We start from the raw sequence: 144179 nt of genomic DNA, 5'->3' as shown, positions 1-144179 counted from the left end.
CCAGCATTAGCAGTAACTTTAAAAGATATATATTCCACACACCCTGGCTTAGGACTGAGGATCATTACTCTCATGGTATGTGCAAAATGAACCCATATGGAGATATCGCCCTCAAAATTTCCTTCCTGTCACCTTTACTTGGAGTCCTTTATCCACTACCCTTAGGCTGAAGTCATTTTTCCTTAGATTATTTCTACTGTAAGTATCTACAGGCTCCTCATGCCTTTTCCTCTGAAAATCTAACGAGGTCTTGCTTTTACCACACCTCATGCATAAAAATGTAAATGGAATAATGTTAGAAACTTATAATGCTCCTGACTGTATAACTACTACTACTACTACTTAACATTTCTAGAGCGCTACTAGGGTTACGCAGCGCTGTACAAATTAACAATTAAGGACGGTCCCTGCTCGGAAGAGCTTACAATCTAAAGGACGAAATGTCAAGTTGGGGTAGATAAGTTTTCCTTAGAAGAGGTGTAGTGGTTAGGTGCCGAAGGCGACATTGAAGAGGTGGGCTTTGAGCATTGATTTGATTTAACACCCCAGTGAAGTAGGGGCAGACTTATAAAGCACTGCAGATGCCACTGTGGAGCTGGTTAAGGAGAATTGTATCTCCCACTGCATAAAAGTACATTTTAGGAGGCACTGGCAGACAGTGAACTCAATACAGAGAGGACATTTTATCACCTAGAGCAGGTCAGCTGGTTGCCTAAGATGTCACATGAAAACCTCTTGATAGGATTTGTCAGTCTTAGGCTAATACCTCTTTACACTCTGACACTAATGCAGGCTGCCCTTAGCCCTTGAATGTCTTGCAAAACCATCTGGAAACATCCAGAAGTCATGTAAAAAAAATATTTAAAAAAAAAAACCGAGAAATGTATCAAAATCAGAACTCTGTAACGAGTCCCCTGCTGACTGCAATGAGCATTACTACAAGGGGATTAATCTCTCTCCTTAATGCAAGACGACTGGAAGCCGGCAGCAAATGATAGCGGGCACACATTCCAATTACAAGAGCCCATTACGACGGGCTGTGGTACCGAGAGAAGGATCTTACCGGCTCCCCATCATGCAGCTTTGAAAGATAAATGCACAGCTGTCAATTGCTGAAAAATTAAATAAATTTCCCAGTTCGATGATAATATCCCAGAGTGAATACTGCATAGTGTTCTTATAATGTAATAGGAGCCTGCATTCAGGAGTGGCAAAACTACAAGTTATTACAGTATCCCAGTGCTCATCATAAGACTCCTTTGCCTTTGAAAGAATAGAGAGAGAAAACCCCAGGGAGCATGAAATCAGCTTTTCTATTTCTTTCAAAGCATTTTTAGGCACATTCTGCTAAATGGAAATAGTTGTTTTCAGCAATGTGTCCATTTTCTCTCTGTCCGTCCATCCATATGCATTAGTGCGTGTGTGAATTTGTGTGCCACTGAGGGTCACTGTAGGAGTTGATTTTATAAAAGGCTTGTAGGTATCTATTGCACCCATAAAATATTGCCCTGTTAGAAAGGGCTTGTGAAACAGTCAGTCAACACACTCAGTCACTAGCCCTGTACCATACAGATAGTAAACATATAAATAAGATTATCAGAAAAACTAAGGGTTCCTTTTACTAAGCTGTGGTAAAAGAAAATGGCCTGCGGTAGTGTTGGCACATGTCTTGGGCGTACTGGGCCATTTTTTACTGCGGCTAAGAAAAAGGGCTTTTGTAATGGGCCGTGAAATGGGCATTCGCTGAAATTAAAACTAGCGTGTGCCTATTTGTGGCCTAAGCCCTTACTGCCACCCATCGACTTAGCGGTAAGGGATCACGCGCTACATGCACGGTAACCATCCAGTGTGCACCAACTGCTGATTACCGCCGGGAGTTTCCCTACGATAGAAAATAGAAAATGATTTTCTGCTGCAGGATTTGTCGTGCACCAAATTCAGAATTATCACCGGGATAGCACGTGCTACCCACGTGTTAGCCCTCCCGCGCCTTAGTAAAAGGGCTCCCAAGAGCCTTAAATACAGCACCTGTGTTACTGTATCTAAATAGCTCTGTCCTTTCATTCATCATGCCCAAGTAGGGCAGACTTATCCATTAAGCACAATAGCACAGTGCACAGGGCTTATGAAAATGTTTAACTTTTTTTTTTACGTAAAAAGAATAAAAATGAAATAGAAGTTATTTATTTTCAAGCCTTGCCTTTCAGCCTGAAAACATACATAATAAATAGAATACAAATCCATAACATACAAATCAAATGCAAATAAAATATATATACAATTCAAATTAAAAGCTCAGTCATATATTAAATGCCAGTGAGGGAGGGGCCTACGAAGGCAAAAGTAATGAGTCCATACAAAGAGACTAAATATTGAGTGACGAGAGTGAAAAGTTATTTCATTCTGGATCTACTAAAAACAACTGCACTTAAAAGAAAAACATTCCTGAATATGAGACTAGATCTTAAAGAGCTAGGATTTAAATTTGGCCGCCAGTATCCCACATGGATGATTGTGACATATGCTAATAAAACAACTACCTATATTGATCCTGCTCTTCTACAAGATTTTATTGATAGACATAAAATGCAGTGAATATAATGTTATATTTTTAAACTGAATTAATCTTTCTTGGAATATTGGTCATGAACCTTTGATTTGCAGTATTAATAGTAACAGTATTTGCAGTAACAAATTTCAGGCAGATAAAGGTGAATTGCAGTTCACCTTTATCTGCCTGAAATATATATAAGAATATTCCTTGTCAAGATGACATATTGTTTTATACTTGATTAATTCTGTACCAGAAATGCTGACATATTTTTCGTGAAGACATCAGGAAATACTATCTCAGGCTTGATCCTCTGATCCATGAGCTACCTCATATTTGTCCTGTTCTCATTGAACTAATACATATAGATTAGAAATGTTATGGGGGTGAATATTCTACATATGGCGCTGAAATAAAATCCATGCCAAAAAAAGTGCTATGGTATAAGCCACACAAAATCTAATGAAACACCATCAAATCTGTGCTACGCAACACTGTTGTGTGCCTTTACATACTATATAGTGGCCTATGATTTACGCTGGGGCGATGGTGATGAAGATTCATAATGGACCAGTTTGATGGAAAATTTAATGGAATGCTTGAGAGAGGGGGAGGATGGGAAGTGTGTATATGATGAGTTTGTGGAAGGGGGTAAAAAGGGGAAAATAGAGGCGGTGGAGGCAGGCTGGCAGGTTCGTTCTTGGAAAAGACACAACTAAAGAAGGGGTATAGATTGTTGTATTTTGAGCTCTGACTATGTATTATGTTATTGGAGCAGATTGTAATATGGGGAAATTATTATTATTTTGCTATTTTCTGTCTTGTCATAAATAAAAATTATTCAGTCGTTAAAATCACATGTGGACTATGAGAAATTGCAGGAGAGCCTTACATGAGCGAAAGACTGGTATCCGGACAACAGATGAAATTTGATGTGAACAAGCGCAAACTGATGTACATAGGGAAGAATAATCCTAATTATAACTACTTGATATTAGGTTCCACATTCGAAGTCACCATCCAAGAAAATGATTTAGGGGTCAGTGTAGACGTGTACAAGTCTGCTGCCTAGTGGGCAGCACTGGCGCAAAACATAAACAGAATATTAGGAATTATGAGAAAAGGAACAGAGAATAAAACCAAGAATATCATAGTGCTTCTCTGTCTCCATGGTGCAACCGTGCCTGGACTACTGTGTGCAATTCTGGTTGCTGCAGGGCAAAAAAGATATACTGGAATGAGAAAAAGGTATGGAGGAAGGTGCAGGTGCCCAAAATAATTAAGGGCATGAACTCCTCATATGAGGAAAGGCTAAAGAGGATAGGGCTGTTCAGCTTGGAGGACAGCGGAGAGAAGATAGAAGTGCTGCCCACTCACATAACCCCTCTCTTCAAGGCACTTAAGTGGTTCCCTATCTGTTTCTGTATACAGTTCAAACTCTTCTTACTGACTTAAAATGCATTCATTCTACAGCTCCTCAGTATTTCTCCTCTCTAATCTCTTCCTACACCCCTCCCTGAGAACTCTGTTCATCTAGTAAGTACTACTACTACTACTATTTAGCATTTCTATAGCGCTACAAGGCGTACGCAGCGCTGCACAAACATAGAAGAAAGACAGTCCCTGCTCAAAGAGCTTAATATCTAATAGACAAGCAAGACATAGGGGCTCAGGAAGTTTATTCCAGGCGTAGGGTGCAGCGAGACAGAAGGCGCGAAGTCTGGAGTTGGCAGTAGTGGAGAAGGGAACAGATAAGAAGGATTTATCCATGGAGCGGAATGCACGGGAAGGGGCGTAGGGAAGAACGAGTGTGGAGAGATACTGGGGAGCAGCAGAGTGAGTACATTTATAGGTTAGTAGAAGAAGTTTGAACAGGATGCCAACTCCAAACTTCTGGAATAGATTTCCTGAATCTGTAGGTCATGCATCCTGTTCAAGTCTAGGCTAAAAGCCCACATTTTGGATGCTGCTTTTTATCTCTTAACCCTGTATTCACTTGCTCAGTTTCCATATTTGTTTTAATCATTCCCATAGTAAAAAAGAAAACTCCCTAATCCTTTACTTGTCCTGTTTGTCTGTCTTGAATAAATTGTAAGCTCTTTGAGCAGGGACTGTCTTATGTGTTTTGTGTACAGCGCTGCATACATCTAGTAGTGCTATGGAAATGATAAAGTAGCAGTAGTAGTAAACACAAATCCACTGTTTAACAGTTCAGATACTAGGGCAGTGTTTCCCAAGTGCGATCCTGGAGTAAACCCTTGCCAGTCAGGTTTTCAGGATACCCACAATGAATATGCATGAAAGAGATTTGCATATAATGGAGGCAGCATATGCAAATCAAGTTCATGCATATTCAATGTGGATATCCTGAAAACCTGACTGGCAAGGGGTACTCCAGGACTGGACTTAGGGAAACACTGGTCTAGGGCACACCATGAAGTTACAGAGTAATAGGGTGAAATTTAGTCCTACCTGTTAATTTCAGTTCCTTGAGTTGCGTTAAACCAGTCCAAACTTGAGGTGTACTTGGGAATGGGAACAGGAAGCCATGGGAATCCATGGTGTTAGTGTCAAAATAGTAATACTGCAGGGATGAGGGGGTGGATCAGAAGTGAATGGGAACAGGAGGGGATGGGGACCAGATTTTGTCCCCATGTGCACCTCAACTTGAAACTCCTGCCACCAGCACTGCACTCCATGTTAATAAGAATGTTCTTCTTGCATATTTAACAAAGTAATGCCTATTGTTTTGTCTTGAGTTTTAACAAGTTATAGGACTCATTTTATGTTTTGTTTGAATATACAAGATCTTTTAAATGTGAGTTGGGTTTGGCGATGGGAAAGAAAACTATGGGGATGGTGAGAGGACGAAAAAGAATTGACTAGGGACAGGTGGGGATAGAGACCAAATTATGTCCGCGTGCACCCCTCTAGTCCAAACCCCCATGTTATGTCCCCTGACCAGTAGATGGAGGTAGAAAAACAATTATATCACTGGTATAAGAAAGAGGTGCACCCTGGAGCTAATCAGTATTTCTCTACCTCCAGCCAGTGCAGGTTGGACTGCTGCAGCTGTTTCTGGTGTAGCCTGACTCCCTCAGCCACAGGTCAGGATCTCTGTTCTGTTAATTGAGGTCACAGGCTCAAACTTCTTTCCATTGCAACTTAAGGTCAATTACATTCAGGTACAATAGGTATTTTATAGTCTCTGGAGGGCTCACAATCTAGGGGCCCTGTTTACTAAAAAGGGCAAACTTTTTAGCACGCACTAAAAATTAGTGTGCACTAACGCTAGAGACACCCATAGGAATATATGGTTGTCTCTAGCATTAGCGCGCGCTAAAAAGTTAGAGTGCCTACAGCGTGGCTTAGTAAACAGAGCCCTAAGTTTGTACCTGAGGCAATGGGAGGGTTAAGAGACTTGTCCAAGATCAAAAGGGACTGCAGTGGGATTTGATCCCTGGCTTCCCTGCTACTTAGCCTGGGTTTTTTTTTTTGTCTTTTTTTGCAATATTAATTTTTATTTGTGAACAATGAAATACATAGCATTAACAGATACATGGGGGAAAAAAAAGCTCTTGGTAATGAGCCAGTACCACCAAAGCAGAAAAGTGGTACACACAGAACATGTGAATTTCGCTGCGTAACAAGTAACCGAGGTCAAGCAGAGAAAACTAAACATCAAGCTCACTGTGTATACATCCTTGTCACATTTTCATTAGAATGCCCCCACTCAATCATCTCTTCCCACTCACACCTGACATCCACATGACCCACATATCCCCTCAACAAGCATCCCTCCCATAAACTCTCTAGACATATACCCTATGCAAACACTGGTTAGGTGCCAAGTTTTCATCTATATTTCTGCTATCCAGACTAGAGATTTGCACGGGAACGCAGTTCGTGGGAATCCAGCGGGATCCGTGGGGATGGAAGCAACTCCTGTGGGGATCCCATGGGGATGGACACAGCTCCTGCGGGGTTTCCCATGGGAATGGAAGCAGTTCCTGCGGGGTTCCCGTGGAAGTGTACGCTGCACTTCTGCCAGACTCTCACCTACCGAGTACCAAGTTCTTTGAGTGCTGTCTCCTCCTCCTTTCTTTAACAGCAGTTGTGGAAAGTCTGCATTAAAGAGATGGTAGAGACACAAATGGTGACAGAATTCAAAAAGGCATGGGAAGAATACAGAGGATCCCTAATTAGAAATGGAAGTTATTAAAAACCTAAACTTAAACGGCTGCATGTGTGTGGATGTGTCGAGTGATGCTTAGATGGTGACTCCGGCTGTGATGAACTAGGGCTGAGACCGAGCAGACTTGTAATGTCTGTGTCTCATGTACGGCAATCTGGTTTAGGATGGGCTGGAAAGGGCTTAGACAGCAACTTTAGTGGCTGCAACATAAGGACAGTGCTGGATAGACGTTTACGGTCTGTGTCCCGCAAATGAGAAGACGAATAGGCTGGCGTGGGCTTCGACGGCTACTCCAGCAGTTGGAAAAATGACAGGGCCGGGTGGACTTCTAAGGTCTATGTCCCAGAAACGCCAAAGAAAGACCATAATCAAGTATATATTTTTTATTTATTTTTCTTACATTTGTACCCCGCGCTTCCCCACTCATAGCAGGTTCAATGCGGCTTACATATTATATACAGGTACTTATTTGTACCTGGGGCAATGGAGGGTTAAGTGACTTGCCCATTCCTTGTTGATTTAATCATGAATCGATAATGAGTGTGACTATTGGGCAGACTGGATGAACTGTTCAGGTTTTTATCTGCTGTCACTTACTATGTTACTATTAATTCTCTCTGCTCCCAGGCTGATGCACAGACCTCAGCTCTGACACAGGCATGAGCATCAGCTGTCACCTGATCTACTTTCGCGTGCATGTGGCGACCTCTTAGCACACAGTGCCAGTGAATCAGAGACAAGCCTTACATGTGCACACCAGAGTGTTCCAAGTTCCAACTTCTGTTCCTTCTTTGCCTGCAGTGCTGCAGTTCAAACCCAGAGAGAGACATAGAACTGACCAGAAGGTTTTTTTTATGCACCATTAAATTCTTGTGGGACTGAGTGGGGGCAGGTTAAAGTCTTGTGGGGATGGGTTAAATTCTTGCGGGGACAGGTAGGGATGGGTAAGATTCCAGTGGGGACGGGTAACAGTTCTGTCCCCTTGCAACTAATCCAGACAAGGCTTAGGAGAACTCACACTATGCCGAGGACCCCTCCAGATAATGCTCCCATAGACTAATGCTATCTAAGGCGATCTGGAGTATTCCGTTTCCTTTTCCCTCTCCGAACTTCATGAGCTGCAACATCCCACATGATTCCAAAGATCTACTGGAGGGCTGTCTTCCGAGTCTAATGCTCTAACCATCACTCATTGCATCATTAAGCTCCAGAACTCATTGACAGAAGATGTGGTAAAAAAAAACCGTTAGTGTAGCTGTGTTTTTAAAAGAGGGTTGAACTTAAATTTAAAAATTAATGAAAAAAAATATAACAATTCTCCTTACAAACGTATCACAAAATAATAGATAATTTAATATCTACTAAATCAAATTTTATTGTACCAAAATCACAATATCACACATAAACAATCTTAATAAAATACACCTTCCCCTTCTCCCCTAAGCATAAAATTTTTGTTCCTTGGACTCAGAAAACATCTAAATAAAGATTAGAGAGCTCATACTCGAACTCAATCTAAGAATGAAAGATTGTCATGAAATGTATACACTGATCTTGTTGCTGCAGCACAACTTGTAGATGTCATTCCAATATTGACAAATGAATCCAACATTTTTTTTATCCCAAACTCAGTCACTTTATCCAAAGACACTCTGTTGTCCTAGGAAACTATTGTAATGTTCCACCTTATGCTATCATGAAATAAAACTGAATATCAGTAAAACAGCTTAAAAAATTATTGTAGCTGATAGAAACAGCAATAATAAACTCTGTATTTTGTGCTAATGTTTCTACATTGTGCTACAGAAGACAGTAATACATTGCCAAATCTCAGTGAAGATATCCTGTTTCCTGATGGGTTCATGTTAACTGTTGTTGTAACCTACCTTGGGAAGACTGGTGTTATAAAGATGGAATATATTGAAATTAAATGGAAGTAAAATTAAACTCTCCTTTCATTGGGGCACATGGAATCACATCTTCACTTCATCTGTTTTGCAGAAGTTTTCATGTTAGATATACAAATGGATTATTGTGTTTTGAGCATGTTTCAGGGACAAGTGGTTTTATAAATCAAAATAATAAAAATAAATAAATATTTGGTTTCATGCAGATCTCTCATTTGTTGAAATATAATTAAGAGCCCCTTTTACAAAGGCACACCAAAAAGTGGCCTGCGGTAGTGTGGACGTGTGTATTGGATGCTCGCTAGACCATTTCTCCACCGTATCTGGAAAAAATGGGGGGGGGGGGGGGTTGGAGGAGGGGGCCTGGAAATGGACATATGACAAAATGAAAACCAGCACACGTCTATTTACAGCCTGAGACCTTAACTCTAACCAATGACTTAGAGGTAAGGGCTCATGCGTTACCCGTGTGATAACCGACCAGCGCACGCCAACTGCCAGGAATGCCCCCACAGTAGATAATAGAAAATTATTTTCTACTGCGGGTTTTCAGCACATGCCAAACTTGGAATTATCACCAAGTGCACGTGCTAGCCGGGCAGTAATGCTGATTTGACACATGCTGCATGCATGCAGGCCCTTATGTGCCTTCGACAAAGGGCCCCTAAATTGGCTATAAGCCCCTAATGCAGTCCATTGGTTTTCTTATATTTTGTTCTTGTGATGACTTATTCTGTGCCAAAACTGAAAACTCTTCCCTCTTCTATCTGGTCGATAATAAAAGGAGCTCACATCATAAACACTATCTACCCTAAAAGGTTGTTTTGTGGCTGTACATGAGGAATTGTGATATCATATTTGTGTGTGTTGTGTGTTTTTATTCCTAGTCATGCATCCAAAAGTTATATAATCCTTTCAAGAAAGTCAATTAATCGTTTAACTTATTAGTAGAACATAACCACAAAGGCATGATATAGTTGTATTTTCAATATAATAATACTAGAGCCCAGCTAAGGAACAGGTTACTTTGAGTTAGTCTTCACTGAACCAAACTTGCTTTTCTTGTGCCATCACCATCCAATTAGATAGGCAGTGCCTTAAAAGGTGGAGGATAAATGATTTTTTCAAACTGACATTTATATCCCACATTATCCCAAGCAACTTCGAGCTCAATGTAGCTTACATTTGAAAATACAGTGAGACAGAATAATAGAATTCCGTAACATTATGGGAGTAAGTCGATGGATATGTCTGAAACAGTTAACAAAGATGAGATTACCATATATACTCAACTGGGCATCTTAAAAGTCTGTCCTTTAATGATGCCGCATGTTCAGAAATCATAGCCATAAGTATGAACAGTTATTCAAACATTATCACATGCACACATCAGAACAAGCATCCATACACACAATGCAAAAGTAAACAACACAGTTTATTCCACATTGTTTCACAACCCTTACGTTGCGCCTTGCTTTGGTTTTAACAAGCGATACCATACCCAGTCTAAACTGAATTGCAATGATTTTGCTGCATACTTTGCCAATAAAATTAAAAGTCTCCGCCAGGATTCACTGGCAATCTCACCCAGTCTCCAACCACTCAACCAGGGGTGCACAAACTCGCCCCCTCCTGACAGAGACGGATGGGACACTTTTAACCCAATGACAGAGGAGAGCCTTGACAAATTCTTAAGAGACCTTCGACAAACTATCTGCTCCCTCGATCCCTGCCCATCAAAAATAGTGCAGCAGGCAAGTATGGGCCTCTTAGAAGGCACCACAAAAATTGTGAACACCTCTCTAACGGGCAGCTACCAACAGCATTAAAAAGGGCAATGGTCCACCCTCTGCTGAAGAAAAACAACCTTGATCAGGACAAACTTGAAAATTACAGGCCAGTATCCAACATCCCGTTTCTTGGGAAACTCATAGAACAAACAGTCTGTGTTCAACTTAATGACTGGTTAGAAAAGAGAAACTGGCTAGATCCATGTCAATCTGGATTCAGACCTGGTTATGGTACAGAAACGGTCCTTGTATCCCTACTAGATGATCTTCACAGAAACCAAGACAAGGGATTCACCTTGATGTTAGTATTGCTTGATTTTTCTGCAGCTTTTGACACCGTGGATCATGATATCATGCTTGCACGACTGACAGAACCAGGTATCAATGGAACAGTACTTACTTGGATTCAGATCCTACCTATCAGACAGGCAACAATCCATAATATTTAGCAGCAACTCATCACCACCATGGACACTGACCTGCGGGGTACCACATGGATCGATACTGTCACCTATTCTGTTCAACATCTACCTCAAACCACTAGCTGAGCTGATTCGGTCAATGGACACTCAGTTCTACATCTATGAAGATGATGTGCAGCTACTCATACCAATTGAACCTGACTTACCTACAGCCTTGAATAAACTGATCACTTGTCTAACATCAATTCAAGAATGGGCTAAACACAACAAACTTTGCCTGAACCCAAATAAAAACGAGCTTCCTGGGTCCCTATCACAAGTGGATTCATAGCAGACATCAAAATCCCTTTTGGGAAGTACGAACTACCCCTCAAATCACAAGTCAGAAACCTTGGAATACAGTTAGATTCAACACTTACTCTGATTCCCCAAATCCAAGCAACCTTCAAGAGCTGCTTCTACTATTTGCGACAGTTACGCTACCTCTCTCCTTACATCCAGAAGGTAAATCTTATCCCAATTGTACATGCCATGATAACTTCACTGGATTACTGTAATGCACTATACAATGGTCTGACTACAAAGGGCCTGAACCAGCTCCAGTTGATTCAGAATGCAGCAGCAAGACTCATAGAAGGTTGCAAGCGACGTGACGATATCACACCATGGCTACCAGTACAATACAGGGCTAAATTTAAAACTCTATGTCTGATCTTCAAGGCCCTGAAAAATAGGATGATCCTCCACATACCGCCAAGGACACTAAGGTCCTCCCTGTTGGATTATTTGTAGTAAATAATTAGCAGATTTTAGTACACACAGCTTCAGCTTTAGAAATGTTAATTTCTTTTCTTCATCTCTCTCTCATTCACCCCAGAATAATTCACTGCTGAGTCACTTTAAAGTTGAAGTAACAAAACATCTGTTTACTCACAGTTTGTAGTTAGATTATAATCAGACAGGCTTATATATACATATTACTATACATTTGTATTATCAGCTCCTTCCATGTGCTTAGATGGTAATGGATGCTCACACCACCATAGATCCTCTCAGGTTAGGAGAGATCATGAGCTCCATGTGCTCCATGTGCTGCATCTGCTGCATCTAACCCCCACAGGAAGTTGCATAGCTGTGTGACCTCTCTAAGTAATTCACATCAGAGGTCACAGAGTAATCACAGAGAAATAATAGGTGACAGGCAATGCATGTAAAATACAATTACATTCCAACAAACCCCTTCTCATGCATAACTGTCATGCAATTATTTATTCATACAAAGTCCAAGCTTTATACGCAGATTCACAAAATGTTCTCTGGGTAACGGTTTGGTCATGATGTCAGCTGTCATCTCACTGGTGTGACAATAGTGTAGACTGATGACCCCTTCTTTCTCCAACTCTCGCACGTTGTGGTATTTCGTTGCGATGTGCTTGGTGCGTGACTGAACCTTGTCATTCTGTGACAGTCGGATGCAGCTCTGATTATCTTCCATTATCTGGATTGGTCTCTTTTCAGCTATTCCGAAATCCAGCAAAAGTTTTTCAATCCACATCAGTTCTCTGCACGCTTCCGATGCGGCCACGTATTCAGCTTCTGTAGAAGACAAACTCACAATACTTTGTTTATGACTGGCCCATGAAATTTGTACATTTCCATACATAAACACATATCCACTTGTGGATTTATAATTAGAATGATCCCCTGCCCAATCTGAATCACAGTAACATATTAGTTTTGGATTACTATTGGCTGAAATCTTTAATTTACAATCAATGGTACCCTTTAAATACCTTACCATCCTTTTAACTGCAGTCCAATCTGATTTGGTAGGTGAGCTGACCCTTCTGCTCAAAATTCCTACTGCATTTGCTATATCAGCCCTGTATGTGGTAGCTAGATATAAAAGCTTACCTATGGCTGATCTATATTGGATGTTATCTGGTAAAGGTTCTCTTACTGTTTCATCCTTCAGAAAATCAGTGATCATGGGAGTGCTTACAACTTGGGCATCTTGCATACCTAAACTTTCAATAAGCTCATTTATTTTCTGCTTCTGGCTTAGAAGATAAGAACCATCATTTTGTTTCTCAATTTCTATACCAAGATAGTATGACACATTACCCAGTTCTTTTATCTCAACATTCTGGTTTAAACACTTTACAATGTCCTTGTACTCTTGCTCACTTTTGCTTGCAATGAGCAGATCATCAACAAAAGCTAAAATGTATGCATATTGTCCATTTGTGCACCTAGTGTACAAACATTTATCTGCTTCACCTTGCTTAAATCCTAAATTTGTCAATATTTCATGCAATTTATCATTCCAACATTTTGCACTTTGCTTTAAACCATAAAGACCTTTGTTTAATTTACACACTAGCTGTCTTTGTTTTGTATTTATGAAACCTGTTGGTTGTTCCATGTACAAGTCCTCAGTTATATCTCCGTGAAGAAACGCTGTTTTCACATCAATGTGTTTGACTTGCATGCCTTTTGAGACTGCAATGCTCAGAAGTGTTCTAATTGTCGTGTGTTTCACTACAGGTGCAAACACTTCATCAAAATCTTCTCCATATTTTTGAAGATATCCCTTTGCCACTAATCTGGCTTTATACCTTTCCACTTTTCCTTGTGCATTCCTTTTTAACTTGAATACCCATTTGCATCCTATAGCTTTCTTGCCAGGAGGTAATTTTGTAAGAATCCAAGTATTATTTTTATCCAATGCATCAATTTCTTCTTGTGCAGCTTTACGCCATTCAGCAGCTTCTTCTGCTGGCATTTTCTGAATCTCATCCCATGTTAAGGGCTCTTGAGCTTCTGCTGACTTTGTTAAGTAAGACAGTCTTGGGGGTGGAACACCTTTGTTTTCCCTGGATGAGCGTCTGACAACAGGTTGGTCTGACCTTTCTGCATCCTCTAAATCTGAGAGTCCTTCTCCAATTGATTCCCCTTCTCCAACTGTACTGTCTTCTTTAATGATCCTTTCTGTGTCTGTTTCCTCTGTCTGTTCCTCGTTAGATACAGATGAGTTGCTTTCAGACATCTGCCTTGGTATGGCATTTATATACACTGGCATGTCTATTATGGTTCTAGTTTCATATTCTGGATGATAAGGCTCATCTGGGATAATCCAGCCTTTATCAACCCTTTTGTTTTCATCAAAATATGTAACATGTCTTATGCCAACAATGCCAGTTTTCAGATTCAAAATTCTATATCCTTTGTGTCCTGGAGCATAGCCAACTAAAATGCCCCTTTCTGTTGTGGAATCCAGCTTATGCCTTCTTTGCTTTGGTATATGAGCATATGCTGTACTTCCAAATGTTCTTATGTGTGACAGGTTTGGCTTCCTACCATGCCATGTCTCATGTGGTGTGCGCTCAGCGCCTTTAGTTGGCATTCTGTTTTGTAGGTACACTGCTGTGAGAATGGCTTCCCCCCATAGTCTTTTAGGGAGATTGCTATCTGACAGCATACATCTGGTCATTTCCACAAGTGACCTAAATTTTCTCTCTGCAACAGAATTTTGCTCTGGTGTATAAGCTACTGTTGTGATATGCTGAATGCCTTCTTGTTCTAGAAATGTGCGCATGCTTTGTGAAGTGAACTCACCACCATTGTCGGTCTGAAGAACCTTTGGTTTTCTTTCAAATTTATTGCTCACCATGGCTACGTATTTCTTCAGCATGTCTGTGACTTGACTTTTTTCTTTCAGCAAATAGGCCACACAATATCTAGAGAAATCATCCAAGAATATTAGCACAAATCTGTTATTTCCCAATGATGGGATATTAAACGGTCCACATAAGTCACTGTGTATTAAGTCCAGCACTTTATTACTCCTATTTCCTGTGTATGCAGGAAATGAGGGTCTCACACCTTTTTGAGTAACACAGTCTATGCATTTCTCCATTTTACCAGCATCTGCACTTATCTGAATGCCGGTGGCTAGTTGCTTACTGTAAAGATCCTGGATCACCTTAGAATCACGATGTCCCAGGCGGCGATGCCAGATTTCCAGACTACATTTACCATCATTCTTCCTTACTTGCGCCATATGTGAGGCTTCACCTGAAATGTTCAGCTTATAAACATCATTATGCATAAAAGCTTCAGCATACACTTCATCATTTTTAGAGATTGTGCACTTACTGTTTTCAAAATGAATCACAAATCCCTTCTTATCTAATGTAGATACACTAAGCATATTGCAAACTGCTTGGGGAATATACAAGACATCACTTACAGGAATTTCTTTAACTTCATTAGACACTTTGCATTTTAAGAATCCAATACCTTTTGCTTGGATCTGAGCAGTCCCTGCGTTTGCAGTTTTAAGAATACCTTCCTCTGGACACATTTCCTGAAAGAAATTCTTACAATTGGTTAAATGGCATGTGCTCCCTGAATCCAAAATCCAAGTACTTTCATTTGAATTATCATTTACCATAGTCAAAGATTTTTCTGCCATTAGAAAGCCCTTGTGTTTATCTTTGTCCTTCATACATTTCCTGGTTTGAAAATTCTTTAGTTCCATTGGCTTAGGTGAGCTAGAGGGAGTGTTTTGTGTTTCCTTACACCATTTAGATACATGTCCCTCCTTTCCACATGAGTAGCAAATCAGCTTGCCCTTGGGTGGAGTTTTCCCATAGCTCCGCCTTCCTCTGTTCTTTGCCAAGAAATTTGTTTCATTTCTCTCTGACTTGCTTTGAGAACACATCTCCTCAGAATCATTTATTATGCATTCCTGCCTTAGTTTTGATGTTGCCTGTTCAAAAGATTGCCCTTCAATGGCCTCATTTACAGACCTAAAAACATCAAACTTCTTTGATAGTGAGGTAAAAAGAAATGCTCTTTTCAATGCATCACACATGGGAATTCCAGAAAGTTCTAACTTTTGAAATGAAGACATAAGATGCATAATGTGATCATTACATTTACTTTTATCCCTTAATTTGGTTTCATTCAACTCTGCCAACCAAATTGGTTGCTGCTTTGCATATGTAGTTGCATACATAGTTCTCAGTTTATATAAAATGTCCTTTGGTGTATCTTTTCCCTCCACTAATATGGCTTGTTTCTCTGAGAGAGCTTCCAAAAGCATGCACTTCACATAATAGTTTGCATTGTCCCATTCAGCCATATTTTCAGCTGTTCTGTCTTGGTCTAAGCATATATCTAATCTTTTTGCTCGAAGGAGACATATGAATCTTAGTTCCCACTGCTGATAATTAAACTCAGTTAATTTAGGCATCTTGAGAGAATAGAAAAATGGTGAATTTCCTCCCTCAGCCATTTTCTTAGCCTTCTGTCTGCTGTGTGGGGGGAGAGAGAGACAGACTGAATCTTTCCTTTAAAACTTAAGAGAAAAATGTGGCTTTTTTTTACTGCCTGGTAATATTTCTCTTCTTTTTCAATTCCTGGCCCTGGGCCCATAACCCTTTTGTTGGATTATTTGTAGTAAATAATTAGCAGATTTTAGTACACACAGCTTCAGCTTTAGAAATGTTAATTTCTTTTCTTCATCTCTCTCTCATTCACCCCAGAATAATTCACTGCTGAGTCACTTTAAAGTTGAAGTAACAAAACATCTGTTTACTCACAGTTTGTAGTTAGATTATAATCAGACAGGCTTATATATACATATTACTATACATTTGTATTATCAGCTCCTTCCATGTGCTTAGATGGTAATGGATGCTCACACCACCATAGATCCTCTCAGGTTAGGAGAGATCATGAGCTCCATGTGCTCCATGTGCTGCATCTGCTGCATCTAACCCCCACAGGAAGTTGCATAGCTGTGTGACCTCTCTAAGTAATTCACATCAGAGGTCACAGAGTAATCACAGAGAAATAATAGGTGACAGGCAATGCATGTAAAATACAATTACATTCCAACACTCCCAAGGACTTTCACAAACCACACCCTCTCCAAAAGACATTACACGATGTGATACCCGCAAGTGAGCCTTCTCTGGAGTAGCCTCCACACTCTGAAATGCACTGCCTGAAAGGCTCTGCTTAACACAAGACTAACTCTACTTCAGGAAGCATGTGAAAGCTTGGCTCTTCAACCAGGCCTTTACTGGAAGAAGTAACTAACTCACTAGTCTCACTCACACACACAAGGAGTACTCAGGCTGCATATACTGCAGCAGGACATGTTTATCTACTCCTACTCTAGCTGAGATAACATTTAACCATTTCTCTGACCTCATGTGCAACTTTCTTTAAATCAATCACCTTACTTTCTAACTCTTCCTACTTTCTTACCCTTCTATATGTTACATCTTTGCTTTACCCTTCGCTGTCACGTATAATGTTCTATTACGTATTGTGTTAACATTGTAAATAGTATACCATTTTGTTTTTGAATATTTTTACTGCTGTGTCTATTGCTCATGCTTGATCTATTCTTACTGTACATGGCCTCGAGTGAATTCCTTCAAAAACTTGGTAAATAAATCCTAATAAATAAATAAATAATGCACACGTAAGGTCTGGATAAATGAATTAAAACAAAGTTTAAAGCAAATGCCTGTTATATGTAATTCTTGGTAGCAATAATGAAACAGTGATGGAATATTTACATAGCAGGAAGCCAACAGATTTATTTTCCACTGAACATAATTAATTTTGTATGAACTTGGCAGTTTATAGTGTGCTGCTGGCTACTGTATTTTTGGGGTGCATTGTTTGCCTTCAAAATAAAATCACACTCATCTATATACAAACACATAGCCAGGCGACAACCTTTTACAACCACACAGACTTGAAGAAGAAATAAATATATACAACAGAACTGGGCAATGCTGGCAGATTTAGACTGACTCTGGACAGAACTGCATGAAGGAAGCCCTTCCCTCATTATTCATATATTTATAATATACCACTGCATTCTACAAAACAAGAATGAACGAGTTCCCACATACCATCTTTTTCTTTTGATGTACACGCAGGAAAAAAACCAGATGTTAAATGCTACAATTAAGGTTTAAAACAACCCATGTACTTATAACTAGAAAATCTGAATGATGAGCACCATGATGTTTTGGTGGCCCTTTACTAGGTGAAAACATATATGAACGAATACAACACCTGCAAGGGTGCTAGGGCGTCCCTATAACCAGCCCCTCCAAATGACACACTGTCCAAATCCGTATGGTTGCACATGCTGGCATGTTTGAAAATAAAGAACAACATGGATGCAGCAGCGGATAGGTTTGCTTGCTTTGATTTGGGTGTATGGGGATGACGGCTACGCCAGTTCAACTTTTTGACGTTATGCCATCTCCCGTTCTCAATCTAACCTCTTTCATCAACGCACTACTGTAGCCACGCCCCTACTCCTTCCCTCGCTTCCTACCCACAGCAAAAAATAGTTACCTGTAACGGTGGTTCTCTATGGACAGTAGATCATCTAGCCACACAGTTGAAGCATCGCCCCAGTGACGTCATCGACCCGGTCCTTCTCAAAGCACAGAAAACTCAAACGGAGCTCTCTACGCAGGTCCCTGCCTTCCCACCACTAATAGCCACTATATATATTGAATGCTCAATCATCCCGCCTTAGTTCATGAAAAAGCTGGTGGCAACTCTGGATGGGAGGGTGGGTCTGTGTGGCTAGATGATCTACTGTCCACGGAGAACCACCGTTACAGGTAACTATCTTTTCTCCATGGACATCGATCATCTTGCCACACAGTTGAAGACTCCCAAGCTATAAAAGGGAACAGTCCAAACAAGAGTACCAAACATGTTTCCTTGAAGTGGAGGAGGTGGTGAGTTGACGTCTCCAATTAATGATGTTGCAGTCTACTGAATAGGAATCCAGAATATAATAGTGTTTTGTAAAAAAAAAACCCCAAAACTAGATCTATTTTCTTTTAGTATTATCTAGTAAAAATGTGTCGAAAGAACTCCTGATCGCCATATAGTTCTTCTTCTATGTGCTGAGATAAGGAATGTTTGAACAGAATGGTAACGATCAGTACAGCCCTAGTAGGAAAATGGTAGACTTAGTCCACTGAGAAAAAAGATGTCCTATGAGACAGGAGGTCAAAGGATGTAAAGCAAAATATAGATAACTAGTAAAAAAAGGCCCATTTCTGAAACGAATGAAACGGGCGCTAGCAAGGTTTTCCTGGGAGTGTGTATGTTTGAGAGAGAGAGCCAGAATCAATGTGCGGGTGTGTGACAGAGTGAGACTGTCTGTGTGGCAGTGTGTGTGTGAGAATGAGAGTATGTGACAGGGCCCCCTCCCCTGTTCCTAATGCCCCTCACCCTGTTCCCTCCACTCCTTTTCCTCCTCCTTCCCACACTTTGGGTTCCTTAAGGCTTTCAAAAGTCTATGTACCCCCGTGGCCCTAACGCCCAGTATCCGGATACCCCACCGCTTTCCTCCTCACCCCTCCCCCAAGATGTAATACTTTCACGTCCTTCATTTTTTTTTTAAAGTGTCCTATTTACCCTGTGTACAAATGCCTGGCATTCAGATTGTGTTCCTCTCGTAAATTTTCATTTCTTTCATTCATTCAGAACTTGCCCCCCTCCCTGAACACTTTTGGTTCCTTCAGTCTTTTAAAACTCTCCTGTGTGCTAATGGCCAGCATTGAGATTGTTTTCCTGTCCCAAATTTGCATGTCTTTCAGTCATTCACAACTCCCCCCACCCCTTCTCCAGTTTAACACTTTCATTTCCTTCAGTCTTTTAAAACTCTCCTATCTACCCTGTGTCCTAATGGCCAGCATTCAGATTGTTTTCCTTTCCCAAATGTTCATGTCTTTCAGTCTTCAGAACTCCCCCCTCCCCCCATTTAACACTTTCGGTTCCTTCAGTCTTTTAAAACTCTCCTGTGTCCTAATGGCCAGCACTCAGATTGTTTTGCTTTGCCAAATTGTCACTGATGTCACTGAGGTCAGTGCGTGCCTGCCTAGCAGACCACTTCCAGCAGGCATGGGCCCAGGCACATCCTGTTGGAGGTGAGAATTATTATATAGGAAAAGGATAAATATATAGAGAGATATGAGTTCCTGTGCTAACCAACCCAACATTAGGGAAATGGGCAGCATATTGGTAACAGACAATGCTGGAGTAAGAAGGAATGTAGCAACAGCTGGAGTTAAGAAAACCATAGGTGAGTGCAAAGAAGCATCATGATGCCGAAGTTGTATTTATTTATTTATTTGTTACATTTGTATCCCACATTTTCCCACCAACTTGTAGACTCAATGTGGTTTACATAGTACCGGAGAGGCATTTGCTGACACCGGTGTGAACAAATACAAAGTGATGTTGTGGTAGGTAAAGTTTGTGTGGCACAGCCACATTAGGGAATCGTACAGCGGGAGAGTTGTGTTATGTCCATTACGTACTTTAGTTTTGTTGTGTTGCAGAGATCAGGCATTTAAGTTGGATCGTTAGGGTATGCCTTTTTAAACAGGTTAGTTTTTAGTTAGATGGTTGTAAGTAGTTTTCAAGGCTCTCGGTAATGCGTTCCACAGTTGTGTGCTTATGTAGGAAAAACTGGATGTGCAAGTTGATTTGTATTTTAGTCCTCTGCAGCTTGGGTAGTGCAGATTTAGATATGTTCGTGTTGATTCGGATGTGTTTCTAGCTGGTAAGTCGATCAAGTCTGTCATGTATCCTGGGGCTTCACCGTAGATAATTTTGTGAACCAGGGTACAGATTTTGAAAGCAATGCGTTCTTTGACTGGGAGCCAGTATAGTTTTTCACGGAGGGGTTTTGCGCTTTCGAATCATGTCTTTCCAAATATAAGTCTGGCTGCCATGTTTTGAGCGGTCTCAAGTTTCTTTAAGGTTTGTTTTTTTCATCCTGCATAAATGCCATTGCAGTAGTCGACAGTAGTCGACGTGGCTTAGTACCATTGACTGTATCAGGTTGCGAAATGTATCCCTCAGGAAGAATTGTTTCACGCGTTTGAGTTTCCACATTGAGTGGAACATTTTCTTTGTTGTGGATTTCACTTGGCTCTCTAGTGTTAAGTTGCGGTCCATTGTAACGCCAAGGATTTTCAGGCTTTCTGAGATAGGGAGGGTGTTGATACTTGTGGGGTTGTCTGTGCTGTGTTGGGATGTGAGGATGAGGCAATGTGCTTTTTCTTGAGTTTCAGTTGAAATGCATTTGCCCATGAGTCCATGATGTTATATACTGTATATATAAGTACATAAGTAATGCCATACTGGGAAAAGACCAAGGGTCCATCGAGCCCAGCATCCCATCCACGACAGCGACCAATCCAGGCCAAGGGCACCTGGCAAGCTTCCCAAACGTACAAACATTCTATACATGTTATTCCTGGAATTTTGGATTTTTCCAAGTCCGTTTAGTAGCGGTTTATGGACTTGTCCTTTAGGAATCCGTCCAACCCCTTTTTAAACTCTGCTAAGCTAACCGCCTTCACCACTTTCTCCGGCAACGAATTCCAGAGTTTAATTACACGTTGGGTGAAGAAAAATTTTCTCCGATTTGTTTTAAATTTACTATACTGTAGTTTCATCGCATGCCCCCTAGTCCTAGTATTTTTGGAAAGCGTGAACAGACGCTTCACATCCACCTGTTCCACTCCACTCATTATTTTATATACCTCTATCATGTCTCCCCTCAGCCGTCTCTTCTCCAAGCTATATAGCCCTAGCCTCCTTAGTCTTTCTTCATAGGGAAGTCGTCCCATCCCCGCTATCATTTTAGTCGCCCTTCGCTGCACCTTTTCCAATTCTACTATATCTTTCTTGAGATGCGGCGACCAGAATTGAACACAATACTCAAGGTGCGGTCGCACCATGGAGCGATACAATGGCATTATAACATCCTCACACCTGTTTTCCATACCTTTCCTAATAATACCCAACATTCTATTCGCTTTCTTAGCCGCAGCAGCACACTGAGCAGAAGGTTTCAGTGTGTTATCGACGACGACACCCAGATTCCTTTCTTGGTCCGTAACTCCTAACGTGGAACCTTGCATGACGTAGCTATAATTCGGGTTCTTTTTTCCCACATGCATCACCTTGCACTTGCTCACATTAAACATCATCTGCCATTTAGCCGCCCAGTCTCCCAGTCTCGTAAGGTCCTCTTGTAATTTTTCACAATCCTGTCGCGATTTAACGACTTTGAATAACTTTGTGTCATCAGCAAATTTAATTACCTCGCTAGTTACTCCCATCTCTAAATCATTTATAAATATATTAAAAAGCAGCGGTCCTAGCACGGACCCCTGAGGAACCCCACTAACTACCCTTCTCCATTGTGAATACTGCCCATTTAACCCCACTCTCTGTTTCCTATCCTTCAACCAGTTTTTAATCCACAATAGGACATTTCCTCCTATCCCATGACCCTCCAATTTCCTCTGTAGCCTTTCATGAGGTACCTTGTCAAACGCCTTTTGAAAATCCAGATACACAATATCAACCGACTCCCCTTTGTCCACATGTTTGTTCACTCCTTCAAAGAATTGAAGTAAATTGGTCAGGCAAGATTTCCCCACACAAAAGCCATGCTGACTCGGTCTCAGTAATCCATGTCCTCGGATGTGCTCTGTAATTTTGTTTTTAATAATAGCCTCTATCATTTTCCCCAGCACCGACGTCAGACTCACCGGTCTATAATTTCCCGGATCTCCCCTGGAGCCTTTTTTAAAAATGGGCGTTACATTGGCCACCTTCCAATCTTCCGGTACCACGCTCGATTTTAAGGATAAGTTGCATATCACTAGCAGTAGCTCCACTAGCTCGTTTTTCAGTTCTATCAGTACTCTAGGATGAATACCATCCGGTCCAGGAGATTTGCTACTCTTCAGTTTGCTGAACTGCCCCATTACGTCCTCCAGGTTTACCGTGAAGTCAGTAAGTTTCTCCGACTCGTCCGCTTGAAATACCATTTCCGACACCGGTATCCCACCCAAATCTTCCTCGGTGAAGACCGAAGCAAAGAATTCATTCAGTCTCTCCGCTACGTCTTTGTCTTCCTTGATCGCCCCTTTTACCCCTCGGTCATCCAGCGGCCCAACCGATTCTTTTGCCGGCTTCCTGCTTTTAATATACCGAAAAAAATTTTTACTATGTTTTTTTGCCTCTAATGCTATCTTTTTTTCATACTCCCTCTTGGCCTTCTTAATCTGCGCCTTGCATTTGCTTTGACACTCCTTATGCTGTTTGTTGTTATTTTCAGACGGTTCCTTCTTCCATTTTCTGAAGGCGTTTCTTTTAGCCCTAATAGCTTCCTTCACCTCACTTTTCAACCAGGCCGGGTGTCTTTTGGACTTCCGTCTTTCTTTTCTAATTCGCGGAATATGTATGGCCTGGGCCTCCAGGATGGTATTTTTGAACAGCGTCCACGCCTGTTGTACAGTTTTTACTCTCTCAGTTGCCCCCCTAAGTTTTTTTTTTACCGTTCTTCTCATTTTATCATAGTCTCCTTTTTTAAAGTTAAACGCTAACGTATTTGACTTTCTGTGTACAGTTACTTCAAGGTCGATGTCAAAACTGATCATATTATGGTCACTGTTATCAAGCGGCCCCAGTACCATAACGTCCCTCACCAGATCATGCGCTCCACTAAGGACCAAGTCTAGAATTTTTCCTTCTCTCGTCGGCTCCTGCACCAGTTGCTCCATAAAGCTGTCCTTGATTTCATCAAGGAATTGTATCTCTGTAGCGTGTCCCGATGTTACATTTACCCAGTCTATATTTGGATAATTGAAGTCACCCATTATTATCACATTGCCCATTTTGTTCACGTCTCTGATTTCTTTTATCATTTCTGCGTCTACCTGCTCATCCTGGCGAGGCGGACGGTAGTACACTCCTATCACCATTTTTTTCCCTTTTATACATGGAATTTCAACCCACAGTGATTCAAAGGTGTGATTTGTGTCCTGCTGAATTTGTAATCTATCTGAGTCAAGGCTCTCGTTAATATACAATGCTACCCCTCCACCAGTCCGGTCAACCCTATCATTACGATATACTTTGTACCCCGGTATGACAGTGTCCCACTGGTTATCCTCCTTCCACCAGGTCTCAGTAATGCCTATTATATCCAATTTTTCATTTAGTGCAATATATTCCAACTCTCCCATCTTATTTCTTAGACTCCTAGCATTTGCATATAGACATTTCAGAGTATGTTTGTTGTTATCTGCATGATGCTTAGTACCTGACACTATTGATTTGACATCTTTTGTCTGATCTTTAGTTGTATTTAAGGGCACCTGGCCTACCACGGTCTGTTGTGCAACCTCACTATCCAGAAACCCTATCTTCCCTGTTTGTGAGGTATCTTTGCAAGATACCTTTTCCCGAACCATGCGCTTTTGAGCGACTGTCGGCCTTCCCCCCATTTCTAGTTTAAAAGCTGCTCTATCTCTTTTTTAAATGCCAACGCCAGCAGCCTGGTCCCACCCTGGTTAAGGTGGAGCCCATCCTTTCGGAATAGGCTCCCCCTTCCCCAGAATGTTGCCCAGTTCCTAACAAATCTAAAACCCTCCTCCCTGCACCATCGTCTCATCCACGCATTGAGACTCTGGAGCTCTGTCTGTCTCTTGGGCCCTGCACGTGGAACAGGTAGCATTTCAGAAAATGCTACCCTAGAGGATCTGGATTTGAGCTTTCTACCTAGGAGTCTAAATTTGGCTTCCAGAACCTCTCTCCCACATTTTCCTATGTCATTGGTACCCACATGTACCAAGACAGCGGACTCCTCCCCAGCACTATCTAAAATCCTATCTAGGTGACGCGTGAGGTCCGCCACCTTCGCACCAGGCAGGCAAGTCACCAGGCGATCCTCACGTCCACCAGCCACCCAGCTATCTATATGCCTAATGATAGAATCACCAACTACAACAGCTGTCCTAACCTTTCCCTCCCGGGCAGCACTTGGAGACATATCCTCAGTGCGAGAGGATAGTACATCCCCTGGTGGGCAGGTCCTGGCTACAGGAGTACTTCCTACTTCACCAGGGTGATGCTCTCCTTCTAGGAGACCTCCCTCCTCCAAGGTAGCACAAGGGCTACTAGACTGGAGGTGGGACCTCTCTACAACATCCCTGTAGGTCTCCTCTATGTACCTCTCTGTCTCCCTCAGCTCCACCAAGTCTGCTACTCTAGCCTCAAGAGAACAGACACGTTCTCTAAGAGCTAGGAGCTCTTTGCATCGGGCGCAAACATATGACATCTCACCAACTGGGAGATAATCATACATGTGACACTCAATGCAAAAGACTCAATGCAAGCTGAACTTGATTTCGTTGGTGATTTCTGTCAATTTAGTATTGTAAGGAATGTATATTGTGACATCGTCTGCATAGATGAAAGGGTTGAGGCCTTGGTTGGATAATGACTTGGCTAATGGGGTCATCATTAGGTTGAATAGGATCGGAGATAGCGGTGATCCTTGTGGTACTCCACAGTCTGCTTTCCACGGTGATGATATGTTTGAGTTTGATTTTACTTGATATGCTCTTGTGGTTAGGAAATCCTTGATCCAACTAAGTATATTTCCACGAATCCCGAAGTTATCTAGTAATCTTATTAATGTATTATGGTTTACCAAGTCAAATGCACTGGACATGTCAAATTGGAGGAGAAGGATGTTTTTGGCCTATTGCTATTTCCTGCTTGAATTTGGCAAGGAGAGTGAGTAGTACTGTTTCAGTGCTGTGGAGGGGGCGAAATCCTGACTGTGATTCGTGTAGTATTGAGAATTTGTTTATATAATCTGCAAGTTGTTTGGTTACCATGCTTTCCATCAATTTGACTACTAACGGGATAGATGCTACTGGTTGGTAGTGATTTCGTTTGTATTTTTCTTGGTATCGGGGTGAGTAGGATATTGCCATTTTCCTTGTGGAAGAGACCTTGCTGAAGCATGTCATTTAGGTGAGATGTGAGGTCTGCTATGAAGCGGTCAGGGGCAGATTTCATTAGGTAGCTGGGACAGGTATCAAGTTTGCAGTGAGTGTTGGAGAACCTGCTAAGCGCTTGGGTAACTGTTTCGACGGTGAGGAGGGCAAAGTTTGACCAGGTACGATCAGATGGGTATTCTCCAATGGTTGGGTCCAGCTCATTAAGGAAGTTTTCGATGTCAGTGTTGTCCTGAGGTAGCGTGTTGCATAGGTTTACAATTTTTTCATTGAAATACTTAGCAAGTTTATCTGCAGATGGGACGTCTGAATTCGTTGTAGTGACCAAGTTGGTGTCTAGAAGTCTGTTCACGAGTTGGTATAATTTCTTCATGTCTTTGTAATCTGTCCCTATTTTAGCTTTATAGTATGATCTTTTGGTCTGTCTTAGTGTGTATTTGTATTTTCTTTGTATTTGTTTCAATGCGTTGAGTGTATGTTCATCTTTTGTTTTTTTTCCATACGTGTTCTAGTTTTCTGGATTGAGGTTTTAGCTTTTTCAGTTCGTCGTTGAACCATGGTATCGAGTTGTGCTTACGTGAGGTTCTTGTTCGTAAGGGTGCTATTTCATCTAGTATGCTTTTGCATCTTTTATCCCATTCTAAGAGGTAGTATGCGGAGTCTGTTTGTGCTGTCCATTCGTTGCTGTATATCAGTTGCCAGAATGTTTTTGTGTCTACTTGACCTCTTGTGTTGTAGGATGTGTGTTCTTGTATTCGGTGTAAGCCTTTCTTCCACCAGTGTAGGGATAAGTTTAGTTTGTAGTGATCGGTCCAGGGTATTTCTGTCCGTTTAATATCTGTTATTATTAAGTTTTGGTCTGTTGAAAGTTTGTGTGAGATGAGATCGAGTGTGTGCCCTTTGACATTGGTTGCTTGCATTTGTGGCCATTTGAGATCCCATAGATGGAGGAATTCCTTACAATCTCGTGCGTTGATGGAGTTTGAGTCTTCTAAGTGAAGGTTGATGTCTCCTAGTACTAGTATATTGGAGTTGGTTACACATGTGTTGAGAAATGAAGTCCATGAAGTTGGTCTGGCCTTCGTTCCAATTGCCTGGAGGTCTATAAAACAAGACACAATTCAGATGATTGCTTAGGGTTTTGTTGTGCATTTTGATTGAGGCAATTTCAAATTGAGGCGTTATGGACTCGGCGGTGGTACGGTAAAATTATGTATAATCATACCTGATAATTTTCTTTCCATTAATCATAGCTGATCAATCCATAGACTGGTGGGTTGTGTCCATCTACCAGCAGGTGGAGATAGAGAGCAAACTTTGCCTCCCTATATGTGGTCATGTGCTGCCGGAAACTCCTCAGTATGTCGATATCAAAGCTCCATCCGCAGGACTCAGCACTTAGAGAATTACACCCACGAAGGGACACTCTGCCCAGCTCACCACCGCCGAAACGGGGGAGGGGAATTAACCCAGCTCATCCCCACACAAGTGGGGGGGGGGAATCCGTCCAGCTCATCCCCGCGGAGCGGGGGAGGGACACCACACCCGCCGATGCGGGGGGATCTGGCTTATCCTGCAACCGCAACCGCGGGAGGAGCTGACTGACCCTAACACCGCCGAAGCGGGAGGGGTACAAAGCTGCCCTACAGCCGCACGAAGCGGGAGGGAGTGCCGGCAGAATTTATGTCTCAATCCAGCCCCGTAAAACGGAGGGGAGAGGAATGCAGCAGCTCACTGTAACACAAACTCGTCTCAACTCTTGAAGAATCCAGTGAAAGAAGAACTTGAACACGAAGTCCTCCTGAAGTAACTGAAGGCTAAACTTGAACCTAAAATTCAACCAGAATATAAACAGTACAGATATCTGGGAGGGGCTATGGATTGATCAGCTATGATTAATGGAAAGAAAATTATCAGGTATGATTATACATAATTTTACCTTCCATATCATCAAGCTGATCAATCCATAGACTGGTGGGATGTACCGAAGCAGTACTCACCCAGGGCGGGACATAGAAATCCCTGACCTCAACACTGAAGCTCCAAACCGGGCCTCCGCCCGTGCAGCCACAGTCAAACGGTAATGCTTGGAGAATGTATGAGCCGAAGCCCCGTTGCCGCCTTGCATATCTCTTCCAAGGAGACGGATCCGGCCTCTGCCATCGAGGCCGCCTGAGCTCTCGTGGAGTGAGCCTTCAGCTGGATAGGCGGCACCTTCCCCGCGGCCACATAAGCCGCTGCAATGGCTTCCTTGACCCATCTTGCCACTGTAGGCTTAGCAGCCTGCAGACCCTTACGAGGACCTGCAAACAGGACAAACAGATGATCCGATTTCCGGAAATCATTGGTCACTTCCAAGTATCTGATGATGACTCGTCTCACATCCAGATATTCAAGAGCGGAGTACTCCTCTGGGTAGTCCTCCCTACGAAAGGAAGGGAGACAGAGCTGCTGATTCACATGGAAGCGAGAAACAATCTTGGGCAGGAAGGAAGGCACTGTGCGAATAGTCACTCCTGCCTCAGTGAACTGCAGAAAAGGCTCTCGACATGAGAGCGCCTGGAGCTCGGAAACTCTTCTGGCTGAAGTGATAGCCACCAAAAAGACTACTTTCAACGTCAGGTCTTTCAGAGATGCCCTCGACAAGGGTTCAAAAGGCGGCTTCTGCAATGCTCTTATCACCAGGTTGAGATTCCACGCAGGCACCACTGAGTGCAGAGGAGGGCGCAGGTGATTAACTCCCTTGAGAAAGCGCACCACATCTGGCTGCGAAGCCAGGGAAGCACCCTTCAGGCGGCCCCTGAAGCAAGCCAGAGCCGCTACCTGGACTTTAAGGGAACTGAGCGACAGGCCTTTCTCCAGACCTTCTTGCAGGAACGCCAACACTGAAGAAATTGGAGCAGTGAAGGGAGAAAGTGAGCCTGCTTCACACCATGCTGCAAAGATACGCCAAACCCTGGCGTAAGCAGTAGAAGTAGAGCGCTTCCTCGCTCTCAGCATAGTGGCGATGACCTTGTCTGAGAAGCCCTTCTTCCTCAGACGCTGCCGCTCAATAGCCAGGCCGTAAGACCAAAGGGAGAGGGATCCTCCATCACCACGGGACCCTGATGTAACAGGCCCTGCTCCACTGACAGCCGCAGAGGATCGTCGACTGAGAGCCTGATCAAGTCCGCATACCAGGGACGTCTGGGCCAATCCGGACCCACCAGGATTACCCTGCCGGGATGCTTTGCCACCCGGTCTAGCACCCTGCCCAACATGGGCCAGGGCGGGAACACATAGAGGAGCTCTTGTGTCGGCCACTGTTGGAGAAGAGCATCTACTCCCAGGGATCGAGGGTCCCGTCCTCTGCTGAAAAAGCGCGGCACTTGGCAATTGGCCGATGACGCCATCAGATCTAGGCTCGGCTGGCCCCAGCGCTTCGTGATGTCCAAGAACGCCTGAGCAGATAGTTGCCACTCTCCGGGCTCCAAGGTATGGCGACTGAGAAAGTCCGCCTTGACATTCATGACTCCGGCAATGTGGGCCGCTGAAAGCTGCTCCAGGTTCGCTTCCGCCCACTGGCAAAGACTCATAGCCTCCTTGGCTAGAGGGGCGCTCTTGGTACCTCCCTGGCGGTTGATATAGGCCACAGCCGTGGCATTGTCCGACAGGACCCGTACAGGATACAACACCAGTACCGGGATGAACTCCAATAACACCAACCGAATGGCTCTGAGTTCCAGGAGGTTGATAGACCACTTGCCTCTGCAGGAGACTAGAGCCCCTGCGCTGTCCTTCCCAAGCAGTGGGCTCCCCAGCCCATCAAAGAGGCGTCTGTCGTGACGACAATCCACTCCGGGGTCACCAGAGGCAATCCTGCAGACAACTTGTCTGTCTGCGTCCACCAGCTCAGCGCCTTGCGCACTGCTGGGTCCACGGAAAGGCGCACAGCATAATCCTCCGACATCGGAGTCCAGCGCAGCAGCAGAGATAGCTGTAGTGGTCTCATATGAGCCCTGGCCCAGGGCACTACTTCCATCGTGGCCGTCATAGAGCCCAACAGCTGCACGTAGTCCCAAGCCCGAATAGGAGAGGCTACTAGGAACTAGTCCACCTGAGCCTGAAGCTTGACAATCCGATTGTCTGGCAGGAACACTCTGCCCACTTGGGTGTCGAATCGAACTCCCAGATACTCCAGGGACTGAGTCGGGCGCAGCTGGCTCTTCTTCCAGTTGATGATCCATCCCAGGGAGCTCACCAGAGCAACTACCCGGTCCATAGCTTTGCCGCACTCTGCATAAGAGGGGGCTCGGATCAACCAGTCGTCCAGATAAGGATGGACTTGTACTCCTTCCTTTAGCAGGAAGGCCACTATGACCCCCATTACTTTGGAAAAGGTCCGCGGAGCAGTAGCCAACCCGAAAGGGAGGGCTCTGAACTGGAAGTGTCGTCTCAGGACTGTAAAACGCAGAAAGCGTTGGAGAGGAGGCCAGATGGGAATATGCAAGTACGCTTCCTTGATGTCCAAGGAAGCCAAGAACTCTCCTGCCTTCACTGCCGCTATAACAGAGTGGAGAGTCTCCATGCGAAAGTGCCTCACTTTCCAGGCCCGATTGACCCCTTTGAGGTCGAGGATAGGCCGGACAGAACCTCCTTTCTTTGGAACCACAAAGTAAATGGAGTAACGTCCCTTGCCAATCTGATTTTTTGGCACCGGAACGACCGCACCCAGGCGGATCAGGTTGTCCAAGGTCTGCTGCACTGCCACAGCTTGACCGGAGACTTGCAGGGAGAGAGTACAAACCCGTCTCTTAAGGGTTGGCAGAACTCTAGCTTGTAGCCGTCTCTGATGACTTCCAGCACCCACGCGTCTGAAGTTATAGTGGTCCACTCGCCCAGAAACGAGGACAGCCGTCCTCCAATCTGCACTGGGGCGTGGACCAAGGCCCCGTCATTGGGTACGAGACCCTGGGGGAGGACCGGAGGGAGCACCTCCGGGACGGCGGTCTCTGCGAAAGGAATGCTGCTTGGGGGAGAAATTCCTCTTGAAGGAAGAGGGGGCAGAGGAACCCGACTTGCCCGGGCGGTACCGACGGGCTTCCAGCAACCGTCCTCTGGAGGTACCGGGACGAGTACTAGCCCGAGCCCTGACCTCTGGTAATTTCTTGCCCTTAGACGTGCCGAGATCGGTCACGATTTTGTCCAGCTCGACCCCAAAGAGCAGCTTGCCTTTAAAAGGCAATCTAGCCAGGCGGGATTTAGAGGCGTGGTCAGCAGACCAATGTTTCAGCCAAAGCCACCGCCGCGCAGAGACTGTCTGAGCCATGCCCTTAGCTGAGGCTCTCAAGACATCATACAGCAAGTCTGCCAAATAGGCTAAGCCCGATTCCAGGGCCGGCCAATCAGCCCTCAAGGAAAGATCCGAGGGGGAAGCCCGCTGCACCATAGTCAGGCACGCCCTGGCCACATAGGAGCCGCAAACTGAGGCCTGCAAACTTAACGCAGCTGCCTCAAAGGACGACCTTAAGGCCGCCTCCAATCTTCTGTCTTGGGCGTCCTTTAGGGCCGTGCCACCTTCCACCGGCAATGCCGTTTTCTTAGTCACCGCAGTGATTAAAGAATCCACGGTAGGCCACAGATAGGCCTCACGTTCACTCACAGCCAAAGGATAGAGGCGGGACATAGCCCTAGCCACTTTAAGGCTCGTTTCCGGGACATCCCATTGAGCCGCAATTAAGGTGTGCATGGCATCATGCACGTGGAAGGATCTAGGCGGGCGCTACGTCCCCAGCATAATGGCAGAGCCAACAGGGGCTGAGGGAGAGACGTCCTCCGGAGAGGAAATCTTCAAAGTGTCCATGGCCTGTAACAACAGGTTGGGCAAATCCTCTGGGCTAAAAAGCCGCGCTGCAGAGGGGTCATCCGCTCCATCCGAGCGGGGATCTATCTCCTCCAAGGAATCCGCAAAGGACCGTTGGGAGACCTCAGACACGCTGCCCTCATCTACATCGGAGGAGACAAAGTCCTCCAAGGCCTGGAAATCAACCCGAGGGCGTTTACCTCTGGGAACCTCAACCTCTTTATCAGAAGAGGGAGCAGGGGCAGCATTTTGCATGAGGAAAGCCTGATGCAGCAGCAAAACAAACTCGGGGGAGAAACCCCCCAGACAGTGCACTTCCGCAGCCTGGGCAACAGCCCTAGACGCACTCTCAACCGGCGCTCGCAATAGCGGGGGAGAGACATGCTGCGCATCCAAAATGGCGTCCGGCGCGAAACTCCGCGAAGGAGCCGCGCGGGAAGAACGGCGCTTAACTTTAGCCGCTTTGTGCCGTCGCCCAAATTAAGGGCGTTCATGGCATTAATGTCTCCAACCTCAAGGGCGGCCCACGAAGAAGCCATCCGAGCCGCGTGGCCGGCCAAGATGGCGGAGGCGAGGAGCGGGGGATGGGCGTTTATGGCGGGAAAAAACCGCCACGCCGGAGGAACGACCGGGACATTCATCGGTCACTAAACTGTCACCCATCAAGGGCGAATCAGGTTGTAAAACCCCCGCATCCCCTCTAGAAGCGCTCCAGCGATCCGGGGAGCGACCCTTTGCGCCCTCGCCCTCCGACGCCATATGCCACGAGGAGAAGAATCGGGGAACCCCCTGCCCGCTATAAAAAGGTAAAATTACCTGCTTGCCGCTCCGAGCTGTAACGAACTGGTGTCCCAGTGAGTAGCTGCAATGAACGTTTAAAGAAACGTCGAATTAAACGCCTTTAAAGACGTTTAAAATTTTTTTTTTTTTTTTTTTTTTTTTAAACGGAGCCAGCGGGAGGGGGGAGAAAAGGAGGGACCTGGCACCACCAGGTTTGCACTTGCTCAAAAGAGCCCTCAACCCCAGGCCTCAACAAAACCTAAGGATTAGGCTTGGAGGCCTAGCCAGAGCTGCTGCTGTGTGTGACCACCACCTGCTGAGATAGAGAACATACTGAGGAGTTTCCGGCAGCACATGACCACATATAGGGAGGCAAAGTTTGCTCTCTATCTCCACCTGCTGGTAGATGGACACAACCCACCAGTCTATGGATTGATCAGCTTGATGATATGGAAAGTGGGATTGATAGATTAGTGCTATGCCTCCGCCTCTCTTTTCCTTTCTGGTCCAGTATATGATTTTGTATCCTGGAGGGCACAGGTCTAGGATTATAGGGTCCTTTTGGTCATGGATCCAGGTTTCATTGATGAAAAGTAGATCAAGGTTTTCCGACATAATCCAGTCTGTTAGTATTGCTGTTTTGTTTGCAGCGGATCTGGCGTTGATGTAGCCCACTTGGATTGTTTGGTATGGTCTTCTGTGTTTTGTGTGGACTTTTATTAGTTGTCGTTCCTTTGTTAAGATGAGTTTGTTAGGACCCTACTTTCCCTTCTGTTGTGGTTGTCCGATGTTGGTGTTCTTCCTTTGTTTAAGATGTCAGTTTGATGAGGTGTGGTGTATCTGATCAGTCTGTGATGATTGTGTAGTTTGGGTATAATGTTACTTTCTGTAAGTGGGGTGGTTAGTGTTAGGTGGATCAGTGTTAACGAGTAGATTATTAGGAGTAGTTTGAAGGTATTCATTTTGGTTTTGGTTCACTGTGGGCTACTAATGAGAATGTGTTCTGATGATTGGGTGCATGATAGGACTTTGTTCTTTGGTAAGGAGTCTGCTGTTTTGGTCTTGTGTGAATTTCAGCTTGCCTTTCAGTTGTGAGGTCAGTATTGGATCCGGTTTCAATGATACACAACTCTGAGAGCCCTGTCAGTGTAATTATGTACTTATCTTTAGTAAACAGGCTTCTAGGTGTACACTAACTATCCTGTGGCATTCTGAATTAGCTAATATTTTCTTCTGAAAAGGTTAAAGTGCACTGGCACTGCTCTTCAAAAGCTTAAGGAAAGACAGGGTGGCTTCTTCCACATAGAGGCGCAGAGGCCGGCAGAAGGTGCGCAGGTCCAGCAGCGGGTAGCAGATGAGTTGGCCAGGCCCGTGGAAGGTGACCAGCTCGCTGCGGTGGAAGTCGGCGCCCAGCCACCACAGCCGGGCCTCCTCGATCTGCAGGTAGGGCCCGCGCCACAGCCCCACCGTTATTTAATTTGAATAGCATTTATATGTATAATCTCACAATTGTCAATATAAATTTTGCTATTCTGACTAGAATGTAGAACTTGGTGTATATATGAAAATGGTGCTAAGTAAGGATTGGACACTAGCCAATGTGTGATTTTTCACAGATGTAATTGTTATGTATCTGTTTTATAGGTGATCACAAGAACATGTGATACCATCTTGTTAGATATTATAAGAAAGTTGATGCACGGTTCCTGATGAAGCATGTAAAGTGAAACGGGTTTGGCCACCATCGAGCCATAGCTAAGTGCTCAACAATTGTTTGTTACATAAAAAGAAGATGTTGATTATCTGATTAAGTATCTTCTGAATGGAGACATGCATTTTTAGATTGAGTACTTCGGTACAGACATGAATTAAAAGGTGCTCGGCATCGAGGAGGAATCCTAAAATTATAATAGCAGATAGACGTCATAGCATATCCTGAATGGAGTCATGCTATTTGATATGGAGAACTTCGTTGCCGACAGATGAGTCATATTATTTGACAAAGAGAACTTCAGTGCCGACAGATTTTAAGAGGTGCACGGTATCGAGGAGCAATCCTGAAGTTATAAAGGTATGCACACATCCTTAATGGAGCCGTGCTACTCGACATCAAGACCTTGAGTTGAGAGTATGGTTACGGTGGGAATCGAGCCCACACCCCCAGGATCAAGGTCTACCGCACCAACCAGCAGGCTACTCCCCCACTCCACGCGACATAAAGGATAAACTTTGAAATTCTTCATGGTGAAGAAAAAGATGTAATATGGTGGATAGGAACGCTGACTGTTGAGTTGAAGTGAATGGCTCCATCTCCAGTAAAGTCTGTGCTGCTTCAAAAACAGACACCTGGTCCCCGGGCACTGAGGCAAAAGGGAGAGCAGGTACTGCAGAAACCTAATCCCCGGGCACTGAGGCAAGGGAGAGAGCAGGTACTGAAGAAACCTGATCCCCGAGCACTGAGGCAAGGGGGAGAGCAGGCAGTGGTGTGCTGGAGCCAGCTCGCACCGGCTCGCAAGAGCCGGTTGTTAACTTTTCTTCCGACTTGCGAGCCGGTTGTTAAAACGCGCGAGCCGGCTCTCCTCTCTCCCTCCGGATCCGGTCCCTCACGTCACCGACCTGACTCTTCGAATTCTTCGGGGCAGGCAATCTTGCCTGCCTGCTGCCAACACTGACTCTCCCCCGCTGGCACTGCCGGTTCGCGCTTTAAAAATGGCCGCCAAGACTTCCAGAGGCGGCCTCGCGAGACTTCTGCTGAAGTCTTGGAGGCCGCCCTTGTAAGTCTCGGCGGCCATTTTGAAGCGTGAACTGGCAGCACCAGCGGGGGAGAGTCAGCGCTGGCAGCGGGCAGACAAGACTGCCTGCCCCGAAGAATTCAAAGAGTCAGGTCGGTGACGTGAGGGACCGGATCTGGAGGGAGGGAGGTGAATTCGCCGAACAACTCGGGAGGGGGTGGCAGGGGAGAGAAGGAAGTCGCTGGGCATTTGTGGATGGAGGGAAGAAAAGGGTCGCTGGGTATGGGTGCATGCAGGGCAGGGGAGAGGAGGGTCACTGCTGGACATGGGTGGATGGAGGGCAGAGGAAAGGAGGGTCACTGGGTATGGGTGCATGCAGGGCAGGGGAGAGAAGGGTCGCTGGATATGGGTGCATGCAGGGCAGGGGAGAGGAGGGTCACTGCTGGACATGGGTGGATGGAGGGTTGCTGGGTATGGGTGCATGCAGGGCAGGGGAGAGGAGGGTCACTGCTGGACATGGGTAGATGGAGGGCAGGGGAGGGGAGAGAGAAGATATGCTGGACATGGATGGAGGGGAGGGAAGAGTGAGGAAGGAGATGAGATGAGGGAAAAGGAAGAGAGGAGAAAAACTGCACATGGATGAAGAAAATAGGCAGAAGCTGAGGACCAGAAATGAAGAAGAAAGGAGGAAAGGAAAGAAATAAATGGAAAGGAAGCCCTGGAAACGGAGTTAAGAGGACAGATAGCAGCAGAATCGGATACTGGGCCAGCATGATCAGAAAAACAGTCACCAGACAACAAAGGTAGAAAAAAATCATTTTATTTTCATTACAGTGTTTGGAATATGTTCACTTTGAGAATCAGGTGCTCAACATTAAAAGTTTATATTTATTATTTATGGCATTTTATCGCACATTAAACATGAATTAGATTGGAACCTAACATTGCTTTTGACTCATAACCACTTGTAACTTCCTCTCCTCCTTCCTGTACACATTAATTGATTTGATTACTTTATTTTTGTCTATTAGTTTGTAAGCTCTTTGAGCAGGGACTGTCTTCCCTGCTCAAATTTTGTGCAGCGCTGCCTGCGCCTTGTAGCGCTATAGAAATGCTAAATAGTAGTAATTACATTTTTTTTTCTGGAGTAATGCATTACCCTCCCCCCCCCCCAGGCTCTCCCCAGCTATAGCCAGCTCTGTAATTTGGGGAGGGGGTGCAGAGGGGGATCAGGGAGAGAGCCTGTTGTTAAACATTTACCAGCACACCACTGAGAGCAGGTATCGTTTGGTCCCTCCTAGAATATAAAGTTGATGCTGTAATAGAACATTTTTAAGTATCCGAACAGAAAATCTCTTTTGAGACTAAAAACAACTAAAATAGATATAGAAAAATAATTTGAAATAAAATTCGTCAGAATTGTAAATAAAAATCGATAAAATAATTATGTAAAAATAAGTGAAAAACAAAAACAGCTCAGCTCGATCCGCATTCCGCACTGCGGAAAAAAACAAACTAAGGCGGGATGATTGAGCATTCAATATATATAGTGGCTATTAGTGGCGAGAAGGCAGGGGACCTGCGCAGAGAACTCCGTTTGAGTTTTCTGTGCTTTGAGAAGAAGGACCGGGTCGATGATCGATATTATCCATGGAGAACTTGCAATTTTTAAAGAACGCGGTTGCTTAAAAGCGGCAAGTCAGCTGACCCATCCCCCGCCTCCCGCTGCGTCACATTCGGCATCCAATGCCAATTGGTCACCATCGGTAACCAATCAATTCTGATAAACCCGCTACATCCTATCCAATACTAGACCCACCCTCAGGCGCGCGTTCTCCTCTTTTCTTCTGATTGGCTGTTGTAGGTGTTCGAAGTACCGGTGCTTCTTTGAAGCTTTGGACGGACGGGAGTGGAGTTACGCATCGAGCGCCTGATTGGCTGGCTGCCGATCAACTCACTGATGAAGGTGGATAGGTATAGGTTACATCTTGTCTTGTAATTTTGTGCTGCAGAAGTTGCGGAAGTTCGGGTCTGTGGCTATGCAGCTAGTTTTCTGCCAGGGACACGGTGAGTGATGTTCCTTGGTCCCTTTGTTCTGAGCTGACGCTGCTTCTGCCTCTTAGACCGGAATTGGAGCGGTATACACGATGAGAGTAAATGAAAGGCCAGATGTTGTAGCTGTAGGTGGGAGGGTGTAGATGGGACGGTGTAAAAGCCAGATCTGTGGGATTCCCGAGATCTTCCGGATCTGTGAAGTACTACCTTCAGACTGGAACAGTTCTTTGTTTTGACGGCCGCCGCTGCTGGAATAGTTCTTTGTTTTGACTGCCGCCACTGCTTTATGCAGCGATCAGTAGTCATAACCAGCACTTTGGTTCTCTAGTCCTCTATTTCCAGGTTCTCCTGGGCCCTTTGTCATGCGCTGTCAAGGAGGTTTAATAGACTGGAGTGGAAGTGAGCCTATCTAGTCCACTGTAAGCCTTTTGGTTAATCGCCGTTTCCACTCCTCCGCGCAGCCGTCATTGCCCTACAATCAAAATAAATCAAAGCAAGCAAACCTATGAGTTGTTTGATCCACGTTGTCGTTCTTTATTGTTGGTCCATTTGTAAAAAGTCTAAAGCTGTTTTAGTTGGATAGGCATGCCTTACAAGGTGGCATGGCAACCTTCGAAAGCTAATCAAGAAATGTATTAAGTTATGTCCAATAAAAAAGGTATCATCTTATTTTCTTTTCCATGTTTTATTTGTTTGATTTCTATTGATAACCTTAAGAGAGGACTAGCACGGCTACCACACCTCTTTACTTAAGGTGGAAGATAAAAGACATAACTGAATATCATTTAAAAAAGCTTCAAAACGTATTGTTCAAAATGTATTGCAACTGGTAGAAACAGCAATTATAAACTCTGTAGTTTGTAGTCATTTTTCTTCACTGTTATTCTGTGCAATATAGATGGACAAATTTCAGTGAGGATATCTTGTTTCCTAATGGGTTCATCTTAACTGTTGTTGCAATCTGTCTTGGGAAGTCTGGTGTTATAAAGATGATGGAATATATTGAAATTAAATGGAAGTAGAATTAAAGTCTCCTTTCATTGGGGCACATGGAATCACATGTTCATCTGTTTTGTAGAAGATTACCTTTTAGATACACAAATGGATTGTTTTGAACATGTGTCAGGGGCAAGTGGTTTTATAAGTTCAAATAAAAATAAGTATTTTCTTTCATGCAGATCTTTTGTTTAAACATACCTACATGGGCTATAAGCCCCTAATACAGTCCAGTGGTTTTCTTATATTTTGTTCTTGTGATGTCTTATACTGTGCCAAAACTGAAAACTCTTATCTTCTTGAGGATAAATGAGGGGACATGGGATGAGCTTATCTGGTCCACAGGAGATAGTATGACTATAAAGTTGAAGCCGGTCCCCCTACAGCAGCCATCTCTGTTTGTCAAAAACAATAGCAAAGTAGATTTGCATTCTCTCTTGAAAAGTGATGGTGGGGGGAGGAGGGGGGAAGAAGCTCTAAGAGGAGTTTTAGGGGGCTGGTGGAATTTTCAAGGGTCTGTGAAGGGGGGGGGGGAGGGTTATTTTCAAAGTATATTTGTCCGTACTGCAGAAGCTGCTTCGTTATTTCCAGTGCTGCATTGTGGTTTTCATTGAGCGCTAGATGCCTGCTTTTTTTCTTCATGATTACAATAGTTGCAAAAGTTTTAATGCCTATGCGTGTCATTTTTTAAAATTTGACAAAAATGTCATTTATTTTAAAGCTTCCCCTGTGAACATATAACATAAAATTTTAAATCAGCAAAACAGCATTAAAAATTATTGTACCTGCTAGACACAGCAGAAACTCTCTTTGCATATGTCCAAAACTTTCTGGAAGGGCTGCTCACACCTAAATCCATCTGTATTCATTGTCTGAGGGGCAGCAAACACCTAGATTTAGCTCTGTTTCTCATCAGAAGTGCCACATACACCAGGATCCTGATGTATTTGGGATCAGAAGAGCCGCATACACCAGGATCCTGGTCTATTTTCAATCAGAAGGAAAGAATACACCAGGATCCTGGTGTAGTTTCGATCAGAAGGGCCAAATATATACACCAGGATCCTGGTGTATTCTTCCCTTCTGATTGAAACTACACCTGGATCCTGGTGTTTTTGGCCCTTCTGATGGAAACTACACCTGGATCCTGGTGTTTTTGGCCCTTCTGATGGAAACTACACCTGGATCCTGGTGTTTTTGGCCCTTCTGATGGAAACTACACCTGGATCCTGGTGTTTTTGGCCCTTCTGATGGAAACTACACCTGGATCCTGGTGTTTTTGGCCCTTCTGATGGAAACTACACCTGGATCCTGGTGTTTTTGGCCCTTCTGATGGAAACTACACCAGGATCCTGGTGTGTTGGGCCCTTCTGATTGACACCAGGATCCCGGATCCAGAAGTTCCAAATACACCAGGATCCTGGTGTATTTTCGATCAGAAGGGATGATTGCAGCCCTTCTGATCCCAGTTGCACCAGGATCCTGGTGTATGCAGCCCTTCTGAACCCAAATACACCAGCATCCTGGTGTATGCGGCCCTTCTGATGAGAAACAGAGCTGAATCTAGTGAAAATTCCACCAGCCCAGCCCCCTACAACTCCTCTTAGATCTTCTCCCTCCCCCCATCCCCTAACAAGAGAGAATGCAAATCTACTTTGCTATTGTTTTTGACAAACGGAGATGGCTGCTGTAGGGGGATCGGCTTCAACTTTATAGTCATACTGTCTCCTGTGAACCAGATAAGCTCATCTCCTTGAGGTTAAATGAGGGGACATGGGATAAGTTTTCAGTTTTGGCATAGTATAAGACATCACAAGAACAAAATATAAGAAAACCACTGGACTGCATTAGGGGCTATTAGCCCATTTAGTTATGTTTAAACAAAAGAAATCTGCATAAAACAAAATATTTATTTTTATTTGGAATTATAAAACCACTTGCCCCTGAAACATGTTCCAAAACAGAATAATCCATTTGTGTATCTAAAAGTCAGACTTCTACAAAACAGATGAAAATGTGATTCCATGTGCCCCAATGAATGGAGACTTTAATTATACTTCCATTTAATTTCAATATATCCCATCATCTTTAGAAACACCAGGCTTCCTAGGCAGATTACAACTGTTAAGATGAACCCATTAGAAAACAAGATATCCTCACTGAAATCTGGTCATCTATATTGCACAGAACAGTGAAGAAAAATGACTACAAACTACTATTTACAATAAATTTTGAAGCTTTTTAAAAATGATATTGATAATAACATATAGTAAATGACGGCAGATAAAGACCTGAACGGTCCATCCAGTCTGCCCAACAAGATAACTCATTTTACATGATATCTAATATTTTATATGTATATCCGAGTTTGATTTGTCCCTGCCTTTCTCAGGGCACAGACCATAGAAGTCCGCCCTGCACTGGTTTTATTCTCCAAATGCCGGTGTTGCCACCCATGTTCGCTAAGATTCCGTAGATCCATTCCTTCTAAACAGGATTCCTTTCTGTTTATCCCACATTATGTTTGAATTCCATTACCGTTTTCATCTCCACCTTCTCCCGCGGAAGGGCATTCCACGTATCCACCACCCTCTCTGTGAAAAAATACTTCCTGACATTACTCCTGAGTCTGCCCCCCTGCAACCTCAATTCATGTCCTCTAGTTCTACCACCTTCCCATCTCAGGAAAAGGTTCGAATGCAGATTAATACCTTTCAAATATTTGAACGTCTGTATCATGTCATCCCAGTTATATCTTTTATCCTCCACCTTGTAAGACCTGCTAATCCAACTGAAACAGCTTTAGGCTTGTTACAGATGGATCAACAATAAAGAACTACAACGCAGATGCAGCAGTTAATAGGTTTGCTTGCTTTGTTTTGAGTGAATGGCAATGACGACTGCGCGGGGGGCAAGGAGTAGAAATAGAGATTAACCAAATTGGCTTCCTTGCTTACAGTGGACTAGATAGGCTCACATCCACTCCAGTCTATTGCACCTCTTTGTTTAACTTTCTAAAAGATTTGTGCAGCGCTGGGTTATGGCTGGTGATCACTGCATACTGTAAGCAGTAGCGGCCGTTAAAACAAAGAAGCGCTCCTTCTGTCATTAAACTTTATTTTAAGCTTGAGAACGCCCGATCCGCTAAGCTATGCCCCCTGTGACGTAATGTTACCGTCGCATGGAGGATCGCAACTTTTAAGGAGGACAAGATTGGTAAGGAAATAGGAGGATCCTGGGAGAATAATCCTCTGCGTTAAATGCATCAGCTGTCTTCGTCTAAAAACATTTATTTTGGAGGATATATGTAAAATGTCCATATGTAAATGTCTGTGCAAAATATTGCACTTAAACACTCCCCCTCCCCAAATTCAAGCTATTTAACCGACCAGAAACAGCCGCTAACCAGTTAAATAGTGTTTTGGTGCCTAACCGCGAATATTCAGTGCAAGGTAACCAATTATCTCCGCTGAATATTCATGGTCAGTGCTGAAAAGTTAACTGGCTATATCATGTGTTAACTGGTAATATTGCTGACTGGCTAAGTTTAGTGGGCAAATCAGACTTCATAAGTAGCAGTCCTAGCTTTGCCTGCTATTAACTGGCCAGTGCTGAATATTCGCTTAGCTGGTTAAGTTAGCGCCAGCCAAAAAATCCACAAATATTCAGTGGCAGTCACAGGAAACGGCCTGGTATTAAATATCTGGGTCATTGCCTACTGCAGCAGTTATGCAGGCTACGTCCCACCGTTTGAATATCGGCCTCATAAGACGTAGCCGACTGTATAAACCTAAATATTCAGTGCCTGTGCCAGACATGACCCAGCATTGAATATCGGGGAATGATGCTGCTGGCTGCAAAAAAAAAATGCTGACCATTATCTGCTGAATATTTATGCCCCAGTGTACAAACCACACAATGGGGCATACATCTAATTCAGTAGAGATGATTCAATGGTACAAGAAAGACATTTCTTTCTCCATCAGCTAGTTTCCATAGTAGGCAAGTTATGAGCTGGTTTGGTTAATAGAGGTGTTTCTAAAACCTTTCTTGTTTCTTTCTAGGAAGTCTGTGCGTTCTTAAAACAGGCACTCGAGATGGACCCAGTAAAGAGAAGAGTTTTTACATTTGTGGAGCCCATGATAAACCATCCTGTGGATATGTACAGACTGCTGAGTATGTCCTTGCCATTGCATTATTATTCTGTTTGGATTCAGCCTTTCTGGTTCCAGCCATTAAGCCTTTGTCAATTTTTATGTGTTTGAGAAATACAACAAGTTGTATAGTATCGTCTTTTTGCATTGGTTATGTTGCTAGAATCAATTAAATCGCATACAGAAATGTATAAAGTTGAACTCTTGAAATGTTTTATAGCTGATGCCTTTCTTGTGCTGCAGTTCTGTGTTGTTTTGTTAACTGAAATTCACTAATATTGCTAGTTGTTGACATTGGCAGACTGTGAGAGATGTTCCTGTGAGCGTTCTTGTTGCAGTTGTCCAGGTCTTGCTGCATCTGAGTAAGTGGAACTAATGTTTCAGCCATCATGCTGTGGCTTTCTTCAGGGTATGTTGTTACATCTGCAGTTTGTATGTGTGTATATATATATATATATATATATGTTAGTGAAAAAGGGCCGTTTCTGACAGAAATGAAACGGGCGCTAGCAAGGTTTTCCTCGGAGTGTGTATGTTTGAGAGAGTGTGTGTGAGATTGACTGTGTGAGAGAGAGTGAATGTGCGAGTGTGTGTGTGTGACAGAGAGAGAGTGAGACTGGGTGCGAGTGTGTCCGTGAGAGAGAGAGAGTGTGTGTGTGTGAGAATCAGAGTGTGTGCCAGGGGCCCCTCCCTGCTCTGTCCCAGTTCCAGGGTCCCCCCTTCATCCCTCCCTCCAAGTTCCAGGGTCATCCCCCCTCCCTCCCTCCGAGTTCCAGGGTCATCCTCCCCTCAGAGTTCCAGGGTCCCTTCCAGTTTCAGGGTCCCCACCCTCCCAGTTCCATAGTTCCCCTTCCAGTTCACGGGTCGCTCCCCCTCCCTCCCAGTTCCACGGTCCTGTCCCCTACCTTCCTCCCTCCCTCCGAGGTGCTTGGTGGTGGGGGGGGGGGGTTGCTATTTGCTGTCAACCTAAGGAGACACTTGCTTCTGGCGTCCAGCAGCTAAGTCCTGTCGTGACCCACAGGCAGCTGGAGGTCCCTCAAACTGTTTCAGTGACACACATTGACAGGCAACGGCGGGGCTCACGCAGCCACGGGCACCCTGGATAAACTTTGTATTGTTGACAAATGATGTGAAAATACAGAGTTTAAAATTGGTGTTTCTACCAGGTAGAATAATTTTTAAAGCTGTTTTAGTGATATTTAATTTAGATTTCATGATATTCATATGTACAGATGGGTAGCTTTCAAATAAATTAAAAAGGTGTGCAGTAAGAAACCAAAACCAAAAACCTTTTGTCCTTTACGTGTTAAGGCGCAGTTTATCCAGTAGAAACAGCTTTAGACGTGTTTCAGATGGAAGAAGGAAAAAAAACGACAATGTGGATCAGCAGCTCCTAGGTGTGCTTGGTTTTGAGTGTATGGGAATGACAGCTGTGTTGGAGAGTGGAAACAGAGATTAACCAATGGGCTTCCTTGCTTACAGTGTAGTTGATTGGGTCACTTCCACTCGTGTGTAGTAATCGTCCTGCTGCATGGCCAGAGTCGGAGAGGAGAGGGGTTGTGGCAGAATGGTGAGCGAGCGGCTGCGGGAGGGTGGGTGAGGAAGACTGTGGGCGGGGAGACGGAGTGCAGTGGCAATTTTGTTTGGTTTTGAGTGTATGGGAATGACGGCTGCATTGGGGAGTGGAAACAGAGATTAACTAATGGGCTTCCTTGATTCGTTGAGTGTCTGTGCTCCGCCCTAATGTCATCACGTTTGATGTGAGGGGGGGGCAGACACTCATGGGATCTACACAACTACAAATTTAGAATGTTGAAATGTTGGAGGCTTCATTAGAATATTGGGGTTGTGAATTATGTCTGAATGGGGCATGGCTGAGGGCGGGTCTATGAGTGAGAGTGAGTGGTGCTGACAGCCTAGCCTACCAACAGTACAGGACTTCAGTGTTTCCCTGCCACAGAGTGAGCTTCAGAACGTTGGAGGTGAGAATTATTTATATAGATAGTGGGTTCTCAAACCTGATTTGTTAGGGTTTGAGGTGGGTAGTTTACTCAGAAAGGAAGGATATTGAGATGGGAAAGTCTGTTGGTCACCAATTTGAATTTTTAATTTGTAATTCGTAGTGAACCCTTGAGGGGATATGGCAGTATATAAACAAGACATTGACATAGATATTTTGGAGGAAAAGTTTATTGGTCACAATTTTTATTTGTGGCAGGATTGAGGCTGGAAATTCATTGGGACAGTCTGCTTCTGGGGGGGAGGGGATTTCTGTAGTCTATATTTTAAAACTTTGGGAGAGGTGAAAAGACATTAGTGAGCAGTTTATCTGATGAAGCACTCTGTCCTTTTACCCGTTTTTCCTGGAGAAATGCAGTGGCCAGTTCTTGTTATGGAGAAAAGTGTTACATCAGCCATTCTGTCTCATTTAGTACTGTAGCTTGGACCTCTGCACCTGTTTTGACTTGGAACAATGCCTAGGTAAGAGGAAGAAGCACATAAATGTTTCAAAAAAATAAGATTCAGTTTATAGCTAGCCCCAAAGCTTTAAAAGCAAATGCAGTGTATATACCTGAATATATAAAAGCTGCTAATAATAATAACAATGCATCACTGCAATATAGCACAACATCCTGACGCAGTTACTATATTCAATTCAAGATGGAAATGTCCCACCATCCAGCAGTTGAAAGTCAGGAGTGATATTGAGGGAGGGCCCGACGACTCATCAGCTCCGGGGCATGAGACTTCAGCTTCTGGAACTTTGCATCCCACTTAAGTAATAGTGTCTGTTCCTGATTTACATCCTGCCTCTCTGGGTCAACCGGCAGAGATCCAGACAGGCATTCCTGCGTCATTCTTTTTATGGGTCTTCCTTTTGCTGAGCATACAGCGATCACACGTATATTGCATGGTCTGAACAAAGCAACTTATATAACGTAAGCTACAGAGCATGTGCAAGATACTAAGGTTAATTACAGGACAACAGATGTTCTAAGAGTCAGCTGATCTGCTTACATAGTGTAGGCCAGAGGGCAACGGACAATAGTCTAGACTATTACTACCACAGTACCCCACTAAACAGAAAATTTTAGTAGGATGTAGGAGTGACCATATGCCTGCAATAGACTTCTTGAGCCGGTACGTCAAGCTCCATCTCTGGCCGTCTTCAAATCTAAGCTAATAGCCCACCTTGTTGATGCTGCTTTTAACTCCTAACCCTTATTCACTTGTTCAGAACCCTTATTTTATCATCCTCACTTTAATATTCGCTTATCTCTTGTTTGTCCTGTTTGTCCTAATTAGATTGTAAGCTCTGTCGAGCAGGGACTGTCTCTTCATGTTCAAGTGTACAGCGTATGTCTAGTAGCGCTATAGAAATGATTAGTAGTAGTAGTGACTAGTAATTTACCACATAGTGGTAGGACTGAGACATGCGAGTAGAACTTATACACTCTGGATGTTATTACTTAAACCACATCTCCCAATTAGTGGTAATCTCCCAATTAGTGGTACTGAGTTCAGACTCCTAAGATATGTTTATAGTACTAGACTAAAACCATGAGATGATAGAAATAACACTTACATGACAAATAGAACTATTTGCAAGAATGAAGTCAGAAATTACTAGATTATAAAAGTAATGTATGAACGTTTTATTGGTTCTTTAAATGCTAGAATGCACACTAAGCGGATCTTAGTTGGAACAAACACACTTCTCCCTAAGACATAGAAATAAGTGTCACCTGTTACCTGCAAGTGATTACAGAGCTTGGCCTACAACTAGGATCAAGGAACTACCACTTTCCTCGGGAACAGCAGGGATTTGCAGGCAGTGCTAGACAGCGTTCCAGCGCTGGTCAGTCAGTGAGATGATATAGAGAGCACAGCTGACGAGATGAGTTAAGTTGTCATCCTCGTTATTTGAAGAAAGCTGTAGCTTCACATGGTGAGAAGTCCAGATGAGCTAAGTTGATGTCTTTTATATCATTTTGTTATCAGCACTGTCTCAGATGGTTTGATAAGGTCATGACAGATTCTTTTGATGTCTTTTCATGTCATTCTAGATGCTTTCTGGGCTTCAAGTATTCTGGGGTTGACATGACCGTATTGCCTACGTTCCGTTGTCTTGCGTCAGCTAGATAACAGGGTCATAGGTTCCTTTCAGACAGGCATGCCTGGACAAGATTTCAATCGCAGCACAAGTCTGAGCAGTGTGTTTTGAGCACTGCAGTAATTTATATCAGGTGTCCCACTGGTGTAACATGGTCAATTTCTGTAATACAATGGTTATTTTGTAACAGGGTACTTTACCTCTACAAGGTAATATTATACATTATTTCCTGTCCTCATGCAGGCGATCACAGGTCCTGTGCTTCAGTAAAACTTAATTCCTACTGCCTCTGCATGCTCCCTGTCTATTGTCCCCTGTGACATACCTCATAATATCACATCCATGATATGTGTCGTGATTTGCTTTATCCATGTGTATATGGAGCAAGGTTGGTCTTGTAATGTTTTGTGCTTTCATATTGATGTTTCTCTGTATGTGTTTTTTGTTTTAAGATAAAGTTTATTTCCATTATGTAGCTTCCCACTATTCCAGAACCTGTGGGATAGTTGTGTCTATCAACCAGCAGGTGGAGATAGAGAAATGAAAACTGAGCTGAGACATATCTCTTGGCATCTAGTCCAGCTCCTCAGTATTTTCTATCTCCAGCAGATGGATGGACACACTATTCAGCCTCTGGTTCTGAGTGATTTGCTCCTGGTCCCCAGTTGGGCTTTGTGGGTGACTTGAGTCTGCAGAGCCATATTTGGACGTCTTCAGATCCCTGTTTCTGGTGCCCCACGAATTTACTTCTTCCCTCCATTCACCTGTCCTCTGTTTCCCGTGCAGCTCTCCTTTTCCAGCACAACAACCTGAAATAAAAAAAAAATAGAAAGAAAGGAGAAGGAAAGAGGTTTACTGGAGAGCATGGGGCAGTGTGTCAGTCTTGATCCTTTCTCATCTGGGATAAGACTTATGGCGACTGTGAGCTTAGGGGAGGCAGCCGTCAGTGGTAAGTCAAACTAAAGTTTGGCTCAGAACCACTTAGTGAAGGGGAGGGGATCCTGACTCGCAGCTTGGGACCATGTTGTGCTGCATTTGTGACAGGGTGAATGGCAACGCCTACAAAGGCAGTTAAACAGTGTTCCCGCTGTGGAACCTGCTGGCTGACGTTGGTGTTGCAGTGTGTGCAAGCCAGGAATCCTGTGGAACATGGAGGAAATGTCTGCAGTAGCACATCTTCGGATTTGGCACAACATCCGAATATGCCATGGATTTTGGGTTCTCTAGCAGGGCCAGTGCGCAGTTTGATGCAGAAGAGCAAGGGAATGGGCACCATTTTGTCGGAGTTGACTGGTAGTGAGGAACAGCCTCTGATCACGCGCAGAGCACAGTCACCATTTTACAGCTTCAGGGCCCAACAGAGTATTCAACTGCATTAGGATCTTTGTTTTCTCTAGAGTTTATTTACTGAAGCAGGGACAGAGTTGCTGCAAGGTGCTTCAGTTTCTCGCCTCGCTGCCCCTCTGACTCCTAAGAGATCTTGTGTAGACGTCCAGGAGTGGACAGATTAGGCTCATCTGGTTAGTGTTAGGTTAGTGAGTTGTTTTAAGGTTGTTGGGTTTATCAGAGTTTATCCTTACTGCTTGTCTATGTAAATTCTGAGGAGCTGGACTTGATGCTAAGAGAGAGAACTGAAAACTGAGCTGAGGCATCGCTCTTGGCATCCAGTCCAGTAACTCAGAATTTACGTAGACAAGCAATAAGAATACACTCAGAATAAACCCAACAATCTTAAAACAACTCACTAACCTAACTTTTCTATTATATTTCCACTACCCATGATGTATTGTAAGCCACATTGAGCCTGCAAATAGGTGGGAAAATGTGGGATACAAATGCTATAAATAAATAAACTTAGCCCCTGAAAATTAATGGAAATCTATGTATATAGAGAAATTAGGTCTTACCTAATATTAGTCCTTCCTACAAATCCAGAACCTGTAGGATAGTTGTATCCATCAACCAGCAGTGGAGATAGATGTTTCAGCTCCATTTTCAGTTCTCTATCTCCACCTGCTGCTTGATGGACACAACTTTCCCACAGGTTCTGGATTAGTAGGAAGGACTAATATCAGGTAAGACCTAATTTCTCCATATAGATAGATAGAATTCCATTAATTTTCTGGGGCAAAGTAAGTTAGTTTATTGAGTTGTTTTAAGATTGTTGGGTTTATTCTGAGTTTAATCTTACTGCTTGTCTAAGTAAATTCTGAGGAACTGGACTGGATACCAAGAGAGAGATGTCTCAGCTCAGTTTTCAGTTTGTCTTCACCTGCTGGTTGATGGACACAGCTATCCCAGAGGTTCTAGATTAGTGGGAAGGACTAATGGAAAGAAAATAAGCAGGTAAGACCTACTTTCTCCACATAGATAGATTCCATTAATTTTCTGGGGCGGCTAAGTAAGTTTTTGAAGGTATCTCCTAGCTTGACAGTTAACCTAAGTAAATCTTAAGGCCGTTAGTGTCCTTTGCTGATGAGCCTAGTTTGATAGAAACTAGTTTGATAGAAAGATTAAACTGATGGCCTTGTTCATAGGCCTGCTTCTCCATCCTGATGGAACTGGGTTAGGTCATGACTGAGCTACTCGCCCATGCTAGTGTTAGGGCTGAGAGTATTAGCCGTGAGGTAGTTGCTGGAGTGGAGCAGTGTCTTAGGCTTCTAGTGCCTTATGTTATACAAGCTATTTTTATTCTTCATGCTGGTTTTACCTTTTAAAACTCGTTTCATAAATAGATGAGCAGTTCATTTGCAGTTGGCTTGGCCTTTTGAGTCTGGGTTTTGTTTTGCACAGTTGGCTTAAGTCTCCAGTATCCCAGCACTTCTCTGTTATATTTTGTTTATAGCATTCCTGCCTCCCATTGCTTGCTACATGAAGAATTTCTGGTGGAGCTACAGGCATTGGTGAAGCAACAGGATGGAACACAATACAGGTAAGTGTTATCAAAGCAGAAATAAAGTTTATTTGCATTTCTGTCTAGTTGAACTGTTTTGTAACTGACTGTGAAAGTCAAATGCCTTATTTTTCATCTGGGTCCTAGAGGCTGAGATGAATGGAGTGCTGCCTGGGTCACAGAGTGAGTGAGTGGCAAAGGAGGTGTGTCATGGCCCAAGACATCTAAATTAGAGTACTAACCCCTAGATTGCTGAGCTCAGGATGCTCAGTGGGAAAATTCTCTAAGCCATGCCCTTTTGAAGGGGAATGTTGTCATGCCTATCCTAGCCCAGTTTTTTCCAGATCATAATCCTGAATGTTATATCTTGATAACTTATTTATTTATTTATTGTGAACATTTATATCCCACATGTTCCCACCAAGGCAGGCTCTATGGCATACAATGTCAGGAGAAAGTACAACATAATAGCAATAGTGCAAAGCAGAGGGGACAAAAAAAGTAGATAAGGGGAGGGAGGGAAAAACTGAAGGGGAAAGGAAGGCGGAGATGTAAAGGATCAAGAAGCTGAGGAGAATGAGAGATCACATAGGTAGGTGTTCAGGGATTTCTTGAATAGGCTGTGATCAGTGGTCTCTTTTAACGCTGATGGCAGAGCATTCCAATAACGGGGACACTGGAAGCAAAATGAAGAGGCAAAGAGCAGCTTGTATCGTAAGTTCCTGCAGTTAGGAAAGTGGAGGTTAATGACACATTTCTAACTATTAGCCTTTAGAGTGAGGTTTTATTTTTGTCATGGTGGTGGCATAAATAGCATTTGTTTTTGTTACATTTGTACCCCGCGCTTTCCCACTCATGGCAGGCTCAATGCGGCTTACATGGGGCAATGGAGGGTTAAGTGACTTGCCCAGAGTCACAAGGAGCTGCCTGTGCCTGAAGTGGGAATTGAACTCAGTTCCTCAGTTCCCCAGGACCAAAGTCCACCACCCTAACCACTAGGCCACTCATTTATTGAGATGTTTACATGGTTATAATGCTCCGGTTCTAAAGACTTTATAATCTGCATACAAGGAGATCAAATGACCTTCCTTTGTTGAGCAGTGGAGATTTAAATTAGGGCTTCCGAGTTCAACGTGCTGCTCTCTGAGGTCTTGTATCACCAATCTGACATTTTCAAGCTTTTTCTGAAGATATCTTTCCTTTTAGACAAAATTTTAGACCCAGGAAAACTAACACCGTGCCATTCCTGCCTTGTTGTGCATGCATCTTGTGTGTTAATTCTTCAATATATGCCCTAGTAAAACTCGGTGACTGAGTGTGCTTCTATAGGTTAATAAGGGATGGGGAGCTTTTCTGACTATATCACTCATAACATGAGAATATTACATGGTACAGGTTTGTGGTAGAATCCCTAGCCTTTTCTATTTTCTTTCTCCATGGCAGGCTCCATTACAGATGTGTTAAGAGTAAGGCTGCTGGGAAGAAGTGGTGTGGAAGCGTTCCGTGGCAGGTATAGTACAGAAGGTTGTTGGAATTCATTTACAGTGGCTCTTGCAGAGTGTTTCCTGGTACATTTGGCCCAAAATGTTGTAATGGGGCATCCTTAAAAACTAGGATGGAAAATTATCATAATAAGATGTACTGAAAAACTCCCTAACCCTATTATTTATTGCATTTGTATCCCACATTTTCCCACCTCTTTGCATGCCAGTGTAGATTGTGAGCTTCATACTGCTGGGATATTACAACCAAGTAAGTTGAATTATTTCATATAATACCCTTGATGTACACAACTGTATTTGCATGATGTAGATTTACTTATGCAGTCTTTTTTCAGATTTATAAAAGAAATTTGTCACTACTGTTTTTGAGGTTTTAGAGAATGTATTTAGCAGTTTAATTTAAAAAGCCTAATACTAGGTATCAGATAGTGAAGAAGCAGGTAAATATTTTTTTTCCTGGATCCAAAGGCAAAGGCTTGCAGTTTCATTCTTTGTGTATTGCAGGATTCTACAGAGCTGCCTGCAAATGGGAAATCCTTTCATAGCCTGGGGAAGCCTCGCCTTGATCCAGAGCGGAACCCATTTAAAGTGAAAAAAGAGGATCAGAAACCCTCCCTCTGGAAGATGGATAACGAAAAGAGAAAAGAAGCAGCACAGAGTGAAAGAGATCCATCTCCAGACATAGAGACAGATATGGACAAATCATGGAAGAAGGGGCTTCCAATGGAATTGAAGATAAAGAAAAAAGCATTGGAAAATGAGACGACATGGACCAGTGCAATGGAAGATAAAGCCAAGTCAATAGATAAACTACAGAAGTATTGGAGCCAGAATGATGGAATTGTTCCCCAAATTAACATAAAAGGGTGGTGTGAGAGAGAGGCTGGGAAGCAGGAAGAATGGGCCAGGGAAAAGAGAGACTCTGAAGGAGATCTGACTGCCCAGCACAGGAAGCAGGGGACACCGATAGAAGAGGCTTTAAAAAGAGAAGGAAAATCAGAACACACATTGAATAAGTTAGAGGAGCAGCACACTAAGTTGGTGAAAGAGGGACTGCCCAGTGATGAGCACGACAAAACCCCCAAGAACAAGGGGATAAAAATGAAAGAGGACCGTGCAGACAGGAGTGGAAAGGAGATCCCAAACCTGAACAGGAACGGAGCTGGCCAGGAGCAGACAGACTATTCCATGCAAGTAGCTAAACATGCCACTGAAGATAGTGCAGTACCTCCGCTTACCTTGCTGGAGAAATGCTGCCTCATGAGAGAGAAGGTTGAAAGAGCAGATAAATGCAATGGAACAAATCAGGCTGAGCTGAGAAAAGACAAACCCTTACAGGAAATGAAGCCACAGGAGGTGACACATCCAGTGCTAAAATCTGTGGGATACAATGGAACAGATCAGGCTGAGCTGAGAAAAGACAAACACTCACAGGAAATGAAGCCACAGAAAATGAAGCATCCAGTGCCAAAATCCATGGGATGCAATGGAACAGATCAGGCTGAGCTGAGAAAAGACAAACCTTCCCAGGAAATGAAGCCACAGGAGGTGAAGCATCCAGTGCCAAAATCCGTGGGATGCAATGGAACAGATCAGGCTGAGCTGAGAAAAGACAAACCTTCCCAGGAAATGAAGCCACAGGAAATGAAGCATCCAGTGCCAAAATCCATGGGTCTGGGGCAGAAGACAATCACCTCGTTCCCAGGATTTGTACTTGCATCGCAGGAAAACAGACCTGGGCTTCAGGATCTTGGAGCCCTTCACAACCATCTCGCAGCTCAGCTGAAGCAGAGAAAGGTTGGCTCTCATTTCTAACACTAAAGTTCTTACTATGCACTTCAATTTAACTTTGCTTTCTGGTATGGTCAGAAATATTTTTTTCTTTCTTTTTCTCACTTTTAAAATATCTAAAATATATATCTCTTCCTTTAATCCAAATCTGATGCATTATCTGTGTGTGTAGAAAGGAGGTTAATATCTACTGTTGTTTAATAGACTGAGACTGGAAAGATACGGGGGGGGGGGGGGTCTTTTACTAAGCCATGGTAGCATTTTTAGCTTGCGGTAGAAATCAGCTGGTGGTAAATGCCGAGACGCCCATTATAGTCCTATGGGCATCTCGGCGTTTACCACCAGCTGATTTCTACAATAAGCTAAAAATGCTACCGCAGCTTAGTAAAAGGCCACCTTGGTGACCTATCCAGTGTTAGAAACCGGGGTGAACAGGAATTACCATGACTTGTATTCTTCAGGGTACAGGTTTGAAAGACAGTTTTGATTTGAATCATGCCAGAATTGTTTGGACCCTGTTCCTTTTGAAGGAGTGAATGCAGCTGGCAGAGCAGCACTCTCTTCCAAAGGTGGATGTCCTGTTCAGTGACTGAGAGGAACTTCTCAGCCAAGGTTCTTTGTAAAGACTTGTTTCTTTTTCATGTCAGAGCCACCAGCTACGGCCCCAAAGGGGGACTAGAGCATGGGAGGAGGGATTTCTTAAAAGATAGCTGTCCAAAATGGCAGAATTCTGTGCACAGAATTCTCCTAGAGGTGCACAGTTTACCTTTCTCTGAAAACAGCTGGCTCCCATCAGCTAGTAGGGGAAGGTGGAGCTAGGGAAGCTGTGTTTATGAAGAGGAGCGCTGTAAGCCTGTGGAAAGAAGAGGAGCTGGTGCTATCTACGTGAGACACCATGAGGGGCATAATCGAACGGGGCGCTCAAGTTGTCATGAGGCTGTCCTCGCAGGGCGGCCCTGTAAAGGGGCGGGGCAACCATTATCGAAACAAGATGGGCGTTTATCTTGCGTTTCAATAATACGGTCGGGGACGCCCAAATCATGAAATTTAGGTCGACCTTAGAGATGGTCGTCCTTAGGTCGTTTTTGAGATGGTCATCCCTGGTTTTCGGCGATAATGGAAACCGAGGACGCCCATCTCAAAAACGACCGACCAAATCCAAGCTATTTGGTCGTGGGAGGAGCCAGCATTCGTAGTGCACTGTCCCCCTGACATGCAAGGACACCAACCTGGCACCCAAGGGGGCACTGCAGTGGACTTCACAAATTGCTCCCAGGTGCATAGCTCCCTTACCTTCGGTGCTGAGCCCCCCAACCCCCCCCCAAAAAAAAACCCACTCCCCACAACTGTAGACCACTACCATAGCCCTAAGGGGGGCACCTATATATGGGTACAGTGGGTTTTGGGGGGGTTTGGAAGGCTCACATTTACCACCACAGGTGTAACAGGTGGGGGGGGGGGGATGGGCCTGGGTCCACCTGCCTGAAGTGCACTGCACCCACTAAAAAGTGTTCCAGGGACCTGCATACTGCTGTGATGGCGCTGGGTATGACATTTGAGGCTGGCATAGAGGCTGGAAAAAAAATGTGTTTTTTTTTGGGTGGGAGGGAGTTGGTGACCACTGGGTGAGTAAGGGGAGGTCATTCCCGATTCCCTCCGGTGGTCATCTGGTCAGTTTGGGCACCTTTCCGAGGCTTGGTCGTGAAAAAAATGGACCAAGTAAAGTTGGCCAGATGCTCGTCAGGGACGCCCTTCTTTTTTCCATTATCGGCCGAGGACGCCCATCTCTAAATCACGCCCCAGTCCTGCCTTTGGTAGGGTGCTGACACGCCCCTGTGAATTTTGGTCATCCCTGTGACGGAAAGCAGTTGAGGATGCCCAAAATCGGCTTTCCATTATGCCGATTTGGGCGACCCTGAGAGAAGGACGCCCATCTCCCGATTTGTGTCGGAAGATGGGCGTCCTCTTTCGAAAATTCACCTGCTTGTGGATCGTGTTCATAAACCTGCTTGGTGTTGGAAGTCCTGTGCCATTCTTTGAGACTGGTGCAAGATTTAGGTTGCAGTGTGACTCATACTCAACGCTATGTGGTGCAGAAAGAAAATAAATGTGCTGCATGGGAGGATAAGAGATACCTACAGTACTTTCCAGAAGTGACGAGGAGAGGGAAGGATGGGCTGAAGGCTGAGAGCTTGTGAAGCGGAGGTGAGAGGTTGGAGCATCTGGGGGAATGAGTTACAGAAAGAAAGAGACAAGTTAGAGAAGAGGCTTGTTGGATGGGGAGACTGAAGTTGTGGTAATGTGCGTGGCCAGGGGTGTGGGATGCAGATCTGCAGATGAGAAAGATGGAGGGGGAGGGTAAGGGTGTTTTACTGTCTTATGGCTAGAGTTTCTGGATTTCAGGGATTTTCATTTGACAGTCTGCAGAAGTGTTATCCTTCAGCCACTGTGTTGCTTCAAGAAGTTAGCTCTGCCCACAGCTCCAAGCTCCCCGTTTTACTCCATAGACTGCAAAAGTACATAAGATTAGCCATATTGGGTCAGACCAGTGGCCCATCTAGCCCAGTATCCTGCTTCCAACAGTGGGCCAATTCAGGTCACATATACTTGACAGAATCCCAAATAGTAGCAAGATTCATGCTGCTGATCCCAGGGACAAGCAGTGGCTTTCCCCATGTCTATCTCAATAGGAGACTATGGACTTTTTCCTCCAGGAACTTGTCCAAACCTTTTTGAAACCCAGATACAGTAACTGCTGATACCACATCCTCTGGCAACGAGTTTAAGAGCTTGACTATTCATTGAGTGAAAAAATATTTTCTCTTTTTTGTTTTAAAATTAGTTGTGTAGAAGGGGTAAACATAAATAGATTGTTTACTCTTTCAAAAAGTACAAAGTCTAGGGGACACTCAAGGAAATTACACAGTACTCAGTATTTTGTAGACCTTTATCGTATCGCCCCCTCAGCCGTCTCTTTTCCAAGCTGAAAAGCCCTAACCTCTTAAGCTTTGTATGAGAGGAATTCCATCCTCTAAATCATTTTGGTTGCCATTCTTCAAACCTTTTCTAATTTTGATGTATCTTTTTTAAGATATGGCAATCAGAATTGCACACAATACTTAAGGTGTGGTTGCACCATGGAGTGATGCAAAGGCATTATAGTATTCTTTCTTATTTTCTATCCCTTTCCTAATAATACCTAGCATTCTGTTTGCTTATTTGGCCGCTGCCACACACTGGGCAGAAAGTTTCAGCATATTGTTCACTGTGACACCTAGATCTCTTTCTTGGGTGCTGACTCCCAGGGTGGAACCTAGCATCAAATAGCAATGATTTGGATTATTCTTCCCAATGTGCATCACTTTGCACTTAACCACATTAAATCTCATCTGCTATTTGGATGTCCAGTCTTCCAACGTTCTAAGGTCTTTCACAGTCCATATGCATTCTAACAGCTTTGAATAGCTTTGTGTCGTCTGCAGATTTAATCACCTCAATCATTGTTCCCATTTCTAGATCATTAATAAATACGTTAAATAGCACTAGTCCCTGTACAGATCCCTGGGGCACTCCACTATTCACCCTCCTCCACTGAGAAAATTGGCCATTTAACCCAATCCATCAACCAATTCCTAATCCACAACAGAACATTGCCTCCCATCCCATGGATTTTTAATTTTCTCAGGAGTCTCTCATAAGGGACTTTGTCAAACGCTTTTTGAAAATCTATATACACTATATCAACCGACTCACCTTTATCCACATTTATTCACGCATTCAATGAAATAAAGCAAATTGGTGAGGCAAGACTTCCTTCATAGGTTTTCTGCTTCTGATGTACCTGAAAAAGTTATTACTGAGTTTTTTGCCTCTGAGGCAAGTTTCTCTTTATATTCTCTTTTCTTTTATAGTTTAAATTGATATTGAAAATTATAACAGCCCTCATCCAGAAGTACATTGCTCAATTATAACAAATAAGATACAGAGACCACCCTCTGAACCTAATACAAAATCTCACTAACTGGTTCCCACCCTCCATCCCATATTTCACATCCCTACCAGATTTGCGCCCCCCCCCCCCCCTAAACCCTTCTAGTTATAACGCTCAAATTGCTTCCAATAATCGGTCCAGATGCGTCTATTCTGCCGCTTCAGGATCGTATCGCCCTATTCGGCGATCCGTCAGTTTCTCCAGTTCTGCCACCAATTTTACTTTTGTTAACCAACTATCAGGCTCATTTTCAAAGCACTTAGCCTCCCAAAGTTCCATAGAAACCTATGGAACTTAGCCTCCCAAAGTGCTTTGAAAATATGCCTCAATGTATGGTGGGTCCAGTACTCTGCTTCCAGAGAGAAGTGATGATTGTCTTTGCTGCAGCTAAACAAAGACGCTTTATGCGTCGCTGCCACTTTGATACTCTCCTGTTCCCTCCAACCCAAAAGACACCACTTGGGTTCACAGGGATGTATTCTCTTTTCACCTTCTTTATCGGTGCTTTGCATCTTACTTTCCAGTGCGTTATGTTGCTTCTTGTTTTCATTTGGATCTTTTTTTTCTATATTCTGAAAGATGTTTTTTTTGTTCTAATAGCCTCTTTCACTTCTCCCTTTAACATGCTGGCTGTTTGCTCTTCTTTCCACCTTTATTAATATGTGGAATACATCTGGTCTGGGCATCCAAAATGGTATTTTAAAACAACATCCATGCCCAATTTAAAGTCCTAACCTTTGCAGCTGAACCTTTCAATTTTTTAAAAACATTTTCTTCGGGGAGGAAGTGACGTCACTGAAGCTGATGGCTGCCTAGCGTTCTAGCTCCCGTTCCTCGATAACTACAAAGCTATAAAAAGCTATCACCAACCTGTTTGGACCTGCTTGCAGTGTTCCCCGCTGCTCCTCATTGAATTTAGGATGAGTAAAGCGACTTCAGCGCGAGCGAAAGTGCAGGAGAAGGCAACTGACGGCGGGCCGGCCAAAACCGCGAAGCGCCATGAGGTAATGGCGCCGGTTTCTCCCTCTGACTCAGACTCCGCGCTTTCACTAGCGGAATCGCGGAAGCCGCATATTAAAAAAGGAATCTCAGGCGAATTTCGCCAGATCCTAAGCGGTATACAAGCTGATATAAATAAATCAAAGGATGAGATTTTGGAGAGAATGGAGTCGTTGAGCTCCGACCTCCGTGAGCTGGGGAACAGAGTTGAGGAGGTAGAAGCCAAGGTGGAAGAACACTCTGAATCTATACACTCAGCCGAGGCCAATCTTCAGGCGTTAGAGCAAAAACAAATAGATTTAACATACAAGCTTGATGATCTTGAAAACAGGGGAAGGAGAAACAACCTGAGATTCCGTGGAGTTCCTGAGGGTGGAGAAACAGAGGATGTTATTCAAATTATACGGACACTGTGTGCCAGCTTGCTGGGGGCCGACGCTGAAGGGGTAAAGATTGCGATCGACAGAGCACATAGATCCCTGGGTCAGCGGCAGGAAAACAGAGCGCGGGACATCATCACCCGGTTCCATAGGCATGAAACAAAGGAACAGCTGCTTAACTGCGCCAGGAAAAAATCTAATTTGGAATTCGGTGGGGCCACTGTGTCTGTTTATCAAGACTTATCACAGTTCACTCTGCAGCAAAGACGATTCATGAAGCCAGTTCTGGACATTTTGGCCAAGGAACAGATAACATACAGATGGGGCTTCCCTTTTTCTTTGATTTACTCACTTCAGGGTGTCAAGATGAGAGTGACGTCGATGATGGAAGCCTGGAAATCCCTGCATGGGGCAGGCTTGGTGCAGACTAATAAACCGCCAGGCACTTTGGCCCCAGCCACGAAGACAAAGCTTCAAAAGTGGCAAAGGATTCCTGCCACTCCTAAAAGAAATATTCCAAAGAGAAAAGTGGCTGTGGATGAAACCTGAACTCTACCAGAAGAAAAATGGCTGAAATTGATACCCTAGTTGGTAACGTTACAGAGAGTTACTGGTGTTACTCTCTGTCTCAAGTTTGAATATGTTTTGTTCTTTGTTTAATAATGCTACATTCAGCAAAAGTGAACTTTAATATTATAGTTAACGGAGGAAATGGTAATTAAGGATGTGAGGCTTCATGTGAATGAAGTTGCTTAAGTTACAAGATATTAAGAGGAGGGGAAACTTAAGGTGAGGGATAATGGGCAGGGACCAATTATGTTGACGGGTAATTAAGGTTGCTCAATCTGGGTCCATAAATTTGGTGATGACATAAGTATTTGGGGGGGGAGGGGGGCTGGGTTGCCTGGATGCTGGTGGGTTACTTCCTCGCTTCCCACTACTGGGACTTGATCCCGTTAGTTGGTGCCAGACAAGGGGGGATGGGGGGGATATGGGTAGGGGAAGGGTCATTAGTAGGGGGAGGGAGGGCTAGGGAGGGAAGGGAGCACAACTGGTATTGGATAGAACAAAGACATGGAGTAGACGGATCCCACCTGGTGGGAGAGATAGCTGACTTAATATCCCAGGCATGACTACAGATTTAAAAATCCTATCATATAATGTCAAGGGGCTGAATATGCCTCAGAAAAGACAGAAGTTTTTCAAAGAGATGCAGATACATAGGCCGCACATTGTATTGTTGCAGGAGACCCATCTCCGCAGGGCACATGAGAGGCTGTTAACCCATCCAGAATACCCACACTCCTTCTTTGCCTCCTCTGCCGATGATTCCAAAAAACGTGGGGTGGCAATTCTGTTCCATAAAACAATATCAGTTCAAGTAAAGCAAATTCGGCGGGACCCGGGAGGGCGTTTTTTACTTTTACAAATTGTCCTGGAACAGGTTGATCTCACGCTCGCCTCGATTTATGCCCCTAATGAACATCAGGGGTCCTTTTATACTAAGGTGAAAAACACTCTGGCTGCATTCACTCGGGGTTCCTTGATTATGGGGGGTGATTTCAACGAGGTTATGGACCCTGGGTTGGATAGATCTGGGAGCTCCCAACATCCAACTTCTAGGGACTCAGTGGCACTGGGCTCTTTGGTCCGTTCATTGGGCACCCTGGATGTATGGAGATTAACTCATATGACGACTAAGGACTACACTTTTTTTTCTCCTGTACATAACTCATACTCCCGGATCGATCATATCTTCCTCGACGTTCCATTAGCAGAGAGGGGCCCGAAAGCTGAAATTGGCAACATTACTTTTTCAGACCATGCCCCAGTTTGGGTAACCTTGTCGAGTATCAGAACTGAGGCCAAAGATCAAAGATGGACGCTTAACACAGACCTATTGCTGGAGGGGGAGGCTGTAGAGGGGTGTAGGAAGGTCCTGAAGGAGTATTTGGAGTTCAACATGGAATCGGGGCAACCTCTTAGCGTGGTATGGGATGCTATGAAGGCAGTCTCAAGAGGGTACTTCATACAGTTAGCCAGTAGGCGAGCAAGGGTTCGTAGGGCCCAGCTGGCACAGTGCTTGGACAGGATTAGGATCCTAGAGGCACAGCACAAATCAGGTGGTTCCCCCTCTGTTCTGGAGGAGCTGCGTGGACAGAGGCTCCAGTTGGATACTATTTACTCCGACCAGCTAAGTTGGTTACAATCCAGAAATAAAGTCCGATCCTACGAATTTACTAACAAGGCAGGTAGACTCCTGGCAATAAAGCTGCGTAGGCAAAGAGTGGACCGAACGGTCCCTCACATTAGGGATTCGAAAGGAGAGTTGCTGTACACCTCTGAGACCATAAGGAAACGTTTTAGTGAATTTTACCAGAAATTATATGCGCAGGAGACCAATCCATCTGAAAACGCTATCCTGGACTATCTGGCAGAGAGTGAACTGACTTCCATAACCAGCCAGCAGAGGGTAACCCTAGATGCACCGGTAACTCCGGTCGAGGTTCAAAAAGCAATTCAACATTTACCTTCCTGTAAATCGCCAGGTTTAGATGGCTTCCCGAATGAATTTTACAAGAAATATGCCATTGAATTGGCCCCCCTGCTAGCTGACTTATTTAATTTGATTGGGAAAGGGGAGTCCTTGCCCACCTCCATGTTGGAAGCATGGATTGCAGTACTGCCCAAACTGAATAAAGATCATAAGGATTGTGGATCCTTTCGCCCTATATCTGTCCTAAATGCCGACGTCAAAATTCTAGCTAAAGTCCTGGCCAATCGTCTAGCACCTTTGCTCCCAGCTGTTATCCATCCGGATCAGGTGGGATTTGTCCCTTATAGAAAAGCAACTGATAACACTAGGCGAGTGGTCGATTTAATATACTTGGCTAAGAGAATGAAGAAACCCCTTTGTCTCTTAAGCTTAGATGCCGAAAAGGCCTTTGATAGGGTGCACTGGCCATTCATGTATAGGGTGATGGAGACCTTTGGGATAGGACCACAGTTTTGTGGATGGATACAAGCATTCTACAGCTCCCCTAAAGCCTGTGTTCGTGTAAATGGGGGTAACTCAGGGATGATACCTTTATATAGAGGCACTAGACAGGGCTGCCCTTTGTCTCCTTTATTATTTGCTATGGTAATGGAACCATTTGCAACCAGGCTGAGAACCAACCCCAACATATCGGGACTTACCATGGGAGGGAGAACACATAAATTAGCCCTTTTTGCAGACGATGTTCTGTTATTTGTTACTAACCCCCTGACCACCTTCCCTGGGCTTCTGCGGGAAATAGAGGAATATTCGAATGTGTCGGGATTTAAAGTTAATATGTCCAAATCTGAAGTCTTAAATATAAACCTTCCATCGGAGCTTATGGAGTCATTGAGGACTTCCCACGCATTTAGATGGGCGGCTAAGAGCATTCGCTACCTGGGGATTAATTTGACAGCAGATCTCTCAGATCTCTTTTCGGCTAATTATAAAGGTTTGGGAGAGGCAATTACAGAGGATCTGGGTAGATGGGGGGATATTACCCTTTCGTGGTTTGGCCGAATAGCAGCAGTAAAGATGAATGTCTTGCCGCGCCTGCTCTACTTGTTTCAGGCCCTTCCAATCAAAATGCCACGTAGATTTCTATCAATGCTACAGGATCGTATAATGCGCTTTATCTGGGGAGGGAAACGCCCACGCTTAGCACGTACGATTTTGTACCAGGACAGGGCTAGGGGAGGGCTGGGAGTACCCAATCTGGCCTGGTACTATAGAGCAGTTCAGGCACGCGCAGCAGTGGAGTGGTTCCAGGACTACCCAGATAGGCAATGGGTGCAGCTTGAACAATACACCTTAGGTGATAGGCCCTTGGGGGCTCTTATGTGGATACCGGGCTCACTTAGGTCCCTGGAAACAGGATTATGTCCTTCCATATATGTTACCCTTGCAAATTGGGACAGCATGTTTATACACCGACGCACAACACTATCTCGTCTGTCACCCATAGCCTATAATCCTCTGTTTTACCCCGGTATGACAAGGGGAATATTCACAAGATGGTACACTGGGGGATTACGACAGTGGGGCCATTTATTTGATGGCGAGAGTTTGTTGTCTTATTCTGCAGCTCTTGAGAAATTCCCGATAGTGGGATCTGATCTATATGCCTATTTACAATTGGCATCCTTTCTTAAGACAAAGGCAGTTCGGGAGGTTATGGCCAGAGAACAAACAGCGATAGAGCTTGTCTGTGAAGGTCCACCTACAACTACTGGGCTGGTCTCTCGCCTGTACCAAATTATTAATAGACAATCCCCGAGCTATACACTTCATAGGAAGGGGTGGCAGAGGGAACTGGGCATGGAATTGGAGGAGGCTACATGGGAGAGGTTGGAGCGGGCAGTGGTGAGGGTGTCGTCTCATGTGCCCTTCAGGGAAAACGCGGTGAAGGTGCTGTATCGTTGGTACTTGACACCTGAACGTCTTCAGCGTATTTACCCCACATTGACGGGGCTGTGCTGGAGGGGTTGTGGGGTACGAGGCACAGCTGGCCACATATGGTGGACCTGTAAGAAGGTCAGGGCTTATTGGAGATCGATTCATAACAGGTTACAGAGATGGACGGGCAGCCCAATGCCATGGAGCCCAATGTTCTATTTATTTTTTGGGGGAGTGGTGGGCCTTTCCAGAAACCAGCATATATTTGTGGGACAAGCCATAACTGCCGCAAGAGTTATAATTGCTGCATGTTGGAAACAGCCCATGACTCCTCCTATCACTAGATGGGTCCAAAAACTGAGATACACCTGTGAGATGGAAAGGCTTCTAGCAGAGAGGCATAACCAATTAGGCAGATGGCATCAGATCTGGGATTCTTTTCTTCACCATGTATAATTCGATATAAGGTTTCTGTTAAAGTTGTGCCGGAAGGGTGGGTGGGAGGGGAAGGGAGGGAGGGATGGGCAAATCATAGAACAATATAAATGAAAACTCTGAAAATGTGAAGTTCTTGAATCATAAATCTGAATAATTTATTTGACACCTTAATGCAATAAGAATTATTTTCTTTTTGATACATAGAGTAATAATCACTTTGATTTGTATTGTATAAACGTGCGCTTTTGAGAATACTTTGGCTTACATAAATGACATGTAACATGGCTTGCATATTGTACTATATTTCAGATGTTTTGTATTATCTATTAATAAAGACTTCAAAAATTTAAAAAAAAACAAAAACATTTTCTTCATTTTATCATAGTTATCCTTTCGAAAATTAAATGCTGCTACAGTAGATTTCCTTAATGACTGCACTCCAGTTAAGTCAAATTTGATCAGGTTGTGGTCACTATTTGTTTTTTTTTTTTTTCCAGTGGACCCAACACCATTACCTCTTGTACTAAGTCCTGCATTCCACTAAGTACTAGAGCTAAAATAGCGACCTTGCTTTTTAGTTCCTGGTCCAGCTGCTCCAAAAAGAAGTCATTTATTACATTGGAATTTTACCTCCATAGCACTCTCTGATGTGGCATTTAACCAATCAGTATTGGGGTAATTGAAGTCAAAAACCTGAAAAATCCACTCTCTTCTTCTGTAATGTTGAAATAAGCAAAAGAAACAAAAATTGTGGAGAAAAAAATACCTCGGACAAGAAGTCATGCCACAGCAACTAATGATAGTCCAAATAGGCACACTCCTTCATAATCACAGGTCAGAAAACAGCTCCACTTAATAGAAAAAAACAGCTTTTCAGCATTACAATAGGTTAATGTTCATGTTACTGCCAAAGGCGTATAATAATGTCCCCAGCAGCAGTTTAATAACAGCAGTAGCAACTTCAGAAATGGCGATAGCAGTCAAATACAAAAACCACAATACTCATCTGGCAGTTGCTGGAAACACACATCCCAAAAGGAGTTCCCTGTTTCTCCCACCAGGGCGTCATCAGGGGAAGCAAACTATGTTTCCAGTGGCTTCCAGATAAGTATTGTGGTTTTTGTTGACTGCTATCACCATTTCTGAAGTTGGTACTGCTCTTATTAAACTGTTGCTGGGGACATTATTATACGCCTTTGGCAGTAACATGAACATTAACCTATTGTAATGCTGAAAAGCTGATTTTTTCCTATTAAGTGGAGCTTTTTTCTGACCTGTGATTATGAAGGAGTGTGCCTATTTGGACTATCATTAGTTGCTGTGGCATGACTTCTTGTCCGAGGTATTTTTTTCTCCACAATTTTTGTTTCTTTTGCTATTTCAACATTACAGTAGAAGAGTGTATTTTTCAGGTTTTTGGTTCTATTACCACTCTGACCTTTTGTGAATATATCTTGACTTCAAGGTTTTGAAGGTACCGTAATTGAAATCACCCATTATTATACTGTTGCCACATTTGCTAGCTTTTCTAATTTCTGTTAACATGTATCTGTCTGATCATTCAGGCCTGGTGAACGGTAGTATAGCCCTGTGTATAATTTTTCCCTTCACACATGGGATTTCTGTCCACAAGGATTCCACATTGCTGTCTGTTTCATGCAGCATTTTTATTTTGTTTGACTTGATTTCCTCTTGAACATACAGCGCAACCCCCTCCCCCCTCAGATTTGATCCATCCTATCATTGTGATATAATTTATTCCCTGGTAAGTGTCCCATTGATTGTCCTTCCACTAGGTCTCTGAGATACCTATTATATCTACCTCTTCATTTGGTGCTATGTACTCTGACTCTCTTATTTTTTTTAGGCTTCTAGTATTTGAATACAGACACTTCAAAGTGTGTTTTTTTCCTTGCATCTACAAGCTGCTTAGAAGTTGACAGGGATAATTTGCAACCTTTGCTCTCTTCTACCTTTAAACCTCCTGGCTTTCTTTCACCTTTGTTGAAACCTCTCAATTGGGATTCCCTAAATGTGCCGTTATAATAGTATCCCTCAAGGATACCTCACTCTGAATCATACACTCCTCATTGACTATTGGCTTCCCCCTCCCCCCCTTTAAAAAGGAGACAGCACAGCTTTTAAATTAGTTAAATGTTAGTTCCAGCAGCCTGGTTCCATCCCGGTTAAAGTGGAATCCATTCTTTTGGAATAGGCTCCATTTTCCCCAGAACGTTGCCCAGTTCCTAACAAATCTAAATCCCTCCTTCCTGCACCATCATCTCATCCACACTTTGAGACTTCAGAGCTCTGCCTGCTTCTTGATTCCTGTACATGGAACAGGGAGCATTTCTGAAAATGCTATCCTGGAAGTTCTGGATTTTAGCTTTCTACCTCAGAGCCTAAATTTGGCTTCCAGAATCTTCCTCCCGCATTTTCCTATATTGTTGATACCCACATGTACCAAGACAACCAGCTCCTTCCCAGCACGGTCTAAAATCTTATCTAGGTGATACATAAAACCAGGAGCACGAGTTATGGGTCATTGTAGTCCTGTGAAAAATGACAATGCAGAATTTGAAAGATTTTGGTGCACAAGTAAGATCTGTTTTCAGATTTAACTTACTACTCAGCAAGTGGTTGTAGTCTATTATTTTGATAAATATGGTATGGCAAAGTTTGAAATGTTGTGTACAGAATTTCCCCCAGCAGTATACCATACACTAGCTCTGAGCAGAAGGAGGTTTCAAGAAGGCCTAGTACCTGTTTTTTTACATGGCCACAGGAAAAAGAGGCAACGACCAACTGCAAAATGAATGCAGAGAACAAAAGAGCAGTGTGGCAGCTTAAAAGGCTCAATTGAAGTTCTATTGAGAGTCAAGCCAAAATAAAAAGGTGGTTCCAGGTGCATATATCTGGACTTCAAAACCATTGTAAAAACAGCCAACCATCTTTTGGCGTCCACAGTGCCTGCATCAGGGGCGAATGCGAGTCAGATAATATCCACCGTTTTGGAAGGTATCACTTGACATAGAAAAGAGCCCTTAAATGATATAGCAATAAAACCACAAAGCTTTCCCGGCTTGTAGCAGTGTGCGCTGTGGATCCTGAAATGTGTTGGGCTGTTTTTACAATTGATTTTGAAGTCTAGATATAGATATAGCTGCCACTGTCTTGCTTTTTAATATGGCTACAGCATGAACCATTCAGTAGCAAGCAAATATTGCTAGAATGTTGTGTACTCTTGTTTTTCCAGGCCACGTTGGCTTCTGTGAATGTCCAGGCACTGCCTGATAAAGGACAGAGGTTACAGAGACAAGTGCAGGAGTTAGAAGATGCGCTGAGCTCAATCAGCCTCTCCACACCAGGTATGCAATCCATTTATTGAGGAGAGATTGATCTACACCAAATCCGTATGACCAGACAGGAGCTGTGACTCGGCCCCACAGTCGCTGAGATTGTTTCCCCTGATATTGAGCCTGCACACAACGGTCATCAATTAATTTTTTTATGCCAACTGCCATGGGTAAAAGTAATCATAATCCAGATATTCAGCAGCAGTATTAGGTAGTGGTTAGCATATTCAGACAGCTAAATGTCATAACTTTATCCTGTTAGCAGTTTGAATATTGCCACTAGCAGGATAACCTCCAGCTCCATTCATAGCATGCCCCAACACTATTTGGAGAATGCTGAGGTGGTCAGAGGAAATACTCAGTGGCGCTTTTCCAGTTAGTGTCACTGAATATCCCTCTAAGTGGCACTTATCTGGGTAGCAGCCGCTCTGGCCTGGATAATTGCCGTCGAATATTGGCCTAGTTATTCTCACAGTCAAAGAACGTAAGACTATTCATACTGGGTCAGAGCAATGGTCCATCTAGCCCAGTATCCTGCTTCCAACTGTGGCCAATCCAGACAAGTACCTGGCAGAAATCCAGTTAGTAGCCATTCCATTCTACCAATCCCAGGGCAAGCAGTGGCTTCCCCCATGTTCATCTCAATCACAGAATATGGACTTTTCCTCCAGGAACTTTACTAACAGCTGTTACCACATCCTCTGGCAACGAGTTTGAGCTTAACTATCTGCAGGCATAATTTGCTAGTACTCTGCTGCTTCTCAGCACAGACATTTGGAGACTTCTTATTAAACTAATTTGAAGCCTAAGTCAAGGAGCTATGAGCCTGACAGTCAAGAAAATCTAGATGTCTAGTGTTAACAATTGGGTACCTAGGCCTACGTTAATATAAATTCCTGCCTCCAAAACACTTAAATTTAGGTGCCTTGAAAGTATATGGGACCAGGAATTAGTGTTGATTTTCCAGCACCGAACATGTAACTTCAGGTGCCTTAGTTTAAGGTGCCTAAAGTCAGGAGCTTATAGTCAGCCCAGAACTGAGGCGTTTTAAATTGTCTGACCATAGGCACCTAATCTTAGAGTTTAAACTAGGCAGGACTTAGTTCAGGTTCATTAACTTCTTTGGTTGTTTCTTTTCACCCTCTAACAATACCTCTAGTCTAAATTTTGAATATACATGGTAGTCAGTGGTGAACCTGGATATTCAGTGCAGGGCCATTTCCAGTGACTGGTATTGAATATCAGGGGGTTATTTTTGGCTGGTTGCCAGCCAAACCAATATTCAACACTAGCTAGTTAAGTTTTTATAGCGGCCAAAGTTAAATAGTGCTGAATATCAGCCAGGATGTCTTTCTTAAGCACACTGATATTTTAACTAATGGTGCACTTGTTTTATTATGTTTTTTTGATGCTAGGTGGGGTAAAGTGGGGTTGAGTAGGCTGGATGATTTGAATTTGTAATCTGCTCTGTACAGTTATGATTAGCTGACAGTAGCAGACTATAAATTGATTTATTAAATTATCCTGTAATGAGAACAATAGCTGTTCTTCAGCGTGTGCAGTGGTGGCTAGCACCAAATATACCAATAGGAGGAGAGTCTAATGTGCACGGACCAGGAGAGGGTCATAGTGTCTGAAGATATCAAGGTGGTGAAACAATGTGACAGGGTAGAATAACCAGCAGGAGGAGAAGGTGTTAATGCCCCTGTACAAGTCATTCATGAGGCCCCACATGGAGTACTGTGTTTGTTTTGTTTTGGAGGCTATAACTTTCTAAGGACATAAAGACTTTAAGCAGTTCAGAGGAAGCTAACAAAAGAGATGTGGAGTTTTTGTCAGAAGATTTATGAGAAGAGATTTGAAGACCTGAATATGTTCCTTTTAGAGGAAAGGAGGGACAGATGGCACTGCAGGGTGGTAAACTTAAAGGCAAGATCTGGACATTTTATTTATTTATTTTTAATGGAAAGGGTGGTGGATGCCTGGAAAACCCTTGTAGTGTGGTGGTAAGAAAAAGAGTGACTGAATTCAAAAAGGCATGAGAGAGAGAGGATTCCTATATAGCAAGAGAATGGAATCAAAGTAAAACAAGTGGCACTCACACTTCAAAAAAAGACACAGAAGAGTATAACTTGCAGAGAGCGGCAGATATAACTCTAGATAAATTACTGGGCAGAGTAGGTGAACCATGCTGGCTTTAGCAGCTGTCATTAACATAATTTATATATATATTTTTTTCTACCCTTAACAGTTGAAAATGATAGGAAGGAGTCAGAGATGAAAGAGAAGCAGCCAGCTGATGTCAGGAATCCATTCAGCGGCACTGGTCCAAGGCCACAGAGCAGTGTGTCCCTGATTAAACCACAGACCTTTCAGGATCTTAAATCCCAGTCCCTGGGTTCTGCTTCCACCATAGGATCCAGTCAGGTCTGTGGAGGTAAGATTTAGAGCTGAACATCATATTGCAGCATTCGTATCTTAGCCTTCTTCTCTGCTCTCAGTCTTCAATGTTTCCTTCCTTTCATTCAACCATCTCCATTCTGTCTTGAGTACATCTCGTCTTTGTCGCTGTCGTCATGCCTCTCCTACTCTTCTCCGTACTCTCTTGGTCCTTCTTCTGCTCTCCGCTGGAGATATCAATCCCAATCCTGGTACTCCACATCAGCTCTCATACTATTCCTGCAGGTCACACAGTTCCTCTCCTCTCCCTTTCTCATGTGCTCTATGGAATGCCCGCTCTGTCTTTAACAAACTTTCCTACATCCATGACCTCTTTATCTCTCGTACTCCCCATCTTTGGCAAGAAAGACTTTTACCTATTAACCTTTACAGTCCTACTTGTTTTTGGTTGACCTGTGTCCCTTCCCTACTTTGTTGGACAGTATATTCTCAGTAGGGTTCCTTCCTTGTTCATCAGGTGTAGGGGCATACTGTAAACATTTCCTTTTCTGAGACTGTTCTACTTACATTTCAAGTCAAACACAGCGAGGTAGACAAAATGATTGAATCCGTATGTTGTAAATAAAGTTACAGTACATTGGACATTGCTGTTCAAACATTTTGTCGTCCTCGCTGTGTTTGACTTGTTTGTGTGACTGCAAGGGTCTATGTTCTTTTTTTTTTTATTATTGCCGTGTCCTATTAACATATCATTCTGAAGCCAGAGCAGTAACAATACTGTAGAATTATCTGCTGACGCCAATGACATTTACTCTGTTCTTCCAGGAAAACCACAGCAGGAAAGTCTGTATGGGAGAAGAATGAAGGAGGACTCTCTCTTTGCAGTGCGCAATGCCACTAGCGAAGCCATTGACCACCTGCACAAATCCCTGGAGTCATGCCCTTCTTCAGAGAGCACTGTGGAGGATCCTGCGGGTCTGAAGGTAGAGCCCTGGAATGGGAGTTTGCTTAGTGATCTCTAGCTGCAATCTTTTTGAGAAACATTAGCATCCCCCCCCTACCCCCAGACAGAGGGGTCCGAAAGGAGCAGGAGTGCTCTGTCGTACTTCAGCAGCTGGGTAAGCTCTGCTGAGAATATGGTTCTCCCTATTTTGTAACTGGAGTTCATGACAATTATCTCTGATGAAACTGAAAAAAAACACCCAGTAGTTGTTGGCTGATCGATATGGGAAAACTGGCTTGCCGCATACCCTACTTGATCTGCAGTCATTTCCCTCCTCTGCGTTTCCCAGCATCCTCTGCACTTGTCCTAGCATGCTATCATTGTTCTGATTGCTTCACGTCTGCGAAAAGGCAAGTCCAAGCATAAGTGCTATCCTCTTCTCTATACCTTCATTGCTATTATATTAATGTTAGATGATGTACAAGGACTGATCTTATGCTGTGCTCTCAGGTCCCTCTTCTGCTGCACCAGAAGCAGGCCTTGGCATGGCTTTTGTGGAGAGAGACTCAGAAACCACAAGGAGGAATTTTAGGTAAGAGACCCCAAGAGCATTAAATGTATGACAGTTTGTAGGATAATGGAGCATCACACTAGTTCTCCACACTTGTTCTTGCATGCTGAAAAAGCACATCATCCTACCCCCATAATGGTGTCCACTTCTTGCCAACTCACCGATCCCTTTGCTTCTCTCCAGTTCTGTTACTTTCTTGGTTTCCTGCAGAGCTTTCACCAGAATATTGGTGCCTAAGTGTGCCAGAGGCCAACGTTGCCCAGAGCGACACGCAGAGATATGCCAAATATATGCACTTTATAGCTGTCGGAGCTGCTGGGTATCCACAGGGTGAACACTGCAATCAAGTCTATAATAGATATGCGTAAAATATATGTGTGCACATATACTGCCTCATTTTAGGAAGAACATAAAAGTCAAAATTAAGATGTCCAGGTCAGGACATCTTCAGTTTCAGTAGTATTTTAGAACAAAATCTGCTGATTTAGAAACTTCTAAAATACAGAGATATGGACATTTGTGTGCCCAGTGTGAGTAGCATAACTCTCCATGTTAGAAAAATAAACGAATAGAAAATTGGTGTTCAAACCCGGTGCATAATCAGTTATGTGCGACAACATAACTATGGAATGCACTACCGAATGCCTTAAAAACAACGCACGATCTGGCAGTCTTCCGGAAATTACTAAAGACTAACCTGTTCAAAGAGACTTATCAAAAGGATCCTTCATAATGACCTGACATCAAAACTTTACCAGAACAAGTTAGCATTGAACTCTTTTATTTGGTTACTTTAATCACATTATCATTACTAAACATTTCACACTACCTGTGATCTCAAATACTTGAATTGAATTGTATATGTATTTACTTCTAATTTAATTTATTTTCTGTACTTTAATTGCAACAATATTCTGTACTTCTCGTTCCGGAAATGGTGATCGCCGTTACGGCATAATGTAAGCCACATTGAGCCTGCAAAGAGGTGGGAAAATGTGGGATACAAATGCAGCAAATAAATAAAAAGCCTGGGGGATTAAGGGGGCAATCCCTTCTAATCCCGCCAGTGGAGTGCTTTTCAATAGCAACTGTTTTCCAAATCCTAAATATGGCTGGTAGCAATTATAACCCCTGATTTTGATCTTTTAGGACCTAGATGTTTGTTCCCATTCTCAACTGGACAGACAACCTCTTGTCATTTACATGCACTTGGGTTTGATAACGTGTATATCCCAGGCTGTGTGTCAAATGGAGACTAAGGTGTTTATGTATGATAAATGTTTACGTGTTTTTGCACATTTCAAATACAAATAGGATATGTAAAATGAGGGCCATAGTTTAAAAACTAAGTTCACCTATGTGAATTGGTTGTTCTGTATACCATGTATTTGTTGTGTATCGGAGGAGAAAAAATAAGCAGTTTGGCAGAGGAGGAATTCTTCAGAACATCTGCTCTTTTTTCCTCTGCTCCAGCATTTGGAAAGCTTGATCACTGGCGCTCCTGTTTGCCTTCTCTTGGCAGTATGTGCCTTTCTTCTGTGATGCTGTAACTGTATCTTCCTCATACTGGCTCTAGTAGAGGTATCAGAGTAGCCACACCAAGCACATAAGCCACAAAATGAACTCCTTTCTATTGTTCTGTGTTCCACACATGCAAACCTCTTCCAGCTGTAGTCACGATAAATGCCCATTTAGATTTTAGAAATTGAAAATGTCCTATGGTATCTCTCTGAGAATTATTGGCTGTTAACAGTGAGAAACTTGGAAAGAGGCAGATTATAGTAATAGCAATAATTATACATATAAAGACAACACAGTAGAACACTTGTATAATATAAGTATGATACGTGCATGTCAGCACAGTACAAATCAAACTCCTTTAAAAGAGACTTAGGACGTTCATTTAATAGATTGTATGCTTACAAACATCCTAATAGGCAACAGAGAGGACGTGGAGTTGGAACTTGGGTACAGATAGGTTGGGTAAGAAGGTTTATACAGAGATTCACTCTTGAATTAGTGGGTTTGTGCAATGCGTTTTCTGCACCAATTCACTTTTCTCAGCCTCTGATGAGCTTTGTGCTCCTTCTGATGCCGTGAATTCTGCTTTAATTTGCTTGTGTTTCCCCAGCGGATGACATGGGACTTGGAAAGACTCTGACGATGATTGCACTTATCCTGACCCAGAAGCACAGAGAGAAAAGGGAAAAAAAAGCCCAGAAAGAGGAGGTCTGGATCTCCAAACAGGGTACTTGGCGCTCTAAAAAGTGTGTATGTGCAGCAAAAAGTAGGTAAATGGAGGGAGAAAGGTACCTGTTTAGAGCCTGTTCTGTAAAGGAAAGTAGGCACCTACTTTTCTTTATAGAATACTAGCTCAGCAGAGCAAATATTCTTGTATATTTTAAGCATGACTGCTTAAAACTAGTGTAAATGCTTGATCCTTGATGGATCAAACACATGCATAAATTATAGTTTTCCATACTATATTCCCCAGATTCTATATATGGTGCCCTGAGTTGCTCAAACAAGATGTGTGCACCACTTTATTGATTAAGAAGCCCTTAACTGGCAATTATTAGGTGCTAACAACCAATTGCAGTTAGTTGGAATTAATTACGACTTTGCGCACATCTGGCTGTGTGCTATTCTATAAGACTTGGAGCCTAACTTTCATAGTGTGTATATGAAAAGGGGATGTGGCCGGGGCGTTACTAAAAATTATGTGCACAGTTACTGAATCCTCAGCAGGCCTAGCTTGGGGTGCCAGCATTTACACCAGGTTTCAGCAGGTGTAAGTCTGGCACCCAGAGAGCGGAGCAGAATCTACATTTAGGCATGATTCTTTAAAGGGCAACCACCCTTTTATAGAATCACGCTTGGTGCCCATTTTTGAGCAGCATTTATTGAATCTAGCCCTATATGTATAATTGTGCACCCTGCCCACCCTCAAATTAGGCATCATCATTGCATTTAGGTGCCATTTTATAGAATAGAGCATAGCCAGAATATTGGCATTCAGGTGCATGTGTGCGTGAATTCTGATCATGTATATGCATTTTTGGCACATAAGAATAAGTGCCTTTTTTAGAATTATGAATTACCCTCATGATATGCAGCTAGGTCTCCAGCCAGTTCAAGTTACCCTGATCTCTGACTGATGTTTAGCCTTCCAAAGCAGAAATTAGAAAGCCCTGAATTGGACAGATGTGGATAAACTTTGCATAGAAGACTACTTAAAACAGGGCGTTGTCATCTTTATTGGTGCAAACCTCCAATTACAGAACTATGAAATGATATAATAAAGATATCTGTAGAAAAAGATCAAAGTATGTATGCCCTATTCAGATTTAAAAAAAATTTGTTTTGGGGTACTGGGATCAGAATATTGCTACTCAAACTAAGGGCCCTGTTTACTAAGCCGTGCTAGAGGCATGCTAGCATTTTTAGCATGCGCTAAATGCTAGAGACACCCATAGGAATGTACAGGGCCTTAAATTTTTTAGAATAAAAATCCAAATGTGTGAAATTCTTTCCAACTGGGCACTGAGGGCTAGTGAAAATGTAAGTTTCACACAAACCTCATAGAAAGAAAATTCATCACCAGCTTAATGAATTGAGTAGTGATCTGTGCTAAATTTCATTCCTTCATAGACTCTACTCTCATCGTCTCTAATGCCACTTTGGTCATCTGCCCGGCTTCCCTGATCCATCACTGGAAGAAGGAAGTTGATAAACGAGTTGATCATGGCAAGCTGAGAGTTTATCTGTATCATGGGCCCAACAGAGAGAAGGATTCCCAGCTGTAAGTGCCCTATTTAAGCTTTTATGCTCATGCTGAGAGGGTAGGTAACGGAGTAGTACAGAGCACTGCAGCATGTGTATGAGCAGCTCTTAAAACTTAAGGCAGTAAATGGTACTCCAATGCCACATACAAAGATACCATCCAGCACAGAAGCAGAGTACTGTGTCCCTTTCCCATGGCACAAAAGTTACCCCAAGCATTTTACCCTCGGGTATTTCTATTCACTTGCCATTTACCTGTCTTGAACAGAAGGTTCTGTGGGTTTCGGGGCAGTCCCAGAGCTGTAGAGATGTTTTAAGAGGTGAGAAGAGCAAGCTTCCCCAAGGTTAGAGTAGGGGGCCCTGTCTGCTGTACTCTATAACAGGATGAATGGACTGACTTCTGACTGGAGTGTTTTGGATTTTGTAGTCTTTCAGGATACGACATCGTTGTGACAACTTACAGCCTTGCTGCCAAGGAGATTCCAGTGCAGAAAGGAGAGAGTGAAGGCCCTGTTAGAGATCAGGGAGAGGTCAGTCACTTTCATTAGCTCTTTGGCATCCAAGTATTTTGGTACATTTTAATTGCATTTTTGATAAAATAACCTAAACTGGATAGAATGACTTAGTTAACCAAGCTGTCAGGTTAACCATGGTACATGGCATTAATCCCCTAGAAGTGGAAGAGTAGTCTATGGTTAGAGCAGCAGGTTGAGAATCAGGGAAGCCAAGGTTCAAATCCCACTGCTCTCCTTGTGATCTTGGGCAAGTCACTTAATCCTCCACTACCCCAGGAACAAACTGAGATTGTAAACCCTTTGAGGATAGGAAAATACCGACTGTACTTGGATTAAACTTGCCTTGAACTACTGAGGAAGGCATAAGCTAAATCCAAATATCTTTCACCCCCCCCCCCCCCCTCTCCTCTTTAGAAATAGCTTAGTTCATAATACCCATGACGGCTACTACTTTATAAATAGACAAAACACGTGCAAGTAATTTTAGCTTGTTCGATCAGTTTTCCCTTTTGTCTGACCACTTACTGTCAGTTATAACCTTGACTGGATTAACACCTTTAAACTTTGTTGGGTCTTCCTGCTAATGAATGTTCAGATCAGAGGGAATTAATTATCACTGAGTTTATAGTAAGAGGTTCCCTTGTTCTTATAATCTGTGGAACAGAACTGGATCTCTGTGTGAAAAGATTTGCTATTAAGCTAACAATTGGGGAAGGAATAGAAGGGAGCAGGGTGGCTTGTTTTTGCCTTCACTAGTAATTATCCCATCAGCTTTCAGGGGGCAGAAGTGCCACTCCACATGTTTAGAAAAGCCAGGATCAACAGAAAGATGTCCAGTATCATTCCTGGGGCTTAGTTAGGAGTAAGAGCAAAAATCACAGAAAGTAATCCTACCCAAACCTGCTGCAGAGGCAACAGGGTGGTACAGATGATTCAGCACCTTATAGAGTCCTTATATTTCATATCATGTGTATTGGGTAAGTGGCATGAAAGTTTTCAAAATCAGTTTACATGGTGAAAGGGTTGTATGAAAATTGGTTGCCCTTCCTGCAGCCTTGCTGGGCAAAATGTAGAGACTATTATAAAGAACAAAATTACAGAGCATATTCAAAAGCATAGATTAATGAGACAAAGCCAACATGGATTTAGTGAAGGGAAATCTTGCCTCACCAATCTATTACATTTCTTTCACGAGGTGAACAAACATGTGGATAAAGGAGAGCCGTTATTGTGTATCTGGATTTTCAAAAGGTATTTGGCAAAGTACCTTATGAAAGACTCCAGAGGAAATTGGAGAGTCATGGGATAGGAAGTAGTGTCCTATTGTGGATTAAAAACTGGTTAAAAGATAGAAAACAGAGAGTAGTGTTAAATAGTCAGTATTCTCAATGGGGAAAGGTAGATAGTGGGGTTCCCCGGGGGTATGTGCTGGGACTGCTGCTTTTTAACATATTTATAAATGATCTAGAGATGGGAGTAACTAGTGAGATTATTAAATTTGCTGATGACACAAAGTTATTCAAAGTTGTTAAATCGCAAGAGGATTGTGAAAAATTACAAGAGAACCTTACGAGATTGGGAAACTAGGTGTCTAAATGGTAGATGGTGTTTAATTTGAGCAAGTGCAAAGTGATACATGTGAGAAAGAGGAGCCCAAATTATAGCTATGTAATGCAAGGTTCCACGTTGGGAGTCACCGACCAAGAAAGAGATCTAGATGTTGTCGTTGATGATATGTTGAAACCCTCTGTTCAGTGTGCTGCGGCGGCTAAGAAAGCAAATAGAATGATAGGTATTATAAGGAAAGGAATGGAAAACAAAAATGAGGACGTTATAAAATGCTTGTATCGCTCCATGGTGGGACCTCACCTCGAATGTTGTGTTCAGTTCTGGTCACCGCATCTCAAAAAAGATATAGTGGAATTAGAAAAGATACAGAGAAGGGTGATGAAAATGATAAAGGGGATGGGACGACTTCCCTATGAGGAAAGGCTAAAGTGGCTAGGGCTCTTCAGCTTGGAGAAAAGACGGCTGAGGGGAGATATAATAGAGGTCTATAAAATAATGAGTGGAGTGGAATGGGTAGACGTGAATCGTTGTTTACGCTTTCCAAAAATACTAGGACTAGGGGGCATGGAATGAAGCTACAAAGTAGTACATTTTAAAACTAATCGGAGAAAATTTTCTTCACTCAATGTGTAATTTAAACTCTGGAATTTGTTGCCAGAGTATGTGGTAAAAGCAGTTATCTTAGCGAGGTTTAAAAAAGGTTTAGATGTCTTCCTAAAGGAAAAGTCCATAGACCATTATTAAAATGAACTTGGGGAAAATCCACTGCTTATTTCTGAGATAAGTAGCATAAAATGTATTGATCTTTTTTGGGGATCTTCCCAGGTATTTGTGACCTGGCTTGGCCACTGTTAGAAAGAGGATGCTGGGCTTGATGGACCTTTGGTCTGTCCCAGTATGGCAATACTTAGTATTTATGTAGCTTCAAAAGCATGTGAGGTTGTACAGCCATTATTTTTAGCTGCATTGTGAGGCCTTGAGAGCATGTTAGGTTGAGTAGGAGAATAATGTGGGGAAAAAGCAAATGAAAATTGTTAAGCAGCTTTAAAAAGCTGTGCTTTAGTCTGGATTTGAATAGGGCCAGAGAGAGTATGATATACCAACTCAGGAAGTCTGTTTCAGGTGTACAGTGTTGGAAGATGGGAGTTAAAACAGAGTCTGGAGGTAGAGGAGAAGGACACAGATGAGTGGCTTACCTGATGAGTATAGTTCTTAAGGAAGTGTAGGGAGTTGAGAGAAGAGATACTGAAGAGCTGCAGAATGAATGCACTTGTAAGTCAGTAAGGGAAGTTTGAACTGGCTTCCTATATGTTTTGGCGTACAATGAAGGGACTTGAAGAGGGATTATGTCCCTATATGGCGATATATCCAGCGCTGGGAGGGGGATCTGAAGACTAGTTATGAATTCAAGCGCTGGGATACATGTTAAAGGTTTCTGTCTCAAGTTCCTTAATTGAAAATGGTTATAAAGTGCTATATCGCTGATATTTTACACCTAATAGACTAGCAAAAATGTATGATCAAGGAACCGGCCAGAGTTGGAGGTGTTGTGCAGAGGTGGGTGTCTTGCTTCGTATTTGGTGGACATGTCCCAAGATACAGGTATATTGGACAGAGTTACTAAATATATTTACTCAAATCACGGGTGTACACTAGCCCTCCACAGCAGAGACTTGCCTTTTGCCCCATTGGGGTTCCTCCAGCTATGCATCGCCTGGCCTCAGTGTGGCTGGTGGCGGGGAAAATCATGGCGTCGGCCTGGAGGAATCCCCTTCCGCCTCCGGTGGTGAAGGTTATCCATAAAATGGACCATTTATACCAGATGTCAAAAATGACTGCTGTAAGAGCTGGACACATTATGCAGTTTTATAGACAATAGGACAAATATGTTACATGGAGATCCCAAGCTGGAATTGATCTTGATGCCCCTAGGTTGATAGTACCACCAGTTTGATTGACTGGCGTGATGATATGCCTGTGGACACTGGGACACTGGCCATCAGTCGGACTACAAGTTTCATTAGCAGGGAGGGAGGAGGGAAATTGGGATTTAAAGGCATTGTTAATATTCAGTTATTGCCATAATTGCTTGATGTGTGATGGTTACTTGAATTTAAAACTTTAATAAAAAAAGAAGAGAGATTGTCAGAGTAGTGACATTGGTGGAAGTTAAGTCATGCAGCAGAATTTTGACGATCGAAGAGGAGAGAGATGGTTCAGTGGAAGGTGTGCAAGGAGTAGGTTGTAGTAGTAGTAGTGTAAGCAGGAAGTGATGAAAGTGGGTAGGGGTTTTGGTAATATGTACAGAAAGGAAGGGACAAATACTGGTGGCAATATAGAAAAAGAAGCTAAACTTTTCAAAGTGAGAGTTGGCTTATCTATAAAGTACCTATGGTCTTTGAATCAGTGTAGGCAGTTTGAAAATTGCCCCTTAATTATGTAAAAACTGTTGGGGGGAGGGGTGCGCCACAGAACTTTATAATATTTATAGAGCATTCAGTCTTGTCTTCTACTCTTTGCAGGATGGATCACGTTCGCTGTATTCTCCTCTACTATGTGTAACCTGGCGCCGAATTATACTGGATGAAGCTCATACCATTAAGAATCCAAAAGCACAGACCTCACTAGCAATGTGTAAGCTGAGAGCCAGTGCTCGCTGGGCTATGACTGGGACCCCCATCCAGAACAACCTGCTGGACATGTATTCACTGTTGAAGTAAGAGCAGATCATTGATGGTGCTTGCCACTACCAGAGTCAGGGATCTGAACTTCCCAGGTCACTTTTTTAATTCCTTAGGTTGGTCGAAAGTCCCAGTCATTACACAAGGGTGGAATTGTGTAAAGAAATTATCCACTTGTAAAGAAAGATTTTTATGCACAGAAAACGGCTGTTATAAAAATATGTAGGGGTATATATATGCTGACAAGAGCATGCATACTTTACATGCTCTGTGTGGAGGTACATCTGGGAGTATTGTCTGGGCAGAGCTGGAGTGCGTTGCCTTTCCCATGTGTACATAAATAGTTTGCATTTCTGTAAACTAGGCGCTAACGTGTGCATTTTCCCCCAGATTCTATAAATGGTGCTCTTTAAATTGCACGCATAATTTAATTGAATCAAACTAATTAGCACCAATAATTGGGTAATTATCTATGCTAATTGACAATTAGAATTTACATATGCATTCTGCTAGGCATATTCTATAAGGATGCTCTTGGAAATTATAGTGCACGGATCTGAAAAGGGGGCATGGCCATGGGAGGGGCATGGGTGGGTTATGGGTGTTCTCAGAATTTGCGCAGACTGTTACAGAATACGCCTGATCTGTGCCTAATTTAGGCATGGGGATTTACAGCTGATCTCAGTTGGTGTAAATCCTCGTACCTAAAAGTTAGGTTTGGCTTCTGGTGCTAGGCGCTATTCTTTAAACGGCGCCCGACTTAACGCTTATTTTTTTCAGGGCCACTTATGGAATCTAGTCCTATGCATATAAAATTTTTGAATGCTAGCGTATACACCCATATATGCCAATATTCCACCTATTTTGCAGAGCGTGTATTGGCAAGGAGAGGGTGTACGCATGGGTGAGGGACATAGGCTTCCACATACACAAGTAGTTCACAGAATGCTGTACGTTATGCGCATCACTGTCACATTTAGATGCTCACACTTAAACTAGTTTTATGGCTGGCGCCTAGATGTTAGGTGCAGATAATATAGTTTCCCTTACCAGTGCTGTGTGCAGACCCTGCCTGAACCCTGGAAACAGTCTCTGTGATTAGCTAGGTCAGAGTTCACTGATGTTTTTAGAACCTATCAGGCACTTATCACTTGAAAGTCAAAGTACAGGTCTTCAGTGTGGAGAGATGGAATGCAGCTGAGGTTTGCAGCAGTCCCAATGCTAATTGAAAATAATATAAACAGTGTAGCTGTGTCAAGGTTTTGTAAGACAAATACAGATTAGAAACCTTAGGCAGCATGCAGAAGGGAAATAAACATGCTGTCAAAGTTCAACTTTATTTATATATTGCAAATCAATAATAAGCGGTTCATGAAATTAAAAAATAAGGGAGGGTAAGAAAAGAGGGGGAAGAGGAAATGGGACTTGATATACTGCCTTTCTGAGGTTTTTGCAACTACATTCAAAGCAGTTTACATATATACAGGTACTTATTTTGTATCAGGGGAAACGGAGGGTTAAGTGACTTCCCCAGAGTCACAAGGAGCTGCAGTGGGAATCGAACTCAGTTCCCCAGGATCAAAGTCCACTGCACTAACCACAAGGCTACTCCTCCACTCAACCGCATCCAGGACCTAAATTACAAACATTTACATTATGTTTATTTCTTTACTTGATATACCACCTTTTACTTAGGTGAGAACAGGGAAGGGGACAAGAAATCAAACCTAAGAGACAAAAGGGAGGGCGTGAAAGCAGATGACTTTACTTTAGTGAAGCGCTGCCCAGGACCACAAACAAGGGCATTGAGATTAAGAGGTCTGTAACATCAGCAGTTAGCAGATGCAAATGCCTTAGTAAAGAAGTACATTTTCAAGGCCATCTTAAAGTTCTTAAATACTGTCTACCTGAAGCTCAAGAGGCACCAAGTTCCAATGAGTAGGAGCAATGACAGAGAAGCAGGTAGTTGTTGCACGATGGGAGTGTATTTGTAAGTATGTCAGGCTAATGAGTAAGTGCTGTTGGGAAGAGCACAAAGTATGTGCAGGGGTATAGGGAAGAAATTATGTAAATGGGAATTAAGGGCATCCAGAATGGATGATCTGATATGTTAAAGTCGAAACTTTAAAAGGGAATATGGCAACGAATGGGGAGCCAGTGTTCAGATTTGAGAAGGGAGATAACGCTATCGTTTATCGGTTTGTTTGTTTTTTTTTCTCCACGGATAAGTTTAACCACCATATTCTGGATTAGCTGTAGGTGACGGGTTTGATAGAGGTAAAGACCATGAAAAAGAATCGGGCAATGACTGAGTGCACCAGCAGACGAAGGGATTGCATGTCAAAAACAACAAGCGGGCAGCCTTGATCTGTTTCAGAGTGAAGATTGACTTTAGTACAATGGTGGATGTGTTGAGAGAAAGTAAGATGATTATCAATCACTACACCAAGAATTTTAGTATCCTTCAAGGGAATGGGTAAGTCACAGAGGAAGGGGGAACACTGGAGAACAAATGGCCTTCTAATGGAAAGAGTAGTGAGACAGTCTTGGAAACATTTACTTTCAGCTTATTCAAGAAAGCCACTTAGCAATATTATCCAGTTTCATAGATATTACCTCGATAATCCTTGATGAACAGGACTCAAGCAGAAAGAGCAGTTGGACATTGTCTGCATAAAGGGTAAATGGTCATGGATTTGATATACTCCCTTTCTGTGACATCCAAAGCGATTTATGTATATAAAATGTGATCCCCAAAGACTGCAGTAGGAGTTCCAGTAGTGAGAGAGAGACATTAAACAGAACAGGTCTCAGAGCAGATCCCTGCAGAACACCACGTGTTAGAGTAACAGTGTTAGAAAAGGAGTTCCACCACTGGACCCGGAAAACCTATCATGTAAATAAGATCTGAACCAGGACAGTGTAGATTTTGGTGATACCTACGGACTCCAAGTGACTAAAATATCTCGTACTCGGGGAGAATGGCAAAAACTGCAGTGTCTCAAGTCCATAGTGTTTTACAGAAGAATCCATGTTAATTTGGCTCTGGCATCATAGGCACACAAAAAGGTGGGTCAGGCTGTTGCACTATAAGCTTGAACTGTGGTCAGACCATTACAAAGCACATATCACCCTCCTATGGAGAATGAGAGACACTACTAATAAACACGAAAAACTTACACCACGAGAGGAAAAATAGATCCGGTAAAATTCTGGCAGCAAATCTACCACGACGGATGGACAATAGAGGCAGACACAATCCAATTCCTCTCAGAATGGGATAATAGATGCAAATCAATACTAGACAACATCACCCCAATCCAAACCAGAACCTCACACAGAAAGAACTCACTACCATGGTTCAATGAAGAACTGAAAAAACTCAAAACACAAGTTAGGAGATTGGAACGAGCATGGAACAAAAAGAAAGACGACCCCACACTCACCGCTTGGAAACAACTCCGAAGGAAATATAAATATACCATAAGACAATCCAAAAGATCACACTACAAAAATGAAATTGGACCAAATTACAAAGACACACACAAACTCTTCCAACTCATGAATAAGTTGTTAGACACCACACCAGTCACAAACAACAGCAAAGACACACCAGGAGCTGATAACCTTGCGAAATACTTTAAAGAGAAAATCATACAACTGCGACTCAAAATACCTATCAGCCCCATCGAATACACTACACTTCTAGACTGCCTAGACCCAGACCCAGGAGTATACCCTGCAGACAGGATTTGGACTGAATTCGAACTACTATCAGAAGATCTCATCTCACAAACCCTTAAAAGATTCGCCAAAAAATTCAAATTAGATGTATGCCCAAATAACCTTATGAAATCAGCCCCTCAACAATTCATAACAGACCTAACAAACCACGTGAACTTCATGTTACAAAATGGACTCTTCCCAAGGGAGAAAGGAAACATTTTACTCACCCCCAAACCTAAAGATGCAAAGAAAAATGCGAATGAATTAACTAACTATAGACCAGTAGCATCTATTCCCTTAATTACTAAAATAACAGAAGGGATGGTGACCAAACAACTCACAGAGTATCTATACAAGTTCTCTTTACTACACGACTCCCAGTCAGGATTTCGCTCCAACCACAGCACTGAAACCGTACTAGTCACGCTTATGACCAAATTCAAACAAATGATAGCAACCGGCAAAAATATACTACTCCTACAATTTGACATGTCAAGCGCCTTCGACATGGTTGATCACGGAATTTTATTACACATCCTCGAATACTTCGGTATCGGAGGTAAAGTTCTCAATTGGTTTAAGGGGTTCCTAACTACACGCTCATATCAAGTCACAGCAAATTCGATTACATCAGCCACTTGGACACCCGAATGCGGAGTTCCACAGGGATTCCCCCCTCTCACCGACCATATTCAACCTAATGATGACACCCCTAGCCAAATTACTATCAATACAAAACCTCAACCCATACATATACGCCGACGATGTAACGATCTTCATTCCATTCAAGCAAGACCTAAGCGAAATTTCCAACGAAATCAACCAAAGTTTACATATTATGCATTCTTGGGCAGATGCATTTAAGCTGAAACTAAATGCGGAAAAAACCCAGTGCCTAGTACTCACCTCGCAACACAACAAAGACAAATTTACCACCATCAACACACCAAAACTAAATCTACCAATCTCGGATACCCTAAAGATTCTGGGAGTCACCATTGATCGGCATCTAACTCTTGAGAATCATGCGAAAAAAATAACCAAAAAAATGTTTCACTCAATGTGGAAACTAAAGAGAGTAAGACCATTTTTTCCAAGGACCGTCTTCCGTAACTTGGTACAATCTCTGGTACTCAAGTCATCTGGACTACTGCAACTCACTCTACGCCGGCTGTAGAGAACAAGTAATAAAAAAAAAAAACAAACTCCAAACAGCCCAGAACACAGCGGCCAGACTAATATTCGGAAAACCAAAGTATGAAAGTGCAAAGCCCCTACGAGAGGAACTGCACTGGCTCCCACTCAAAGAACGAATCACGTTCAAAGTATGCACCCTCGTTCATAAAATCATCCATGGAGATGCCCCAACCTACATGTCCCTAATAGACCTGCCACCCAGGAATGCAAAAACATCTTCTCGAACATTCCTTAATCTTCATTTCCCCAACTGCAAAGGTCTGAAATACAAATTAACACACGCCTCCACCTTCTCTTACATGAGCACGCAACTCTGGAACGCGCTACCACGCTATCTGAAAATGACCTATGAACTGACCAACTTCCGTAAACTACTGAAGACTCATCTCTTTGAAAAGATATACCACAAAAATAATTACGTAAAATCCCCAAATACACCTAGTAACGTCGTCGTACGTCTATTGTTTTTAATGTTCCTACCACACCTGTATCTTGTATTTTAATTTCTGATAATATCTTCTGTAATACCACCATCTAGTATTCCTAATGTCTGTCAATGTCTTCTGTAATGCCACTATCTTGTACTTCATGACCATGTAACCCAAATTCCTTCTGTAAAACCAAATGTATATCTTTTTCCTTTTCCAGTATCCATGATATATTGTAAGCCACATTGAGCCTGCATAAAGGTGGGAAAATGTGGGATACAAATACAATAAATAAATAAGACTGGTCAGTGCAATGATTGGGCTAAATAGATAACTGGAGGGAAAACTCAAGGTAGCTGTGAATGAAAGTTCTTGGCACCAGATCCCAGCCCTGGTTCTGATTAACCTGGAGACCCAAAAAGTAAGAGGAAACTGCTGGACCAAAAGATAAATGGGACCCCTTGTTCTCTTTATTTATTTTTCCTTTGAAATCAAGATCAGCTGCATTATTTTATACAGGAAAACGTGGATGCGGTTGAGTATATCTGAGCGAGAACACAAAAATCTTGTTTCAAGAAGTTTATACGTTGGTACTTTTGTACAGATGTTCAAAATATTGAAGTGGGAAACATATGGAAATTTGTGTTTAAAACTCAGTGTGGAAAAATACAAATGAGGGAACCACTTGAAACAACATTTGCTTGGGGTTGGAGATGATATTATGCATAAAGTGCTGTTAAAGTACTTTGAGAGGGATACAGATTGGGTGTATGGGTGTAGTAGGTAGACAGGTTAGGATGAGTGCAATTTTAGTTGAATATACAGCTAGAAAGAACAGGAATCCACTGTCTTTAAAACTGGGCATTGGTAGTTGGAATACCTTTTTTAAACTCTTTTGCAGTGGTGAGTTGTTTTTTTTGAATTGTAACCTAACTCGCTTTCTGTAGGTTTTTGCGCTGCTCTCCCTTCGATGACTTCAAGGTGTGGAAGAGCCAAGTCGATAACTGTACCAAAAAAGGCGGGGAGAGGCTGATTATCCTGACAATAAGCCTTCTACTGAGACGCACGAAGGATCAGATGGATGCAGCTGGGAAACCCCTGGTAAGAGCTTGTATGCACTTGTTCTTGTCCCTGCCAAGACCTGGAGTAGGAGTGTAAGGAAGATGAGGACAGAATCATACTCCAAAACCTATACAGTGGTGGAAATAAGTATTTGATCCCTTGCTGATTTTGTAAGTTTGCCCACTGACAAAGACATGAGCAGCCCATAATTGAAGGGTAGGTTATTGGTAACAGTGAGAGATAGCACATCACAAATTAAATCCGGAAAATCACATTGTGGAAAGTATATGAATTTATTTGCATTCTGCAGAGGGAAATAAGTATTTGATCCCCCACCAACCAGTAAGAGATCTGGCCCCTACAGACCAGGTAGATGCTCCAAATCAACTCGTTACCTGCATGACAGACAGCTGTCGGCAATGGTCACCTGTATGAAAGACACCTGTCCACAGACTCAGTGAATCAGTCAGACTCTAACCTCTACAAAATGGCCAAGAGCAAGGAGCTGTCTAAGGATGTCAGGGACAAGATCATACACCTGCACAAGGCTGGAATGGGCTACAAAACCATCAGTAAGACGCTGGGCGAGAAGGAGACAACTGTTGGTGCCATAGTAAGAAAATGGAAGAAGTACAAAATGACTGTCAATCGACAAAGATCTGGGGCTCCACGCAAAATCTCACCTCGTGGGGTATCCTTGATCATGAGGAAGGTTAGAAATCAGCCTACAACTACAAGGGGGGAACTTGTCAATGATCTCAAGGCAGCTGGGACCACTGTCACCACGAAAACCATTGGTAACACATTACGACATAACGGATTGCAATCCTGCAGTGCCCGCAAGGTCCCCCTGCTCCGGAAGGCACATGTGACGGCCCGTCTGAAGTTTGCCAGTGAACACCTGGATGATGCCGAGAGTGATTGGGAGAAGGTGCTGTGGTCAGATGAGACAAAAATTGAGCTCTTTGGCATGAACTCAACTCGCCGTGTTTGGAGGAAGAGAAATGCTGCCTATGACCCAAAGAACACCGTCCCCACTGTCAAGCATGGAGGTGGAAATGTTATGTTTTGGGGGTGTTTCTCTGCTAAGGGCACAGGACTACTTCACCGCATCAATGGGAGAATGGATGGGGCCATGTACCGTACAATTCTGAGTGACAACCTCCTTCCCTCCGCCAGGGCCTTAAAAATGGGTCGTGGCTGGGTCTTCCAGCATGACAATGACCCAAAACATACAGCCAAGGCAACAAAGGAGTGGCTCAGGAAGAAGCACATTAGGGTCATGGAGTGGCCTAGCCAGTCACCAGACCTTAATCCCATTGAAAACTTATGGAGGGAGCTGAAGCTGCGAGTTGCCAAGCAACAGCCCAGAACTCTTAATGATTTAGAGATGATCTGCAAAGAGGAGTGGACCAAAATTCCTCCTGACATGTGTGCAAACCTCATCATCAACTACAGAAGACGTCTGACCGCTGTGCTTGCCAACAAGGGTTTTGCCACCAAGTATTAGGTCTTGTTTGCCAGAGGGATTAAATACTTATTTCCCTCTGCAGAATGCAAATAAATTCATATACTTTCCACAATGTGATTTTCCGGATTTAATTTGTGATGTGCTATCTCTCACTGTTACCAATAACCTACCCTTCAATTATGGGCTGCTCATGTCTTTGTCAGTGGGCAAACTTACAAAATCAGCAAGGGATCAAATACTTATTTCCACCACTGTATATGAGAGGGAAAACATACTGCCCAAGGGTTTCAGCAATATATGCTTTTTTTTTTCCATCTAAGAAGCTATAAACAAACCCAAAGACAGATGGCATGATAACACTAGAATGATGATTCCTGCATATGTTTTTGTAAATGTAAAATGGTAATGCAGATTAGCTGGTACGACCCACATGCTGTCCTTTTTACCTGAGGTGTATAAATATGAGCCTGTGTTCTGTCTGGCAAAATCCAATGCTGTTTGTATCTTGCTTGCTAGTCTTCTGCAACACACTGCAGGATTCTAATTTATACCTAGGACACATCATAGTGCATGTGTACCCACAGCCTGATTGGATTACTTCCTTCCCTGAAGGTACCCTTACCCCAGCGCAGATATCGGTTACATCAGCTAAAACTTTCAAAGGATGAGCAATCTGTTTACAACATTCTGTATGCAAGATCCAGGTAAGAACTGCATCTCCTAATCCAGTGGTTGTCAAACCTGGTCCTGGAGGCACCCCCAGCCAGTCAGGTTTTCAGGATATCCACAATGAATATTCATGAGAAAGATTTGCATGCAGTGGAGGCAGTGCATGCAGATCTCTCTCATGAATATTCATTGTGGATATCCTGAAAACCTGACTGGCTGGGGTGCCTCCAGGACTAGGTTTGGGGACCACTATCCTAATCTGTGGCTCATTTTACCTGTTCAGAAGGAATGGATCCTAAGGAGCTTAGCCGATATTGGGTGGCGGGGATTGGGAGGCGGGGATGGTGCTGGGCAGACTTATACGGTCTGTGCCAGAGCCAGTGGTGGGAGGCGGGACTGGTGGTTGGGAGGCGGGGATAGTGCTGGGCAGACTTATACAGTCTGTGCCCTGAAAAGGACAGGTACAAGTCAAGGTAAGGTATACACAAAAAGTAGCACATATGAGTTTATCTTGTTGGGCAGACTGGATGGACCATGCAGGTCTTTTTCTGCCGTCATCTACTATGTTACTATACCCAAGTGCTTATGAAAGGTATCAGATTAACAGCATCCTATATATAGATACTTCTTAAGTGGCAGCAGTCTAGCCCAGGGGCGTATGTGGAATTCGCCGGTAGGGGGGTCCAAAGCCGAGGTGAGGGGGCACATCCTCTCGACCCCCCCCCCCCCGCCCGCTTTGCTTACCTGTGCTGGCGGGGGACCCCAACCCCCGCCAGCCGAAGCCGTCGTCCTTCGTTCGTTTGTTCTTTCTGAGTCTGACTCGTCTCTGACGTCCTGCACACGTCCTCGATGTTATGTACGTGCAGGACGTCAGAGACGAGTCAGACTCAGAACGAACGAAGGACGACTGCTTCGACTGGCGGGGGTTGGGGTCCCCCGCCAGCACAGGTAGGCGACGGCAGGTTGGCGGCGGGAGGGGGGGTTGCGAGGGCCATTGGTAGGGGGGTCCAGGGCCAAATCTACGGGGGCCCTGGCCCCATTACAGATACATCCCTGGTCTAGCCTGCTTCCACTCCAGTTGCTTTTGGATAGACAACAGACTTTGGTAACAGAGGGTAGTTGAGACTGAAAATTAGGGAACCCTTTAGGATGAAGATCTCCATTAAAACTGGTGAAAATCACCATTTCATTGCATTGTCATCAGAAGTTAATAACTTCCAGTCACTACTGACTTTGGTGGGATGAAGCTGTATGAATGTGTATCCCTGTCTCCATCTTATAAGCCCTGTACAACTTTCCATCTAATTTTGTTTCCAGTTCATACGATGAAAAACTATTGAAACCCAAGCAATAAGCTAGGCAATGGATCATTTTCTAATTGCTTTATTACCTGCTTTACCTCCAGATCAACTCTGCAGTCCTACTTAAAAAGACACGAAGGAGAGGATGAGAAAGCAGGAAGGCGAGCTGATAACCCATTTGACAGAGGTTGGATTTCACACACAGGGATTCATTTTATGAAAACAATTAAAACATGTGGTTGTATGCAATCTGTGCACAGGTATTAACAAGGGGTGGAATTTGGGCAGAACTGGGATGGAGTTGCAGTGTACAGGCATACTAATGTACATGCATTGAATGCATGCACATATCAATACTTTTGGAGGAAGGTGCTGGGGATAAATGAAGGATAAAAATAGATCTAACATATCTAGCAGTTAACTCTGATGAGCTTATCAGTATTGTAGTATTTAGAGAAAAAGTTCTTCTTGCTACAAGTAATGTATACTTCCCTCTTTCTGTTTTCAGAAATAGCTCTGCAAGTACAGAGCTAGCCTGCCAGGGTCCATCTGTTCTTCAGAAAATGACCATGGGTGGGACTGTGCTGGGTTCCTGGCCACTGCACAAGATGCTTTCAGTGTATTAGCTGAAAAAGCCTGTATAAAACACACAGAGGGCAAATGGATAGGCAGTTTTTAAAGTAGCTTATTCCATTTTACAGGTGAAGGTTTGTGTGGAAATCCACAGTGTACGTACTTGCCTTTACTGAAGGCATTCCCTGGAGCAGGGTTAGGGTAGAAATTGAATCGATGCACAGGCTTCTGTATTTTTGGTCAGAAAAGTGCCAGCAGAAACGGTAGTGAAAGTGTCTTGGGATACTTTGTTCCTTCATCAGTTTTCAAAGTGAAGTATCCCCGTATTTTAGCTTTGAAAATGTTGGTGTCCTTAGAGTCTGTGGACTTTGCAGCACTGCAGACATTATGACAATTTTTATAAAACTTTACACACATAAAACTGGTTTTATGCGTGGAAAAGCCTCATTAAATTGTGTGGTCGTTTTCCATACACACAGGAATATGTGTGCCTACAGGAGTTCACTTGGGCATTCCTGGGGGTAATGTTTGGGCAGAGCGGAGGCCAAATTGTGATCTATTTGTGTAGAATATACACCCCCCACACACACCTGGTATAAATTTATGAATTTCAGTTTGCATGCTATTGGAGCTAGTTCTGGGTGTCTGTTGCCTTTCATAAAATGAGAGCTTACTTGAGCTTTATAAAACTAACTGTCCTTCGGTTATTGCATGCCTTCTTTAAATGCTGAAAGCTTGAGGTGTGCTGCTCTCATTTTTGTGTGGTTACACCACCAAAGGCATTCACGCCCTGGAGTTTAACAGTTGTAACTTCTGAGATTGCTGTTTCTTCCCCCTCCCCCCTCCACACCAAGTTATATTTGTTCAAATGATAGTTGAAGGAGACGGTCATGCTGTTGCCAAATTAACATGCTGTCATCTGTTTTTTTTTTTTTTTCCCCCCCTTTTTATCTGTAGTGGCCCAGGAATTTGGTATAGGTCAGGATGATTGTCCTTCAAGCTCTCAGCCCCAGGTCTCGAGCACAATGCATATTCTTACCTTACTGCTGCGGCTGCGCCAGTGCTGCTCCCATCTCTCTCTTCTCAAAATGGTAAGAGAAATCCTAATGCTTAATTTCCAGTGTAAATGTTAGGAAGATTTTATAATCTTTTATATAGCATTGTGTTAAATTGCAAACTGTATAATACTCCTTACTGTATGATAAAATAAAATCCCCCCTCCCCCCCGCCTCCCAATCTTCAGTGCTATTTAATCGGCCAGGAACAGCTCCTATCCGGTTAAATAGCACTTAGCCGGCTAAGCACTAATATTCAGGGCGATAGATCCTGTTATCTCCACTGAATATTAACGCTAAGTGCATAGCAGCTAAATGACTGTATAGCAAATATTCAAGCACTGGCCTGCTAAGTTTAGCAGGCAAATCGGACCACATAAATAAGTCATACCTTTGCCTGCTATGAACTTAACCTGTGAGTGCTGAATATTCACTTAGCTGATTAAGTTTGAGCTGGCCAAACCACCCCCCTCCAGATATTCAATGTCTGTTACCAGAAAACGGCTCTAATTGAATATCTGGGGTCAGCACCAATTGCGGCACTTATGCGGGTTGCTTCCTGTCCTATCCTAATAGTCCTATTGGTGCTGGAGAAAACTTGAGCCTTAAGCTGCAATACCTTTCATTGGACCAACAGAAAAGACAATGTGGTCGATATTCAGTCAATGGCACTTAGTGTTTTGCTGACTGCCTCTGGCATTTATGCCTGGAAATTCAATGCTGGGCCATGTCCGGGCTCTGGTATTGAATTTCCAGGTTTCTGGAGCCAGTTACGCCATAGCTGGTTAAGTGTGACATTCAGCACGTAACTGGCTGAGTCCTGTCCTGCATAAGGACAGGACTCAGTTTTATATGGAACTATTTTTGCAGTGACCTTGGCCAGTTAATTGCTGAATATTGGCACTTAACTGGCCAAGTTCTGACTCCGCCTCCCAGAATGCTCCCAAAATAGCCAGCTTTGAGATGGATGCTAACCAGACCTTTTCAGCAGCACTAACTGGTTGTGCAGCTGAAAATGACCGGTTGACCTAGAACAAATGATTTAACCAGAGAGGAGCTGTTTCTGTCTGGTTAAATCATATTGAATAGGACATGAATTGAGGTTGAAGGGGGGCAGACTCAGGACTAATGTCAGGAAGTATTTTTTCACGGAGAGGGTGGTGAATATGTGGAATGCCCTCCCGTGGGAGGTGGTGGAGATGAAAATGGTAATAGATTTCAAACATGCGTGGGATAAACACAAAGGAATCCTGTTTAGAAAGAATGGTTCCGCGGTATCTTAGCAACGATTGGGTGACGCCGCCGGTAATTGGGAAACAAAATGGGAGCTGGGCATACTTCTACGGTCTATGCCCTGATTGTGACTGAATAGATAGGGATGGGCTGGAGTGTAAATTTTAAGGGGCTTCGACGTTAGCTTCAGAACTTAGTACAAGAACAGTGCTGGGTAGACTTCTACGGTTTGTGCCCTGAGAAAGGTGAGGACAAATCAAACTCGGGTATGCATATAAAGTATCACAAACTATGTAAATGAGTTTATCTTGTTGGGCAGACTGGATGGACTATACAGGTCTTTATCTGCCGACATTTACTATGTTACTATGACCTGATTACTTGAGCTTTCAAGACTCTAGGTCTGTCTTCACATCCGATGTCTAAAGAGACCTGTGCAGTATTGGAAGGTCATATATAACATCTTTTAAAAGATGTTTAGTTTTTATTCCTCTTCAATATACAGGGTGAGGCGCAAAAAAAAAACAAAAACCCAACCCCTAGAGGTTTTTTTTTTGTTTGTTTAGTTTTGGGTTTTTTTTTGCGATTTTCTCAGCAACTGCTTTGAATTTCAGTGAGGCTTTTTACTTATTTATTTAGTCATCATATTTACGTATTACTATTAAATAACATTTAATTATCTTAAGCTGTGTTGATGTTATTGACGTTTTAGCGATACCTAGCAATTTTTGCCTGTGTCTCTGTATTTCTAATCAGTGATGTAGCTACTGGGGGGGGGGGGGGCATGAGAGAAGGAGAGAGGGATCACAAACAGTTTAGCCTCTCAAAATGACTGTTGGGAATATAGACACTTTAACAGGTTTAATCAAGCACCAGCCTGGCTGACTTTAATGATTGTACTTTGTCTGTGTGATCAGGACCCAAGTAGGAGAGGATATTCTGACAGTCATATGATGCTCTAGTGGGCTCAGAGAGAAGAAACTTCATCCCTTTTCCCAGTTGGGTCCTTTCAAAAGGAGAAAGAAGGGAACAGAATGCAAAAAAAAAAAAAAAAAAGTATCTGTCTTTTGTGAATTTATTTTATGCACTTGTTAAAACGTTCCAGAGCCTGGACCAAGTAGAACTGAAGAGCGAAGGTATTGAGCTTTCACTGGAAGAGCAGCTCAGTGCTCTGACGTTGTCTGAGCTTCACGTCCCTGATCCCAAGTCCACAGTCTGTCTCAATGGCACCAGCTTCCCAGCTGATTTTTTTGAAAACTACAGAGAGAGCACAAAGGTACTAGAAATGTTTCTTGGCTTCCTTCCTTCTCTTGGTAACAGTTGTGTAAAGCTTGTCATTATGTAATGTTTCTTATATATGTAGTGGTATCGGGTACTGTATTTTAATGCTTAAAGAAAGTGCACTCTTCTATAGCGTCTCTCTCCTGGCACAGATGGGTTATGTACTCATACCAGCAGAATGGAGACTGAGTTTCAAGTAAGCCTGTAAGTGAGCTGCACAGTCCCTTGAGAATCAGTCTCAGCAGATGGTAGGAGTGGTAAGCCTGTGCAGTTCCTCTAGTTTTGTCCTTTTTCCTTGAGGTGTTCTTTGAAATTTTTCTTGCCTGTTTGAGAGACAGAGAGGAGTGTTCTTACATTAAAAAAAAGAAAAAAAAACCCAAAAACAAGGTCCAGAGAGAGAGAAATCTCCTTTCAGGATGTATTTTTGTTGGACTGGAGTTGAGGCCTACTGGGATCTCTTAAGCCCTGGGGTGGTCACACCCAGGTGGCCTGGTCCCTCCCTCCCTTCTATCTATTTGTCCCTTTTGGGGTAGCTGGTGCAGTATGCCTCCCCTGGCCACCTCTGCGAGGGGGCAGATGGGTCTGCCAGTAAATTAAAAGAAAAGGCAGTGGCTTAGTTGTACTTGAGAGCAGCCTGCCCCCTGCAGCACTTACCACTGGTTCCTTTTGCCTCTGTCTTCCCTTTGGGATTTCCTGGCTGGCCACGGGGGTCCCGTGAAGGTTCAGGCACCATGAATTGGAGCATCGGAAGCACTGTTCTCGTTGCCAGAGACGGGGGCTTGGCAGATGGCCAATGTAAGTATATTTCCAGCTGTCAGGATGCTAGTGCAATGGTTTCTATTTGATGGTTTCTGTGGCGGTCTCCTCTCCTGCGTTGGGCCTGTCCAGTGGGGACTCCTCTGGTCTTGGCAGGAACCGCTACCATAATAGTCTGCACCAGTGGCAGAGCAGCCACTGCGGCTTGAGCTGGGTTCTACCTCCTGTCCTCAGCAGGGTGCCCTGCTCGGGCTCAGCTCCCCTGGAGTGGATTTCCCCGCCTGATTTTGTCCTGGCCATGTACAAGACCTTTTGCCTGCATAAGGCCAGTTATCAGTGGGAGCAGCAACTGGGGGGGGGGGAGCAGCAACTGGGGGGGGGGGGGCGGGGGCCTTGGTGGCCCTCTCCCTCCCTCCTTCCCCTCCTTCCCTCCCCTCCCAAGCATCAGCGGGTGGACTGGGAGGGGGAGGGCCCTCTGGAGAGCCCCCCTCTTTTGGAAGAGGAACCAGGCTGGATGGAGGAGGAGTGTATGGATCATGATCAGCAGTTGACTGATGAAACCTGGATGGAGGAGTTGCTGCCGGGCGAGGACTCCTCCATTTGAACCTTTCATCAGGAGGAGTTGCAGGAGCTTATCTCCCAGGTGTTGGCACTGTTGAAATTTGAGGATGCTCCTGCTTTTGAAGAGCATAAGGAAGTCTGCCGGCAACTTTCCCATGCACCAGGGCATTAGAGATGTCATTCTGCCTCAGTGGAACTCTCCTGATTTATGCTCCTTTTCGAGTGGCATGATCCATCTTTACCTGATTCCAGAGCAGGATTGGGAACTATTATGGCCACCTATGGTAGATGCGTTTGTCTCAGTAGTGACTAAGAAGAATATTGTCCTTGTGGATGGCGTGACCACTCTGAAGGACCCACAGGATCGTCAGATGGAAACTCTCCAGAAGCAGAGTTCTGATGTGGCGGTGCTGGTGGTCCAGATGGCCATCTGTGGGGGCTTGGTGGCCAGAGCCTGTTTCTGTTGGGTGGAGCATATCTTGGACAGGGAATTGGATGATTGGTCCTTGATGGATCAGGAGGCTGCTAAGCTGGATATGGGTTCTTCTTTCTTGTCTGATGCTCTTTATGACCACCTGTGAACATCTGCCATACAGTGGGGGAAATAAGTATTTGATCCCTTGCTGATTTTGTAAGTGTGCCCACTGACAAAGACATGAGCAGCCCATAATTGAAGGGTAGGTTATTGGTAACAGTGAGAGATAGCACATCACAAATTAAATCCGGAAAATCACATTGTGGAAAGTATATGAATTTATTTGCATTCTGCAGAGGGAAATAAGTATTTGATCCCTCTGGCAAACAAGACCTAATACTTGGTGGCAAAACCCTTGTTGGCAAGCACAGCGGTCAGACGTCTTCTGTAGTTGATGATGAGGTTTGCACACATGTCAGGAGGAATTTTGGTCCACTCCTCTTTGCAGATCATCTCTAAATCATTAAGAGTTCTGGGCTGTCGCTTGGCAACTCGCAGCTTCAGCTCCCTCCATAAGTTTTCAATGGGATTAAGGTCTGGTGACTGGCTAGGCCACTCCATGACCCTAATGTGCTTCTTCCTGAGCCACTCCTTTGTTGCCTTGGCTGTATGTTTTGGGTCATTGTCGTGCTGGAAGACCCAGCCACGACCCATTTTTAAGGCCCTGGCGGAGGGAAGGAGGTTGTCACTCAGAATTGTACGGTACATGGCCCCATCCATTCTCCCATTGATGCGGTGAAGTAGTCCTGTGCCCTTAGCAGAGAAACACCCCCAAAACATAACATTTCCACCTCCATGCTTGACAGTGGGGACGGTGTTCTTTGGGTCATAGGCAGCATTTCTCTTCCTCCAAACACGGCGAGTTGAGTTCATGCCAAAGAGCTCAATTTTTGTCTCATCTGACCACAGCACCTTCTCCCAATCACTCTCGGCATCATCCAGGTGTTCACTGGCAAACTTCAGACGGGCCGTCATATGTGCCTTCCGGAGCAGGGGGACCTTGCGGGCACTGCAGGATTGCAATCCGTTATGTCGTAATGTGTTACCAATGGTTTTCGTGGTGACAGTGGTCCCAGCTGCCTTGAGATCATTGACAAGTTCCCCCCTTGTAGTTGTAGGCTGATTTCTAACCTTCCTCATGATCAAGGATACCCCACGAGGTGAGATTTTGCGTGGAGCCCCAGATCTTTGTCGATTGACAGTCATTTTGTACTTCTTCCATTTTCTTACTATGGCACCAACAGTTGTCTCCTTCTCGCCCAGCGTCTTACTGATGGTTTTGTAGCCCATTCCAGCCTTGTGCAGGTGTATGATCTTGTCCCTGACATCCTTAGACAGCTCCTTGCTCTTGGCCATTTTGTAGAGGTTAGAGTCTGACTGATTCACTGAGTCTGTGGACAGGTGTCTTTCATACAGGTGACCATTGCCGACAGCTGTCTGTCATGCAGGTAACGAGTTGATTTGGAGCATCTACCTGGTCTGTAGGGGCCAGATCTCATACTGGTTGGTGGGGGATCAAATACTTATTTCCCTCTGCAGAATGCAAATAAATTCATATACTTTCCACAATGTGATTTTCCGGATTTAATTTGTGATGTGCTATCTCTCACTGTTACCAATAACCTACCCTTCAATTATGGGCTGCTCATGTCTTTGTCAGTGGGCACACTTACAAAATCAGCAAGGGATCAAATACTTATTTCCCCCACTGTATCTATGGTCCTCAAGTGTGGCTGCTCATAGGCCTTTCTACGGATGTGGTTCTAAATTTTTTTCAAGGTTGTCTCTTGTTTGGAGAGGAGTTGGATAAATTAGTGAAGAGCTTGTGGATAAATTAGTGAAGAACTTGGGAGAGACTAAGGTTACTCATCTTCCAGAGGACAGGCCCAAAATTGCTGGTTGTGGTTTTTCTGGCAAAGGGCAGTTTAGAGAGGCTCGCCTGTATAGGCCTGGTAGAGGCGATGATTCTCAGTGTAGTCGTCTTTTCCAGAGGATGTAGTGCTTTCGAGGGGGTCGCCGTGGTGGCCGAGACTCTGATCTCTCATCCTCAGGCTGTAGTTGAGCTTCCCAATGAGGGTGTCGGGGTCCAGCCTCTGATCCCAGTAGGTACAAGGTTGCAAGAATTTTATCAAAGGTGAATCCAGATTACCTCTGATCAGTGGGTACTCGAGGTCGTCTGCGAGGGGTTCACCCTGGAGTTCACCCGCTCCTTGTCGGATGCCTTTCTGTAGTCTCCCTGTCGGGCCTGTTGGAAGGTTAAGGCCATTCGGGAGATTCTTCAGAGGCTTGCAAGTGGTAGTCCTGGTTCCCAGCTGTCACAAAATGCCTAGCCAGTTGCCTGGGGTTACCCCGTGACCACTTGGGTCTATCCCCAGAACAGCTCAGGTCCGCCTGCTCCTGCCATTTGTGCTCTACACTAGCACCCTCCTCCCACCAACTGGGTCACAACTGCCTCTAGGCGAGTCTCCTGATCTCCAATTATCCCCAGTGATTTCTAGGTTACTGGAGCCACACTCCCAGTGGTCCCACAGTTCCCAGAAAGCACTCACAGACCCAACACACAAACCACTAGGATTCTTTATCAGTCCAGACAGGCAGAATGAACAAGATAAAATCAGTTCTTACCCGATAATTTTCTTTCCAGTAGTCCCAACAGATAATCCAGAGACGAGTGGGTTATGTCCCTCTACCAGCAGGTGGAGATAGAGAACTTCAGAGCTTTACTATATGTGGACATGTGCAGCCACCTTAATCTCGGTATTGTCGATACCAAAGCAGTGGAAGAAGAAGAAAGGAAACCAACATGTAAGACCTCTCCTGCCTCTACAAAACCCATGAAGGCTCCTCCTCCAGTGGGAGGGAAACCACCGTATTGACGAATTGCAGCAAGTTGGTCTTTCACCTTTGTTATTCTTCGATTTACCGCTTGTTGGTCACGCAGAAAAACGGACCAGAAACAGGAAGAAAATAGCTCCTCATAAACAGCGAGAAACACTCAGCTAAGAACGGCAAAGGGCGGGCCTCTGGATTGATCTGTTGGGACTAATGGAAAGAAAATTATCAGGTAAGAACTAATTTTACCTTCCATAGCGTCCCACAGATCAATCCAGAGACGAGTGGGATGTACAAAAGCAGTCCCCAAGTACTGTGGGATCTTCAAGACGGGCCAAAGCCCGATTGCCAATGTTGGAACTGGACCCTGAGACTGGAATCGGAGTAATCACAAGACCCCAAGAGGATTTGCCACCTTCAAATGGAGCCAAACAACTTCCTCTAGAAGGGAAAGGGGAAACGCCTAACAAAAGGCGTGAGAAGGGCATCCCAAACTCCTGAGCTGGAACCATCGCAGATCTCCAAGTAGCGGAATATGGTCCAGGCTCCGATGGCCTCAAACGTTGTCTCAACCCGTAAAGGAAGAAGCTTTGACAGACAACGAAAGAGACAAGCCCATGAAGGCCCTAGAGCCCAAGACTGGTCCCATCTGAACAATAGGGGCTACTACCGCTGCGCCCACTTGCTATGATAAAAGGAACAGAAACCAGAACTGTGGATCGAACCGGCAGGAAAAACGTCACGCTTGAGAGCCTGAGAAGATGTTCAGGTCACTCCCCAGAGGCAGAACCAAGGTCATCAAGCAACCAAACGAAGGTAGAGAACTCGCAGCCTGACTTTCTGCGCGGACCAAAGGCCCAAAAGCTAAAACCAGAACTATTGCTGTAGGTGGCTTCCAGCACGACATCTGGCAAGAAGGTAAGACTCACCCACCAGAGAAAGAGCTAGGCTCGACAGAGAAATCATGCTGAACAGCCAAAAATATAGAGTCAGGCGAGCAATAGAGCCAAGCCCGGCCAACCCAGCAGAGACTGAACAAGGTCTGAAACTGGGAAGGGCAGCGAACTAGAGACAGAGCAAAGCTGGATTCCCAAGAATCAGAGCAATTGCAACCTGCCGAAATGGGCCAGGTGCACCTGGAACAGGTGAGCAAGCTGAGTGAGCCTGGACACGGGTGAAGGCTTGGTCTTATAGCTAGAAGAATGGAAGCCTCCAGAGACTGAGCCAGAGCCTACTCCCAAAACTGAGCCAGACTGGACGCGCCAGATGTAGCGAGACCAAGAGGGGCATAATCCAAAGGGACGTCCAAGTTTTCATGAGGACGTCCTTGCAGAACGTCCCGATGGAGGGGCAGAGAAACTCATATTATCAAAACATGGTGGGCGTCTATCTTTCATTTCGATAATATGGTCGGGGACATCCAAATCTTGAAATTTAGCTAATCCTTTGAGATGGTCGTCCTAGACTTGGTCGTTTCTGATTTTCGGTAATAATGGAAACCAAGGACGCCCATCTCAGAAACGACCAAATGCAAGCCCTTTGGTCATGGGAGGAGCCAGCATTTCTAGTGCACTGGTCCCCCTGACATGCCAGGACACCAACCAGGCACCGTAGGGGCCACTGCAGTAGACTTCATAAAATGCTCCCAGGAACATAGCTCCCTTACCTTGTGTGCTGAGCCCCCCAACCCCCCCCCCCCCAAAACCCACTACCCACAACTGTACTGCACTACCATAGCCCTTATGGGTGAAGGGGGGCACCTAATGTGGGTACAGCGGGTTTCTGGTGGGTTTTGGAGGGCTCACATGTACCACCACAAGTGTATGGGCCTGGGTCCGCCTGCCTGAAGTGCACTGCACCCACTAAAACTGTTCCAGGGACCTGCAAACTGCTGTCATGGACCTGAGTATGACATTTGAGGCTGGCACAAAATATTTTTAAAGATTTTTTTTTTTGAGGGTGGGAGGGGTTAGTGACCACTGGGGGAGTAAGTGGAGGTCATCCCCGATTCCCTCCGGTGGTCATCTGGTCAGTTCGGGCACCTTTTCATGGCTTGGTTGTAAGAAAAACAGGACCAGGTAAAGTCGTCCAAGTGCTCGTCAGGGATGCCCTTTTTTTTTCTATTATGGGTCAAGGACGCCCAAGTCCCGTCTTCACTACGCCTCCGACACGCCCCCGGGAACTTTGGCTTTTCCTGCGACGGAAAGCAGTTGGGGACGTCCAAAATCGGCTTTCCATTATACCGAATTGGATGACCCTGTGAGAAGGACGCCCATCTTCTGATTTGTGTCGAAAGATGGGCATCCTTCTCTTTCGAAAATGAGCCTGCAAGTGTCCAGCAGAGTGGAACGTAACCACCAAGGACAGCATGAGAATCCCACTGGGACCTGGACCAGTCCGGTAGCCATAACTGGAGAAGCCTCGGCATCCATTGGCTGAGGGAGAGCCGGCCAGCCATACAGAGCGTCGCTTGACATCCAGAGACCTAGTCCAACTCTTGAACCATAGACGGGTAGCGTTGACCTCATATTGCTGCACTTGCCTCGGCACCCAGAGACGATGGCAGCATCACTGCAGTATCCAGGCCCGTCACTCAGCAATGGGGGAATGTTGCACATTCAGCGATGGAGTGGCAAATCGAGTGACTGATTGATCGAGAAGAAACAAGGCTCAACGTCCAAAGACTGAGCTAGTTGTGTCGTCCATAGACAGAAAATGGTCTTGACATCCAGGTACAGAGCATGGCTGTATATCCAGATATGAAGCAAGGCTCCACAGCATCAGCCAGAGCAAAGCTCTACGTCCAGAGACGAAGTGAGACCCGCCAGCCAGAGACTGAACAAGGCCTGAAGTCCAGGGATGGAGCACGGCTCTATGTCCAGAGACGACTCAATGCTCGACAGCCGTAGCCAGAGCAAGGTTCGACAACCAGAGACAGGCCAAGGCCTCATGTGGAGCAAGGCTCGATGTTCAGAGATGGAGAAAGCTCGACGGCCACAACCTGAGCCAATCTGGATGTCCAGCAATAGATCAAGGCTCAATGGCTGCAGCCAGAGCAAGGTTCGATGCCCCAAACTGCATCAAGTCTCATCGCCCTAAGACACAGCAAGTTGCAAATGTTTGCGACAGAGCCAGAGTTGATACCCCGAGTCGCAACAATGCTCGACGTCCAGAGCAAGATGCACCATTTTGAGATGGCGTCAGTAACAAGGACTAGGGATCGAATGCAACCTGTTGTGCATCTCCCAAAGCTGAACTAGACTGATGCCGAAAGGCAGTGAGAAGGTCATCAACTAAGGACGGACAAGGCCCGCCATCCACAGACGATGCAATGCCGGACGTCCGAAAAGATGTAAGCCCCAACATCTAAAAGCGGGGCAAGGTCAGACAACCAAAGTCAGTGGCCAGGCCTGACATCCAAAAACGGGGCCGGGCCCGACTATCAAAGACTGGGCGAGGGTCTTGGCAGAGCAACCCGGGACACAGGGCGGTGAACAAGAAACAGCTAGGGCAACCACGCCCTGCAGAGGCGACCAAGGAAGCTGGAGGCTCCTGGAGGCAAAAACTCGTCCATGGCATACCAGGAACCTTGCACAAAACAACCTACCAGAAAGGTGGCAAACACTGCTACCGGGATGTGAAAGTCCACTCTTTTGTTGATTTTACGGAGTTGGATACCTGCTTTTATAGGGAGAGGGCACAAATTTTATCAGATCATTGGGCTCTGGACATCATATGGACTGTGTGTTCCTCAGAGTGGCCCTTTCTAACTTGGACATTTTTCTCTCCTTGTTATTCCAAGTAAAAAGCAGCAGTAAGATCCAATGTGGCTCATCTGCTACAAACAGGAATGGTTAGTTGGATTCTTGGGTCTCTTTGGGCTCGATAGCAGTGAGGACAAGAGTTACAGTTCTCTAGACCTCTTAGTTTAAAAAGGGGGACATTATAGTTATGAGTTTGGATACTGGAGTGTAGAGGGCTGCACAGGACCCTAAAGTGATGTCTGAAATCTGCTGGTAGGAGGACAAATCATGCATAAGGCTGGTCAGGTAGGACCCATGGAAAGAAAACTCACAGATGTCCAGATATTTTCTTAAGGAAGAAGAATTTGCCCTAAACTATTAACCTACTATAAAATTAAATTTTTCTTTTAGATCACAGCACTCATGGCTGAATTAAAAATGAATAGAAGTAGCTCTGAAGCCCAGAAAAGGTAAACTTTATATCTTCTTTGATTATTATTTATTTATGTAGTTAGTTTGTGGTTCACGTTTCTGTGGTACTGAGCAGAATGATACATTTCTTTTGCCTCTGCATTGCTCTGTGGTGTGACCTCACCTTGAGTATTGCTTGCAATTCTGGCCACTGTATCTCAAAAAAGATATAGCGGATTTAGAAAAGGTTCAAAGAAGGGTAATCACAATGATAAAGGAATGGAACTCCTCTCACAGGAGGAAAGGCTGAAGAGGTTAGGGGCTCTTCAGCTTGGAAAAGAGACAGCTGAGGGGGGATATGATATAGGTCTACAAAATCCTGATTGGTGTAGAATAGGTAAAGGTGAATTGACATTTTACTGTTTCAAAAAGTACAAAGACAAAGGGCCACAATGAAGTTATATAGAAATACTTTAAAAACAAATAGGAGGAAATATGGTTGGTTTTTTTCACTCAACGAATAGTTATCCAGAGCTTTTGCTAATATGTGGGTTTAAAAAAAGGTTTGGACATGTTCCTGGAGGAAAATTCCATAGTTTGCTATTGAGATAAACATGGGGGAAGTCACTTCGTGCCCTGGGTTCGGTAGCATGGAATCTTGCTACTATTTGGAATTCTAGGTACTTGTGACCTGGATTGGCCACTGCTGGAAGCAGGATACTGGGCTAGGTGGACCATTGGTGTGACCCAGTATAGCTATTCTTATGTTCTTATGCCTTCACAAGTATATGAAATGGTTAAGTGACAGGAGCATATAGAAGAATATATTGGAAGTTGCTTTTAGAAATATCTTTACTTTTACAAGGGGAAAGCTTTTTAGCAGGAAGATCTTGCTGGGATCTGACCAGATCATGTTAAACTGGAGCACTTAAATCCTACTTGAAACCAATGCTGTGAGTATATATCTCTTATGTCAGGGCTGCCAAACCAATCAGGTTTTCAGAATAACCCTAATGAATATGCAGTACATGCATATTTATTAGTTATATCCTGAAAACATGACTGCCTTGTTCCCCCTCCCAGGATTGCAGTTTGACACTCCTGCTCTAAGTAGAACAGAAAAAAAAAAAGAATATACCTGGCTTGGTTGATCATTTCCTGCTCGGATCTTAAGCCCGTGTTGGAGATGTGCACCAACAGATATTTGAAATGATTCCTGGCAAGAATATGGTGCTTTTGGTATAGGTGTTACAGTAGATGGATACCTTGCTTGTGTTTTAAGGCATTTGTGTCATGCTGGAATTTACTTAGGGCTTCTTTTATGAAGAGGCACTACCGTTTAGTGTGTGCGCTGAAAGCAAAGAAGCCCATTCAATTCCCAGTGCCTTCATTGCATTCTGCGCATTCTAATCTGTAGTGCTGCTTTGTAAAAGGAGCCCTTACTCTTTTATTGAAAAGTAATTAGATTTTTTTTGTATTCATCCATAGACAGGTTTTGGAGTTGCCTCCAGGGCCCCACTCACTCCCTTCCTTCTTGTTTATGAATGGTATAATGTGTCTCCTTGCTTGAATTTTGTTCATTCATTAATGCTCCTTAAAAATGTTAGGGCTCTTTTTACCAAACTGCAGCAAAAGGGGGCCTGCGCTGACAGCGTGTGTTTTTGATGTGCACCTAGGCCCCCTTTTACCGCAGTGGGTAAAAGGTAGGTCTTGCTTTTCTACAGGAAGTGGCCGCATGGCAAGTGATGTACTTGCTGCACAGCCATTTTTTTTTTTTTTTGGGGGGGGGGGGGAGAGACCCTTACCGCCACAGCCCAGCAGTACTTCCTTTTTAGCAAGCGGTAAGCCCGCATTGAGCTTACCGCCGCTTTGTAAAAGGGGCCCTTTAGTGCACAATAAATTGATTTTAATGTGCACTAAACAATATGTGCTCAAAATTGGTTAGTGCATGTTAAAAACTTATTTTCCGCAAAGATCGTTATACCCACACTAGCCCACTCCTCAAGTCACTTCACTGGCTCCCTGTCCGCTTCGGCATACAATTCAAACTTCTCTTACTGACCTTTAAATGTATCCACTCTGCAGCTCCCCATTACCTCTCCACTCTCATCTCTCCCTACATTCTTCCCCCTGAACTCCGCTCACTGGACAAGTCTCTCTTGTCATCCCCCTTCTCCTCCACCGCTTCGTCCCTTTTCCCTCGCGGCACCTTATGCCTGGAATAGACTTCCTGAGCCTGTACGTCTAGCTCCATCTCTACCTGTTTTCAAATCCATGCTAAAAACCCAACTTTTCACCACTGCTTTTGGCTCCTAGCTACTACTCAATTACCTCCCTTTGTTCCGTCTCACCCAGTACTTCCCTCACCCTTAATTGTCTTGTCTGTCTGTGTTATTTTTAGATTGTAAGCTCTATTGAGCAGGGACTGTCTCTCTATGTCAGGTGTTCAGCGCTGCGTGCGTCTTGTAGCGCTATACAAATGTTAAAAACACAATAGCGCACATTAAATTGTTAAAATGCATATGTGAAACAAGCAAAATGCCTGACAATCTAGGAAACGTTTGGATAAAATGAGAATGAGTTAAAATTTTTGCCTGCAGAACTCAATGTTGACTAATTTTGTTGAAAGAAAGTGGTCTGTAAAAGTTATATAACAGTGAATGTGGCTGGTTGTTTGTTTGATGCTTACACTGTGAACTAGTCCTGGGTGCCACTAGAGTTTTAGCCTAGTTATTTTTTTTTCCTGTTCAGGTTATTTGTTTATTTATATTTATGCGTTGCTTTTACAAAAGTGCTTGAGATCACTTCACTTCAAAGAAAAAATAAACAAAAAAACAGTGCCTCTACAAGAACGGCTGAAGCGAGTTACAGCAAATTAATACAGAAATCTGTACAAATCACATTCCCCTCCCCCAACACTAACTATAGAATGCATAAAGCTAGTTTCAACAAATTAGTAAATCGTTTTACTTGCATCATTGAACAATCATAAAATCAAAGAAAAGCAGTATATCTTCCCTTTAAACAATAGTGTAGTTCACGGGGGGGGGGAATAAGTTGGGAAGGTTGGGTGCTAGAGGAGAATGTAATACTCATAATATATAGGAGACTGATCTACAAATGGATACTTATTACTTGGCTAGGAATATATGGATATAACTGAAAGCTGTGTTACTGTTTCCATGTAACAACACAGAGTGTATTTAAAAATGTTAGAAATATTGAACAACATATGTTCAGGTTGAATTAATGTGTTCAATAAAAAATTATTTACTGTAAACAATAGTGTAGTTCCATCCCCTCAACAACCTACCCTCTCTCACCCTCCATCAACCCAATCCCTTAAGCTTATCCTCTCTTCCAAAACTCCTTTCTCCTGGTTCATGAACATTTGTTTATGGTTGATCTCCACTAAGGTAAAGGCACCCCCCCCCCCCCCATTTAACTCTGAGTCACCCCATCATTAACTCTGGTTAGTTCCAGGAAAATCCTTCTCATATCCGTACAAAATAAATTAGAAGCTCTTAGCCCTCAACAAACTTGTCAAAATGCTCATGTTGAATTGTCATTAGTTTTTCCATCAGTCCTAACTGAGAGTTGTGGGACGCCCATACCTTCAACAAGAGTGCATTCACCTGGCACCAGAGGGCTGTTATTTCACATCAGGCAGCCAAAATACAAGTTAACACTATCTTTTGATATTGATGTGTCATCCCTAATAAGCCCCAGTAGCCCCATCCTCGAATTCAATTATTCTTATACCCAATACGCATTCAGTCTGATCCATAACTCCATCCTAAAAAGTTTTAATTTTAAGGCATTTGTACTAAATATAAAGAAGGTTCCCTTCTTCCAAGCACCTCTCCAACAAATATCTACACTATTTGAGTACATTATCTTGAGCCTGCAAGGAGTCAAGTACCACTTATAACAATTTTCTTTACGCAGAGTGGAGACTGAGACATTAGCTGCCAAGTCAAATATCTCTGTCCACTGCTTCTCACTAAGTTCACCACCCAAACTCCTCTCCTAGTCTGTCATATATTTATTTATTTATTTATTTATTGCATTTGTATCCCACCTTTTTGCGGGCTCAGTGTGGCTTACAATATATTATGAATAATGGAAATACAATTTGTTACAACTTGGTTATGGATTACATTGTGAAGAGTTATGCGAGACAATCAAAGTATCGTTAAGGAATATAACAATGGAACAAAACCGTGAAACATTGGAAAGAGACAACGGGAAGCTAAAAGGGCAATATTAAGACACGAAGACATATGGTATACATATTTCTGTGAATAAAGGTATGGGTGAGGTGAGATTACTGGGGATGAGAGTTCAGAAGTGGATGTATTGATGCATTAATGAACAGTGAGTGTGTTTTGGTGGTGTTATGTGTTCTGGTTCTTTCCGTAAATTTGTTCAAAAAGATGGGTCTTCAGTAATTTGCGGAAGGTGGCTTGCTTGTCGATCATTCTCAGGGAGTTCAGATATGAAATAGCCCCCCTAGATTTGCTCCACAGCTGCTCATAAGCTGAATATCTTTTCCTCATCTTGTTTCAAATACTCCTTCTTCATTATATAGTGTTGCACTTGTAAAACACAAAATAAATCCCCAGCTAACAACCCAAATTCATCCCTCAGTTTGCTAAAAGACAATATACAATTTATTTGATGGCAGAATTTGGCATGGCGTACCACTCTTCAAGTGCCCAAGATAATCCACATTGGGCTCGATATTCAAAATTATTTAAGTAGCCAGGACCGGTTAAATAACTGTGGATATTCAGTGGAAGATAACAAGTTGTCTCCTATTGAATATCCACAGTTAGCACCTAGCCTCTAACCGGCTATATCACGCGACATATCCAGTTAGGCGTGGATGTTCAGCACCAAACAGGCTATGTTTTAGCGGTTAAAATAGTCCGCATAAATAGCAGGCCTATCTTTAACTACTAATCATTTAACCGGTTAGTGCTGAATATCTGCTTAACTGGTTAAGTTGCTGTGGTCAAAAATGAAACCAGATATTTAATGATTTTACCATAAAATAAATACATTAATAAAAATTTATTTTGCCATAACCCTGATGCAGGCAGTTGCTGAAATGGTTGTTAACTGGGAGCGGGTACTACATGTTAATCTGAATGCTAACGCACAACTTGCAATAAAAGATAATGAGAACGTCCCTTCTTGTTGCAGCGTTAATTTTTAGGCTTGCCTCATTTTAAAATTCTGCATTTTAGCACGTTAAGCCCTAAACTTAATGCATTTTAATAGAAGGGCCCTTAAATTTTGATTCTGTGTTTTTTCCTGTTTATGGATCCTCTGTTTATCTCATGCATTTTTTTAATTGTCACTGTTTGTCCCAAGGGAGGGAAGTAAAACAAAACTAAGAAACAATTACTTTAGGAATCTATCTAACCCCTTTTTAAACTCCGTCAAGCTAACCGCCCGTACCACGTTCTCCGGCAACGAATTCCAGAGTCTAATTACACGTTGGGTGAAGAAAAATTTTCTCCGATTCGTTTTAAATTTACCACACTGTAGCTTCAACTCATGCCCTCTAGTCCTAGTATTTTTGGATAGCGTGAACAGTCGCTTCACATCCACCCGATCCATTCCACTCATTATTTTATACACTTCTATCATATCTCCCCTCAGCCGTCTCTTCTCCAAGCTAAAAAGCCCTAGCCTTCTCAGCCTCTCTTCATAGGAAAGTCGTCCCATCCCCACTATCATTTTCGTCGCCCTTCGCTGTACCTTTTCCAATTCTACCGTATCTCAAAAAAGATATAGTAGAATTGGAAAAGGTACAGCGAAGGGCGACGAAAATGATAGTGGGGATGGGACGACTTTCCTATGAAGAGAGGCTGAGAAGGCTAGGGCTTTTTAGCTTGGAGAAGAGACGGCTGAGGGGAGATATGATAGAAGTGTATAAAATAATGAGTGGAATGGATCGGGTGGATGTGAAGCGACTGTTCACGCTATCCAAAAATACTAGGACTAGAGGGCATGAGTTGAAGCTACAGTGTGGTAAATTTAAAACGAATCGGAGAAAATTTTTCTTCACCCAACGTGTAATTAGACTCTGGAATTCGTTGCCGGAGAACGTGGTACGGGCGGTTAGCTTGACGGAGTTTAAAAAGGGGTTAGATAGATTCCTAAAGGACAAGTCCATAGACCGCTATTAAATGGACTTGGAAAAATTCCGCATTTTTAGGTATAACTTGTCTGGAATGTTTTTACGTTTGGGGAGCGTGCCAGGTGCCCTTGACCTGGATTGGCCACTGTCGGTGACAGGATGCTGGGCTAGATGGACCTTTGGTCTTTCCCAGTATGGCACTACTTATGTACTTCGTTAAAAAGAAAAAAAATCTAAAAATGAAAAATCCAAACCAACCATCATAAGTACATAAGTATTGCCATACTGGGACAGACCAAATCCCAGTATTCTATTTCCAACAGTGGCCAATCTAGGTCACAAGTACCTGTCAAGGTCCTAGAAGAGTAAAATAGATTTCGTACTGCTTATCCCAGGAATAAGCAGTTGATTTTCCCAAGTCCGTCTTAATAGTTTATGAACTTTTCGTATAGGAACTTGTCCAAAAATCTTTTTTTAAACCCTGCGAAGATAACTGCTTTTACCACATTATCTGACAGTGAATTCCAGAGTTTGTTTACACATTGATTGAAAAAATATTTTCTCTGATTTGTTATAAATGTACTACTTAGTAGCTTCATTACATGCCTCCTAGTCTTTGTATTTTTGGAAAGCGTTAACAACGATACACATCTACCCATTCCACTCCACTTGGTATTTTATAGACTTCAGTCATATCTCCCCTGGGCCATCTCTTCTCCAAGCTGAAGAGCCCTATCCTCTTTAGCCTTACCTCATAGGGAGGTCATCCCATCCCCTTTATTGTTTTTGTTGCCCTTCTCTTCTTCATCATTGACCCAGAAAAATGGAGCCTTCAGGGTTTATCCTTAGTAAGAAAAGCATTTTCAGGTTGTGGATTCCTTAAGCAAATGTTTAAAAATTTAAAAGGAGGATGTAAAATCACTGGCATACTAGAAGTTGATTAGCTACAAGACAGAGTGGCACCTGTGTTAGAGAAGGCTGTAGCCTATTGGTTCCATGGTGTAATGGTTAGCACTCTGGACTCTGAATCCAGCAATTTGAGTTCAAATCTCGGTGGAGCTTAATGCTTTGGTACTAATAGATACATTAAGTGACACCATATTTGAGGCTGTGGTTTTTAGTTTTGCCTTTGGGATTAATGACTATAACATTATAAATTATCTACGGTGAAGCCCCGGGATATATGACAGACCTCATAGACCTACCAACAAGAAACGCAACCAGATCAACATAAACTTAATCTCCACTACCCAATCTGCAAAGGTCTCAAATACAAATCTACTTATGGATCCAATTTCTCCTACATAAGCACACAACTGTGGAAAGCACTACCAAAAGCCGTGAAAACAACGTACGACCACCTAAACTTCCGGAAATCACTAAAAACCTACCTGTTCAAAAAGGCATACCCCACCGATCCAACTTAAGTGCCTATACTCCACAACTCAACGAAACCAAAGATTGTAACAGACTATATATAACTCTTCCTTTTGTAATTCCCCAATGTGTCTATAACACATGAACCTTATCCGACCACATTAACTCCTTGTATCTGTTTCTATGCCGGAGATGGCGAGCGCCTCTACGGTACATGTAAGCCACATTGAGCCTGCAAAAAGGTGGGAAACTGTGGGATACAAATGTATCAAATAAATAAATAAGCATAACAGCTGTTCTTGTATACTGCTACTACCTCACAGTTCTAAACAGTTAACAAAAGAAACTAGAATATATCTCTAGGAAGAAAAAAACAGTAAAAATAATTTACAGTTCATTAACCATTGCTTATCTTCAAAAAAAGTAAAGCTTTCAAATTTTTTTCTAAAATAATTATAAGAATACAAAAGAAAGATATTAGAAGTCTCCTTCCCTACTTTAGCTGCTTGAAAAGCTAATGATGACTCATAAATTTTCATTCTTCTTCAAAGATGGGAAAAAATGAATTATTATTTTGTATTCTCTGAGGCCTAGAAGAATTGGCAAAATAAAAATGTTCAGCCATATAAGCTGGTGCATCTCCATGTAAAACCTTGTATAAAAGGAGAATTTAAATAGAATCCCTGGATCCATAGGGAGCCAACGGAGTTTTTTTTTGTAATAAGGTAAAATACTATCATTAGCTATTGAAAAGATAGGTGAACCGCTGTATTTTGTAGTTTTTTCAATAGTTGTTTAGTACAGCCCTATATAACAGATTGCAGTAATCCAATTGAGAAAGTATTAAAGGTTGTATTAATAGTTTAAATTATTCAACTAATCTTTTACTAAAGATTAGCACAAGCTATCTGCCACAGAAGCCATTTTATTCCTATGGGCCCTGCTGCAGATAACGTGCGCTAATCTTTATTAAAAGTCCACCTATGTTGTAAAAGGCTCCTTTGGCATTTCTTTTATCACTTTAATTTGGAAACTTCAGTGGAGCTTAGGACTGATTTTGTTTTCTCCTTGTTTTGTGTAGGTTAAAGGTGATGTTATTGGGTGATGGAGGGAGCGTCCCGGTGTGGATGAGACACCAAGGTTAGGGGGGAGGGGGTTCAGTTTTTCCTCTTGCATACAAATTTAAGAGGAAAACCTGATAAATGATTTCAAGTTCCATCCCATCCATATCCAAAAATACTCTATCCTCAAAAGTCAAACCATGTTTTTATCAAGCAAATACATCTCTAATTGTGAGGGTTCAAAAAGTACATATACATATTCCCCTGGAAGTCATAGGGGAATTAAGAAGAAATTGCAGCTGCAAGAACAACTTCCCCATTGTCTGAGTGGCTCATACCACCTCTGAATAAACCCTCAGTTGAATGGCAGAATCTAGAGACAGGTGCTGCAGTAGTAGAAGATGTGGTCATCTTTGGGCTGTGATGGCTCATGGAACCCTCCACCGGGTGCATTGGAATACACGTAAAGGCTCTTCTGCTTGGTCTGATTGTAATCTCTAAACAGTAAGATGGACTTAGTTCTCTTTTGATGTCTCTTGTAACGTTGCTGTCTCCTAGTGTGATAGTTTCCCAATGGACAAGCATGCTGAAAGTTGTAGCAGTGCATCTGAAGCGCATCGGCTTAACTTACGGTGTAGTGGATGGCTCTGTCAATCCCAAGCAAAGGATGGATTTGGTTGAAGAGTTCAACAACAACCCCAAGGGTCCTCAGGTAGGAAGTTGGTCAAAAGATGAGACACTTAAATAGAAAGAAATTACATATTAACCTAAAAATACATATAGTATGAACTAATTTTCTTTTTATACCTTTTGTAATTTTTGACTTCAACTTTTAGGTCATAAATTAGATTAATCACCTTAAAAGCTACATTAACTGAAAATTATTGACCAACTGTGGCTGTGCAGGGAGTGACTGAGAGGTTTTTAATATGTAGTCGTCGTTCTTTTATTTTCTTTTTGCTTTGTTGTGCATTTGTACTTCATATTTATTTTATTTGAGTAGGACCAGTATACAAAGACAATATTTAATTAGCTTATCTATTTTAAAAACTATATAAATAATATTGGGCTGTTTTTGTAAATTACTAAATGGCTAAATATTATCCTTATGTTTGAGGGCCAGGTTAGGAGAAGAATGAGGGCAAGCCAATAAATTATCCGTTCAGCCAGTAAATGAATAATTTGTATAAATAGATTGCACCAGTGCAGTCACTGCAGAATCCATGTGTTTTGTAACCGCCAAAGCACAGCTCTGGCGTACACTCACTTGTGAGGTTTCTCTTCATGCCACCTCTGCAATAGGGTAAAGCTTTTCCAATAATTCTCACACAATCAGTTGTAAATTCAGCAACTTCTCTATTTTTCTTTACTTCAAATGACAGTCAAGATCATAGCAGAAGCAGTGCACAAACAGCTTACTAAAACCTAAGTAAGAGAAAAGATTAGAAGTGGGAAGAGCTAGCAATCACCTGGCATCCCAAGTGCCCACCAGACTCTCCCCCAGAGGCTAAGGTGTTCTCTCATTTTATAGTTTTTTTTTCACCATCTCTCTGTCCCTTCCCTCTCATCTGCCTATCTAATCTTTCCACCTATCATCTCTCAAACAGTCTTCATCCCTCTCATGTTCCAGAATAATCGTTCCCACTTTTTATCCTGTTTTTGTCCTGTCCAGCTACAGTTTTTTTTTCTCTAAATTCCTAACATTCCAAAGTCAGCTTCTGGTACGGTCCCTTATCTCCTTAAAATGTAAGCTGAGGATGCTGTAGCAATATGGAGCTAATGTTAAAGCACATATTTCCATGCAGGCTTCTTTTAAGGCAATTCATATGTGTAAGTCCCTTACCTGAAGAGCTTATAATGTCACTATTTTTGCCATGCTCAAAGTACACTGAACTCCCATACATTCTCATCAGCACTGCCACACAGTTTACACACACTTATCCAAGATCCTTGTCCTGAATCATGCCTTTAATGTTTAAAACTATGTGAGAGGTCTGCACAGTCCCTCTCTTCGATTCTTCTTAAATGTCTGTCCAGGCCATTGGCCTGCTCTGACCTACTTTCCTGACAGTAACAATTTGGTGGCTCTGAATATATGGATTAAGTTACACACCAGCTGGCATGGTCACCAGCTTAAACGCTGATTCCATATCATCATGCTGATCAATCCATAGACTGGTGGGTTGTGTCCATCTACCAGCAGGTGGAAATAGAGAGCAAAGCTTTTGCCTCCCTATATGTGGTCATGTGCTGCCGGAAACTCCTCAGTATGTTCTCTATCTCAGCAGGTGGTGGTCACACACAGCAGCAGCTCTGGCTAGGTCTCCAAGCCTAATTTTTAGGTTTTGTTGAGTACCTGGGGTTGAGGGCTCTCCTTGAGCAAGTGCAAACCTGGTGGCGCCAGGTCCCTCCTTTTCTCCCCCCTCCCGCTGGCACCGTTAAAAAAAAAAAAAAAAAAAAAAAATTTTGGACGTCCTTAAGGGCGTTTATTTCGACGTTTATTTAAACGTTTATTGCAGCTACTCACTGGGACACCAGGTCGTTACAGCTCGGAGCGAGAAGCAGGTAATTTTTACCTTTTTATAGCGGGCAGGGGGTTCCCCGATCGATCTCCACGTGGCCTATGGCGTCGGAGGGCGAGGGCGCGAAGAATCGCTCCCCGGACCGCGTGTGCGCTTCTAGCGGGGATGCGGGGGTTTTAAAGTCTGATTCGCCCTTGTTGGGTGTCAGTTTGGAGGCTGGTCAGTGTCCCGGGTCTTCCTCCGGTGCGGCGGTTTTTCCCGCCATAAACGCCCATCCCCCGCTACTCGCCTCCGCCATCTTGGCCGGCCACTCTGCTCGGACGGCTTCTTCTTGGGCCGCCCTTGAGCTGGGAGACGTTCATGCCATGGCCGCCCTTGATTTGGGCGACGGCAAAAAAGCGGCTAAGTTAAGCGCCGTTCTTCCCGCGCGGCTCCTTCGCGGAGTGTCGCGCCGGACGCCATCTTGGATGCGCAGCATGTTTCTCCCCCGCTCTTGCGAGCGCCGGTTGAGGGTGCGTCTAGGGCTGTGGCCCAGGCTGCTGAAATACACAGTCTGGGGGGTTTCTCCCCCGAGTTTATTTTGCTGCTGCATCAGGCTTTCCTTATGCTAAACGCTGCCCCTTCTCCCTTGTCCGACAAAGGGGTTGAGGCCCCCGGAAGTAAACGCCCTCGGGTGGATTCCCAAGGCTTAGAGGACTCTGTCTCCTCTGATGTAGATGAGGGCAGCGTATCTGAGTTCTCCCAACGGTCCTTTGGGGATTCCTTGGAGGAGACGGATTCCCGCTCGGATGGAGCGGATGACCCCTCTGCAGCGCGGATCTTTCGCTCAGAGGATTTGCCCAACCTGTTAGTGCAGGCCATGAGCATTTTGAAGATTTCCTCTCCAGAGGACGTCTCTCCCTCAGCCCCTGTTGGCTCCGCCATTATGCTGGGGACGAAGCGCCCGCCTAGAACCTTCCACGTGCATGATGCCATGCACACCTTAATTTTGGCTCAATGGGATGTCCCGGAAGCGAGCCTCAAAGTGGCTAGGGCTATGTCCCGCCTCTATCCTTTGCCTGAAAGTGAACGTGAGGCCTTTCTTTGGCCTACCGTGGATTCTTTAATCACTGCGGTGACTAAGAAAACGGCGTTGCCGGTGGAAGGTGGCACGGCCCTAAAAGACGCCCAAGACAGAAGATTGGAGGCGGCCTTAAGGTCGTCCTTCGAGGCGGCTGCCTTAAGTTTGCAGGCCTCAGTTTGCGGCTCCTATGTGGCCAGGGCGTGCCTGACAATTGTGCAGCGGGCTTCCCCCTCGGATCCTTCCTTGAGGGCTGATTGGCCGGCCCTGGAATCGAGCTTGGCTTATTCGGCAGACTTACTGTATGATGTCTTGAGAGCCTCGGCTAAAGGTATGGCTCAGACAATCTCTGCGTGGCGCTGGCTTTGGCTGAAACATTGGTCTGCTGACCACGCCTCTAAGTCCCGCCTGGCTAAGTTGCCTTTTAAAGGCAAGCTGCTCTTTGGGGTCGAGCTGGACAAAATTGTGACCGATCTCGGCACGTCTAAGGGCAAGAGGTTACCAGAGGTCAGGGCTCGGGCCAGTGCTCGCCCCGGTATCTCCAGAGGACGGTTTCAGGAAGCCCGTCGGTACCACCCGGGCAAGTCGGGCTCCTCTGCCCCCTCTTCCTTCAAGAGGAATTTCTCCCCCAAGCAGCATTCCTTTCGCAGAGACCGCCGTCCCGGAGGTGCGCCCTCCGGTCCTCCCCCAGGGTCTCGTACCCAATGACGGGGTCCTGGTCCATGGCCCAGTGCAGATTGGAGGACGCCTGTCCTCGTTTCTGGGCGAGTGGACCAGGGTAACTTCAGACGCTTGGGTGCTGGAAGTCATCAGAGACGGCTACAAGCTAGAGTTCTGCCGACCCTTAAGAGACGGGTTTGTACTCTCTCCCTGCAAGTCTCCGGTCAAAGCTGTGGCAGTGCAGCAGACCTTGGACAATCTGATCCGCCTGGGTGCGGTCGTTCCGGTGCCAGAAAATCAGCTTGGCAAGGGACGTTACTCCATTTACTTTGTGGTACCAAAGAAAGGAGGTTCTGTACGGCCTATCCTCGACCTCAAAGAGGTCAATCGGGCCTTGAAAGTTCGGCACTTTCGCATGGAGACTCTCCGCTCTGTTATAGCGGCAGTGAAGGCAGGGGAGTTCCTGGCATCCTTGGACATCAAGGAAGCGTACTTGCATATTCCCATCTGGCCTCCTCATCAACGCTTTCTGCGTTTTGCAGTCCTGGGCCGACACTTCCAGTTCAGAGCCCTCCCGTTCGGGTTGGCTACTGCTCCGCGAACCTTCTCCAAAGTAATGGTGGTCATCGCGGCCTTCCTGCGAAAGGAAGGAGTACAAGTCCATCCTTATCTGGACGACTGGTTGATCCGAGCCCCCTCTTATGCAGAGTGCGGCAAAGCTGTGGACCGGGTGATTGCTCTTTTGAGCTCCCTGGGGTGGATCATCAACTGGGAGAAAAGCCAGCTGCGCCCGACTCAGTCCCTGGAGTATCTGGGAGTTCGATTCGACACCCAAGTGGGCAGAGTGTTCCTGCCGGACAATCGGATTGTCAAACTTCAGGCTCAGGTGGACCAGTTCCTAGTAGCCTCTCCGCTTCGGGCTTGGGACTATGTGCAGCTGTTGGGCTCTATGACGGCCACGATGGAAGTAGTGCCCTGGGCCAGGGCTCATATGAGACCACTACAACACTCTCTGCTGCAGCGCTAGACTCCGGTGTCGGAGGATTATGCTGTGCGCCTTCCCTTGGACCCAGCAGTGCGCAAGGCGCTGAGCTGGTGGTTGAAGACAGACAAGTTGTCTGCAGGGATGCCTCTTGTGACCCCGGAGTGGATTGTCGTCACGACGGATGCCTCTTTGAAGGGCTGGGGAGCCCACTGCATGGGAAGGACAGCGCAGGGGCTCTGGTCTCCTGCAGAGGCAAAGTGGTCTATCAACCTCCTAGAACTCAGAGCCATTCGGTTGGCGCTTTTGGAGTTCCTCCCGGTACTGGCGTTGAAGCCAGTACGGGTCCTGTCGGACAATGCCACGGCTGTGGCCTATGTCAACTGCCAGGGAGGTACCAAGAGCGCCCCTCTAGCCAAGGAAGCCATGGATCTATGCCAGTGGGCGGAAGCGAACCTGGAACAGCTGTCAGCCGGAGTCATGAATGTCAAGGCGGACTTTCTCAGTCGACATACCTTGGATCCCGGAGAGTGGCAGTTATCGGCTCAGGCGTTCTTGGACATCACGAAGCGCTGGGGCCAGCCGAGCCTAGATCTGATGGCGTCATCGGCCAATTGCCAAGTGCCGCGCTTTTTCAGCAGAGGACGGGACCCTCGATCTCTGGGAGTAGATGCTCTTCTCCAACAGTGGCCGACACAAGAGCTTCTCTGTGTTCCCGCCCTGGCCCATGTTGGGCAGGGTACTAGACCGGGTGGCAAAGCATCCGGGCCGGATAATCCTGGTGGGTCCGGACTGGCCCAGACGTCCCTGGTATGCGGACTTGATCAGGCTCTCAGTGGACGTCCCTCTGCGGCTGCCAGTGGAGCAGGGCCTGTTGCATCAGGGTCCCGTGGTGATGGAGGATCCCTCCCCCTTTGGTCTTACGGCCTGGCTATTGAGCGGCAGCGTCTGAGGAAGAAGGGCTTCTCAGACAAGGTCATCGCCACTATGCTGAGAGCGAGGAAGCGCTCTACTTCTACTGCTTACGCCAGGGTTTGGCGTACCTTTGCAGCGTGGTATGAAGCAGGCTCACTTTCTCCCTTCACTGCTCCAATTTCTTCAGTGCTGGCGTTCCTGCAAGAAGGTCTGGAGAAAGGCCTGTCGCTCAGTTCCCTTAAAGTCCAGGTAGCGGCTCTGGCTTGCTTCAGGGGCCGCCTGAAGGGTGCTTCCCTGGCTTCGCAGCCAGATGTGGTACGTTTTCTCAAGGGAGTTAATCACCTGCGCCCTCCTCTGCATTCAGTGGTGCCTGCGTGGAATCTCAACCTGGTGCTAAGAGCCTTGCAGAAGCCGCCTTTTGAACCCTTGTCGAGGGCATCTCTGAAAGACCTGACGTTGAAAGCAGTCTTTTTGGTGGCTATCACTTCAGCCAGAAGAGTTTCCGAGCTCCAGGCGCTCTCATGTCAAGAGCCTTTTCTGCAGTTCACTGAGGCAGGAGTGACTATTCGCACAGTGCCTTCCTTCCTGCCCAAGATTGTTTCTCGCTTCCATGTGAATCAGCAGCTCTGTCTCCCTTCCTTTCGTAGGGAGGACTACCCAGAGGAATACTCTGCTCTCAAATATCTGGATGTGAGACGAGTCATCATCAGATACTTGGAAGTGACCAATGATTTCCGGAAATCGGATCATCTGTTTGTCCTGTTTGCAGGTCCTCGTAAGGGTCTGCAGGCTGCTAAGCCTACAGTGGCAAGATGGGTCAAGGAAGCCATTGCAGCGGCTTATGTGGCCGCGGGGAAGGTGCCGCCTATCCAGCTGAAGGCTCACTCCACTAGAGCTCAGGCGGCCTCGATGGCAGAGGCCGGGTCCGTCTCCTTGGAAAAGATTTGCAAGGCGGCAACTTGGGCATCGGCCCATACATTCTCCAGGCATTACCGCTTGACTGTGGCTGCTCGGGCGGAGGCCCGGTTTGGAGCTTCAGTATTGCGGTCAGGGATTTCTATGTCCCGCCCTGGGTGAGTACTGCTTCGGTACATCCCACCAGTCTATGGATTGATCAGCATGATGATATGGAAGGTAAAATTATGTATCATACCTGATAATTTTCTTTCCATTAATCATAGCTGATCAATCCATAGCCCCTCCCAGATATCTGTACTGTTTATATTCTGGTTGCATTTCAGGTTCAAGTTTAGTCTTCAGTTCCTGTTCAGGAGGACTTCGTGTTCAAGTTTTTTCAATTGGATTCTTCAAGAGTTGAGACGAGTTTGTGTTACAGTGAGCTGCTGCATTCCTCTCCCCTCCGTTTTACGGGGCTGGATTGAGGCATAAATTCTGCCGGCGCTCCCTCCCGCTTCGTGCGGCTGTAGGGCAGCTTTGTACCCCTCCCGCTTCGGCGGTGTTAGGGTCAGTCAGCTCCTCCCGCGGTTGCGGTTGCAGGATAAGCCAGATCCCCCCTCATCGGCGGGGTGGTGTCCCTCCCCCGCTCCGCGGGGATGAGCTTGATGGATTCCCCTCCCCCACTTGTGTGGGGATGAGCTGGGTTAATTCCCCTCCCCCGTTTCGGCGGTGGTGAGCTGGGCAGAGTGTCCCTTTGTGGGTGTAATTCTCTAAGTGCTGAGTCCTGCGGATGGAGCTTTGATATCGACATACTGAGGAGTTTCCGGCAGCACATGACCACATATAGGGAGGCAAAAGCTTTGCTCTCTATCTCCACCTGCTGGTAGATGGACACAACCCACCAGTCTATGGATTGATCAGCTATGATTAATGGAAAGAAAATTATCAGGTATGATACATAATTTTACCATATCAGACCCAATGTGCATATTGTTTTATGCTTAGGGGCCATTTTACCAAAGTGTGGTAAAATGCATGCTTACGACATGTTTAACACAAAAGTTTATGTGTAGTAAGTGAGAATCCCGTGTGTGCCCCACTAAAAAATAATTAATTTGTGTGTGGTGCCCAAGCCCTCACATTTGTCCTGATAGCCAGTGGACCCCACCCCCACCCTCTGCATGTCCTCCCAACATCAACCTGGCCCCATTCACAAGACCCTACCCCTCCAAAAATCACTCCTTCCTGATTCCCCCCCCCTCCCCCCCACATGGGACTTACTAGGTCAGCTTTGGTGGGCAGTGGTCCTAGGTGGCAGTGATCTCCTTTGCTGTTGCCTAGATTGGGGCTTGTTTTCAAAATGGTGCCAGTAAGCCCTAGTGATATTGCTACGAGACTACTGCTAGGGGTCACTTTTGCCATTTTGGAATCAGGTGCTGGCATGGGTAGCAGCAAAGGGGCTTGCTGCTGCCCAGGACCCACTACCCACCAATGCTGACCCCTGGATGCTCTAGGGGGGATTGTGGGGAAGGGTTTCATGAAGGTGCAGGGTGCTTGATCAGGAGTTAGGTTGATGTTAGGGAGATGCAGATTGCCTGACTGGGGGGTCAAGTTGATGTGGAGGGGGTTTCAAGTGCGTGATTGGGGGTGGGGGAATCGGGGAATGCACTGCTACACCACCACCAGCACACTGTGCTACCAAATTGCCAGTTGCACAGCTGCGCTCACCACCATCTCTTGAGGCAGTGGCAAGTTCAGCTTTACTATTGGAAGTCATGACATTGCGTGGTACTGACCCATATGCTAACTGTCACGGTCGGTCACACCTCCACCAATCCTTATCACGCCCAGATCTTGCCCACTCCCACATTAGCCAGCTAATGTAGGAGTTTTATTGCACTGGCTTTTTTTTTTTAACGCAGTGGACAGTGCGGGTCTGTGCTACTGTCTACTGTACAGTAAACCCCTCATTAGCTCCTTAACACAACTTACTAAAAGAGCCCTTTAGTGTTGAATTTATCAGTATTTTAATTGCTCTTCATTTTGGAGCTTCATTGAACAAGTCATAAGTCTAGCTAAATAAATGTGCAACTGAGGTTTGATTGTTACCTGTTCTTACACAGAGGTGCTTGCTGTAATGAGCTCAGATCAGTCATGCTGTGCTGTATATTTTTGAGTGCAGTAACAATTCATTTGATTTGGAATGTCAGTTTTTCTCTAGGACAAGAGCCTATTCATTTATTTTTTTTTTTTTAACTCAGCCTGGTGTAAGATTTTTAGATCCTGTTAATTGGATTGTTGGCTTTTATTTTTAATTTCAATAATATAGATTTTTCCCCCCCTTTGGTTGTTCCAGGTGATGTTGGTATCTCTTTGTGCAGGCGGTGTTGGCTTAAACTTGATTGGCGGAAACCACCTCTTTTTATTGGATATGCACTGGTAATGACACACACATCCTACCTTTCCTTGTGCTCTGTTCCTCCTGATCCTGATAACATTGATTACTCCAGTTAATATCAGCATGGCATTAAAGATAGTACTAATCAACTCTGGTTCTCCAGGTCACAAACCCCTTAAAATGTTCTTTCTTAAAGGTGGTGTGTACATACACACTAAGCTCTACGTACGAGTTTGGATAGCTGTTTTCATCAAGTAATCATTTGGATGACTTTCCATTGTTTGAAACTTAGGGCCCTGTTTACTAAGGTGAGCTAACGTTTTTAGCGCATGCTAACACTGGAGACACCGATAGGTGTTAGTGTGGCTTAGTAAAGAGGGCCCTTAACCCATTAGTGCCCAACGTTCCCATTTGGGAACAAATCAACTTGTTCCCATATGGCTTATTATGGGAACATTGGGCACTAATGGGTTAATCCTGAAAAAAAAAATTGTGATGGGTAAAAAACAATGCTACGTTATTCCCACATATCCTTCTGGTTTTAGTAAGCAAGAGAACACCTTAGTTAAAAACACTAAACTATGTGTGTTAATTTTCCTTGTAAGAAAGCGTACCAACCTACTTTTAAAACTGTGATGTATTAGACAAATATAGTGGTATTTATTATTAGGCATCTCAAGTTATTAGTCCAGGAAATCCTCTATCAAGGGATGTCTAGCAGACTTGTATCTTGATTGCAAGCTTTGCAGAACATGGCTGCCAAATTGAAGAACACTTTTCTAAAATTTATGTAGTGAGTTGTGGCACAGGAATAAGCTACAGTAAATGAATCATGCCTTGATTGGATTGATTTATTGACTTGATAAACCGCTCAACACACAAGTTTTAGATCGTTAAATTTAAATATATAAAATAGAACAATAAAGCTAAAATATTACAAACACTTAAATAAAATTAGTATCAAACAGCCAGGTTTTCAGTACTTTACGAAAACCTAGATAAGTAGGCATACTGCTAACATTAGCAGGAAGTGAGTTCCATAACAGAGGTCCCAAATAACTGAAGGCTTTTTTTCTGGTAGAAGTTAGTTTGATCACTTGAAAATGAAGGAAGTTGCAATAAACTTTGCTGTGAAAAGCGAAGAAAAAAATTGCTGATGATCCCGTTGAACCAAAATTTCTGAAAGATATTTTGGAGATTGCAAAAAAAGAGCCTTAAAGACCAGGCACAAAGTCTTAAAAACAAGTCTAGCAGAAACAGGTAGCCAATGCAAATCCTTTAAGATCGGCGTTATATGATTAGTTCTCTTCTCGCCGACTACTAGCTATGCAGCAGAGTTTGGTACAAGCTGAAGCCTCTTCTGGCTAGTTAAAGTCAAACCCTGATTCAAAGAATTACAATAATCAGTTGTACTTGTGATGAATGCTTGAATTAGCTTGATCAAATTAAACCGAGAGGGGCATAATCAAAAGGGACGCACAAGTTTTGTTGAGGACGTCCTCACAAAACGTCCCGGTGGAGGGGAAGGGAAACCAGTATTATCAAAACAAAATGAACGTCCACCTTTTGTTTCAATAATACGGTCCGGGACGCCCAAATCTTGAAATTTAGGTCGTCCTTAGAGATGGTTGTCCATAGACTTGGTCGTTTCTGATTTTCGGCGATAATGGAAACCAAGAACGCCCATCTCAGAAATGACCAAATGCTGCAAGCCCTTTGGTCGTGGGAGGAGCCAGCATTTCTAGTGCACTGGTTCCCCTGACATGCCAGGACACCGACCGGGCACCCTAGGAGGCACTGCAGTGGACTTCATAAAATGCTCCCAGGAACATAGCTCCCTTACCTTGTCTACTGAGCCCCCCAAACCCCCCTAAAACCCACTACCCATAACTGTACACCACTACCATAGACCTTATGGGGTGAAGGGGGGCACCTAGATGTGGGTACAGTGGGTTTCTGGTGGGATTTGGAGGGCTCGTTGTTTCCTCCACAAATGTAACAGGTAGGGAGGGGGATGGGCATGAGTCCACCTGCCTGAAGTGCACTGCATCCACTAAAACTGCTCCAGGGACCTGCATACTGCTGTGATGGACTGAGGCTGGCATAGAGGCTGGCACAACATTTTTTTAAAGATGTTTTTTAGGGTGGGAGGGGGTTAGTGATCACTGGGGGAGTAAGGGGAGGTCATCCCCGATTCTCTCCGGTGGTCATCTGGTCATTTCAGCCACCTTTTTGTGCCTTGGCCGTAAGAAAAACAGGACCAGGTAAAGTCGTCCAAGTGCTCGTCAGGGATGCCCTTTTTTTTCCATTATGGTTCACGGACATCCATGTGGTAGGCACGCACAAGTCCCGCCGTCCCTACGCCTCCGATACACCCTCTTGAACTTTGGCCATCCCTGCGACGGAAAGCAGTTGGGGACGTCCAAAATCGGCTTTCGATTATACTGATTTGGACGACCCTGTGAGAAGCGATTTGTGTCGAAAGATGAGCGCCCTTCTCTTTCGAAAATGAGCCTGCAAGTCACCTTTATGACTTTTAGATAAACATAGGGTTCACATTTAATCTAAGATTTGCTCTTTTCTGCATAAGGGCTCTGCAGCGTGTTGTGTCAAATGGCTAGTTTGAAGAAGACCCCACCCCGTACCAGTGGCAGTGCACTTGAAGAATTTGTTATTAGTTAAGGCCTTATTGAGGATATTTTATAGACATTTGAGATGAATCGCTAAAAATGTAATATACAGGGCTTTTCTTCCTAACAGGAATCCTGCATTAGAGGATCAAGCCTGCGATCGTATCTATCGAGTAGGACAACTCAAGGATGTTGTGATCCACAGGTCAGTGCTCTTGGTACTCTAGGTATCAAAATACATTCATTTTTATTCCATATTAATGGAATGGAGGCCCAATTTAAAATATTAGTTTTGATAAACCTTGTTTGAAGTCCCCCTGTATTTTAACAGTATTTTAAAGACCTATAGGCCGATGGCACTTAATTATCAATATCAATACTATTTGTATATCCCACGGGTTACAAAACTAAAATAAAGGTAAGCATACCTAGGATGTACAAAAAAAAGCCAAACCTACTTTTTAATAGATTTATAAGATTGAAATATAAAGGTTTTCAAATATTTCTGAAACCTCATGTAATTAGGGGCCCTATTACCATACAGCGGTAAAAGATGGCCTTATGTGGGTTAGTCCCGCACACTAAGGCCATTTTTATCTCTGGGGTAAAATGTCTGATTTTTCTATTTTCCTTATTAATGGCCATGCCCTGAGTTCAGGGAAGGCGGCCTATCTGTTTCTTCTCTTTATAAGGAGCTTCATCGGCTTTCCATAGGTAGGCTATTCTACATGTTAGCTGATTGGTACGTAAAATTTAACATATAATTTTGTATATATCTTATACCCTTTGAAGTCTGGAATTGTAGTTTCAATTGTTACCTAAGATGAATAATAGCATTACCAACTGGAACTGATAATTAACCAAATATTGAGGTGCCTGACCACGTATAATTTTAAAAACCATAGTACCAGTCTTAAAAATGATCCAAGCCTGATTCAGAAGCCAGTGTGATATAAAAATGAAGGCATCAGCTTATCAAATTTTCTTGCTGAGTACAGCAAGCTCCATGCTATATTCTGTAATGCCTGGATCAGTTTCTCTGAACTGCCTACATATAACATGTTACAATAATCTAATTGAGATAAAATCAAAACTTGAACAACTAACTTAAATTGGTAATTCTCTAAAAAGGATTTAATCTCATTGTGGGAGGGGGGGGGGGGGTGGCTATAAGAATCCAAGCCTCCCGCCTTCGTGGTGGAAGACATTATTATACATTTTGGGATTAGAGCTGGCGTTGGTAGGAGTGATTGCCTATCCATGCTGGCTCTACTAGTGCTTCTAAGGTGGGCCAGGGTAGGGGGTATGGTGGGGGTCCAGGAGGGAGAGACTGCTTTTGTTCCGTGGAGGGGGGGGGGGGTGCAACTTGGTTTCGGTGTCAGCTGAAACTGAGTGACCAGGTTCGGTTTAGGTTGTCCTCTGTTCCCAGAATTTTATAGAAGTTTCCAGTGGGAAAAGTTACTCCCTTAATAATCAGAATTTGATACATAGGGACTTGAGCAGGGATGTACTAGTAAACACTTTGTTTTATCCATATTCAGCTTTAATTGATGTATTAATACCTAATTCTCTACTATCTCCAAATAATTTTGTAAACTTACGTATACAAGTCAGCGAGCCAGACCCATTTTGTAAAAACAAGAGAGCAGGCACTTTCTATTGCAAGTCCGAGTGTCTGGAATAAACTATCTACTGACCTTTGGTTGTATGGCATGGAAAATAGGTTTAGGACAAAGCTTAAGACATTCCTTTTCTCCTGAGCATTTAGAGTGGCAGCCCCAGGTGGAAGAGAGAGAGAGTAGTCTGTTCTCCCTAATAAGTCTTTGTCTTGTCTTGTTCATGGTGATTTTATGATGATTGTAGTTTTTTGTATATTATTGTTGTGGCAAAACAGGGAATATTCCTGCTTATAAATTTTAAATATTTTTTATGATGTACATGTCCCTTGTTTAGCCAGCAGATGGTGCCTGACCTTTGTTTGTAAAGTTGTTACAGAAGTGACAGGGTTTTTTTTCCCCGCCTAAGCTGAGAAGTAATCTGCACTGCTGTTGGTCAGAAGCCCCTCAGTGTTTGTGTTCTGGGCTCTGATTGAATCTGCTGGAAATCTTTAGTCTCAGAGTGGGAGTGTGGAAGGTAAAGACCTCTATACCGAGATCCTGTTCAAAACCTGTGAACAGTTAATTTTCCTGAACTCCCCAGGTACTACTCAGGTAGCGAATAAGTGTTTTAGTTAGTTTAATATTGATTCCTACTACTACTACTACTTAACATTTCTAGAGCGCTACTAGGGTTACACAGCGCTGTACAATTTAACAAAGAGAGACAGTCCCTGCCCAAAGAGCTTACAATCTAATAGACAAGTGAACGGTCGGTCCGATAGGGGCAGTCAAATTGGGGCAGTCTGGATTCACTGAACGGTAAGGGTTAGGTGCCGAACGCAGCATTGAAGAGGTGGGCTTTAAGCAAAGATTTGAAGACGGGCAGGGAGTTGGCGTAAGGGCTCAGGAAGGTTGTTCCAAGCATAGGGTGAGGCGAGGCAGAATGAGCGGAGCCTGGAGTTGGCGGTGGTGGAGAAGGGTTCTGAGAGGAGGGATTTATCCTGTGAACGGAGGTTACGGGCGGGAACGTAAGGGGAGATGAGGGTAGAAAGATAGTGAGGGGCAGCAGACTGAGTGCATTTGTAGGTAAGAAGGAGAAGCTTGAATTGAATGCGGTATCTGATCGGAAGCCAGTGAAGTGACCTGAGGAGAGGGGTGATATGAGTATATCGGTTCTGGCGGAATATGAGACGTGCAGCAGAGTTCTGAACAGATTGAAGGGGGGATAGATGGCTAAGTGGGAGGCCGGTGAGGAGTAAGTTGCAGTAGTCCAGGCGAGAGGTAATGAGAGCGTGGACGAGAGTTCGGGTGGTGTGTTCAGAGAGGAAAGGGCGAATTTTGCTGATGTTAAAGAGGAAGAAGTGACAGGTCTTGGCCATCTGCTGGATATGCGCAGAGAAGGAGAGAGAGGAGTCAAAGATGACTCCAAGGTTGCGGGCAGATGAGACGGGGAGGATGAGGGTGTTATCAACTGAGATAGAAAGTGGAGGAAGAGGAGAAGTGGGTTTTGGTGGAAAGACGATAAGCTCGGTCTTGGACATGTTCAGTTTCAGGTGGCGGTTGGACATCCAGGCAGCAATGTCGGATAAGCAGGCTGATACCTTTGCCTGGGTCTCCGCGGTGATGTCTGGTGTGGAGATACAGTTGGGTGTCATCAGCATACAGAAGATACTGGAAACCATGAGATGAGATCAGGGAGCCCAGGGAAGAGGTGTAGATTGAGAAGAGAAGGGGTCCAAGGACAGATCCCTGGGGAACACCAACAGATAAGGAGATGGGGGTGGAGGAAGATCCATGAGAGTGAACTTTGAAGGTGCGGTGGGAGAGATAGGAGGAGAACCAGGAGAGGACAGAGCCCTGGAACCCAAATGAGGTGGTATTGTTGCTGGTTACACCTTTTTTTGTTCACCATCCACTGTTCTATTTTTCCATGATAATAAATCAATTCATTTATTATCTCTGTTTGTTCTGGACTGACTAAGAATCCGGGTGTTTGTGTGCTTGGTCTGTGGGTGCTTTCCTGGGAACTATGAAATCCCTGCGAATGTGGCCCCAGTGTCCTTATAAACCACCAGGAAAATAACTTACGGGTAGGAGACTAGCCCAGAGGCAAGTGGGACTCAGCAAGCGGGTGGAAGGGTATGCCAGTGTAGAGCACGTTTGCAGATGGTAGCGGGCCTTTAGATGGTCACAGGGTTAACACCCTCTGGTGGGTTCTAGGTATTTGGTGACGTAATTTGTCTTCTTTTTTTGGTGGCAGCATGGAGGGATTGTCAGGCTCAGTGTGTGGAGTGAGGGTCACCATCCATTGAGTGGTTCAGAGTTTTTATCTGCAACCTCCAGACACAACACAGTGAATGAGTTCAGCAGTAGCAGGGTCCCTTCAACATTCATTTTTTGGTAGTGTTAGGAGATTAGCAGCAGGCGACTGACAGCAGCCGTCAGACACTAGATATGCCTGTCCTAACAGAAGAGCAACTGGATGACCTCAGTGAGGAGGAGCTGCAGGACCTGCCTGTGCAGAGTTCTCCTGGGGGAGATTAGACTGCTTGTGGACAGGCCCATGAGTTGAGGGAGCCGGATGCCACGCCAGCTGAAATCCAGCAGATCTATATGGTAGAGCGACAGCGGCTAGACCAACAGCGACAAGAGGAACGGGAAGAGCAACAGCGGCAAGAGGAGCAGGAATTCTAGCTGCAAAAAATGAAGTTAGAGGTGGAAATGGCTCGCATCCAAAGCTCCAGCCCAACCCCTGCACCAAGGCCAAAAGTAGGATCCAAAGCCCGGATCAGGCCTAACTTGTTTGTGTAGTTTGATACCCGAGGGGACATCTAACTATCTAACTGCCTTTGAAAATATTTGCCGCCTCAGTGAGATTCCTGAGAACTGGATGCACTATTTGGGAGGCAAGCTCACTGGTAGGGAATTTGAAACATTCCAAAGACTAGTCTATAGGTCTCGGGGGTAATGGCATAACAGTTCAACAAAGCTCTGTGCACCTCCTCAAACTGGGAGCTGGACATTGCAAAAGGGGGCGGATGATACAGCAAGTTTGTGATCCAGTTAAGATGATCCAGTTAAGATACCAGCGGTGGCTCAGTAGAGCTGAGGTTAAAACCCTGAATGACTGTCAAAACCTGATGGTCCTGGAGCAGTTTTTATAGCGTCGTCATCCAGAGGTGAGGGAACATGTTCAAAATCATCAACCCCATACTGCAGAGTTGGCTGACATCTTTGTGGCTACCCGTCTCTGGTTGACCAAGAAAAAGCCGTCCGTATCCACAACAGCCGGAATCTAAGGGTAACCAGGGCCCTAAGCCAAGTATCCTTGCAACCTCAGACACAGTCAGCAAACCCTCCAGTGCTCCCCCAAATCCTAAAGACTTTAGGCACGAGCGTCTTTGTTACCAGTGTGGGTGTACAGGACATTTCAAAGCGGATTGCCCAGATAATCCCAAGCCTGCACTGAACAGCATTCCAGCTCTTGCACCGAAATTTGCTACTTTCATGGGTAGTTCCAGTCCTATGGAGACCTATGCAGCAGCCACAGCCCAAAACATTACTGGCCATTCATCAAGCAAGGAAGCAGATGGGTTTCCACGACACTACAGCTCCCCAGTAACTGTCAATCAGACCCAGCTGGCTGGGCTCGTGGACACTGGCTCTAGCATGACTTTACGACCATAATAGCAAGTGTTGGAAGATGCTGTTCTTCCAGGGTGCACTGCAGATGTAGTGTTAGCTACAGAGAGACTGTTCCCATTGCTTGAGTATACCTGGATTGGGGTACCAAACTTGGATACAGAGAAGTAAGAATAATGAAAAACATGCCAGTACCAATGATGTGTGGGACGGACATGGGTCCAGTGAACATTACCCTTGATAGCAGAGTCAGCATTTCTGCTATGGTGACCCGTAGTCAGGTATAGGTGGCCCAACAAACGGAGGCAGCAGAGATCACCTCTCCAGTTCCAGATCCTGAGCCATCCAAGGTGGAACCAGCTGACCAGGCGTCAAGAGGAGGCGCTTCAGTACTTTCAGCAGAACCAGTTCCTGAGGTGACCGAGACAGTGAGTATGGAATAGCCTGACATGCCTGACACACCTATTGATCAGACTGTTAACTCTGGTTTGACAGAGTCACCAGCAGAGACCGTTCCAGCTATGGATACTGATATAAAACAGAGACATTCTTTTCAGGAAGCACAACACTCTGACCCTCACCTGGAAGCCCTTTGGCAGAGGGGGCTGGTCAGCCAGCTAATGAGACTAGTGAAGACCGTATCCTATGGAAAGGGGGCTTGCTGTATAGAGTGACTGATCCCATTGATCCTAACGGGCCCTGGACAGCAGGCAAACAACTTATAATGCCCAAAGCATACAGGGAACAGCTGTAGCTAACTATTGTTGAACTTGTGATGCATGCCAGAGAGTGGGTAAGACCCAAGATCACCCCCGAGCCCCCATGAAACCTTTGCCCATTATCAGTAAGCCATTTGAGAGGATAGCTATGAATATAGTGGGGCCTTTAGCTGTGCCTAACCAGACTGGGAAAAAGTATATATTGACAGTGGTATACTTTGCTACCAGATATCCTGAAGCAGTAGCCTTATACTCAGTAGAAGCAGAGAAAATTGCCACTGCCCTACTAGAAATATGTTCCCGGGTAGGATATTCATGAGAGATACTCTCAGATCAAGGGACACAGTTTATGTCTGAGCTGATCCAGAATCTGTGGACACATTGTGGAGTGAAATCTGTCAGTACCACCCCATATCACCCTGAAACTAATAGGTTGGTGGAGAGATTTAATGGGACATTAAAGCATATGTTAAAGACTTTTGTGGAGTCTGGAAAACAGGACTGGGAAAAGTACTTGCCCTTCCTACTGTTTGCATACAGAGGAGTTCCCCAGGATTTTACCAGGTTCTCCCCATTCGTGCTGTTTTATGGCTGTTGGGTGAAAGGGCCCATTGACCTAATAAGAGAACATTGGGAGGGGAAAGTTGACACCTCTGACACCCCTGTAATTGAATATGTAGTCAATATGCGGCAGAAGTTAGAAGACCTTGTGGGCTTTAAAGATATCACTTGCAGGCAGCCCAGACTAAGCAAAAGACCCTGGTATGATTGTAAGGCCTGAAATAGAGAGTTTTGTGGGGGCCAGCAGGTACATGTTTTTAGTCCCAGTACGTCAGAATAAACTTCAAGCTAACTGGGCAGGACCTTACAAGGTCAAATGGTGCCTACATGATACAAACTATCGCAATGAACCCTGAACAGGGGATATTAGCGGTATACAAGATCTGAGTTGAATTGAATATCTATGGACTCTCAAGACAGAAAGCAGCATACCTTTTATGTAAATATGTTAAAAGTCCTATGTAGATTGTATAGCTATGATGTTAGCTTTGTGTAGCCCACCCGGCAGAAGAGTGAGCAACCAACAAGAGAGGCGATCTGCACACCAGTGTGGCAGCAAGCAAAAAGCAGGAGGGTTGAAGATTCACCCAGAGGCAAGAGGGAACAAGCAGGCAGGTGGGAAGGGTATGTCAGTATAGTGCACGTGCGCAGATGGTAGCAGACCTGAGCAGTGTTGGGACAGACTCTTTAGGTGGCCACAGGATTACCCCCCCTCCCCCCCACAATGGATTCTAGGCGTTTCGTGATAATTGTGTATGTTAACTTGTTTGCCACCATGAACTTTATGATACGGTGGGTTATAAGTGATTTTTAAATAAAATATGTATCCTTTCTCCCAGTTGTGTTTTATGTAAAGCAGTTGATATTATTATCATAGGCGCTGACTCTGTGGGTGCGCAAGCACCCCCAATGTTTTGACCCATCGGAAGTTCCCTTCCTAGCCAGCCCTCTTCTCCCTCAACAGTCCTCCGCCCTCGCCTTCCTGCATGCCGCCTAGAATTTAAAACTCATCTTACCTCGGGGTCCCGGCAGCAGCAGTGAAAGGCGAGCAGGCTCGGCGCTTCAGCCTTCCCTTCTCTCTCAGCTCTGGTCCCACCCTTATGGAAACAGGAAATGAGGGCGGGACCAGAGCTGAGAGAGAAGGGAAGGCTGAAGCGCTGAGCCTGCTTGCCTTTCACTGCTGCCGCTGGGACCCCGAGATAAGATGAGTTTTAAATTCTTTTTTTTTTTTTTGTTTACATGAAGTCTGTATTAAACAGGATAACAAAAACAATACAGCTTCGTGCTTGTTGGGTACTGTATACAACTGCTGTGATTTTAACATCCAAATAATAGAAAAAGGAAAAACAAATACCCAGCACGCTTCAATACACCATCCATTTACATTATACATTAGCTGTATTAAACTTCAGAGTTTTTATGTGTTTTGCTTGTATTTGCTAGCTTTATCATAACATAACAGTTGGACTCCTTAACCCCCCTCCCCCCAACAACCCACCCTCCCTAACTACCCTATTACCTTCCTACTTGACCCTGTACCATCTATTCAGCTGATGTTTTCTTTCAGCCAACAGCCACGCCATCTCACATATGTATGTCAGTTTATTATGCCACTTTTTAATTGGAGGAACCCCAGTCTGCTTCCAGTGTGCTGCGATTACTACTTTTGCAGCCCCCACAGCCTGCCGCAACAGAGCCTGCTGGTGTGATTTTAAACCTGACATCTTTGCAGAAAACAAGAAAAACTCGGGGGTCCAGGGAACCACGCACCCCACCCAATTCTGCAGCCGAGTATGTACTGATTTCCAAAATGCTCGAATCTTCACACAGCCCCACCACACATGCCCCATAGTCCCCCTTTGACCACACCCTCTCCAACACAAGCCCGAAGTGGTCGGAAAGATGCGCTGGAGCCGGTCCAGTATAAGATACCACCGAAACAGTACCTTCACCGCATTCTCCTTGAGGGGCACGTGGAGAGACACACCCTTCGCCACTCTTGCTATTCTCTCCCACTCAGGTCCCCCCAGAGTCACTCCAAGTTCCCGCTCCCAGCCTGTCCTATGCAGGGTGTAGCAGGCGACCTGTGCATTAATGCTCTTATATAAGTGTCCTATCAGGCCCCTGGAGGAAACAAATTTAACACAGATCTTCTCCACGTCCAATTTTTCCCGCTTTAATACCTGACTAACCGCCTTTGTTTTAAGGAAATGGGCAAGTTGCTGGTAAGCGAATGCGTCCCCCTCCCTAACAGAATATTTAGTTTGTAATGCTGGAAACGACAACAGCGAGCCGTTCTCTACCAATTGACCCCAGGTCCGCAGTCCCTCCCTGTACCACCTCGTGAAAGGCCCAACTACAGTCCCTGGCATAAACAATGGATTGAAAGCTATGGGCGACATCCGGGTTAGTACACAGTGTCCCTGAGGAAATAAACTGTCCCAATAGTGGAAAGTGGCACATATGGACGGACACACCCCCTCACCCAACTCCGAAAACTTCCTAGGCAACCACATAAGGGAGCCCAAGGAGTGTTGTTCCAGGTGCACCCATTGTTTATCGGGATACTCCTGGTACCATTCAATGGCCGTCCTCCCCTGCGTTGCCCTATAGTACCAATTGAGGTTGGGGACACCCAACCCCCCCCCCTTTCTTATCTTGGTAAAGTAGCTGACGAGCTAATCGCGGACGCCTGCCTGCCCAGACGAAACGCATGACTGAGTCCTGTAAGGAAGCAAGAAAACACCTGGGCATCATCACAGGCAGAGCTTGAAATAAATATAACAGATGCGGCAACACGTTCATCTTAACTATTGCTATCCGCCCAAACCAAGAAAACTCGTGGTCCCCCCATTTTTCCAAGTCCCACTTTATCTTGCTAACCAGCCCCTTATAATTAGCTACAAATAGCTCCGAGAGGTCGGATGTTAAATTTACCCCTAAATATTTGATTTGCTTAGACGCCCACCGAAAAGGTGCCAGTGCTTTCATAGAGGATACTACATCCGCCGGAAGCGTAACATTCAGAGCTTCTGACTTTGTCATATTGACTTTAAACCCCGACACTGCAGAGTATTCCTCCATAAGGTTCAACAAAGTAGGGAGGGTTGTCACCGGGCGGGTAATATACAACAGGATGTCGTCCGCAAAAAGGGCCATCTTGTGAATGGTATCCGCCACTCGGGCTCCGGAAATGCGTGGGTTGGACCGCACTCATGCAGCAAATGGCTCCATGACCATGGCAAACAGTAATGGTGAGAGCGGGCAGCCCTGTCGTGTCCCTCTGTGCAACGTAAACAAAGCAGAATTACTCCCGTTCACTCTGACACACGCCTTACGGGCCGCGTAGAGTGCCCGGATCCAACTCCGAAATTGGTCTCCAAACCCCATAGCCTCCAGGACCTTATACATAAAAGGCCAATGGACTCTATCAAAGGCCTTTTCAGCATCCAAGCTAAGAAGGCACAATGTTTTTTGGCTTCTCTTCGCAAGGAACATAAGGTCCAAAGTACGCCTGATGTTATCAATAGCCTTACGATGGGCAACAAATCCCACTTGGTCTGGGTGAATAAGTGTTAGCATAAGAGGTCCAAGTCTATTAGCTAGCACCTTGGCCAATATTTTGACGTCTGCATTCAAAACCGAAATGGGCCGATACGAACCGCAATCCACTGGGTCTTTATCTGGTTTGGGCAATACCGCGATCCAGGCCTCCATCATGGAGGAAGGCAAAGTGCCCCCACCTTCCACCTGATTAAAAAGGTCAGCAAGCAACGGTGCTAGTTCAGATGCAAACTTCTTATAAAATTCATTAGGCAGCCCATCCAGCCCAGGAGACTTGCCCGAAGGTAGGCCTCTGATAGCCTCCTGTACCTCAAGTGGAGTAACTGGTTCTTCAAGCAAGTTCCTATGCCTACAAGCCAAGGGTGAAAGCGCACAATTTGCCAAATAGTCCTCAATAGTCCGTAGAGGGGTGAATCTCCTGAGCATATAATGTTGTATAAAATTCCACAAAACGATTACGAATCTGCTCAGAGGTAAATAACATGGCACCTATCTTGTCTCGCACTTGCTTCACTGTACAGTCTACCTTCTGTCTACGTAACTTCGTGGCAAGGAACCGGCCTGCCTTATTGGAGAACTCGTAAGCTCCCACTTTATGCCTGGCCCATACCAAGCTTAGTTGTTCTGAATAAATAGAGTCTAACTTCATCCGCTCCCCACTCAACTGTTGAAGACTCTGAGGAGACCGATCTATCCTATGCTGACCCTCCAATTGGCGTATGCGCTCCAAACAGCTGGCTATATGACACCTGTGCACCCTAGCAAGCTTGCTAGCTATTTGCAAAAAGTAGCCCCTAGAGACCGCTTTCATGGTATCCCAAACGATAGGCAAGGGTGGCCCCGAGTCTATGTTTAACTCCAGGTATTCTCGCAACATTTTTCGGTAGCTCTCCTCCACCTCTGGTTCGTGCAGCAAGCTAGTATTTAAAGTTTATCTCCTTTCTTTGGTTTCAGCCCGTATGGTTGGTAAAGTAACCCATACCGGAGCATGGTCTGATATTGTCGCACTACCCAGACCCGCTGATGGCCCCCTCTCCACCAATGCAACATCCACGACTATGTAGTCTATTCGTGAATATGAATCATGGACCTGTCAGTGGAATGTATAGTCTTTGTCCGCCATATGTGTCAACCTCCACAAGTCCAGGGTCCCCAGGGAGTGTACCAAAGATTCTAGGGCAAGCGCCTCCTTCTTCCCCCCTTCACTTCTAGGAGATCCTGATCGGTCCTGAACTGGATTCATAACTGCGTTGAAGTCCCCCCCCCCCAATATTAAGGAGCCCTTTACAAACCCTGCCAGAGAATTCTTCACCTTAGCAAAAAACTCAACTTGCCCAGAGTTAGGAGCATACACAGATATTTTTGTTAAGTTCACCTGTTGTATTTGGACATGTATAAAGATAAAGCGTCCGCCCGGGTCCCTCTTAATTTCCATTACCTGCGCCCCCACAGAGGAATGAATCAGAATAGCCACACCACTAGTTTTAGAGGCCTCTGCTGAAGCACAATATACCCCAGGGTAACCCGGGCAGGAGAGAAACCTGTTATACCTACGACGAAGGTGTGTCTCTTGTAAAAGAACCACGTGTGGTCTGAACTGTTGTATCTCTTTATATAGCTTTTGCCGTTTTTGAGGCATATTAAGACCTTTAACATTGTATGATAATACTTTCAAGTCCATACTCATTCAACATATAATAAACACAGTCCCAGAACATTCAGCATAAGTTCTGTAATCCAAGTGATGATACCTCTGATTGCTAGGATCGAAACTGCCCCCCCCCCTCCCCATGTCATGTCTCCACTAGCCCTATCCCATTCCCCATGTCCCTTCCACCCCCCACCCCTAACCCCCCTTTCCTCTCCCCTCCCCACATCCATCCACTCAATGTACAACCTAGCTCTTGCTTCCCCCCATCCCCGCCCCTCCCCCTTCCATCCACCCACCAGACAATGCCAGCCGGCACTGAATGGGATATGGAGAAAGTAGTCCACTGACCCCGACTAAACACCCAATTTCCCCCCCCCCCCCCCCCACCTCACTCACACACCTTCATCACCTTATATTTATATCACATACTACCAATTCACCTATTACCTCTCCACCACTTCAGTAATAATTACCACTGGAGCAATATCCATCGTACAGATTGCTTTACATGACCCACTACGATAGCACTGCACAGTTATGCAAAAATCATCATTAAGCACTACAGTTCAGGTCCCGCGCTTTGAGGACTTCTTTTCGCTTGCGTAACTGGCGCCAATCCCATTGGTGGGGTCTCCGTTGCAGTTAGGCCCGCTTCGTGTAGGCCGCGCCACGCTTCCAGGACTCGGCGAAATCGGAGCTGTTTGCCTCGTAACTCAAAGCACACCGCAAAGGGAAAGCTCCATCGGTAGGCGATTTTTTTCCTTTTGCAAAATCTCTAAAACAGGCTTCATAGCCCTTCTCTGTGCCAAAGTGTAGATCGAGAGATCTTGGAAAACAGAGACCCGGGCCTCATTATATTCCAGCGTGGTTAGTTTTTGGTCTTGTTGCCAAATTCGTCCCTTGAAAAGGGTACGACGCGAAGTGCACCACTATGTCTCTGGGTCTATTTCCCACTGCTTTGCCCAGTGACCGATGCGCTCGCTCCATCTGCATCTCACCAGGAGTAAGAGCTTCGCCCAAGATCTGCTCACACAGGGTACGTACGATGGTTGGTACATCTTCTCCACCTCCGTTTTCTGGTACCCCGCGAAACCGCAAGTTACGCCGATGACCCCAATTCTCGAGGTTGTCTAATTTGTATTGTAACTCCTCTGTTTGTTCGGCTATCTGGGATATGCGGGCTTCCATTGCCACAGTAGTTTCAACCTGCTCCTCCGCTCGTTCTTCCAGACTCTCAATGCGTCCGCCCAGCTCCCTTAAGTCCAAGCTAATGGCGTCCACATGTTCAAGGATCTCCAACCGAGAGGCCTTGATTTCTTCCCTGATCGCCTCTAGGCATTTTGTTAAATCTTTGGGAGTAGCGCTCTGTTTTGTTTTTTTAATTGCACTTCATGGTTCCATATGGGAAGAGGCAGTATCCGAGTCAGAGGACCTCTGTAACTCTGGAGACGCATGGCAGGTTAGGCCCTTCGCCAACTGTCGGGTGGAACACCGCTCCCCCTCTCGCTGCTGCGATCCCGATATTTTGCTCATATTCAGCAGCAGTGACCACGCTCTCTTGCCAAATGTTTAGAATGCAATTATACGGTGGATTAGCATGGATGTTGGCTCAATGGTGTAGGAAAGTGCGGGAGCCAAAATTCAGGCAGCATCTAGCCTCGTGACGTCACTGGAACCCCCATGAGTTTTAAATTCTGGGCGGAGGACTGTTGTGGGAGAAGAGGTCAGGCTGGGGTTGGACTGGCACTCTGAGGAGAGGGAGGGGGGGGGCCTGGAACTCGGAGGGGGAGAGGAGGAGGGGGGGAGAGGGAAATGCACCACCTGTAAAAAAGAAAAGAAAAAATTTCAGTACCCCCAATCATTTTGAAAAGTTGGCTTCTATGATTACTATAGTTACTTAGCCTTCTAGAACATAAAATTTAACTAGTAATGGGTCTGAATTTGTACCTAGGAACCAAAAGTTTATACAGACTTGCAGGTGGTATACTTTCCATGCCTAGTGGCATTACTAAATGTTTACTTTACATAATTTAGAGGCCCTTTTACTAAGCTGCTGTAAAAATTGGCCTTAATTTGCCCTTATGCAGGTCTTTGCTGCTCGCTAAAGCCAATTTTGCTGCAGCAGTAAAAACTGGCCTTGTTCTAATATTGCCATTAGTGTGCAGCCATTTTCAAAATTACTGCAGGAGTGTTTACCGCCACCTATTTTGTAGGTGGTAAGGGCGCCTGCTATATTTGTGTGCAAACCAGTTAGCACATCTACATTACTGTATTCTATTCTCCACCCCTGACATGCCCCCTCAAAAGAATTTAAAAATTTTAGCATGTGCAGATTTCTGAGTGCATCCTATGGTACTCCTCTTTTGTGTGTGTGTGTGTGTGTGTGTGTGTGTTAGGCACATATTAGCACCTAAAGAAGTTACAGTACTATCTATATCCTCAGCTCTTGGGATAAAATGCAATTGAATAGTTGAGATGTGCTGTGCAATTAAGATACAATAACCTATAGGATTCTTACCTTAACTTTTTCCTCTTGATTTCCTATGTGGCTGTCCTATGAACATGGCAAGCATTCTTCTTATTCTTCACTTCATTTCTTAAGCAAATACTTAATACTTCTTTTCTGGGAAGATTAGGCCTATGCTTATCCTTCAAAAATCCAATAAGAAACAAAAGGTTTTCTATAACTTTTCCATATGATACAGTGGTGGAAATAAGTATTTGATCCCTTGCTGATTTTGTAAGTTTGCCCACTGACAAAGACATGAGCAGCCCATAATTGAAGGGTAGGTTATTGGTAACAGTGAGATATAGCACATCACAAATTAAATCCGGAAAATCACATTGTGGAAAGTATATGAATTTATTTGCATTCTGCAGAGGGAAATAAGTATTTGATCCCCCACCAACCAGTAAGAGATCTGGCCCCTACAGACCAGGTAGATGCTCCAAATCAACTCGTTACCTGCATGACAGACAGCTGTCGGCAATGGTCACCTGTATGAAAGACACCTGTCCACAGACTCAGTGAATCAGTCAGACTCTAACCTCTACAAAATGGCCAAGAGCAAGGAGCTGTCTAAGGATGTCAGGGACAAGATCATACACCTGCACAAGGCTGGAATGGGCTACAAAACCATCAGTAAGACGCTGGGCGAGAAGGAGACAACTGTTGGTGCCATAGTAAGAAAATGGAAGAAGTACAAAATGACTGTCAATCGACAAAGATCTGGGGCTCCACGCAAAATCTCACCTCGTGGGGTATCCTTGATCATGAGGAAGGTTAGAAATCAGCCTACAACTACAAGGGGGGAACTTGTCAATGATCTCAAGGCAGCTGGGACCACTGTCACCACGAAAACCATTGGTAACACATTACGACATAACGGATTGCAATCCTGCAGTGCCCGCAAGGTCCCCCTGCTCCGGAAGGCACATGTGACGGCCCGTCTGAAGTTTGCCAGTGAACACCTGGATGATGCCGAGAGTGATTGGGAGAAGGTGCTGTGGTCAGATGAGACAAAAATTGAGCTCTTTGGCATGAACTCAACTCGCCGTGTTTGGAGGAAGAGAAATGCTGCCTATGACCCAAAGAACACCGTCCCCACTGTCAAGCATGGAGGTGGAAATGTTATGTTTTGGGGGTGTTTCTCTGCTAAGGGCACAGGACTACTTCACCGCATCAATGGGAGAATGGATGGGGCCATGTACCGTACAATTCTGAGTGACGACCTCCTTCCCTCCGCCAGGGCCTTAAAAATGGGTCGTGGCTGGGTCTTCCAGCACGACAATGACCCAAAACATACAGCCAAGGCAACAAAGGAGTGGCTCAGGAAGAAGCACATTAGGGTCATGGAGTGGCCTAGCCAGTCACCAGACCTTAATCCCATTGAAAACTTATGGAGGGAGCTGAAGCTGCGAGTTGCCAAGCGACAGCCCAGAACTCTTAATGATTTAGAGATGATCTGCAAAGAGGAGTGGACCAAAATTCCTCCTGACATGTGTGCAAACCTCATCATCAACTACAGAAGACGTCTGACCGCTGTGCTTGCCAACAAGGGTTTTGCCACCAAGTATTAGGTCTTGTTTGCCAGAGGGATTAAATACTTATTTCCCTCTGCAGAATGCAAATAAATTCATATACTTTCCACAATGTGATTTTCCGGATTTAATTTGTGATGTGCTATCTCTCACTGTTACCAATAACCTACCCTTCAATTATGGGCTGCTCATGTCTTTGTCAGTGGGCACACTTACAAAATCAGCAAGGGATCAAATACTTATTTCCACCACTGTATGTTTGTATTCTCTGACTTCCTTATATTAGTGCAAGGGAATAAAAATTGCCAGCAACGATTCCTTGGGGAAAGGGGGAGAGGGTATTGGTCCTTGCACTGCTGAACTTTCACTTTTACTTACTTTATTTTATTTATTACACTAATACAGGTCTTTTGGGGAATTTTTTTTTTTTTTTTTAGGTTTGTGTGTGAAGGGACAGTTGAAGAAAAGATTTCAGCACTTCAGATGAAGAAGAAAGAATTGGCCACACAAGTACTGTCAGGCAAAGGAAATGCCATCACCAAACTCACATTGGCTGACCTCAAAGTCCTCTTTGGAGTTTAATAGAACTTCTGCTTTTACTTGCAAGAAAACTCCCACTAAATGTGCTTGTTCAAAATGGTACCTTGATAAAACACAAGAAATATTTGTACATACTTCATCCTTCTGAACATTTCTAATTAAAAAAAAAAAAAAAAAAGTCTGACAGAAATTTAGTCCAGACATGGGTTGCTTTTACAATTTTAAAAGTTTTCTAATTTTCTTTCTTTTTTTTTTTTTTTTTTTTTACACATCATTTGCCCTGTTTAATGTTTTGGTTATTTAAAGTTAAGTTGTCATATAAGTTCAGTTTTGAGTTTACTATACTGCTACATTAATTTTGTTTACTTGTGGCATTTGGGTGGTCATTAGCAATATTAGGGGCCCTTTTACACAGCAGTGGTAAGCCCAAAGTAGGTTTACTGTGCACTGAGTTGGAGCTACCGCCGCCCAACACAGGTGCCAGTGGCAGTTCCAGCACCAGTGCACGCCATTTCCTGCGCTGGGGAAAATAGGGCTTGATTCTTTTGCAGCCTTTTTACCCACCGAGGTAAAAAGGGTCTCAGTGCACAGCAAAAATGGCTGCTACCACAGGGCCCTTTTTACCACAGCTTGTAAAAGGGCCCTTTAGTACATTAACCTTGAAATTATCCGTCGTGTTAGCAATAAGGCTGATTATTTCTCTTGCTCAGAGAGCAGTTCTGACTGTTTCACTTTTTTTTTGCACACATTTGCAAGTTATTTTAAGCTCTATCAGACATTTGGACTATACCACAAATAAGGTAGCAAGAAGATCATCATATTCAGTATAAGCAATTATTCTAAAGAGAGGTAATCTTATCCTGGGCCATTTACATTACTATAAGAGAATCATGGAGGCATTTCTGTTGACACACTCAATTCATGCTGAAAAGAAGCTTGGTGAGCCTGTAACCATCCAGAAAACATATGACAGATTTTCCATGCAAGAAAGCCAAATGCCTAATTTGGGATGTATCATTACTTGATCACAGGAGAATCTTGGTGGTAAGGTGTGGAGTTCCTGGATATTGTTTGTAAATCTGTATGCTTGTTTATCAAGGATGGTAAAGTTTTAAGTTTATTAGAGATTTTCTATCCCGCCAATCTACAGTGTGTGCAGGCGCCATATAAAGTGAGAGAGGGCGGCAAAGGAAATAACATGTAGCCACAGCAGAAAGAAAAGACGGGCAAAGAGGGACTGGGGAGAGGTACAATATTAGGAAAAGAGAGGGAGAGTAAACATATGTCTTAAGGTCCGCCTTAAACTGATTGAGTGTAGGGAGTGTTTTTAAGCGTAATGGCAGGTGCTTCCAAAGCTGGAGGGTTTGAACAGAAAAAAAAGCGACTGAGACATAGCAAGAGTGGGGATCATAGAAAATGGTGGGATAGTTAGTAGGTCCTAATGTGAGGAGCACAAGGGATGGGATGGGCAATAGAGTATCAGATATGCTGAAAGAAAGGATGGCTCTTGATGTTCCCAAAGTTTGTAGGTCAAAAGAAGGAGTTTGAAAGTGATACGTGAAGCAATTGGTAACCAGTGGGCCTGTTTTAAGAGTGGGGTGATATGGTCCGGTAATGAGTTTAATTGCAGTGTTTTGAATAAGCTGTAATCATTTGAGCTCTCTTTGAGTGAGGCCCATGTATAAAGCATTACAGTAGTCAAGTTGCGATATAATGAAGGAGTGAATAATAATGTTTAGGGCATCTGGCAAAAGGAATGGTTGAATTGATCAGATGCATCGTAATTGAAAGAAGGTACATCGTATGACAGCTACATGCATGGCCTGATGAGAGGCAACTGTACTTGGGGGGTGGGTGATAGAGTATGCAGAGGTCAAGCAGGTGTATATCATAAAGGCCATGAAAAGGTGCAAACCATACATATTTCTAGTTTTTATTTTAATATAAGCTATTTTGCTTTTCTTGAGCTGGGAGCAGCTCTGGAATTGCAAGACAGCATTTTTTTCTGGTAACTACTTTCTAAAGCTGTAGAAATTTGTAGTTTGACATTTTGGCCTGTGCTAACTTGTGATAAGTTTCTGGTCAGCAACTAAGAGCCAGAGGCTCCTATGATTAAGGACATGTGCAGTATCCAGATAAACAATCAGAAGGAGAAGTAAGTGGGTGTGGGTAAAACTTTAGGCTAAGCAAGAGGGTGGAGGGGGCTAGTTTGATGACTGTGCATACCAAGGACATAGGTCAACTCATATCAAATGAAAACTTATGCTTATATGCATGACAGGTCCTAACTGCCAATATAATAAGAGAATAAATTGAGAATTTGATGGAACATAATTCATAACAGGAAACAGAATATTCTGGAAAGATGCATATTCATTAGGTAGGAAGGGTAATTATAATTAAGATAATGAAGAAAGGAAGAAAAAGTATTTACGAGGAAACAGAACTGAGGATGGAGAGCTTCAGTATGTCCAGTAGGAGGTGGACATATTGACAGCTTTCCAGGAAAACTCTGTTTTTATTTGCTACATATTATACTGTATTGGGAGTTTATTTGCTTCTATTTCAATAATTACTGATTGGCTTCTTTGACAATTTGAATAAACATTTATTATGTCTAATACTTATTTAGTAGCCAGAGTTTTTCTTGCCTGGAATTCTGACTGGGTGAATAAAGATTTACTTCTCCAGAAGGTTACTTCTGTCTCAGAGGCAAGACAGAAAGTGAATACTACTACTACTACTATTTAGCATTTCTATAGCACTACAAAGCGTGCCCAGCGCTGCACAAACATAGAAGAAAGACAGTCCCTGCTCAAAGAGCTTACAATCTAATAGACAAAAATAAAGCAAGCAAATTAATTAATGTGTAGAGGAAAGAGGAGAGGAGGGTAGGTGGGGTGAGTGGTTACAAGTCAAAAGCAATGTTAAAGAGGTGGGCTTTCAATCTAGATTTAAAGATGGTCAAGGATGGGGCAAGACGTAGGGGCTCAGGAAGTCTATTCCAGGCGTAGGGTGCAGCGAGACAGAAGGAGCAAAGTCTGGAGTTGGCAGTAGTGGAGAACGGAACAGATGAGAAGGATTTATCCATGGAACGGAGTGCATGGGAAGGGGTGTAGGGGAGGACGAGTGTGGAGAGATACTGGGGAGCAGCAGAGTGAGTACATTTATAGGTTAGTTGAAGAAGTTTGAACAGGATGCGAAAATGGATAGGGAGCCAGGGAAGCGACTTGAGGAGAGGGGTAGTATGAGTGAAGTGTCCCTGACGGAAGACAAGACGGGCAGAAGAGTTTTGAACCGACTGGAGAGGGGAGAGGTGACCAAGTGGGAGGCCAGCAAGAAGCAGTTTGCAGTAGTCCAAACGAGAGGTGACAAGGGTGTGGATGAGGGTTTTGGTAGAGTGCTCAGAAAGAAAGGGGCGGATTTTACGGATGTTGTAAAGAAAGAAACGACAGGTCTTGGCGATCTGCTGGATATGAGTAGAGAAGGAGAGAGAAGAGTCAAAGATGACTCCAAGGTTTCGAGCTGAGGAGACAGGGAGAATGAGAGAGCCATCAACAGAAATAGAAAACGGGGGGAGCGGGGAGGTGGGTTTAGGGGGGAAAATGAGAAGCTCGGTTTTGGTCATATTTAATTTCAGGTGGCGTTGAGACATCCAGACAGCAATGTCAGACAAGCATGCTGAAACTTTGATCTGGATGGAAGGTGAGATATCAGGGGTAGAAAGGTAGATTTGGGAGTCAGCAGCATAGAGATGGTAGGAAAAGCCATGGGATGAGATTAATGAACCAAGGGAAGAAGTGTAGATAGAAAAGAGGGGACCAAGAACAGAACCCTGAGGTACGCCGACAGGCAGAGGGATAGAAGTAGAAGAGGATCCACCAGAGTGAACACTGAAGGTACGGAGGGAGAGGTAGGAAGAGAACCAGGAAAGGACAGAGCCCTGGAATCCAAGTGAGGACAGGGTATCGAGGAGTATGCTGTGATCGAAAGTGTCAAAAGCAGCAGAAAGATCAAGAAGAATGAGGTTGGAGTAGAGACCTCTGGATTTAGCCAGTAATAGGTCATTGGAGACTTTAGTAACTGCAGTTTTGGTTGAGTGGAGAGGGGGAAAACCAGATTGTAGTGGGTCAAGAATAGCATGTGAGGAGAGAAAATCAAGGCAGCGGTGGTGGACAGCATGCGCAAGTAATTGGAGAGAAAAGGGAGGAGGGAGATGGGTCAGTAATTAGAGGGACAAGTAGGGTCGAGTGAAGGCTTCTTAAGGAGAGGTGTGACCACAGCATGTTTAAAGGCAGCAGGGACAGTCGCAGTGGAAAGTGAGAGGTTGAGAATGTGACAGATAAAAGGAATAAGGGCAGGAGAGATGGCATTAAGAAGGTTGGTGGGAATGGGATCAGTAGAACAGGTGGTACATTTTGAGGAAGAAAGGAGAAGTGTAGTTTCCTCAATAGTAACTTCAGGAAAGGAGGAAAGGGAATGAGGGGAAGGAGAGTACAGGGAAAGAAAGTTAATACGAAAGGATAGATTCAAAGAGGAGGTCTTTAGAGGCATTTAAGTTACTTAAGTAAAAACAAGATGAATAAATAACAGCAATCCTGCCGCCCCGTTTGGTTGGGTAGTTGCTCATATAGTTAAGGAAACTGGGGAGAGTAGCCCAATTTAAGACAGGCCATGTCCATCAGCCAGGTTTCCACTAAGCAAAAGTATTCTATCTTGTCACCCCATCCAATGGCTTCCACAGAGCACTCAAACCAACAGGACTCAACAATATTTCTTCTCACTTCATGTAGCAACCACTCTTGAATCCCAGTGTGCGTGGGTTGTTTTGGGACTGTTTTTGATATTTTGGATTTTTAACTATTGTCTGGTACAGTTTGCATTTATTTTGGCTTTTTTTGGGGAACGGTCTTTTCTTTTTCTCCAATTAGTGGTGTTTTATGTGACTCTTTTCTTTATCCTGGATTTTTGATATTTGTGGCCAATGATAATAAATCTGGGTCTCCGTTAAGAGGCTGTAATTGCCCGATTTTTGGTGTGCTGTACTATGCTCTATGAGGCATATATTTGTTTATGACTAAAAACAATTTATATGCCCTTTGCAGACTGTCTCTAGCATTAGTTGATGTAAAGATTTGCACTTTATTGAACGGACTTGACACGAGCTGTGTTTCAGCCCACAATGGGCCTTCCTCAGGACTCGCTTGAATTGGATGTATATAGTTGAAGCTATAAACGTGCTAGTATATTCAACTTGAGTCCAAGCGAGTTCAGAGGTGCTTTCTTAGAAGGATTTATCCTTGGTTCAGATATTGAATATACCAACACCATTATAGCTTCAATTATATACATCCAATTCAAGTGACTCCTGAGGAAGGCCCTTTGTGGACCAAAACACAGCTCGTGTCGAGTCCTGGATGTCCAATAAAGTGCAAGTTTTGGGGGTTTCTTTCCAATTATTTTTATTAAAGTTTTTAATTCAAATAACCATCACACATCAGACAATTATGGTAACAACGGAATGTTAACAAATGTCCTCAAGTCCCCCCCCCCCCCCCCACCACCACCATTGAGTCTTGTAATCCAACTGATGACCATCATTCATGGGTCCTTAAGCATATCAGCCCGCCAGTCAGTCACAGCGGTGGAACTATCAGTGTGGGGGCGTCCAGATCAATCCCAGCTTGGGATCTCCTTGCGACATATTTGTCCAGTCGTCTATAAAATTGTGAAATGTGTCCAGCATGGATAGCA

General features: G+C 44.2%; 1 protein-coding gene across 1 annotated transcript; it reads left to right on the top strand.

The window, feature by feature from the left end:
• The first annotated feature begins 37120 nt into the window (after nt 1-37120).
• TTF2 (transcription termination factor 2) lies at nt 37121-138561 on the top strand. Its single transcript, XM_030205036.1, has 24 exons — nt 37121-37183; nt 42232-42343; nt 49281-49367; nt 50772-50838; nt 51335-51648; nt 51709-52627; nt 66121-66232; nt 68472-68657; nt 69446-69603; nt 70074-70155; nt 72266-72382; nt 73786-73936; nt 74345-74447; nt 78524-78717; nt 84981-85134; nt 87179-87270; nt 88641-88723; nt 90067-90200; nt 92503-92673; nt 101457-101515; nt 110604-110757; nt 119438-119520; nt 122240-122314; nt 138323-138561. The coding sequence occupies exons 1-24, from the start codon at nt 37156-37158 to the stop codon at nt 138465-138467; spliced, it is 3780 nt and encodes a 1259-aa protein (XP_030060896.1). The 5' UTR covers nt 37121-37155; the 3' UTR covers nt 138468-138561.
• The last annotated feature ends 5618 nt before the right edge of the window (nt 138562-144179 follow it).

Source organism: Microcaecilia unicolor, chromosome 5, assembly GCF_901765095.1.
Source record: "Microcaecilia unicolor chromosome 5, aMicUni1.1, whole genome shotgun sequence".
NCBI lineage: Eukaryota > Metazoa > Chordata > Amphibia > Gymnophiona > Siphonopidae > Microcaecilia > Microcaecilia unicolor.
This window is presented reverse-complemented; position numbering and strand designations above follow the sequence as displayed.

What these genes read in the sequence shown, in the direction of transcription:
- TTF2 (XM_030205036.1), top strand. Translation starts at nt 37,156, where the DNA reads ATGCAGCTAGTTTTCTGCCAGGGACACG. An exon ending in ACCACAAGGAGGAATTTTAG is followed by an intron (nt 70,156 to 72,265) that starts GTAAGAGACCCC and finishes GTGTTTCCCCAG; the next exon opens with CGGATGACATGGGACTTGGA. An exon ending in ATGCAGCTGGGAAACCCCTG is followed by an intron (nt 85,135 to 87,178) that starts GTAAGAGCTTGT and finishes CCTTCCCTGAAG; the next exon opens with GTACCCTTACCCCAGCGCAG.